This window comes from Podarcis bocagei (assembly GCF_964188305.1).
Source record: "Podarcis bocagei genome assembly, chromosome: 6".
NCBI lineage: Eukaryota > Metazoa > Chordata > Lepidosauria > Squamata > Lacertidae > Podarcis > Podarcis bocagei.
The window spans coordinates 30,963,357-31,064,475 of record NC_138130.1 but is presented as its reverse complement, the minus strand read 5'-3'; the positions used below and the strand labels follow the sequence as shown (position 1 = coordinate 31,064,475).

General features: G+C 44.2%; 3 protein-coding genes and 1 long non-coding RNA gene across 9 annotated transcripts; 3 read left to right on the top strand and 1 right to left on the bottom strand.

Annotated features, from left to right (window-relative positions):
* The first annotated feature begins 524 nt into the window (after nucleotides 1-524).
* Nucleotides 525-23,427, top strand: IL18R1 (interleukin 18 receptor 1). Of its 4 annotated transcripts, none has more exons than XM_081198461.1 (12): nucleotides 525-1,015; nucleotides 1,250-1,310; nucleotides 2,583-2,671; nucleotides 6,834-7,062; nucleotides 11,524-11,701; nucleotides 12,405-12,555; nucleotides 14,043-14,108; nucleotides 15,161-15,305; nucleotides 17,804-17,940; nucleotides 19,398-19,559; nucleotides 19,875-20,033; nucleotides 22,318-23,427. In XM_081198461.1, exons 3-12 carry the CDS (start codon nucleotides 2,614-2,616, stop codon nucleotides 22,647-22,649), a joined length of 1,617 nt encoding a protein of 538 aa, XP_081054587.1. In that variant the 5' UTR covers nucleotides 525-1,015; nucleotides 1,250-1,310; nucleotides 2,583-2,613; the 3' UTR covers nucleotides 22,650-23,427. The 4 variants fall into 4 exon arrangements, with proteins under 4 accessions (XP_081054587.1, XP_081054584.1, XP_081054585.1 ...); XM_081198458.1 differs by lacking the exon at nucleotides 1,250-1,310 and adding an exon at nucleotides 1,433-1,530 and having other exon boundaries at nucleotides 526-1,010; XM_081198460.1 differs by lacking the exon at nucleotides 525-1,015 and adding an exon at nucleotides 1,433-1,530 and having other exon boundaries at nucleotides 1,290-1,310.
* LOC308589436 lies at nucleotides 17,562-31,639 on the bottom strand. Of its 3 annotated transcripts, XR_014009234.1 has the most exons (5): nucleotides 31,499-31,639; nucleotides 24,050-24,139; nucleotides 19,416-19,490; nucleotides 18,668-18,770; nucleotides 17,562-17,732 (listed from the first exon to the last, which is right to left on the bottom strand). It is a non-coding gene; the product is annotated as an uncharacterized lncRNA (long non-coding RNA). The 3 variants fall into 3 exon arrangements; XR_014009235.1 differs by lacking the exon at nucleotides 18,668-18,770; XR_014009236.1 differs by lacking the exons at nucleotides 17,562-17,732; nucleotides 18,668-18,770 and having other exon boundaries at nucleotides 19,351-19,490.
* Nucleotides 26,875-48,925, top strand: IL18RAP (interleukin 18 receptor accessory protein). Its single transcript, XM_081198429.1, has 11 exons — nucleotides 26,875-27,107; nucleotides 30,474-30,625; nucleotides 31,529-31,799; nucleotides 33,563-33,734; nucleotides 35,352-35,529; nucleotides 36,216-36,284; nucleotides 37,864-37,978; nucleotides 39,944-40,101; nucleotides 40,467-40,607; nucleotides 46,910-47,080; nucleotides 48,124-48,925. Exons 2-11 carry the CDS (start codon nucleotides 30,562-30,564, stop codon nucleotides 48,564-48,566), a joined length of 1,782 nt encoding a protein of 593 aa, XP_081054555.1. The 5' UTR covers nucleotides 26,875-27,107; nucleotides 30,474-30,561; the 3' UTR covers nucleotides 48,567-48,925.
* Nucleotides 48,926-54,419: 5,494 nt separating this feature from the next.
* On the top strand, nucleotides 54,420-91,298 carry SLC9A4 (solute carrier family 9 member A4). The gene is made up of 12 exons (XM_081198347.1): nucleotides 54,420-55,213; nucleotides 56,410-56,873; nucleotides 59,216-59,475; nucleotides 61,648-61,865; nucleotides 63,397-63,599; nucleotides 63,895-63,981; nucleotides 65,424-65,494; nucleotides 71,799-71,960; nucleotides 75,841-75,937; nucleotides 78,508-78,639; nucleotides 86,220-86,301; nucleotides 90,288-91,298. The coding sequence occupies exons 1-12, from the start codon at nucleotides 54,973-54,975 to the stop codon at nucleotides 90,662-90,664; spliced, it is 2,394 nt and encodes a 797-aa protein (XP_081054473.1). The 5' UTR covers nucleotides 54,420-54,972; the 3' UTR covers nucleotides 90,665-91,298.
* The last annotated feature ends 9,821 nt before the right edge of the window (nucleotides 91,299-101,119 follow it).

Below are 101,119 nucleotides of genomic sequence, written 5' to 3'. Positions count from 1 at the left end.
CAGCAGAAGACAGCGTTGTGGGGCAGAGGTCAATGGCGTGCGGTGACATTTTCGGTAGGGGAACAGTTAGGGCATTAACGCGGGCATGCACGCTCCATTCTAAATAATAGTTGTGGCTCCCCTGTGACACCCTGTGCGATCGAACTAGGCGTGCTCCCTTAAATCTGATGGGGGGCATAGGTGCCAAATCCTAGGGGCTGAGGTCATTTTGCCTTCCCCCAATAAAATATTTGAAAGGGTCACCCCCAAAATCGAAGAATATTGCCATTCAAATACTTTGTGTGCGCTGCATCATGTGATTGATTATGTGGGGCAGGGTTTACTATCCCCCCAAATATTTTATTTTATTTTATTTTAAGTTGGCAATCCGTAAGGGGGCGGGGGAGTTAACTTCTTCAAAGAGACTTACAAGCAACTGTTGGCTAGCTTGCAAGAGAACAGCGCCGTCGTGTGGTTTAAATCAACACCTGTTTTAACTAGAAACTGAAGGAAATGCATTTGCTCCTCCCCCCCCCGCCCCGCCCCAGCATAGGAGACCAAGGTGTCGCGCGCTTCTCTTTCACTGCAAGTAGCAGCAGTTGAACCTGTCGTCCTGGGAATTTCCTCGCTTGGCAGGGGAACCCGAAAACTTTCCTAACCAGCTGCGGTTGCTGCGCACACGCGCGCGAATCTGGGTCACAGGGCGGGACTTCCAAGCAAGCCTAAACCTCAACACTGCCGCCTCTTTCTTTTTTTTAAAAAAAGAAGACCCCGACCCCCCAAGATTTAGGACCCGATCCTTTCTTTTCCCTCTTCCGCCTTGGTCACGGAGCCCCCTGCAGGCTTGCATCGCCTAGATACGCAAATCAACGGTTTGGATAGAGAATCAATCGTTTTCCCTTTGCTGCTGGGGTTTTGTTTTTTGTTGCTACGTCTGCCTTCCAAGCGACGCGCTAAGTTTTCGGTAGGAAGGAGCCGGCCGCGTCTCCCTCGTTCACTCCCGATTCTCCGCTCCGCTTGGTTTCCGTAAGGTAAGGTGCACGCAGTTCTCGCAGGGACGATTCCCCCCCCCCTCTTGCAATCTCGGTTAGATGGTCGCGCAAGTGGTAGTAGCTGACGTGTTGCGCGCTTTGCAAACAAAATGCTGCGCAGTCCTGTACAGTTTTGGGGTTTTTTTTGGGGGGGGGGATTAAGACCCATTGAAATCTGCGGCCCCAATCCTACACATGCTTACCCGTTGCTCTCAGTAGGACTTTTCTTCTGCTTAAAGATTTGCATTGCTGTTGCTTCCAGACAACTTACTAATTTGAGCTTTTGCACAAAGTTTCCAGGTAGGTTACAAGGCTCCTGATATTTACTGTTTATTTTCTCTCTTTTTTTTTTGCGGGGAAATGATATGACGTTGTGGTCAACTGGGATAGGGGACAGTGTGTTGAGATTTCTCTTTTTTCAGACAAATCGTCTTCAATTGAGCAGCCTGATTTTGCTGCTCTCTCCTTGACACTCACTCACAAAACAGCGAGACCATCTGAAAGCAGTCCAAGTTCGCAGGTAGAGGGGCTAACGGTACTTCTAGACTGTTGATGTCGTGTCCGTGGCATCTAGGCACATATCTGCAAATTATATCTAATTCCGCACAGTTCCTTCTTTTATTTCCCCGCCACCTTTCCATCAAGGAGCTCGGAGTGTAATTCTCCACCTCCCCATTTCACCCTCAAAGCAATCATGTGAGGTAGGTTAGGCTAAGAGACAGTGACTGGGCCAAAGTTACCCATTGAGCTTTGTGGCTGAGTGGGGAATTGAACCCTGGTCTCCCAGGTCCCTAGTCCAACACTCTAACCACTGCACCACATTGCCTGTGTGTGGACATTGATATGACAGAAGATGGGAAGATGTAATTTCTGCGGCATGGAAAATTATTTAGCTTTCTGCCTGCCTGCCTGTGAGAGCCAGTGTGGTGTAGTGGTTAAGAGCGGTAGTCTCGTAATCTGCGGAACCGGGTTCGATTCCCCGCTCCTCCACATGCAGCTGCTGGGTGACCTTGGGCCAGTCACACTTCTCTGAAGTCTCTCAGCCCCACTCACCTCACAGAGTGTTTGTTGTGGGGGAGGAAGGGAAAGGAGAATGTTAGCCACTTTGAGACTCCTTAAAGGGAGTGAAAGGCGGGATATCAAATCCAAACTCTTCTTCTTCTTCTTCTTCTTAAAGCGGGAGAATAATGAGCGGGCATTGTTAAAGACCCTCAGTGTAGATAGACTTGATGCTTAGTATTGCAGTTTAAGGACCCAGCTGGCTTCCAGGTCATTGGGCTTAATCTCTAAAGTCTAGAAGGCATATCTAGAATGTGATAGTAATTCACAGTATTCAGCAAAATCATTAAGCCATGAGCAATACGAAATGAGTCATACCCAAATATGCAAATATTTTCTTTTTTTATGTAGTAATAACTTTCCCGTTTTTTACAAAACCCTCCAGTTTTAGTTGTTTCTCATATTACTCATATCCTTAGATAAAAACCTCTACTGATGAATAAGACAGCCTGCAAATCCAGACTCTGCTTTTTAAAATCAAAACCTCTAGCTTTTACTTTTCTTTTTTTCCAGAAAAGAAGGTGCAACTCAAATTAATTTTGAAATGTATGTTGGAAATCTGTCTGTTCTCCTGCTGATGATTCTTAGCTGTGCCAGCCTAGGTAAGTATAACTCAGTTTTTCCTCTCTTTAAACAAGTTTTAGCAAGCCATATATATATATATATATATATATATATATATATATATATATATAGTATAGAAGATAAGTCACTGTTTCTGGATCTTCATATAAAGCTCCCCAGAAACATTTTGAGACGTTAATTTAAAAACCAACTGTAAATGCAAAGTGGTTACTCAGTAATCTCACTGTTCTTCAGTGTATTGGTTCTATTATTGGTAAATGTCATTTTCACTGACAGCACACATTTTTATTTCTCAGGAATTACAGTGTGGGGTGTGATACTTAGAGCAGAATCCTTGAAATAAGTGGATTTAAATAACTTGAAGTCAATGGGTTTCTCTGGGTATGACTAACCTTTGATACTGAATTGTGTGTGCTTGTTCCTCCAACCACCCTGCGTAGTTCGAACTTTATTTTTTAAAAACCTTGTATTCCACCCTTTGTCCGAGGATCTTCGGGACAGAGTTCAACAATATATAAACCAATAAATAAATAAACGATGCAGTAAAATAAAATCTATTTCCGTAAGCTATCTACCGTATTTTTCGCACCATAGGGCGCACCGGACCATAGGGCGCACCCAGTTTTTAGGGGGGGAAATCAAGAAAAAAATCTTCCCCCCCCCCCCAGGCCCAGAGAGCAGCGGAGGGGTTGCTCGCAGCTATGGAGCAAGCCAAGTTTTGGCTTCCCCTTTAGCCCCATGCAGCCTCTCCTTGCCGGGAGACGCTGCGCAGGGCTAAAGAAGCCATAGCCCCGTGCAGCCTCTCCTTGCGGAGGGGTTGCGCGCAGCTATGGAAGAAGGCAAGGCAGCGAGCGGGATGGATCCCGCTCGCTGTTTTGCCTTCCCCTTTAGCCCCGCGCAGCATCTCCTTGCCGGGAGACGCTGCGCAGGGCTTTCCTGGCTATGGAAGAAGGCAAGGCAGCGAGCGGAGTGGATCCCGCTCGCTGTTTTGCCTTCCCCTTTAGCCCCGCGCAGCGTCTCCTTGCCGGGAGACGCTGCGCAGGGCTTTCCTGGCTAGGGAAGAAGGCAAGGCAGCGAGCGGGGTGGATCCCGCTCGCTGTTTTGCCTTCCCCTTTAGCCCCGCGCAGCATCTCCTTGCCGGGAGACGCTGCGCAGGGCTTTCCTGGCTATGGAAGAAGGCAAGGCAGCGAGCGGAGTGGATCCCGCTCGCTGTTTTGCCTTCCCCTTTAGCCCCGCGCAGCGTCTCCTTGCCGGGAGACGCTGCGCAGGGCTTTCCTGGCTAGGGAAGAAGGCAAGGCAGCGAGCGGGGTGGATCCCGCTCGCTGTTTTGCCTTCCCCTTTAGCCCCGCGCAGCGTCTCCTTGCCGGGAGACGCTGCGCAGGGCTTTCCTGGCTAGGGAAGAAGGCAAGGCAGCGAGCGGGGTGGATCCCGCTCGCTGTTTTGCCTTCCCCTTTAGCCCCGCGCAGCGTCTCCTTGCCGGGAGACGCTGCGCAGGGCTTTCCTGGCTAGGGAAGAAGGCAAGGCAGCGAGCGGGGTGGATCCCGCTCGCTGTTTTGCCTTCCCCTTTAGCCCCGCGCAGCGTCTCCTTGCCGGGAGACGCTGCGCAGGGCTTTCCTGGCTAGGGAAGAAGGCAAGGCAGCGAGCGGGGTGGATCCCGCTCGCTGTTTTGCCTTCCCCTTTAGCCCCGCGCAGCGTCTCCTTGCCGGGAGACGCTGCGCAGGGCTTTCCTGGCTTCTCTGGGAGGTGGGGGGATTCCCCCACCTCCCGCAAAACCAGCAGAAGCCGCGCGCACTTTAAAAGGGCTGCACGGCTTCTCCTGGCTTTCCTGGGAGGTGGGAGAAGGGACTGATGCGGCCAGTCAGTCCCTTCTCCCTCCTGTGGAAAAGCCCGCAAGAGCGCACGGAGCTTGTGTGCGGCTCTTGGGGGCTTTTCCCACCTGCCTCCCCCCCCTGCATTCGCTCCATAGGACGCACACACATTTTCCCTTGCTTTTTAGGAGGGAAAAAGTGCGTCCTATGGTGCGAAAAATACGGTACTTCTACATAAAGATGCCCTATGAAAAAGGCAATGATTAGAACAGTGTTTCCCAAAGTTGGGTCTCCTGCTGTTTTCGGACTACAATTCCCAACATCCCTGACCACTGGTCTTGCTAGCTAGGGATGATGGGAGTTGTAGTCCAAAAACAGCTGGAGACTCAACTTTGGGAAACACCGATGAGAATATGCCTAAAGAGTTTTGGCACCAAGCCAACCCTCTTGGGGCAGTGCATTCCTCAACTGTGAGGTTGTTACCAAGAAGTCCCTCTGGTGTGTTAGAGACCTCCTGGGCCTGGGCCTACCAGCTGGCCCTCCCAAGCAGGTCTCAAGCCATGGGCAGGTTGATATATAGAGAAGTGGGTCCCTCTGGTATTTCGGTTTAGGGAGCTCATTAGCAGTGGTATTAGCAGTTTAGGGAGTTACATGTCAGGGCCAAAACCTTGAACTGGGTTTGGTAGTTAACTGGCAGCTAGCACAGATCTTTGAGGATTGGTGCCATGAAGTCTTGACACATCAGACCCAACATGACTCTGGTGGCTACATTTTGCACTAGCTGCAAATTCTGAACCCTCTTCAAGGGCAGCCCCTTGTAGAGTGCATTGCATTGCAGTAGCTAAACCGGAGGTCATTTGAGTGTGGATCACAGTAACCAGGCTACCCCTGTGTACATCAGTAGACCTGCTGTCCATCTCTTATTGCACATAAATAGCCACGGCTATCTTCCCATCCTCATCAGTTAGAAAACACTCTGAGGCCTCACTCAAGAGCTGTCTCTTTCCCCAGTTGTTCCTTATCTGGCTCATCTCCCAGCTACTATTTATCAGCAGGCCCAGCTGTCCAGGGACTGATCCTTCACACAGGAAGGAAGGATCAGTCCCTAGTGGTCCTTTGTAAGTGATGAACAGTCCCTAGTGGTCCTTTGTAAGTGATGAACCAGCCTTATTTGGAAAGAGAGACTGCATAGACTTCCAGGGACAAGGTGGAATTTAGGTAAAAGGACCCCGGATGGTAAAGTCCAGTCAAAGGCGACTATGGGGTTGTGGTGCTCATCTCGCTTTCAGGCTGAGGGAGCCGGTGTTTGTTCACAGACAGTCATGTGGGTAGCATGACTAAACCGCTTCTGGCACGACGGAACACCGTGACGGAAACCAGAGTGCATGGAAATGCCGTTTACCTTCCTGCCGCAGCAGTACCTATTTATCTACTTGCACTGGCATGCTTTCGAACTGCTAAGTTGGCAGGAGATGGGACAGAGCAATGGAAGCTCACCCTGTCGCAGGGATTTGAACCGCTGACCTTCTGATTGGCAAGCCCAAGAGAGCCAGTGTGGTGTAGTGGTTAAGAGCGGTAGTCTCGTAATCTGGGGAACCGGGTTCTCATCTCCGCTCCTCCTGCTGGGTGACCTTGGGCTAGTCACACTTCTCTGAAGTCTCTCACCCCCACTCACCTCACACAGTCACAGTGATTGTTGTGGGGGAAGAAGGGAAAGGAGAATGTTAGCTGCTTTGAGACTCCTTTGAATAGTGATAAAGTGGGATATCAAATCCAAACTCTTCTTCTTCAGTGGTTTAGACCACAGGGCCACCAGCGTCCCTACCTGCAGACTATGAAGCTATTCTTTCAGGGGAAGTGCAAGTGCATCTAGAACAGGTCACCTTCTACCTAATTCCTGAATGTGGGTGCCACTGATTCACAGCACTTCTGTCCTGTTGGAATTTAGTTTCTGTTTATTGGTCCTCATCTAGTCCATTGCAACCTCCAAATACTGGTCAAGCACCTACACCACTTCACCTCTCCCTGCTAACCATATCTTCCACACACTAGTGCATTCCCCCCCCCTTCCTTAGAAGCTTCATGCTGCATTGCACAAACATGCAAGATATTGTGGATCCTCTACAAACAAAAACGGGCATGGACAGAGCTGCATTGCCATTGCAGCCTTGTTTTGTTTGAATAGTGCCAGCATACTCCGTTTCCTGTCTCAATAGTCAGGCCAAAGAGGTGGAACGACAGTCTTGTGTTTCATGAAGCTAGATCACATCAGGGCTAGCGTTAGCATAGCTCCAAGAATGAGATGTGCTCTTTTGCCCCCTGTTTTCTAAGAAAGGCCACATTTCTTTCTTTCTTTGTGTACACCCTGCAGGTCAGCTTTGCCCTATACGCTCGATCATTAACATTCCGGAAGGAGAATATTTTTCAATTTGCTGTTCCGGGGTGGAACAAGATAGAGGCTATGCTGTACACTGGTATAAGGAAAGAGGAGGAGATTGGACCTTGATTCAAGGAGACAACAGAACTGAGTTGAGCGGGACTTACTTGGAATTTTGGCCAGCTGTGCTGAATGACACTGGAAACTATATGTGTAATTCCAGGTAGGTGGAATATGTACCAAGAGGTACATATGTACAGAGATGTTTGGAGGCCTTGGCCTGTTTTGCCAGGTTTTCCTTTCACGTAAAGAAGATGTAAAAAGGTAAAGGGACCCCTGACCATTCGGTCCACTCGTGGCCGACTCTGGGGTTGCAGTGCTCATCTCGCTTTATTGGCCGAGGGAGCCGGTGTACAGCTTCCGGGTCATGTGGCCAGCATGACTAAGCCGCTTCTGGCAAACCAGAGCAGCGCACAGAAATGCCGTTTACCTTCCTGCTGGAGTGGTACCTATTTATCTACTTGCACTTTGATGTGCTTTCGAACTGCTAGGTTGGCAGGAGCTGGGACCGAGCAATGGGAGCTCACCCTGTCGCGGGGATTCGAACTGCTGACTTTCTGATCGGCAAGTCCTAGGCTCTGTGGTTTAACCCACAGCGCCACCCACGTCCCACAAAGAAGATGTACAGCAGTCCATATTTGCATAGGAAGCTGCCTTTCCTCTAGCTGGGTTTTCTCCCTGCTCTACCTGGAAACACCAGAGTTTGAACCTTCTCAGTGCTTTTTTTTTGGTGGTACTCTGGACCGGCACCTCCCCCCCTCCAAATCTTGCAGTGACGCTTGTGGTCCCTTCCAGCTCCAAGATTCTACTATTCCCTCTCCCACTCTCCACACCCAGTTCCTAAGGAAAGGCCGATTATGTAGAAAGGCAGGCATCAATGCTTTTATCCCCTTGCCCTTCCCAGCCCCGCAACAGGGCAAGGCTTTAGGGGTCCCCGGCTGTTGCACAAGCACACTGCCTCCCCACCCTTTAGCCGGAATGGAACAGTTTTTTTTAAAACTGGTGCTGACAGTTCAGCAACATTGCTACTAGCTGTATCTTGGTGTGGTTTCAAAGCAGGAGTGAGACTTGCGACACTGCAAATGTCAGTGAAAGACAACAGTGTCAGGAGAGCCCTCACAGTGAGTTCCTTCACTTCCTTCGCAGTTAGTAAAGCACTAGCAGCTTCCCCTCTTCCGAAAGCGGGCCTTTTCCTGTTATGCATTCTGGATTGGGCAACTCCTTGAAGCAATATGTTTCCTGGATCATCAAGGGGATGACCCCGTTTGAACCTTAAGGTGAGCGTGGCAGAGACATGTGCTGCAAAATACAGTGATACCTTAGGTTACAGAGGCTTCAGGTTACAGATGCTTCAGGTTACATACTCCGCTAACCCAGATATAGTACCTCGGGTTAAGAACCTTGCTTCAGGATGAGAACAGAAATCGTGCTTTGGCGGCATGGCAGCAGCGGGAGGCCTCATTAGCTAAAGTGGTGCTTCAGGTTAAGAACAGTTTTAGGTTAAGAATGGACCTCTGAAACGAATTAAGTACGTAACCAGAGGTACCACTGTACCGGACTGAGAGCGTTTCAGATTGCTTATGTAGCCAGCATCACGGCACCTCTTTGGCGAACCACGTGCGACAGCAGCTGCATGATTTCCAATAGAAGAGCTGGCTTCTGGCACTCACAAACCACACGAGGACTCGTGCAGTAAGAAGTGCCTGGAACGGTTGGATCCAGTACCAGAACTAATGCAGCACAGTTAGCTCCAGCAGGGGCCAAACAGGCCCATGGCTGCTTCCAAGCAAAGCTAGATGGGAATTTCTGGTTTATTGCTACGCTCAATGCAAGAAGCGTCCATCTGGATGCCATTCTGCAACCAGTTATTTTATTTATTCATTTACATACTGCTTAATGCCAAAATTGGGACGCAGGTGGCACTGTGGGTTAAACCACAGAGCCTAGGACTTGTCGATCAGAAGGTCGGCGGTTCAAATCCCTTCAACGGGGTGAGCTTCTGTTGCTCGGTCCCTGCTCCTGCCAACCTAGCAATTCGAAAGCACGTCAAAGTGCAAGTAGATAAATAGGTACTGCTCTGGCAGGAAGGTAAACGGCGTTTCCGTGCGCTGCTCTGGTTCGCCAGAAGCGGCTCAGTCATGCTGGCCAATTGACCCAGAAGCTGTACGCTGGCTCCCTCGGCCAGTAAAGCGAGATGAGCGCCGCAACTCCAGAGTCGGCCACGACAGGACCTAATGGTCAGGGGTCCCTTTTACCTTTACTAATGCCAAAATAGTCTCCTGTTAGTTCCCAACCATTTTGGGACGGCAACCCACAAACCCAAATTTACATGGCATGGTGACCCATCAGTTTATTGTGGCATGAATTTTGGATCTTGGATCTTATTTCTTTATTGCTCTGAGCTTTTGTGACTGATGCTCCCTCACCCAAATCCATACTATGGAAAGTCCAGCTATGTCCCGTTGGTCCTGAATGTGCAGAGCAAACGATATTGATTTTGTACCACATACACACACTGATGATGTTGCTGCCTAGCAACAACACAGAACACTCTCCTGTGTGAATGATAGGACTTGAAAGCAAATAGATGCTATTGTCTAGGGTTGCTCTCAAGGGCTTGGGTGCCAGTCCAGAGAGGCATAAGTTTCCTTTCCAAAATTCTTGGCCAATGAGAGCTGGGATGATGGTGCAGCAGTGACCAGAACATACTGAGGTTGAATCGGTCTAGGGAATCAGTCCAGGTCCAAACATAATCCAAATGCAGGGTCAATAACAAAGGGAGTTGCAGGGAGACTAAGGTGGAATCTCTACACACTTAAAAAACTGCTCTGAAAATGCTTTTTGTAATAAAGCATTCTTAAAAATACACTGAATTTTCCATAAGGCTCACCATCGCCATCTGGTGTCACATTGCATATTGCACTTAAAACACACTTAGAACATTTTGTTTGCAGCTGTATAGCTGAGTCCTAGGTGTGAGTTTAAGGAGCCAGAGACCTGGGTTGTTTTGAGCAACTGAAGGGCTCAAACAGGAGGCATCTTTGCCTTATAGAAAATGCTTTATTTGGCTGTCTGGAGTCCCATGTCATTTTCTCAGTGGCATCTATCAATTCAGTTTTCAGATGGCTTTTTTAAATCTAAAAATGACCCAGGAGCGAAAGTCAAGTTAGGTAACTGTTATCCAAAGATCTTGGGTTGGGCTGCTGCTTGTTGTTTTCTTCCTGCCCCCTTTACTGACACCTTGGTTCTTGTGGCTGTCACAAATTAGGTCACAGAGACCTCACTTGAGTATGTGATTCTGTGCCTTGAAATGAAGTCAGGGAGTGTTTGTGAACCTTCTTTGGAACCTGAATGTCCAACGTGGTTTACACGGCTTCCGATTGGCTACAGGAGCTTCCGGAAGCCAATCGGAAGTTGTGCTTTGGTTTCCGAAAATTTTGGAAGTCGAACGGATTTCTGGAACGGATACCGTTCGACTTCCGAGATACCACTGAATTGTGATAATGATGAGGTATCACAATCATTGCATTTTTATACCACCCTTCATCTGAAATTACAGGACTGTTAACAACCTAATAACTCAAAATTACTACTACTACTATAAGGTAAAGGGACCCCTGACCATTAGATCCAGTCGTGGCCGACTGGGGTTGCGGCGCTCATCTCACTTTATTGGCCGAGGGAGCTGGCATGCAGCTTCCAGGTCATGTGGCCAGCATGACTAAGCTGCTTCTGGAGAACCAGAGCAGCTCACGGAAACGCCGTTTACCTTCCCACCGGAGCAGCACCTATTTATCTACTTGCACTTTTTGGTGTGCTTTCGAACTGCTAGGTTGACAGGAGCAGGAACCAAGCAACGGGAGCTTACCCCGTTGCGGGGATTCGAACCGCCGACCTTCTGATTGGCAAATCCTAGGCTCTGTGGTTTAACCCACAGCACCACCCGCGTCCTACTTATACTATTACTATAAAATAACAAATTTCCCACCCCCCCAACACATAATGTATGAATTATTTTGTTTGTTTTGGTTCATTGCTTTTGGTTTCCTACTTTCAATGGCCTAAATGCCTGATTTATTCAGGAACTGTGCCCAACAAACCATTTACAAATGTACCACTACATATGCAAATATGCGAATGTGGTTTTGTCCTTGTGAGAGAACTGGTCTGTGCAAATGGCTTTTAATGTGTCGTGGGTTCTAGGGCTGGCTCACCCACCCCATGAGGCATGATGGGACGACCTATGGAGCAGGATCTGCAGGGGCAGCTGACCCAGCCTTCAAGGAATACATTTCCCACTTGCGCTGCCTGTGGCGTGCCCCTTGGAGCCCGGATCTGCCGCCTCCTTGGTGACCTCCCCAACTGCCACCTCTACAGCAGGTTCTTGGCAAATAGGAGGTGCTGCTGGTCTCCTCCCACCCTTGTTCCTGATGAAGATCTTCACTCACCCCTTTTCCACTAGCCAGGGAGGGCCGCCATTTTGTGGTTTGCCTCAGGTGTCAAAATATGCCTTGGGCTGGCCTAGATGGGTTCTCTCATGGAAGGAAAGCGGGACATAAATGTAAGAAAATAAAGAAAGCCACCTTAACACACACACACACACACGCTTCTTCCTTCCTCTCAGCAATGGAAAACGCAATCCAAAGAAATGGTCTTTGATTGTCCTCCAGAGAAGTAGAACAAGTTGCTTCAATGTCAACCACGTGTCATCTGCTATACATGGAATTCTTGGAAGAACCTATCACCTGAATTGCAATGATACATACCACAAGGCAAATTTTGCCGAGATAACATGGTACAAGGTATTTATTAACACAGCTTTCTCTGGAAATTGAGTTCCTTTACCTTTTAAATAATTAAATAATAATTAATTTTTGTCGGGGTGGGGGGTGGGGCTGGAGGGCTGGAACAGATATGTACCCAAAAATCCACCTATATCTGTAATCATAAAGTTGTGGCCATTTCTAATCCAGTTTATTAATCACATCTTACACTGTTACTGGATCTGCAACAAACAAGCAAACAAACTTTGTGGTGAGTTTCCCCTCCCTTTTCCAGACTAACTACAAGGTTGTGACAAAATATTTATCATGACAAGCAGTTTAGACTCAGGGGCCAGCAAACTTTTTCTGCAGGGGGCCGGTCCACTGTCCCTCAGACCTTGTGGGGGGCCAGAGTATTTTTTTTGGGGGGGGGGGAGTGAACAAATTCCTATGCCCCACAAATAACCCAGAGATGCATTTTAAATAAAAGGAAACATTCTACTCATGTAAAAACACGCTGATTCCCGGACCGTCCGCGGGCCAGATTTAGAAGGCGATTGGGCCGGATCCAGCCCCCAGGCCTTAGTTTGCCTACCCATGGTTTCTTTAGAGCAAGACAATGAAGGCAGAATGGAAGGGGAGGGTTGGCTCACCACATTGTTTGCGTACTTGTTCATGTACTGTATTTTGAAGTTTTATGCTGCTTCTAAGACAACTTTTGGAACATCTCCACTTTAAACAGGACTGCAGGAAGCTCCCTCAAACAAAGGAGGATTGGTCTATCGATGAGCTAACAGCGGGAGATTCTGGAAACTTCACATGCGTGAAGTCATTTGTTCATGCAGGAAAGAGATACAATGCTACCAAAACAATAGGACTAACAGTGGAAGAAGGTGAGAGGCGGAGCGAAAAATAGGACGATAGTTTGCTTTGCATTAAACCCTTTAAATCTCAACTTACCCAGGAGCCCCTATACATACTAGCTGGTGTCAATTTTATGCCCATTTGTGGCACGTGGCTGTGCGCTGAATCTTTTAAGTGCTTAGCAATGCTGCTGTTTACTCAGTATTTGATTTTTAGGGTCTCCCATGTGTTAAAAAAGCAAGGGAGCTGGGGCTAGCGGCTATAGTGGAGGCCATTTTGTGTGGATAATACATGGCAGGGGCCTACAGTCTGCCTAACTTTTGGTTTCTGGAGACCCTCTGCCTCCTCTCTGTAGACTCAGCTGCCATCAACACGCTGTAGCAACACGCGGCTAATAAAGAATGAGCAATAATCAATAATAATGTAGTGTTTCACAATAGCAAATAGTACGTACGTGATGTTTCAAAGTACATTAAATCAAAATAATAATCGTAACCACTCACTATAACAGAACATCACGATTAAGGTCAGATGCCTTTAAACAAGTGCATAGCAATTAAGGCCACATAGGTACATCAAAAAATAGTGGAAGACAGAAGTGCCTGGCGTGCTCTGGTCCATGGGGTCACGAAGAGTCGGACACGACTAAACGACTAAACAACAACAACAGGTACATCAAATAACAAAGGATCAGCAGCCTTTACACTTACCAGTGTCTGCTGATCCTATGTTATTTGATGTACCTGTAGGTAGACATTTTAATCACTGATGAAGATTCATCTTCAAAACAGTGCGTATATCCGGAAAAACTGTTCTTCTGTTTTCTGCTGGAGCACCTGTCAACGCTTTTTTACAGGACATTGATTGACTGTTTAAAGGCATCTGACCTTAATCACAATGTTCTGTTATATTGATTGGTTATGCTTACTGTTTTGATTTAACATACAGTGGTACCTCGGGTTGAGAACTTAATTTGTTCCAGAGGTCCGTTCTTAACCTGAAAACGTTCTTAACCTGAGGTACCACTTTAGCTAATGGGGCCTCTCGCTGCCACCGGTGCGCAATTTCTGTTCTCATCCTGAGGTAAAGTTCTTAACCCGAGGTACTATTTCCAGGTTAGCGGAGTTTGTAACCCGAAATGTTTGTAACCTGAGGTACTATTTGTATGTACTATTTGTTATTGTGAAACACTACATTATTATTGATTATTGCTCATTCTTTATTAGCTGCGTGTTGCTTCTGGTTGGTCTAGTTTTGCCGTTCTGCAACACAGGGGATTTGCTTTGTTGCATCAACACTCTGTAAGCTGACAGGTTCCTATCAGGCACTTTTTGTCAGCCCTGGATTTATGTGAATAATGATGATGATGATGATGATGATGATGATAATACTTTCAAATCATATAACAACAATTATAACAACAACATTATTTCACCCAATTTCAAATATGTCAACATTAGACTGAACTGTTAGGGGAAAGGATGGCTTAAGTAACGTGCTGTTTTGCATCCCCAAGGTCTTGAGGAAATCACAAAGCCTGGGCTAATTGGATCCGAAAGTTATACCATCCTAACGGAAATAGGTACCTCTTCCTTTCTCTAAAATGAGAGAATGTTTTGTAAGGCTAGTTGTGTAAGTGTGTGTGGTTGTGTGGGCTGGTTGTGTGGCATGCAAGTGAAGACAGCAGGCATTGCCACATTTGTCCCAAAATGTGTAGCTGGGTAAGACATTACATCCTGAGATACACTGTGGGGACAGAGTAGACGTATTTCATGAACCATGTGGACTGCCTATTGCAGATTATGCATGCATGCATGTATTACAGGTAGAATTTTTTTACAAAATAAATTTAAAGTGACTTATGTTGATTTGAAACACAAAACTGCCATAACCTAAACAAACCATTATTATTTATTTACAATTCATTCATCATTTTGGTTGGCCCTGTAGAGTGCAAGTTTTCATAGCTGTTATCTGCACAAGAAACTTATGGGAGACATTTTAACTGCATATTTAACCGAACCATGCATATCAGTTCCATCTCTGTGGTAGATGGCAACCCACGGCAGTTTCCTGATGAGGCAGTATCCTTCTGAAATCTTGAGAAAAACTTGAGCAAACACCCTTAGAAACTTAATATAGGACTACAAAATAATGGGAGTTGGAAGCAAAGCAACTGCTCCCAGGCCTTTGGGAAAGGGTGAGGATTTTAATGGAGCCATTCGGCTGGTATTGTTTATTGTCTGTTTTGATGCAGCCGGAGGACTCTTTACTTTTAAGGTGTGGGTTGTTAGTTATATTTAGAGTAGACCCATTAAATTCAGTGGACATGACAAACTTAAGTCCACTAATTTCAATGGGTCTGCTGTGAGCACAATGTGGTTGAACTTAAACCACTGTCATCGAGGAAACACTGCTCTGAGTATGACTTAGGTAGATACCACCCTGTGGGGTTTTAGTTGTATAGTTTTAGGAATGTTTGTATTCCTGCCCTGGGCCTAGATAGTGGAAGGTGGGCTAGAAATTTCACAAATAAATAAAAACAAATTAGGCAATCATTTCCGCTTTAATAACAGTTGGGTGTATTTATTAAAGGCCCCCTAAATTATTAATTTTGAAACATGTTCTGCTTAGGTAAAAAGGAAATCCTCAACTGCACAGCTTTTTTAGGTTACTCTAACAATGTAGTTGGAGAATTTCTGCTTTATTGGTCACATCAAGATGACATGATAGGTCGCTGTGAGGACAACGACTTGCCATGTGAAATGGAATACCATTAGTAAGTAATGTTGGTAGGAAAATACTGTGTATCAATGTTTATATAGTGCAGTCCTTGGCATTTTGGTATGTTGTGATTTCCTGTGCTCTCTGCCTTGCATTCTTACCTAACCAGCTAAAATTAAATATAACCATAGGGCTTCTTTGTAAGACAGACACAAACTGGTGTTTAATAGCCAGCCGTGTCCATGGCAGGATCTAGAATCAGTTTAGATTGAAAGCAGGATGTTTACATGGATTGTTCCAGATTAACGAAAAACTACATTTTTGGTGCTACAAATGGGTTAGTGTGTAGCTAGCCTGAGCCTATGGGACACGGGTGGCGCTGTGGGTTAAACCACAGAGCCTAGGACTTGCCGATCAGAAGGTCGGCAGTTTGAATCCCCGCGACAGGGTGAGCTCCTGTTGCTCTGTCCCTGCTCCTGCCAACCTAGCGGTTCAAAAGCACGTCAAAGTGTAAGTAGATAAATAGGTACTGCTCCGGCGGGAAGGTAAACGGCGTTTCCGTGCGCTGCTCTGGTTCGCCAGAAGCTGCTTAGTCATGCTGGCCACATGACCTGGAAGCTGTACGCTGGCTCCCTCGGCCAATAAAGCGAGATGAGCGGCGCAACCCCAGAGTCGGTCATGACTGGACCTAATGGTCAGGGGTCCCTTTACCTTTACCTTTAGCCTGAGCCTGGATTCAACCAAGTGTCTAGAGGATTGGGAAGGTGCACAATACAACAAAATTATCGCTTTCCATTTTGTGCTCTTCTCTGCAACTATCTGCCTATTTGTGTTTGCATTCCTCTCACTGCCTCTTCCATCTTTCTTTAATGTTCATATTGTCTGCATTATCTGTGAACTGGTTATAGATTCCCCCTGTCTTTAGATTGGATAAGGTACACTTCTTTTCCCTTTTTCTTCTTATTCTTCTTTCAATAAATTTATACACTGCTTGATTATGAAAACAAACAAAAAAACCTCAAAGTGGTTTACAAAAAGATTTAAAAAAAATGAACAGCAACAATACTGAAAAGGATTTTAAAAAAATCAATATTATAGCATTGTGGCAGCGGTATCTAATGTTTCCCGTCTGATGTTATCGGACTACAACTCCATCAGTCCTGGGCCAGCATGGCCAATGATAAGGAATGATGGGAGTTGTAGTCAAACCACATCTTGAGGATACCGTATTAGCTATCCCTGCATGGTGTTACTTCACTAGACCTCTCTCACTTCAGCTTGGCATTTGCTGGCTTGTGATGTTGCCCGACCATAAGACACACCTAGTTTTAGAGGAGGAGAACAAGAAAAAATATATTCTCTCCCTCTCTGCACAGAGCCCCTTCAGCGAAGCGGCAGGAGAAACAGAGCCCCTTCCGTTTCTCCTCCCGCTTCGCTGAAGGGGCGCTGCGCAGAGAGGGAAAAGTGCGCAGCACCTCTCCAGCGAAGCGAAGCCAGGTGAACAAGAGGGATCGGTGTGCACCGACCCCTCTTGCTCTCCTGGCTTCAGCGAAAGCAACACGAAGCCTCCGGAGCGCAGCAGGAGCTCCTGCTGCGCTCCGGAGGCTTCGCGTTGCTTTCGCTGAAGCCATGGAGCCTGCATTCGCTCCACAAGACGCGCACACATTTCCCCTTACTTTTTAGGAGGGGGAAAGTGCATCTTATAGAGCAAAAAAATATGGTGTTTTTGTTTTACTTTGGACTTTGTATGTCATATTCTGTATTTACATTTTGCCTGGAAATGGCAATACTGTGGCAAACACCCCATACATTTAAAGCACATATAAATCAAACATTCACCCTGCAAAGAATCCTGGGAACTGTAGTTTACTCCCTTACAGAGCTGCAATTCCCAGTACCATTAACAATTCCCAGGATTCTCGCTTTAAATGTATAGTGCGTAAGCAGTCCAAAACGAGGGTATATAGTTTTTTAAAATATATATATATCCATAAATACATGTTCATGCTAAATGAAAGATCATAAAACGGGTTTATAAAGTAGTGCCTTTCAAAGATTGTGTGAACTATGATAGGATCATCCCTGTGCATGACAGAACTTCCCCCATAAACAGTGACTGAAGGAAACATGGAAATGCCACACTAAATATCTAGGGTTGTAGCCAACATTAATCATACTGAGAGTGGGCCCTTTGAAATTAATGGACCCAAGTTAATCAGGTCCATTTGTTTCAATCTGTCTACTCTGAGCATTACTAATATTGGGCACAGCCTCTAGTTTGGAAGTACCCAATGAAGCTGCAATGAGAACATTTATTTAGTTGGAGAGGGTGGTTTATTTCTCAAATTACTGTAGCACAGTCACAAAGGGCTCTTCTTCTGTTATGGATTCTTTATCTGAGATTCCTGCATTCCAGGGGGTTGGACTACGATTCTATGATTCTAAGTTTTTCTTCAGTGATCTGCCGTTGAAGATTTGTATCCTGAAATTAGATTACAAGCATCAAGCTGACCGATGAAAGACGTCTCACATTCTTTTCTTTTCTTCTAACAGTCAAGAAGAAGGGAAAAGCTATTCTTTGAAGCAGTTGTGGATCAAGAGCGTTAAAGAGGCGGACATCAATTTTTCATACACCTGCAATTTTGTGGCACCTGGTTACCCTGAAAAGCAAATAGTTACACTTCAGAAAGGTACTGTATGGTTTTCTTCTAATGCCCGGCGCCCACAAAGAATATTAACTGGGGCCCGTCTGTGGACCAGATACAACGGAAGTGCAAAGCACTTATGCAAGGAAAATCAGAGCTTTTGTGTGGAAGCCTAAGAAGTAGTCCTCTGGACGGGAGGCTCAAATTGTTGATAGTACAACAATTTGTGCAATACTACAGTACTTAGTATTTCTGTCTCAGCTGAGTGCTCCCTTCTTTTAGAATTAGTTTACCTTATTTGAAAGGAAGTGGGAAATAGCAACGGCAAAGGTAGCTCAGTCAGTAGAGCATGAGACTCTTAAGCTCAGGGTTGTGGGTTCAAGCACCATGCTGGGCAAAAATAACCCTGCCTTGCAGTGGGTTGGACTGGATTACCTTTGTGGTCCCTTCCAGCTGTTCAATTCTATGATTCTATGTTTCTGCCCACGGCTCTCTCTCTTAGCTGACGAAATTAGTGATAGTTCCCTAACTGGATCTAGCATCCTGGTGTTGGCGTAATCCAGGAAAAAGACTAGTGCCGGATCTCTCAGCACAGGTCAACGTTTGTAGTGGCAAATACATACACGGCTGCTACTTTTTCTTGCCGATCTTGGTCTGAGATTGTAAGAGACATGCTTTCCCCCCAGCCGGACATTTTGACTCCTGCAGTCTTGTTGTGGAGACAGCTTGTCAGGAAGATTTGGTGGGGAGGGGGAAAGTGTTAAGCACCCACCAGTTCTCTCTTTCAAATGCTCCTCCTCCCAATCACATTATCTCAGCAAACATGGGGTTGTTTTTTTTTGGGGGGGGCGCTTTGGTCGCCTCTTGGATGTTGACTGTAAATGAACAAGAACAATTGGATTTCATGGGGCTCAGTTTGTTAGAGTTTGAGAGCAAACGAAGCATGAGCTCACGAATTGAGGATAGATAATATCATCATCACCATCTAATAATAATAATAATAATAATAATAATAATAATAATAATAATAATAATAATAATATACTATTTATACCCTGCCCATCTAGCTGGGTTTCCCCAGCTACTCCAATCGGCTCCCAACAGAACATTAAAAACACAATAAAAGATCAAACATAAAAAACTTCCCTAAACAGGGCTTGGATCATAGGATCCTGCTTACACCTTGGGGCAGAAAAAAGAGGCACGACAACATTTGTTATCACTTTTTCTGCCTAAAAACATACTGGACAAACACTTAATAGCAGAGTGTTCCAGCATCAGTATAGACCAGGGGCTCCCAATGTGGTGCCCAGTAGATGTTGTTGAACTCCAGTTCCCATCAGCCTCAGCCAGGGGGATTATGGGAACTGTAGTGAAGCAACACTGTGGCAGGAGGGGTATGTTGGCTACCCTTGAGATAGACTTATTGCAGTTTTTCTTGAGAAGAGTACTTATTTGGAGGGCTCTGTCTCAATCGTGTGTTGCCTCCTTTTGTTTTCCAGAAACGAATCGAGACTTACCCTTGCGGGTCTTTACCCCTGGAATTATCGCAGTGATCTTGCTTTCCCTTGTTTCTGTTCTTGCGGTCGTTCTGTCTGTGATATTCAAAGTCGACCTTGTTTTATTGTACAGAGATGTCACAGGGAAGGATGAAACGATTGGAGGTAAAACATAGTAATGCTTGGTTTAGGGTGGGGTGGGTGGAGAGCTGTTTTGCCTGGGCAAAAATGAATTTTGTAGGTCTTGGTTGGGGAGGCAGACAGGGTTGTATTTGCTTTTTAAGCTTTTATATTGCAGCATTCCTTGGTTTGCAAAGGGAAGGACCTTTCAGTTTATTAGGCTGCATGGGATGAAGGATAAGTGGCTACCTTCAAGAAATGCAGGAGGTGCAACATGAGTTCCAGTAATTGCACAAGGAATGTCTTTTTAAAAATAGGCAGAACACATAAATACTTCATGGGTGAATTCATTTTTTTCAGATGGAAAAATATATGATGCATTTGTGTCTTACCTGAAAGACTGTGTACCCATATGTGATGAAGAGAGAAAATTTGCACTGAACATATTGCCCACAATATTAGAAAAACATTTTGGATACAAACTGTGTATCTTTGAACGGGATATCTCTCCTGGAGGAGGTAGGTGGATGTGTTGTTACTGTCTTACTGAGTAATTTTTGACGACAACAACAACAACAACAACAATAATAATCTTACTGAGTAATTTTTGACAACAACAACAACAATAATAATAATATATTTACATGCCGACCAACTGACTGGGTTGCCCCAGCCACTCTGGGCAGCTTCCAACAAATTAAAACATCAAACAACAAACATTAAAAACTTCCCGATACAGGGCTGCCTTCAGATGTCTTCTAAGTCAGATAATTGTTCATTTCCTTGACATCTGATGGGAGGGCGTTCCACAGAGCGGGTGCCACTGGTTCCCTGTAACTTCGCTTCTTGCAATGAGGGAACCACCAGAAGGCCCTTGCAGCTGGATCTCAGTGTCCGGGCAGAACGATGGGGGTGGAGATGCTCCTTTAGGTATACAGGGCCAAAGCTATTTAGGGCTTTAAAGGACAGCACCAATAACCCCTTTTCATGGGTGTTAACCCTGATTCTTTTTTGAAAAATTTAAATGCATCCCAAAATGAGGGATGTTTTGTAGCAGAATTTAGCCATGCAAGGTGTACTTGAGCAGTTAGGAGTTATGTTAGAAGACATCTGTTAATCTATTTATAAGTCAAATCTAGTTGCTCATAATTTTCAGATTTGTAATGAACTCTAACTTGGATCCAAGAGACTTCAGCATTTTCACAATTCAAACCAACGTCAAGTTAATTTATATTTTTTCTACCTTATGGGCTGCATAAGCAGCCAAACTCATCTTTGTGCATGCTGAGTTGTTTGGAAACAAACAGATTGCGTATACAAAGGAATAAGAACAAAACCATTTGCCCTGCACGGGTGTGGGATGACTTAATATTGTCCCCTTTACTCATGTTTTGCCAAGGGAACCAATCATTTTAGAAGTCTGGACCCAAACTATTTCTTGCTGGAAGAAATAGCCTTATCAGCTTGTATGTTTTCAACTATCTGCTATTGGGCTTTGATTTACATTACTTCCCCCATCGTCCTTGAGGTCCAGAGAGAACGTTGGGCATATGAAACCGCATTATACTGAGCTGGACCACCCAGTATTATCAATTTTGACAGACAGGAGTCCCCTGCTACATTAGATCTGACAGATATATTAAAATTTTGGAGGAGAGAAATGCCTTTTTTCTGCTGCATTATTCTAAGGCGCTTTTCAGATTGAGGAAAAGTGGACGCTTAGCCCTTTTACTGGGTGGTTGGCCTTGGCTGCCTGGGCAGCTGGCTCAAGCTCCCACCCGCTGCTTCAATTCATATTGGCCAATGGGTGACCTCCTCTTGGAGGGGGACAGTGCCTCGCTGGCTGAAAGGGCATTACAAACGTTTGTTATCGGGGGAAATGTAATATCTTGTCCTTCTGTAACGGAAGGGGGAGGGGCGCCTACCAGAGAAGGGCGAGTCCTTGGCCTTGTTACCCTTAAGGGTGACACAGATGTTTGTTTTGCTGGAGAGCGGTGCTGGTGGTTTATTCCTCTGTGCCAAACAAGAATCTGTGACCATAGTAGGTGACGGTTTTATCGTTTGGTTAACAAGTGGTGTTGATTTAAAGGAAGAATGAGTTGCTTCTGATAATATCGCAGACCAGGTATGAAGTTCTGCCGCTTACATGCCCACATGCCTTCCTGCCTTCGTAGAAGTCGTTTCCTCATAGTTTCTCAGAGACCTCAGAACATCACATTAGAGTTGTGCAGAGTTCATGAAGGGCAAAAGAAAATGGCTGGTGTCCTTTAAAGTATTTGCAAACTGCCTTTTTCTTCTTTGACTCCAGGACTCTGTCATGATGCTGAAAATAGACTTCTTAGTTGAAAATGGACTTCTGACTTTAAGTTCTTAATTCTAAGTGTGGGATGGGGAAGAGGAGGCTGAAATTGCTTGGTTGTGAGTGAAAGGCATTCTGCACATGCCCAGAATCACTCACTATTGCCGTTTACTGGAATTTTTGCTGAAGAATTCTTTGTCATGAACTCGCTGACTAATTGTGGGCTAGTCACTTATTATTGTGCCTCAGTGTTCTCCAGCTGTGAAATGTGATACGACCCATAGTTATATAGTTATATTGTTGCACACACACAAAATATATACATAATCTGTTTTCTAAAATTAGAAATAATTCACTTTAAACTTTTCCATCCTGCTTTGTGGCAGAAGAGACAGCATTAGCACATTTCCACAGGCCTCTCATGTTTGTAATTCATGTAATGTATTAGTAGACCAATGCTATTTCAGATGTTTCCATTATAACTGCTCCCTCTTCTGCCTGCAGCTGCTGTTGATGATGTCCAGTCATATCTTGACAGAAGTAGAAGATTAATCATTATACTGAGTAAGAACTACATCTCTGACAAAGTCATGTTTGAGCTTGAAACCGGGCTTCACAAGGCCTTGGTTGAAAAGAACATTAAAGTGATACTAATAGAATATATGCCAATACGTGACTTTGATTTCTTGCCCAAGTCTTTGAAACTTCTTTCACCAAGCCACGTGGTGAAATGGAAAGAAGAGAAGTCACTCGCTTTAAATTCCAGGTTTTGGAAGAAGCTCCGCTATGCGATGCCTGCTAAGCCCTCCTCAATGAAGGAACCGGATATTTTGTAAGATGTACATTCCAGGACAGAGCATGAGCAATTCAGCCACCCCTGAAGGGCTTCACTCAGTTTTCATCTTAGTAAGGCTACTAGCTTTATATCAGAGTCCTTTTAGAACAAGATGTTGCTACAGGCTGCTGACTGTTTGCAATTAGAGCGGCTATATTTGGGAAGTTTTGTGTCTCATATCCCCAAAACAAAATGTGTCAGAAAATATACCGTGTGATCTTTAAGTAGATGCAGCACTCTCTGGAAGCCGACTCAACATAGGACTCAATAGAGAATATTTTGTCTCCTTATATGGGCAGATGTCATTCATAGGTTTGCTGCCTTCAGTGTTGCAGACCCTGTCCTGTGGAACTCCTTGCCAAGAGAGGATCAGCAGGAAACACTCCTGCCTTCTTTTATATATCTCCTAAAATTGTAATATTCAGGCAAGCCTTTGCAATGTGAAATTGTTTTTACCAACCTGTATTTATTGATTTTTTTAAAATGGTGTTTATAATTATTATTTTTAAAAAAATCTAATAGTAATTTTGTATGCTGTATATTGCCTTGCTGTATTTTTTATGAAACTGCAGTCTATAGATATTTCCCAAAAAATAAATGTCTGCATCTGTGTGCACACACTCCAACTGTGGTGCTATTTTTACTTTCAAAAGACACGCTGGGTGGGAACAAGATATTTGTAGAAATATAATATATGTTACCTTGGTTTGTTATCTCACTTTTAAAAGCAGGCATTGCTGAATCTGATAAGGAGCTACAATAAACCACAGTGGATTAGCTGCCTGTCTTCAGATTTATTGATTAATGAAAAGAAAATGTCAGTAGTATTACTCTTGGTTGCAATAATACCTTGGTGCTGTATCAAGTATGCAAAGAATGGCTAAACTTTCTACAATTATCTAGTACTGTACCAACTGTCCAGTCTGATTTTCAAGTAGCAAGGTGTCTGCTGACTGGGTTTACTCACTAGGACAGGGGTCTGCAAGGAAAAAAAAACTGGGAGCCGCAAAACTCGTCATTATAAAAATAACTTTTTTCTCACTTTTTTATTATTTCTTTGTTTGACCCCTCAGAATTACTCCTCCTCATAGAAATAAATGTTAAATTAACAAGTTACCTTTTTTTGTGTGTATTCTTCACTCCCCTTCAAAACAGTGACCAGCATACATGCCACTTACAATGTAGCGGGTGGGCGGGTGGGAAGGTGACGTCGGGACGGTGCGTGACTAACGCACGCACTGCCCCCATGCGACGTCACAGCCAGCACAGCGCCCGCCACAGTGGGGAGTGTCGGGGCGCACAATGCGCCTCCTCCCCTCACTAGTATCCGCCCCGGAGCCGCGGCAAAGGTGTAAAAGAGCCACATGCGGCTCCGGAGCCGCGGGTTGCAGACCCCTGCACTAGGAGGTATTCCATTTTGCCATTTCAAGCCGCAAGCCTTTTTCACCTGCCCATTTTTCGCTGTCTGTACATATACGTACTACAGCACTCCTGAAAGAAGCACAAGAGCAAAGAAGTTGAACGAGATGCAAGGTTGAAATGCCAAAACAGAAAAGTTTCAGGACTCTGGTGCACAACAAGTGAATGTGCAAGCCCCGTTGGTAGGGTCGCCATATTTTGAAGAGCAAAAAAAGAGGACACATTTTATGACTTCTACTTTTAACTATGGGTTGCTATGACATCTCTAACGTTACACACCTGTGAGAAAGAGGACCTGTCCTGGAAAAAGAGGGCACATGGCAACCCTGCCATTGGAGAAAAGAAATTGAAGACTGGTACAGGGAACAGGAGTCTGAATAGTTGGGGCAAGGTTCAAGGATGGGATTATAATCCATTGTTTGGTATGAAACAAGTCAATTAGTTTCCCTACTCTCTATAGCAAACAGTTCGACTTTCCTATTGATGAGAGATTGTTGTATTTACATTGCACCCATTTCCAGCTTCAACAGCGGTCTATAGGGGGCAAGTACACAACATTTTACCTGATCACAATCATATAAATGCTGGGCTTTGTGGTTTTATGCTTGGTGCAGGAAGCAGGTTTCTGACGCATTAACCACAGCCTCCATAGGGTGAGGAATGCTTATCGTGACTACATGTCATCTGGTAGTTTAAACTGCTTCAACTGGACAGAAGTTCATTCTTTTCATATTCACTAGATACTACAATGACAGATAAACCATGGATGTAAACAATCTGTATATTCCGGTGCCAGACTGGCACCAACCATATACCACATTTGGGTGGGTGGGTGGGGGTTATTGGGTTGTTTTTATTTTGATTATGTGTTTTCTGGTTTTATCTTGTGATTTTTATCTTGGGAACTGCCCTGAGACCTGCAGGTATAGGGCGGTAAACAAATCTAATAAATAGTAATAAAATAATGCAAAATAATATTGAAGGGGCTAAAATGCTTTTGTTTGTAGTGCATTGTTTATATTCTGGAAGTGGCAGCTGCCTATAGGTGTTGTTTATAATGGATGAGCTAATCCAGGCTTCCTCAGCCTCGGCCCTCCAGATGTTTTTGGCCTACAACTCCCTTGATCCCTAGCTAGCAGGACCAGTGGTCAGGGATGATGGGAATTGTAGTCTCAAAACATCTGGAGGACCGAGTTTGAGGAAGGCTGAGCTAATCTGTCATTTTGGATTCTGTTTCCCTTTTTTCAATTCCTAAATTCTCCACATTTCCGCAGCCGTTTGCATTTTTTAATAAAAAGAAATCCTTGTGAAAATTCATCAGCATGTTTATCCACATTTCTGCTATTAAACATGTTTGTAAGCAATGTTGCCTAATATGCAATATTCTTAAAAAGCGGGTTTCCCCTAAAATAATGAATTTTTGTGTGCTATTTTCACCAATATGTAGCATTTTTTCTCCAGTATATAGATTTTTGTAGACATTGCTTGGCTGAAGGAACTGCGTTTCAAAATTTGGACAAGTGTGAATTTCAGTTTGCCTTTAAATGGAAACTGAATCAGATGTCTCCCCCATCCCTAATTTTCATTATTAATCCGTATGACCTGCCCTCAATGCATTTTTATGTACGGCTTACAAAACAATCATGCAATATCTAAAAATACAGAATAGACTTCTTAAAACAGCGCAGTAAAAATAGCAACATAAAACTTTCCCTAGTGGGGACAGAATAAATACTTTTTAGTTTGGCTTAAAATACAAATTTAAAAGGCCTGTGTAAATAAAAAGGTCTTCAGGTGGTACTGTAAAGAAGGTGCCAGATTAGTCTCTGTGGGAAAGCTATTACCAGGGTGCCACCACTGAGAAGACCCTCTGTTGTAACCACCAATTTCATTGACTTGATGGCAAATTGAGCTGTGCATCCAGAGAGTGTCTTGGGTAGGTATATAGAGGAGAACTGTAGTTTCTACCCACAGAGCTATAGTGCCCAGCGCCTTTAAGAACCTCCTGTTCCATGATTCTATGGGGGGAAATCATGTGCTTCAAATGTAGGCTGTGGGTCTTCAGTTTTTCAGGCTCCCTCTTTCACTTGCAAAGTCAGAATGATGGTACTGTTGAGATCATGCCCACAGACTCTTTTTATCAGTATTGAGGCTCCCTCAGAGGCCAGAAGCCTGTCTGTAATTTGATAATTTATTGTACAAGGATGAAAAGGCAAGAGGGAGAGGAATGCTTAATACTTTCAACTTTTCCCACCCTTACACAGTTGTACCTTGGATCCTGAATGCCTTGGTATTCAGATGTTTGGTTCCCGAAACTTGGAAGTGACTGTTCAGTTTGTGAACGTTCTTAGGAACCCGAACGTCCGATGGGGCTTTTGTGGCTTCCAATTGGCTGCAGAAGCTTCCTGCAGCCAATCGGAAGCCGCGCTTTGGTTTCTGAACATTTTGGAAGTCGAATGGACTTCCGGAACAGATTCCGTTTGACTTCCAAGGTACGAATGTACATTGAAATAAAAGTAACTGGGTAATATGCTTTTCATTCCAGGGCAGACTTGCAAGGATCTATTGCTCAAGTGTGAAAGGACAAGAGAGGATTCACTTAGTGCCTTTCCCAATTGTCAGAAATGTCCGACTCACATTGTGTGTCACTTCAGAGGCCCAGAACTAGATGCAAGTTGGTGACCTGGGAGGATGAACTGAAGGGAGGGGGAAAGTGGGGCAGGAGAGAGAAAACACGGCAAAGGAAGCGTATATTGGTCTACAGCCTTCATTACCAATTGCAAATTTAGGAAGTGTAAGGGGAAGCAATGTTGTTGCAAGCCTGAACACTTTTCAAACAGTAGCAATCTGTTGTAACCATGTTTCTTACGCTGTTTTCCCCTGCCCTTTTTACAAGAAAAGTTGCTGGAAATGTGTACTTGATGAAAAAAAAGAAAGAAGAGGTGACGAGGCAAAGGAAATTCTGATTGAAAGGAAACTCACACGCTATATCCATTTGAGAGCTAACCACAGCTCTTAACACAGCTGCGTAGATGCAGAGGTAAGATAGCCTTCTCAGATAACAGTCTCTTTTCAGAATGCAAAATTTTCAATATTATTGTTCTCTGACTACTTTTCAGCAAACCTTTCTATTTACTTAAGCTGAAGAGGTTTATTTTCTGAATGCCTATTTCTCTTGTTTTGCCACTGAGAATTATATTTCAGGGGTGATCGTGATCCCCTGCTTTCCATAAGTGAATGGAAAGAAATCTATGGGGTTTTGCAGAGGGAATATCACATAGTGTTAAAAGCCTCTTTATAATAGCTGATTTATGTGCTGGCATCCTTTATTACAAAATGTGAAGTAAAAGTAAGGCTCTCTGTAAATGGGTGATGTAAATGCTATCTGGACAGTCCCCTCCCTGAGTTGTTTAGTGGAGAATTTAAATTATAATCAAATTTACCTCCCCCTTTTAACATTCTACTCTAATGCTGTCTTGCAATAAATATTCCGAAACTGTAATACTGGCTTTGTATTCCAATACGCCAGTCACATATGTTCATTTCACCATAATACCCTAATAGAGCGATTTGATGCATGTCTGTCTGAAGTTCAGAGGGACTTACTTGCCTGCAAGGGGGCAGGAAGTGTACATAGGGCTGTAGCCTAAGATTTCTGCAATACCTTTTTTAGTATTTTGAATGAAAGCTACAATACCATCCTATTTCAGAAGACAATTATTTATTATTTCATTTTATTTATTAGATTTATATACTGCCCTTCAACATAAGTTCTCAGGGAGGTTCACAGAATAAAATACAGGATAAAAACAAGTAAATAAGCTATTCGGTCTATTTATTAGATTTAGATATATAATCTTAAATGACAGATAAAGATGCCACTGGGTTTGCCAATGAAACATTTCCTTGTGATGTAGGAAGAGCAATTATTTACCTTAGTATTTTGTAGCACCCCGCCAAAGTAATAAACATTGTCTTTCTCAGCAATCCCAAAGGCAACACAGTATCTGTGGTTTCCCCCATATTATAGATGGTGAATGCCAATTGATAGCAGAACCCAGAAAATCCAATGGCTAAACCAAACTCAGAACCCGGAACTTCCAGGTTTATAGACGGTGCTCTTAATAACCACACCAAACTTGTACTTGTTATGGAAACATTGGTTCACCTAGATCAGTATTCTTATTTTTTTAAAAAAAACAACAACAAATTTTATTTGGTTTTTAAATAAATGCAAATACAATTGCCTGGACTAAACGCTTTGCATAAGCCCCTACTTTTACATAAACCTGTCTCTGGGTTTTCCGACAAAAAGCTTTTCACAGTCCTAACTGGAGATGCCAGGGATCAAACTTGGGAACATGCACCTAGCCTCCTATCAGCTGCAATGCTGTGCTTACCAGGAGGGAGAGGGGTGAAGCGAGAGCCACCGCTGCTCCTGCCTTGCACTGAGCTTCCAGCCACCACACCCTTCCTCCCATCTCTGCCAGAAAGCACAGTGTGATGCAGCCAAGGGGAGGTCAGGTGTGTGGCAATACACTTCCTTGCCAGCTGTTTTGTTGGGACCTGCACAACACCTGCTCTGTTCTTGAGCTCTGGCACTTAATCTCTATAGGTGGTTCTACAACAATGTCCTTCAAAGTTTACTCTGGAGAACCCTGAGATTCCTTGGAAGCTTCTGGGTGGTGGCTGATGCTTCCTTGAAAGGCAGACTGCTGAACAGCCACCTTCTCCTGTAATGTGCAGCTTCGGGGTGTGTGTGTGTGTGTGTGTGTGTGTGTGTGTGTGTGTTCAGTGATTGCTGGGCCTGAGCCAAAACAGAAGCCCTACTTTGGGACATTCTGGTTGTTGTTTTTAAAGAATTTTTTTTTAAAATTAGGAATTTAGACAGAACATATTATATTAAAACATATCACCCTTAATTCCCCCCTTTCACCCTCCCCCCTCCCCCCCCACCCTGACTTCCCTCAGTTCCTATCTCTGGTTTCTCTATAAATGCTACTCTCTGCATGTTACAAAATTGTATAAATCCTTAATTTGTCTAACTGGTTATTATCAATAAAAAGTCTGTGAGTGTTTATTCAAAGCCTGCCAAGGAGTCCAGTTCACTTTGTTGGATCTTTAGATACTTTGTAAAAGGTTCCCATTCATCTTTAAAGTCACAGTTATCCTTGTCCTGTAATTTATGTGTCTGTTTTGCCAGTTCTGCATAGTCCATCAATTTCTCTTGCCCTAATTCTTTACTCGGGATTTCCTCATTCTTCCATCCTTGTGCTATTAAGACTCTCGCTGCCGTTGTCGCATACATGAAGATATTTTTCAACTTCTTTGGCATACTTTGGGACATTCTGGATATTTTTCAAGGTGGGCAGAATTGGTGAATTGCTGGGAGGTGTGGCTCCTTCCCTTCCCTTTCTAAAACAAAATTCTCTAAGGGTTTTGCAAAATGGAAAGCAGCTCCTGGGAAGGAGGAATCATGTGCGTGAGCCGAGGCTAAGAGCCAGAGATTCTGCTTATCTGAGCAGGTCCAACTTGATATGATGGGGAGGTTACAGAACGAAGCTGTAGCAGGTATAATACTTTCTTTACAGAAGAGGCGCAGAACCTATGGCCCTTCAAATGTTCCTGCTCTGCAACTCCATCATCCCTAGAAAGATCTGATGGGAGTTGAAACCCAATATCTGATAGACCACAGGGTTCCTACCCCTTGACTTTCCCACCACAAAGCCCTTTCCCATTAGCTATAAAATACTCCTGTTTGCCTGAACTATCTTTCCACCTAGCAGCTGTCTGGAACGAGTTACCGTAATTTTCGCTCCATAGGGCGCACCGGACCATAGGGCGCACCTAGTTTTGGGAGGCGGAAAACAAGAAAAACTTATTCTGAACCCCAGAAGCCAGAACAGCAAGAGGGATCTGGCTTCTGGGATACCGTGTGGCTGTTCTGGCTTCTGGGATAACCGCGCCAAGCCTCTTCAGGGCAGCGGGATGAAGGCTCCCCCTGCCCGAAGAGGCTGCGCAGGGCTAAAGCAGAAGCCAGGACAGGCGCGTCGCTGAAGGGGCGCTGTGCCTTCTGTCTCTGCGCAGAGAGGGAGAAGGCGCAGCGCCCTTCAGCGAAGCTGGAGAAGGAACAGAAGGAGACCCTTCTGTTCCTCCTCCGGCTTCGCTGGAAAGGTGCGTCGCTGCGAAGCGGGAGAAGGAACAGAAGGAGTCCCTTCTGTTCCTCCTCCGGCTTCCAGGTCAGGCGCCTCGCGGCGAAGCCGAGGATCCTGCATTCGCTCCATAGGACGCACACACATTTCCCCTTCATTTTTGGAGGGGAAAAAGTGCGTCCTATAGAGCGAAAAATGCGGTAGTTTCAAAGAGAGCTGGCCACTTATTGTTTTGTTTTGTTATGTTTTTACAGCTATAGAAAACAACACCAGGGAAATAAATTAGGCTATCTCTGCCATGAAGGTTCATTGCCAAACGAAGAAACACAGTGGTAGAAAATAATGCTAATACTCTGTTATCTTTTTCTGACATTAATGGAAAGAGCAGAAGTCAGAGTTTTTCGAGGTAAGACGTCGTGTTATACTCTTCCTTAACATGCTTTAAATGCTCATTTTCAAAGGTGGTACAGTCCTCTCAGCCCACATTTTCATAGAATCGTAGAGCTGGGAGGGTCCCCAAGGGTTGCTTGTCCAGGCTTCCTCAACCTCAGCCCTCCAGATGTTTTGAGACTACAACTCCCATCATCCCTGACCACTGGTCCTGCTAGATAGGGATGATGGGAGTTGTAGTCCCAACACAGCTGGAGGGCTGAGTTTGAGGAAGCCTGGTCTAGTCTAACCCCCTGCAATGCTCACAGGCCATTGCATGTTTTATGCCTGCATTGGAAAGTTTGAAAACTGTCACCTTCGTAGTGGCAGGTTTTTGATATTGCACCCGATTTCTGCATGGGGAGGCCTTCAAGTAAATGACAGCTCAATGTATTTTCTTTGACGTTGACTAAACTATAGAATTCCACAATTAGCAACGGCAGTAGCACAGCTTCCATATTCCCCCCCCCCAAAGTCCCTTTCTGCAGGAGCAGGAAGTCTGTTGGTTGCCTCCACAATTTTGCTTCCTTCACATTGCCCAGGTACCAGTGGAGAATATTCAGATAAATTTCTGCAAAGTTTTCTAAAGGGGCGAGAAGAATAAAAATCTCAGGGAGCTTACACCCCTCCCTATTTTCTGGTGGGATTCAATCACTTCTTGTCCAATTTAGGCTGCACAGTTAAAGTTGATTTGGAGCTGTTATGAAACAAACCCAGAATATTTTCTCTTTTTTGTGATAAGTGATGGGAAAATGAAGGCAAATACTTGCTGCAACATCATTTAATCTCCCCACAGTCAAATGCTTGTGGAACAGGTTGTCTGGAAGTGACCCAAAAATGGAACTTTAACCTGATTGCACGGACCTCTTTATCTTTTCAGAACGTCTTTGCAAACAACCTGATGTGAAGTACCGGGCCATCAGTGGCCAGGCATTTGTTGTGTCATGTGACGTACCACCAGAGAACCCTGCCTCAATTTTTAACTTTTCTCGTCTTCATGAAAGCCAGCTTCAGTGGATCTGGCAATCAAGAGATAGGAGAGCCCCGGTGCTTCTCAGAAAAGAAACCATCAACCCCAAACTACAGGGAAATGCCCTTTGGTTTAATCCAATAACAGTTCAACATTCTGGAACATATGTCTGCAAGAATAGGTCGGTTGCCATGACACATCTCAGTCAGACCTTTTGTGGATGTGTGCACTAGTATTTCGAGAAATCTACACAGAGCCTATATTCTTCATCATGATTACTATTTATTTCTTAATTACATTCAGTGTGGTCCACCCAGTTAAATACTTTTAAGTCTCATTTGTTAAAGGGGGAGAAATGTAAGCATCAGCTTCATGTTTGGAAAAAGAGAGAGCGAGAGAATTAACTGTGCTTAATGAAGCCAGATCATTCATTTTAAAAGGCTTATATTTCATCTTTGTGCTTTCAGGGCCTCTCAGGCTGTTATTCTATTAAGTACTATACATAAAATATGAACTCTGTCTGCTTAAACACATTCCAAATCAAATAGCACTTGACTTTGTTGTTTTTATCTTGCTACATTCTCTGGACAATTTCTATTTAAAAAACCCCCACTGTTATTTTAACAACATTTTACAAATATTCATCATTCAGACTTTTTTTTACCTAAATGTTACATATTACCTTAGTACCTTATTATCTGATCGTGACAAATTACGTTAATAGTATATTTGAAGTGATAAAGGTAAAGGTAAAGGGGCCCCTGACCATTAGGTCCAGTCGTGGCTGACTCTGGGGTTGCGGCACTCATCTCACTCTATAGGCCGAGGGAGCCGGCATTTGTCTGCAGACAGCTTCCGGGTCATGTGGCCAGCATGACTAAGCCGCTTCTGGCGAACCAGAGCAGTGCACGGAAATGCCGTTTACCTTCCCGCCAGAGTGGTACCTATTTATCTACTTGAACTTTGACGTGCTTTCGAACTGCCAGGTCGGCAGGAGCAGGGACCGAGCAACGGGAGCTCACCCCATTGCGGGGATTCAAACCGCCAACCTTCTGATCGGCAAGTCCTAGGCTCTGTGGTTTAACCCACAGCGCCACCCGCATCCCTCTTTGAAATGATAGTGCTAAATTGATAGGCTAGGATCCAAAGATGTCTTGTCCCAATTGGAAAGGCAATTCCATTCACAAAAAGGAGGTTTTGTGATTCCTGCCGACTTCACCTCCATTTGCTCTTCTCTGCACCATAACCTACACCATCCCCAAGGCTTCCCTTATTCTCAGGAGCTAGCATTTTTTGGGGGTTGCTGGAAGTAGCAGCGTGGAGAAGGGACAGGAATCACTTATGGATCTTAGAATGCATTGCCACATTGTGACTAAAGCAGCCTTTTCCCAGCCTAGCACTCTCTATATAATGCTCCTTCTACCCTTGAAATAAATTGACCCTCTGGAACTCACTGCCCATTGATGTTAGGCAATCATTTTCAGCACCTGCCAAAAAGGATTTTTTGTTTGAGCAAGCCTACCCAGACATGTAAATTTATTATATATTCTAACATGTACTTTTATTCTTTTCATGTGTGTTTTTAAACTGCTGATTTTATTTTGAAAATTGTTAGGCTAACTTGTTTTTTAACGTTGGATGTTATCAGCCATTTTAATGTATATTTTTGGTAAGCTTTGTAGAGGTTTAGTGGTATGTAAATAAATAACTACTGCTCCCATCAGTCCCAGCCAGCATGGCTATGCTGACTATGGCTGATGGGAATTGAAGTCCAAACCATATGGAAGGCATCAGACTGGGGAAGCCTGATCAAATATATCTAGTCCAATATATATCAATAAATTGATATATCAGTATCAATATATCTAGTCCAGTATATATCACTTTTCACAATCTAGCTTTCTCTGTATGATTTTACATGTGTTTTCTTTTCGTGTCACACAGGAAAAGCAAGTGTGCCAATATTTTCATAGATGTTCAAACAAGGAAGATGGCCAATTGTTCAGATAGTAGCGTGAATAACTTGAATCTACTTGTTCTCAGAAAAGGAGTTATTCCTTGCCCAGGAAAAAGCTGTTACAGTAATTTTCATCCATCAGAGGTGAACTGGTACAAGGTACGGGTGCCACTATCTTTAGAGCACTTTGGTTTATCAATCTGAGTCACACTTACATGCAACAAATATACTTGTGGTGAGTGTGGGTGAGGGAAACTTGCTCTCTGGTAGTGTAATGGGTTGAAACTATTTCCACATACAGTTATTTGATGAATGAATCACTCCGTTGCCTGGACTGGTATCTTGATAAATGATGGCATGTTGGGAGCACAGTTACAATAAACTTGGAAAGACATGCCCAAGGGTGTTTGGTGAAGTGTGGATATCAAAATTCACCAGTCATTTTCGTAAATATTTTAAAAAGCCTCTTTATTTCCATTTTGTAATTGTTTGTATTATAGATCTTGCTCCAAAGTTAATGTTCTTTTAAAAGACCTTTGAGTCACAGGCTACAAATAAAATTTGGAACGATAGATCTGTATGGGTATTTCAAGCCGATATTTGAGGTGGTTACCCTGTCCTCATGGTTCCCATTCTATGTTACTTTTGAACCCATGCACAACCCCTCAAAATGCTCTATTTAAAACCCTGTTGTTATGTACTGAAGTTCTCACCCTGGACCAGCAGGGCATACTGTAGATAGTTATGCAAATAAGGGATTGAAAGTGACGTTCAGTGATTGGATAGTTTTAGAAAATTGTTACAGTTACGTTGTACTGGAGCTCTATATAAGCAGGCTGACTGAACCCTTCAGTTCAGTTCTGTCCTGGCCTGTGAATAAACAAGAGCTGTTTGAAGAATCGCTGTGTCGTCTGATATGTTCACCCACAACTTAACACCTGTGGCAGGGAAGAGAAGGGATTTGGAGCAGAGAAATGATGGGTAAACTTAATGGCTTTCCAACAAGTTTCCTTTCCATCTGGGTTGTTTTACACTTGCAAAATGCATGGTAGCCCTTATGATAGGACTAGGGCTGTGTTGTTCAACTATGTACCCTCAGTCGTGCTTGGACTACAGGTCCCATCATCCTTGACAATTGGCTAGGCTGCTAGGGGTAATGGGAGCTTAAATTCAATACCTTCTGGAGATCCAAAGTGTAAGATTACTGGACATGGGGAGGAAATGTAAAGTTACTCTTGCAACATCACCCCCGTGACAGATGTTTAAACTGGTTCATAAATGGTGGGAGAGGGAGGGAGATGGGTTTGTGAAGGGAGGGAGCAACACTGAAACAGGAAAAGAAAAATCTCCCTGGATCTGGGATGGGGAACATCTAGCTTTCCAGGCGTTGTTGAATTCCAACGTCCATCAGACACAGCCAGTGGTCCAGAGCTGATGTGAGTTGCAGTCCAGGAACATCTGGAGGGCTGCAGGTTCTGCACTCCTGCTCTACATCCTCAAACTCATTTAGCCACGGCTCTTTCACTTTCCTGAGTCATCCTCCCCTGAGATGGGGGAGAAAGGGACTGGAGCTATACCAACAAGAGAAAGAGGGGTGCCTCTTTCCCTCACATTGATTCTCCTAGCCATTTTTAAAGTTGTGGAAGATAAAGGGAAGGGGTTGGTAATTTGGGGGAAGGAGAAGTATAGATCAACTCAATAGATTCAGCCTATGTCAGCTGCCAATTCCTTTTTTACAGAGCATTGCAATGTTTGTTTGCTTCTCTCGCCCCTTAGAATGGATTAAAAGTAAGACTTCAAAAGGATAAAAGACCATCTCTGAGATTTGAGGATGATAGTATAGTATTGTATCATGTCTACGATGCAGATAATGGTACTTATGTATGTGATTATACACTGACTGACAACAATACCCAGTGGACCATGAGAACAATAGTAAACGTAACTATCATTGGTAAGTCACTGATGTAATGCTTTATATTCTGGCACTTGTATTATATTACATTGTCTCCTACAATTCCCATTTAGTCTTTTCCATTTATATCTTTAAAGAAAAAAATAAATCTATAAATGTTGTGTAGGTTGACTGAACCTGTCAGACTACTGTAAATTCAAGATTACATTAAATAACTTTACTTGGAAGTAACAATGTGCTTTGTATCTATTCTACGATATACTGCATCATAAAAAATTTCTAAATCCTTATTAATGCAATACCTTTAATTTGGCCAACTAAAAGGGCACAAAATAGTTTGCAAGTCCTAACAAAGGTTTTAGATCCCCACCCCTTAAAAGCTAACACAGCTGTCTTTGCTGTTTGTGTAACTTAGGATACATAGAGCTTTTAAAATATGATGTGTATGCTAATGAATCACCCTGTGACCTATGTATGTGATTTTAAGTTGCTTCCAGGAGCCATAGAAAGCTTCTTTCAGTCTCCATGGAAATAACATGACATGCCTAATTGCACAGTATATCCATTTATGGCTATTTGATGCCCTTCTCTTTCCCCACCAACAAAAAAGTATTGTCTGCGATTAAGTCATTGATTTTCTCACAACATATTTAATCTGGTTATTAATTCTACATGCAAAAGGTTCATTGGAAATTCCCTAATAGACACCATTTTTAATGTCGTAGCACAAGACACTATCAACCGCCCAGAGGTTCTGGATCCCCGTGGTGTGAGAATCCTTGAAGTAGAACTTGGTAAACTGACTACGTTCTTAATTTGTTTTGTAATGTTGGCAATAATCCAGTGCTATTATCAGTGCTATTTTTCTAGAAAAAGAGGTGCTGGAACCCACAATGAACACCTCTCTTGTTGTCTTAGAATGTCAATGGCGCCCACCTGAGAGGTGCTGGAACTGAGTTTTGGTGAGTTCTGGATGAAAAAAAACTCCCGATGATTATTATATCAAATATTATTATATATGACCACTATTGAGCTCATGTCCTCCTAACCATTTGGTTAGCTCAGGCCTGGCATAGCGATTGAACAAAGTGAGGCATCCATCCCTCCAACACATTGAAGGCAAAATCCATGATGCCATCTTCCCATTTTTTCCTCACACAAGGACGGCAGCTATTTTGGGTGCCGTGATTGTGTGCAATTTCATGCCATGTTCCCCCCTGAAAAAGCACCTTTTCCAGGCAACAATATCCCAAAACACACTTTTGGGGGGGGGAGGGGGGGAATTGTGGCACAGAACCATGTGAGATCCAACACCCAAAATGGTTGCCGTCCTCTTGTGAGGAAAAACAGAATGCCCCAGTTTTTCTGGGACACTTGCTGGGTATGGCAGTTACCTCAGAAAGCTGATGCTTTGTGTGGGTGGGTAAGGAGTGAGATAAAGCCTCTGGGCTCCATTTCCAAAAGGTGAAAAATGATGAAGTTGAAGCGGCTCTCCTGGTGAGGCAGAGCTGCAATGCTAGCTTCTCAGCAGATGTGTTGTTCCTACTTACTGGGGGGTGGGATGCAATAACAGGCACATTGGCACACCAATGGGAACACCAGATAGTCTCCATGGCAATGTTTCTCCAGCCTCTCCCTTCTCCCTCCCGATAAGTGGCAGTGACACACCTTCCGGTGAGTTAGGGGACTTCTCCTGCATGCAAGGACAGGCTCTGGTGGATTGTGTGGATGAAACCAATAGTGGGCCCAATGGTCAAAAAGGCGGTTTCTGTATGCACTATAGAGGGGCAAATGGGGCTTGTCAAACTGAGAAGGTAGCCCATCTAGAAGATGGAAAACTCTAATCTTAAACCCCCGCTGCCTTGCAGAATATCTTCGGGAGGAGAAAAGGCTAAGCTATAAACCCTACACAAATCCAGAGTGGAGTCCCTAAGACGGTTGGATGGTGTCTTGTACGCCTCCTTCCAGCAACTCCTGCTGCCAAGCTGGTGCCAAACATATCACTCTGCTTTCCTTTGGACCACATCAGCAAGGCAGAGAGGGGGGTCTTGTCATTTGAGCAGCCCAGGATTGCCACACACACTGTTTAGGCTTGTGCCCAGGGAAGGTCATTTTGGTGCTGCCAGCGCAGTAGTTTAACTTCACCCCAGAGGCCTACTCCATTGTCTCGCTGGACAGACGGCTTACAACAGCCAACAATATCGCCCTTCATCCATAGATCTCAGGGCAGTTCACAACGTGAAAATACAAGAGAAAACACAAAATGCACAGTCGACAACGACAACACAAACCAATAGCCCACATCCCCATGCTTCCACTTCAGATCTAAAAAATGTGCATACATGCTGCTTTTTACGTGTGGTTTTTCCTCAGGGCAACCGCTTGAGCTCAAATGCCGAGCACAGTTTGGTTTTGAACTAAATGCTTCCTCTTTGATGCAGTGGTACAGAGAAACCGGCGAAAGGAAGCAACTGCTAAAGCAAAAATGGTATGAACAGTCTCCAACTTGAAAACATGTATTTGTAGAATGTAAGCAGCTAGCAAAAGAACAGGAGAGCCAAAACTGTTATGTACTGAAGTTCTCACCCTGGGCCAGCAGGGGGATATTGTAGATAGTTATACAAATAAGGGATCGAAAGTGATGTTCAGTGATTGGATAGTTTTAGAAAATTGTTACAGTTACGTTCTAGTGGAGCTCTATATAAGCAGGCTGGCTGAGCCCTTCAGTTCAGTTCTGTTCTGGCCTGTGAATAAACAAGAGCTGTTTGAAGAATCGCTGTGTCGTCTGATATGTTCACCCACAACTTAACAAAAACAGTATTCTTGTTTAGTTTCATACTACAGTTCCCTTCAGCCTATGCCAGCATGGCCAACGATAGAGAACGATAGGTTGGGGAAATCTGTTGTAGCACATGATCAAAATACTAATGTAACTGGAAGAGGATTAGTGAAGGCTCTTCCATGTTTTCCTCTCCTGCTGTACACAGATGGGATTTCTCTCTTTCCATGTGACTCCAACCTTGGTCTTGGTAGCAGTTCCATAACTGTGAATCTTTAAGTCCTCTTTTTGGGAAAAGGATACAGGGAAGAGGATACAGTAAACTGAATGGGAAGCATAATGCAGTCCAACTTTTGGCTGGAGATCAGCAGTAATGTTTAAGGCAGCAGAATGTTTAAGGATATGAATTCCCTGGGAAGAGGGGTTGTTGTTAAAGCACTCTAGGAATGGTAGCTGTGTGAGAGGATTGTCTCCTAACAATTCCCAGTGCCCTTAACAAACTACAGTTCTACAGTTCCCAGGATTCTTTGGGGGTAAGCCATGATTCCTTAAAGTATCACAGAATCATAGAATTGTAGAATTGGGACCCGAAGGGTCATCCAGTCCAACCCTCTGCAGTGCAGGAATCTCAGTTAACACATCTGTTATGTACTAAGCTTGGATCCTGGAACAATAGGCAAGTAGGATCCTAGAATGCAGCAACTGATTGGCTTGCAGGAGAAGACCAATCAGGCTCCAGGAGGAAGTTAATCAGCCTATTAGGCTGGTAGGATCGTAGAATGCAACAACTGGTTGGCCTGCAGGAAAAGACCAATCAGGCTCCAGGAGGGAAGCAGAATCAGCCAATCAGACGGGACTCATTGTGTAAATAATGTATATAAAAGCCTGATGTTGGGGGCGGGGCGGCGGCAATTAAATCACTCTTTTACAAGCTGCAATACAGAGCATGAAATCACTACAGGACTCAGTATGTTTCAGCATCCATGACAGATGGCCACCTAACCTCTGCTTAAAAACCTCCAAGGAATGAAAGCCCACAACTTCCTGAGGGAGACCGTTCCACTCATTGAAGGGGAACATCAGCTATCCTTCTCTGGGTGTCCTCACCAAATGAGGTCCATAGAGTGGCTACTGAAGAGGTGGCCTTTTCAGTGTTGGCACCCTGCTTATGGAACACCCTCCCCAGAGAGGCTTTCCTGGAGCCAATGTTATGGTTCTTTTTCATATCAAATGAAGACCTTTTTTTAAAAAGAATTTTCAATGTTTCAAAGTACTTTTTAGATTTGCTGTCCTGGCCTATTTCCCATTGCTAGTTTTAGATTTTATATTTTATCTTGCATTTTTGTATTTGGTGGCACTATTGTTGCTGTGATTACCTTATTGTTGGGTGGATAAACGGAAGCAACAAATGAATAATTTCTAAAGAGTGTGTCCATGGGCTGTGGCTTCTACATGGGTTCGTCAGCCAGACTCCAGGGGAGATGATGTAATCCTGTGTTTCCATGAGGCTGGTAAGTATGCAACTGCCCTGATTTTTGCAATTTGGGTCATCATCGCCTTTATAGAAACCAGAACCATCACCTGCACAAATATGGCATTGGTGGCACCAGGGACTACTGTAACTGTGTGAGAATGAATGCTACAAGTGGCTGACGAAAGCATTATTCTATTTAGGGTCAGTCCAAAGGAACTAGAAGGCAGCTGTTTTGATCTTGCTTTCAACCTGACCAATTTAACTGAAGAGGATTTAAGCAGCCAATTCGTCTGCCTGGCTCAAAACTCCATTGGGAACACCACGGGGGTGTTCAGATTTAAGAAGAGAACAGAAAGAGGTAAACTGGCAAACCACCTAGCATGTGGTGTTCTTTTATTTTTATTTATTTTACAAGTTACAATTGGGGATAACATCGCTGGTCTGCTCCTTGATTAAAATTGCCTTTCCATTTTCCGATCGTCAGAGAGGTTATTTAAATCGTGACAGAAGGGAGGGGGAACAAGAGTAGAAGCTCTGAGATTCTAAACCTGAAAACGATAGTATCATTTTAATTTTTTTTTTTACCTGGGAAAGACATTTGGCAGCTCTGTCTTCACATGCCCTACTCCAACATCTCCTTCTTACAAACAAAATTTAAGAAGAGAACAAACCAAACCCCACCAAAAATAAACAAATACTTCTCTTATTTTTGTTTCCTTTTAGCTCTTCACTTCTTACTCACTTTGTGCTGTTCCATGACAACTGTATTTCTAATCTTTTTGGGAAGTATGGTGGTTTACCGGCACCGGATTGAAATAGTGCTGTTATATCGGAATTATGTGGCCAAAGGTGAAACTGCCGGCGGTAAGAGCTTGTGTTCTACTTTTCTTACCTTGGCAATTATCTTTTCAGCGAACGGTCTGTACTCTGTTTATTTATGACACATGTATCCCGTGTTTGCTCCAGAAAACGCACGGTGGTGTACAAGGTTCCCTTATTTCCTAACAGCAACCCTGTGAGGTAGGTAAGATGGAGAGGTTAGTGACCAGTAGCACTTTGTGGTGTGCTGCTCACCTGGCTTCCCAGAGCCAAGAGGGAGAGGGTTGAGGCAGCAGGGAGATGGAAGTGATATGGGAATACAGTGGTAGCTCGGGTTACAGATGCTTCAGGTTACAGACGCTTCTGGTTACAGACTCTGCTAACCCAGAAATAGTACCTCAGGTTAAGAATTTTGCTTCAGGATGAGAACAGAAATTGTGCTCTGGCGGCAGGAGGCCCCATTAGCTAAAGTGGTGCTTCAGGTTAAGAACAGTTTCAGGTTAAGAACAGACCTCCAGAACGAATTAAGTACTTAACCCGAGGTACCACTGTAGTGACAGGATTGCTGGATGAGCTCTGCTGCTGTCTGCACTGCTATGAGCTCCCTGCTTCCTCACTTTTCTCACTCTAAGCAACCAACAGTGATACTTGGCTTTGGGAAACAAGGTGCACACTGGTGGCGCTGTGGTCTAAACCACTGAGCCTCTTGGGCTTACTGATCAGAAGGTCAGCGGTTCGAATCCCTGCAATGGTAGTGACCTGCCGTTGCTCTGTCCCAGCTCCTGCCAACCTAGCAGTTTGAAAGCATGCCAGTGAGTGCAAGTAGATAAATAGGTACCACTGGGGCAGGAAGGTAAACAGCGTTTCCATGCACTCTGGTGTCCATCACAGTGTTGTGTTGTGCCAGAAGCTGGCCACATGACCCGGAAAGCTGTCTGTGGAACAATACCTGCTACCTCAGGCTGAAAGCCAGATGAGTGCCGCGACCCCACAGTCGCCTTTGACTGGACTCAACCGTCCAGGGGTCCTTTACCTTCTTACCTTTAACGTAAAACTTCATATGTTGTGAGTTTTAAAAATAAATAAATGAATGCAGATTTGGGGAGGGATGAGGCATTAAAAGCATTGGGTAAAAGGTGAACTCAGCTGGATAAAGCTAAGACTTTGTGGACAGCAGGATCTAGAATCAATAGACTGAAAGCAGAATGTTGGGGGTGAACAATTACAGATTGAGAAAAGCTACATTTTTGTACGCAGCACCCAAAGCCAGGTCACTTATTCTGGCAGGTGAGGTAAAAAAATCCACAAATGCCTTTCTCTCTCCCCCCCATGTCAGTAAAAATAACAATAAATGAAATACTATTAATTTGCTGCTCTTCTCTAAATCAACTGCCTGAGGTAATGACCTCACTCTGCCTAATTGTAAGGACCCTGAGAGGTCATGCAAAATTACTAGATAAGTTTGATTAGCTGTGCACTAATGCAAGGTTTGAGAGGATGTGTACAGCAGAGTGTTGAGTGGGAGGGACACAATTAGTGGGATTTTACCATGGATTTAGCTTTTGGCTTCTGATTTTGTGCTTATTTTCTTAGAAATCACTCTGCATTATTTATGACATTTCCTGAATATATAATTATAAATGACATTATGTGCACAGTTGAGGGTCTGGGCAATTATAAATTATGAAGTGCATGCTCCGGGGGGATTTGAAAAATACTGCATGTTAAGGTCACTCAATTGGGGACTCTTGAGAATAATACCTTTGCTGTCACCTCATGACTCATCATTTGGAAGTGGCAGGGAGGAAATAAGGGGAAAGTCCTTGGAAAAAGTTGTGTTTCAGTATGAATCTGGCAGCATGACCTCTCAAGGAATACTGATCAAGGCACACTCGTAATTTTGTATGATGTGGGTGGAGACATACCAGAATGATGAGCAAGATCTTGTTAGTATAGAAATGCCTGTTTAGCCTAGCATAAAGAAAGCTGAGTGAAGAGACAATTAAGCTCAAGGACAAGGCAGGTGAAAAAAATAAATAAACCTCATGAAATAAAATGAGGTCAAGAAGCTAGAAGATTTGTAAAACAAAACCCCCTGAAATTCTGAAGAAGAAAGAACAGCTGGGAATCTGTTTTATTTTAAATACAGTTGTACCTTGGTTTTCAAACGCCTTGGGAATCTAACGTTTTGGCTCCCGAACGATCAAAAACCGGAAGTGAGTGTTCTGGTTTTCGAACGTTCTTTTGGAACCTGAATGTTCGACATGGCTTCTGCGGCTTCTGATTGGCTGCAAGAACTTCCTGCAGCCAATCACAGGCCGTGCCTTGATTTCTGAAAATTTTGGAAGTTGAACGGACTTCTGAGGTCCCACTGTATTTTACTCTGCCTTCATGGTTATGTTTAGTCCAGAGAAGCTAGGATTAAGAGGAGATATAACCATCTTCAGATACTGTGTGTGGAGAAGGCTATCCTGCAGAAGATGGAACAAATTGTGGTTAAATATTAGGAGAAACTTCCAATTGCATTGGAAAGTGATGAGCTTTCCTTTGCTGTAGGTATTTAAGCAGAAGCTGGATGGTCAGGAACGTCGTAGTTTCATCCTGCATTGTAGATACCACACAGGGAGTAAGGATAGAAGGATCTGTCAGTTTAAGTTCTCTCAGTTTCTCATTTTTCCAATCTTAAATCCAGTTCCCCACATCTTGACATCAATTTGTCGATCCCCCCCCCAATCCTCATGGAAATTATTTAGCATTTTAGTGCCAATTTCTCCTAATAAACACATTTTTGTATGCAGTTTTGACTAATGTATGCATTGCTGCTAGCAGTTTCTCCCAACGTATACTATTTTCACTGATGTATTAATTTTAATGCATACTTTCTCATAATATATGTATTTTCTGGTTGGAGAACTGAATCGCTAAATTCAAATAAGTGTGATTTTCAGAGGGAGGCTGTGTTTCAGCCCTCATGTTGTTTTGGATAAGTGCAAACTTGATAGGTTCATCTACCTGAACTGAATCGATTTTTCTCACCCATTCCTAATTGGGGGTTGGACCATATGACTACCTACCTCGCTCACTTACAGTACTTCTCCAAAATTCTTGCACAGGCAGCTTGTATTTATGAAAGATATTGAAGATACTTAAAGTATCTAAAAATACTCTCTGAAAGACTAGAAAGGTCACTTGCTAATGCCCCAGATTACATACAAAAGGGGTGGGTTCAAAGGGGTTTCAAGAGACAAAATGTTCTACTTAAGGTTGCAAGGCACATTATTAAAATAGAAATTGTTTCCATTTTGGGCACGGCATAGTTTTCAGATAATAGGTCATGACCTATGAAGATACTACATGCGTGGTATGTACATGTTCTGAAATATTGTGGTTGACCACAGTTTCCCAGAATGTGTGCACCATATGTACACACACACACACACACACACACACACACACACACACACGTCTGCACAGGGGGTTCACTCAGTTGTCTACAAGAGAATGACTTTCATGTGAGAAATTTGTTAACAGGTGAAACTTAACTCAGTTTCTTGAACCCCAGCAAAGGTACCTTTGTAGTGTAAGAAACCGACAGTTAACACTCTCTTGTCTTGTAGTGGCCTCTGCTGGTCTAATTAAGAACCAACTATCATTTGGTGTTTTTAAGGATTCATTTCTGAAAGATGAAGATGCCGTACCCCTGATTTTACTGGGACATCCCGGAATCACAGAAGCCAACCTGGCTTCTGATTGGATCCCGAAATGTTCCGTCTTTTGGCCCTGCACTCTTACGTGAGCCAAAAGACTCACTTTGCCCAGGGGTCTTTCACAAGCCAGGTGAGGGGTGAGTGCATAATTTTGAGAACAGCAGTAGCGATGTTTGTACTTTTGTGCAGCAGATGGACATCCATGTCTCATTGCATACATATGAAGAGAGGAGTGGGTGATTATTATTTTTTTACCCTCAGTGTGACTCTTCACACTATGCCTAGCAGGGGTAGCGAGTGCTTTACTCTGTTCTTTATCCTGTTTAATAACATCAGCTTCACTGTTACGCTTTCGAGTCCCGTACTGTCTTTATACATATATCACTGTGTTCCATGCTTCCCTGTCATGGACAAAACAATAGCCTATGGAATCTGCTCCATTAGGGTAAATGGGGCATTGCCCCACCAGCCTCAATCTGCCCTCTGCCTTCCTCCCACCTTCCTTCCTTCCTTCCTTCCTTCCTTCCTTCCTTCCTTTCTTTCTTTCATACATATATTCTTTATTGAAAAAGGGAAAGTACAAGATTACAAGTGTCCAGATAAGACATGAGAAACAGGAAGAAACAAGAAATAGTACCCATGTAAAAAACAAAACAGAAGAAGAAGAAGAAGATATATATCAGGATGCATGAAATAGTATATGAGATGCTCTTATTTTGTTACACTGAGCTGCTCAAGGTTTATTGGCAACTGCGTTACAAATATTTCCATGAAAATTGGCACGTAATTTTAAAATATAATTTATTTATTTATTCATTTGCCGCCTGCCAACAACAGGGCAGCGTACACCAATCAAAGCAAAGCATGCAATGAAACCATATATATATATATATATATATATATATATATATATATATGCAGGTTTTGGTGTCTTCGGGTGTCTTCCCGTGTAAGAGTTGGGGTGTCTACACGGGAAGACACCCGAAGACACCAAAACATGCATTCCTGTACCCGTGAAAATCTACGAAAGCAAATATATATATATATATATATATATACACTTCACTTTTACAAAAAAACCCATATTTAATATTCAAAATGTCCAAGAGCAGAGATCTGGACTGTGCTGAGAACATATTGGCACCAGCCTTCAGGTGGGACATGGAGGAACAGAGAATGCCATCTTTTTTATAACTAGCCCAGAGAGTAGCATTGCCTATCAGCTTCCTCCTCCTCAGTCCCAGGGATGCCCTTCTTGAACTTGGCAGAGAAGAGATTGAGAAAAAACTAGGGCCAATTGGCTCCACCTTGTCATTGGGTCTGCCTCTGCCTACCATGGACCTTTGTGCCGTAAGGGTTCCAATAGGCAACAGCCACCACAAGCTTTATCAGGACATAATACAACCCTGGGCATTAGATATCCAAAGAGAGAAGCTTTGTGTCAGATGTCAGTGGTGGTTGCTCGTGAGTAACCAGGCAGGACTCCGACCTGTCTTTAACAGGTTTTATTTTGGTGCAAAACTATTTACAGTGCAGAACCATCAGTTCATGTCTGCCTCAATCGCTAGCAGAATCCGGGAGTGGTCATTTCTGGGTCCTCCCCCAACATAAGAGCTTAGTCACCCCCAGCCTTTTCCTTCCTTCTTTGCGTTTTACACCTCTGCGCAAGGTGGGCGACGGAAGAGGCGTGCTTCCCTCCTGGCTGGCTTGGCAAGGAGCGGTGCTGAGGCTCCTAGCAGCATCCTCTAGCCCTTTCACCTCCTTTACCTGGGAGGTGTGGCTTCCCCCACCCTCAGACCGATGAGGTACGGTGCTGGGGCTCCCAGCATCCTCCTCTGGTCCCTTCCCCTCTTCCCCACTGGAGGTGTGGGTTTCCCCACCGCAGGAAGAGGAACTGCTTCTCAAGGTTTTCAGAGGTTTCTTTGTATTCCAGCTGCCCCTCTGCCTCCCTTCCCTGTTCCGATGGCAGTCCCCTGACACTTTGCTGAATGGCAGATGAAAAAACAGAAGAGGAAGAGAGGAGAGCAAAACAGGCATTGAAAAGCGACAGGAAAAACCTGGCAATCTCTGGGGTGGATCTAGACACATCAAGAAAAGCAATTTAGTTAAACGTGTTGTAAACTTCATACAGGGAAATCCCGTTGGCTAAAGATGGCACTCCACAATGCCATCTGGTGTCATGGTGTTATAGCGCAAATAAAGCGCTTTGTCTTGACGAATGTAGCGGAGTCCCTGCTCTGTTCAATATGGAATAACAAGCTGTTTGGGCAAGGCATATTTGCATCTAGGGTACAGTTCACCCAGAATACCAGAGATGGTGGTTTGACTCAGAGAGGTTATGGCTGAAAGTGAGATTTGAAAGTGAGATGTGTCTGCTTACTGCTAAGAAACGAGGGGGGGATTTTAATTTGCCTTTTACTTTTTCGTATTTTCCATTGTGTTTTCAGTAGTACTTTTTACCATCTCTACAGCTGGTCTCCTTTAAGAGGAAAAATAAGGGGGATTCAGCAGACTCGTCTTCCACAGCCATGCCCCACTATTTCAGAAAAATGTTGTTGTCTTTTCTCACCTCTCATCTTTCTTTAAAGGATGCTTGCTTCTTCGCTGCTTCATCTAACTTTGTCCTTTAAATTTTTTTAGATGGCAAAGAATTTGATGCATTTGTGTCCTGTGCAAAACCAGATCTCCCTGAAGCAGATCACACGCTACTCAATGAGGAAACATTTGCTTTGGAGATTCTCCCTCAAGTTTTAGAAAACAAATATGAATATAAGCTATGTCTCACTGAGCGGGACATCCTTCCAGGAGGAGGTAACATCTCACATAATTGCATAATAATAAAACCAACTCTTCAAACACCTGTATTTGTGTTTGGAAACTTTATCTGCCCCTAATATCCATGTGTAGATTTGCATACACAGCAAAACTGCCGTTCCTTCACCTCTCGCTTTCTGTTCTGCTCGCTTCGCTACGTCATAGTTGTGGTGGCCTGCAGTGCCCCCTAGGCTTGGCGCCCAGTGTGGCAGAACCGCTTGCACTGCCCTAAAATCCGCCAGTGCTTGGGGGAGGGTGATTTTCAATGAGAAAATAGGACAAGGAAGCAGCCACCGAATTTGTGCCTTAAGTTACAATCCTCTGCTTTTATTTACCTGGAAGTGAGCTTCATTAAACTCAGTGAGATTTACATTTCTTAATTTTTTTGTAATTAGCTTTGAGGTTTTTAAAACACACACACACACAACAACAATAAGGAGGTATATATTTTTTACGAAATAAGATAACTAATACTTCTAACTCACAGACATACTTATTCTTAGTTCATATGGGATGGAGCAAAGGGTTTGCAAGCACAATTCCTCCCTCTTCCTAAAACGCTGTGAAACATTTTATTTCATGCTTTAAGAAAACAGAATGACTTGCGTTTGGGAGATGAATTGCAGGTTTTCAGCTTGGAAGGGGTATTCCTTTATCTCTTTCTCAAGGCTCAAAGACTACAGCTGGTTCATGGTGGGTTTGGAACACAAACCCTTACTTTGCCCCTTACACAGCCCTTAGAAACAGCCTTTGTGATGGATTGGAGTGTGGTATTGTGTGGCTAGAATGTCAGTCGGAAGTAGGACTGGAATGAGGAACAGGACTTTTCAACACTCCCTTGTCCATCAGGTTTAAAGCACATTCAAGCCAGGAGCCATATAAGCACATTCCAGTTTCTGCCGTTCTTTACCACAGATGTTTTTCATCATCCTTGCATTCACCACTCTGTGCCAGGGTATAAGAATATCTGCAGGAAGGCAGCATGTTTTGTATGATAAGTTGGTAATAATATATATATATATATATATTTGTTTTCCCAGCATACACAGATGACATTGTAAACGCTGTCAAGAAGAGCAGACGGGCGATTGTGGTGTTAAGTCCAAGCTATGTCAATGGCCCGGCCCTCTTTGAGCTCGAAACAGCCGTCAACACTGTCCTGGAAGACAAGGCAATAAAACTCATCCTAATTCAGTTCAAGTCTTTCCAGGAGCCACAGTCATTACCTCACAATGTGAAGATAGCTCTCAGGGTTTTGCCCAGGGTTACCTGGAAAACATCTACCTCTCCCACTGTGAATAAGCAATTCTGGAGAAAACTACTGCGTCTCATGCCAGCGAAACATCCCAACCGAACTGAAGACAAGTGGTGTTGGTTTCCCCACCTTCGGTTATTGGGCACGGATAAGAAAAACTCCACTGCAGAGAGGACAAACTGGACCAAAAAATGGAGGAAGATTTGGGAAAGAACTTCCTTAAACTGAAGACTTGTCAGGAGAGTGGCTGTAGCTGTAGAGAACATGTATCAAATACAGAACCTTCCCTAGCCTTAAAAGGATGTGGAGCTGTGGAGCTGAGAGAAACCTTGACCTGGAACCGCAGAGAGCCATTGGTGGTTTAAACAGACTTTGTGGCCCAATGGTCAAACATCATATGTTAAAGTGTGGTTATCTTTCACTCATAGTAAAATGGAAATATCCTTACAGAAGTCAGTATTTTGTAATAGTAAAAGGTGCTGAATGCTGTTGAGCTGTGCCATACTTTCACAACATGACTATTTATTGATAATTATTACATGCATCGGGGTAATGCCCACCTGCTAGAATAAACTTTGGACAAATAAGTGTTTTTGTACCATCTCTGATAACTGGAATGAGATTGTGGTTCCCAAGTTACAGGCTGTGTTCAACTTACTCCCTAATAAGTGTATTCATTGGTAAGTCTCAATGGCAGAAATGTGACTTCAGCAGTTTCAAGAGAGCAGTTTGTATAATCTAACATTCCAGTTATATGCATGCTTAGACAGAGGCAAAATATCATCAGTGTAACCTCTTCTTATATGGGACACGGGTGGCGCTGTGGGTTAAACCACAGAGCCTAGGACTTGCCGATCAGAAGGTTGGTGGTTCAAATCCCCGCAACGGGGTGAGCTCCTGTTACTCGGTCCCTGCTCCTGCCAACCTAGCAGTTCGAAAGCACGTCAAAGTGCAAGTAGATAAATAGGTACCGCTCCGGTGGGAAGGTAAACAGTTTTTCTGTGTGCTGCTCTGGTTCGCCAGAAGCAGCTTAGTCATGCTGGCCACATGACCCGGAAGCTGTATGCTGGCTCCCTCGGCCAATAAAGCGAGATGAGCGCCGCAACCCCAGAGTTGTCCATGACTGGACCTAATGGTCAGGGGTCCCTTTACCTTTAACCCCTTATTGTGGACACCTTTACATTGTTGGCAAATCTGACACCACATTTGCCCTGGCATTCTTGGCATTTGGTTATCATGGAAAGGACTAGAATTTTGAGTAAAGACCTTTTAAGATGCCCTCCTTTCCCTAGGACTCATCTACACTTTCCTTTGTCCCACAATATTTCCTCCATTTGGTCTGTGACTGCTAGGCGTTCATCCAATAGGTCTTTCTTTTCTCCCGCATTTTCCCCAGGAAAACCCTCTGTTTACTGCAAAAAAACCAATTGGCTTTGCTCCGATTCAGCCGGAAGCAGCAGGTTTTTCCAGCCAAAAAACCTCTCCACCCCAAGCCTAGAAGTCACAAATGAAACAGAAGTATGGATGGGGTTTGGGAAGTCCGATACCTAGTCCTGCAAGTTACACATCTTTGTTTTAACCAATGCCATCTCTCACAATTTTTGCTTCCCCTTCTCTTCTCTCGATAAGTGGTGGCACATTTTATGAACAGTCCTGAAGTACAGAAAAGACATGATTATAAGCAAGGAAATGCAATAGGAGCAGTTGGAAAATGGGATGTGCTGTAAGGTTTCCTGAAATTAAGTTGACCATGTAAATTTACAGGGTGTTTTCACATAAGGTAAATTCTCCCATGTTGTGAATATTGCTTTCCTGCAGGAAATTTCATTGACCCTGGTGTGCATGGTCACACAGAGAAGCGTTGAACACATGGTGTTGTATGTATATTGTGGAAATCTGGCACTAACTGGGGTACACAATGGAACAGAAACTTTGCTTAGTCCTTTTCCGAAACTACCATTGAACTGATGAATGCACATGAGAGGAATTCACTCTGCACATTCAAATATACGCACTCTGAATTCAAATATGTCAATTGTGTCCAGATTTATTTCATTATTATCCCACCTTTCTTCCACGAAGCACAACACAGCTATCCCTCACCTGAAGTTTTATTTTTTATTTTTTTAAAAAAACCTTGTGAAGTAGGTCAATCAGAGAGATATAGTGACTGGTCTAAAGGCAGCTAGTGGGATTCATAGTTGAGTCAGGACTTGAACATCAATCTCCCAGGTCCCAGTTCCACATGTTAACCATGACACTGGATCTTTAGAGTTATTTCTAACTGCTTTGGCACCCGGAGTGGCACACATGCTGTGCACCCAGGGGTGGGGCTAATATATATATATATATATATATATATGCAGGTTTTGGTGTCTTCGGGTGTCTTCCCGTGTAAGAGTTGGGGTGTCTAGGCGACGTTTCGACGAGGTCTCACTCGTCATCTTCAGGCTGGTGTTTTCGGCTTCTTGTTACTGGAACAGAGCAGGATCTCAGTGTTTGAGTTCCTATAAATACTGTTGAGGGGGTGTGGTGTATAGCCTCCAACGTTCTGGGCAGAGAGGAAGTTCCCAGGTTAGTGTGCCTTTTCTTCTTTTGTTCATTAATTACTTGAGGGATATCTTGAGTGATTTCTTGAGTGATATTCTGAGTACCACTTAGGAGGGTCATTAGGTGTGGATTAGTTGCTAAAGCTTTCGTGTCTTGACCTCTTGAGCTTGTGAAGAGTTTTTCTGAGAAGATGGCTGTACTGCATTTAGTTGTGCTCTGGCTTGGCTTCGTGTATAGGGGCGAGCTGTGGTTTTGTGCCCTGTGCCAGCCAGATCTGTGTAGGGATTGCCGGGGGGTGCAGCATCCGGAGGTGCCACTATGGTTTGGCTACTGGATGGTGTCTGTAATTTATCTGTGGAGAGGGTCTGGGTTTGGGTCTGGTGTGGTTGATTGGAGATGGCGTTCTGTGTGCCTCTGGTTCTGGTGTCGGTTTTTGTGGGGAGGGCTATTTTCCAGATGTCTGGCAGGCGGGACGTATCGTCACGCTTGTTCATGTTGTGAGGGTGTTTCTCTATTTCGATGGCTTCCATGATTATTCTCTTGTGGTGATGTTCCATGTTAAAGAGCAATTTGGAATCTGCAAAATTAATTTCGTGTCCTGTTTCTTTCATGTGTTGGTAAAGAGAGGAAGTTTTTTCTTCTTTTTTGACGGCATTCTTGTGTTCTGCGATACGTGCATTTATTCGTCTGTTTGTTTGTCCAATGTACGTGGCTGGGCAGACTTTGCAGGGTATTTCATAGACCCCTTGGTTTTCTAACTGGATTTTATCTTTGGGGTTTCTGAGGATATTGGCTATTTTTTGGTTGGTGCAAAAGGCTGTTTTGATATTGTGTTTATGGAGGATTTTGCTAATTTTATCTGTAGTGCCCTTGATATAAGGAAGGAGGGCCATGCCATTGTTTTCTTCTGTGTCTTGGTTTTTGGGGGGTGTTTCTTTTTGGATTAGCTTCGTAACCCTGTTTTGCTGGTATCCGTTGGCGATTAACACATTTGAGAGATTCTGTAACTCAGTTGTCAAGTGGTCTTTGTCAGCCAGGCGTTTGGTTCTGGAGATGAGAGTCTTGGCTACGGAGTTTATTTGTGCAGGGTGGTGGTGTGATTGTGCATGTAAGTAGCGGTTGGTGTGTGTTTTTTTCCGGTAGATAGTGTGTCCTAGGGAGCCATCAGGTTTTTTGTAGATTAGGACGTCAAGGAAGGGAAGTTGGTTGTTGGCTTCTATTTCCATAGTGAATTGTATTTTGGGGTGTAGGCTGTTGAGATGTGTGAGGAAGCTATCTAGTTTTTCCTTCCCGTGTGGCCAAATTACAAAGGTGTCGTCAACATATCTGAGCCAAAGTTTGGGTTTGTGTTCTGACTTGTCTAAAGCATTGGTTTCAAAGTGTTCCATGTACAGATTTGCGATGACCGGTGAGAGGGGTGATCCCATAGATAAAATCCAGTTAGAAAACCAAGGGGTCTATGAAATACCCTGCAAAGTCTGCCCAGCCACGTACATTGGACAAACAAACAGACGAATAAATGCACGTATCGCAGAACACAAGAATGCCATCAAAAAAGAAGAAAAAACTTCCTCTCTTTACCAACACATGAAAGAAACAGGACACGAAATTAATTTTGCAGATTCCAAATTGCTCTTTAACATGGAACATCACCACAAGAGAATAATCATGGAAGCCATCGAAATAGAGAAACACCCTCACAACATGAACAAGCGTGACGATACGTCCCGCCTGCCAGACATCTGGAAAATAGCCCTCCCCACAAAAACCGACACCAGAACCAGAGGCACACAGAACGCCATCTCCAATCAACCACACCAGACCCAAACCCAGACCCTCTCCACAGATAAATTACAGACACCATCCAGTAGCCAAACCATAGTGGCACCTCCGGATGCTGCACCCCCCGGCAATCCCTACACAGATCTGGCTGGCACAGGGCACAAAACCACAGCTCGCCCCTATACACGAAGCCAAGCCAGAGCACAACTAAATGCAGTACAGCCATCTTCTCAGAAAAACTCTTCACAAGCTCAAGAGGTCAAGACACGAAAGCTTTAGCAACTAATCCACACCTAATGACCCTCCTAAGTGGTACTCAGAATATCACTCAAGAAATCACTCAAGATATCCCTCAAGTAATTAATGAACAAAAGAAGAAAAGGCACACTAACCTGGGAACTTCCTCTCTGCCCAGAACGTTGGAGGCTATACACCACACCCCCTCAACAGTATTTATAGGAACTCAAACACTGAGATCCTGCTCTGTTCCAGTAACAAGAAGCCGAAAACACCAGCCTGAAGATGACGAGTGAGACCTCGTCGAAACGTCGCCTAGACACCCCAACTCTTACACGGGAAGACACCCGAAGACACCAAAACCTACATATATATATATATATATAGTGTGTGTGTGTGTGTATGCATAAATTTTTGTAGTAATTCTGATTTCACGTATAATGGATATGTATTTTTTTATTTGATTGAATAAAAGATTTGGTTTGAATTATTATTAGTGAATATCAATATACATATCAAGGCTTTGAGATTAGACCACTGAAGAAGCCCGGAGAACTACAGTGGTATCTCGGGTTACATACGCTTCAGGTTACATACGCTTCCGGTTACAGACTCCGCTAACCCAGAAATAGTACCTCGGGTTAAGAACTTTGCTTCAATATGAGAACAGAAATTGTGCTCTGGCAGCGCAGCGGCAGCAGGAGGCCCCATTAGCTAAAGTGGTGCTTCAGGTTAAGAACAGTTTCAGGTTAAGAACAGACCTCCAGAACGAATTAGGTACTTAACCTGAGGTACCACTGTACTTTGGGAGTGTGCTACCTGCAAGCCCCAGTAAAAGGGCCCCATCAGGGGTGAACAGTGTCCTCTTGATGACTTGGACTGCCAGGGGGAAACAGGTGCAAAATGCCGGCACCCTGTCTACAACTTCATTAACATCCATCTACAACTCCACTAGCATCTCTCGGTATTGTGAACAACACCGAACTTACCTTTTGTTGGTATCTTCATGAACTTACCTAAAAAGATAAAGAAAACAAAAGACTGAGTTAAGCAGTCTATTGAAATCAGACATTAAAAGTTCATCTTAGACCGGGTAGTTCGCAAGTTTCTGTGACTTTGCACAAGGTTTTGTATTTTTCTCAGAAGATTGATAAAGAATGTATAATTATTTTGGTAATTATTGCGTGTATATTAGTCGCCAACGTGTTGATGAGTCGTACTACCTGCGGGGGTGGGGCTAGCCGCCTGCAGGGGCAAAGCGAGCATCCCAGGGGGGCTGGGCGGCGATGTCACCCCCCTCAGGAATGACACCTGGGGCGCCGCGCACCCCCTTCCTCCACCAGTGCACGTGATCTTTGTTCCCACTGTGTCACTGCATGGTTAGATCTCAGCTCTGGGTTTGAGACTCATCAGTGTGCAGTAAAGCTAATACGACAGCAGATAACTGTGCGTCAGTAGAGACACTGCAGTATTGATTTCAGTACCTGGCTAGTTGCTACAGGTAACCTGCTCCTCACATACAGCCATAATCTCACCTTGCTGAGTGTTACAGGGTTGGGCACCTGGCACCAAAGGCTGGCTTCACTTCTGGCTAGCAACCACTAGATGTCTCTAGCATAGTAGTTGACACAGTTACATATGAGAACTCGTTTTCTACAAGGTCATAAACGTTTCAGCTCAGGTAAGTAGAGGAGGAGAAGGACAACCTGTGGAGCAGTCTCTTGTCTTCTGGTTCCCAGGGTCTGAGTGAGTCCTCCACACCAGCTCATTACCTTCTCAGCCGATGAAAAGCTGTGTTACTTTCCTCGCAAATGGAGTGAGAGACTACAGTTGCTAGCAGCGGGTTGCAGAAGTTTGAAAAGTCCTGGGCTTTACAGGTGAACCTTACATTCCAGTCAACATCTGAAGAAGATTGTTAATTGTGGACTTGTAAAGCATCCAGACACGACATAGGCATATTGCTGGAGCCGACTGAAGCATCCAGGATTAAAATGGGCATTTAATAAATGTCCAATATAGTTGCCACACACTTTTTCAAACAGGAGACAGAGTTTTGCTCCTCGCCATGGGGATTCAGAGATTTGTGTGCCTGAGCTGGCTGGTGTTTCTCTCAGCCCCAGAGAGTTCTGTTGCCACGTTGTATTTGAAATTGCCTCACAGGAATACGAGCTCGTTGCACGACCCATTTGATGCTACAGAATCGGGGCGAGATGAGAGGTTGCATGTTTTCACTGTGGATTATGAATACGTCCAAATACCCTATGAGGTCACTCTTTGGATACTCCTGGCTTCCCTTGCAAAAATAGGTGAGTGAAAATTCTTTTGGGAATTCCAGATGGGAGCTTAATTTTGTAAGTGGTGATTCGTTTATTGCAAATTAGTCTCTAGCAACAGGTTTTGCTTTTGTTTTTAAACTTGTCATGTGGGCACTGCCAAAAAAAGAGAAAAAGGTGTGTTAATGCAGAGCATCCAGCTCACAATATAAGCCTCTGGGGAGCTCCTTTACTATATTTTCTACAAATAGAGAAGCAATCCAGCAATAAAATTACCATCAAAATCACACATGAAATTTGTCGTCAAGCAAACAACTGACGTGCTTGCAAACAGGAGCTTATCACTGCAAATGCAACATTTAGATGGAACAAATGAGTTGTTGGCAACAGGTTTTTAGATTTAAACTCATTGGATTTCTCTTCAGAAAGCATGAGTTAAGTGGGAGGGGGATGCAGGCTTGCATTTTGATGCGAACAACCTTGTGTGGATGCTGTGGAAAGGCTGTGTGCATGAGGAGCACTGTTGCTACCATAAACAGAGATTCGGTAGCATCCTTAGTGAGATGGTTTTGGTCACTGACATCCACAGTGTGTTTATTCCTGGTGATGGTGTGATGGTGGTAGGAACTGATACATTTGTTGTTTTAAGTGGATGAATCTGTTCTGCTTATACCCCAGCCTGAGATCAGTTTCAATGAAGCAGGCTTTAGAAATATTTTGAACAAATAAAAAAAGCACTTCTAAATTCCACAGATGCCAGTGAGCGAGTTCAGTGAGTGCTTAAATTTGACTTGACTCTGTTGAAACAATTCTCAGCATTGTAACACATTTTGGTTGCTCAGAAATGGTGAAGGCTTTGCACTTAGTCAATATATGGGATGAGGAATAGCTAGCACTGAAGGATTTCTTTTTCACACTTTTAACTTTATTGTTGTGTTTTGTTTTGTAAATGTTTTTTTTTTTATTTAAGCACTGATGGAAGGAAGTCATATTTTAGTTTAAAATTTGTTATAAGTGTAAGTCAAGGTGGTGGGTGGGAAAGGGGGGATATGTTTGGTTTGATCTGTGAACTTTTTTTATATTTCTGTGTTATTATTATTTTACTCTTCTTTTTTCTGTATTTTTTGGTATTTGGAAAATTAATATTTTTTTATTAAAAAATGATTTTTTAAAAACAACAGCACTGTTGTGATTATTTCCCTGTTGTTGTTGTTTTATTCTTATTCAAGGATTCCATCTCTACCATAAACTGCCACACTTTATGCCAGAAAGCTGCCTGCACATTGCCATGGGAATCTTGGTTGGTGGGATTATTTTTGCCACTGATCATAAATCCCCCCCAGTCATGACCACAAGTATTTATTTCCTGTATCTGCTCCCGCCCATTATCCTGGAGGGAGGCTATTTTATGCCTACTCGTCCCTTTTTCGAAAACTTTGGGTCCATTCTCTGGTGGTCTTCCATGGGGTCTCTCATCAACGCCTTCGGCATTGGAGTCTCGCTTTACGGGATCTGCCGGATCACAGCCTTCGGCCTCGAGGACGTCAACCTCCTTGACAGCCTGCTGTTTGGCAGCATAATCTCGGCTGTGGATCCTACGGCTGTCTTGGCCGTGTTTGAGGAGATGTCTGTGAATGAGCAGCTTTACATGATGATCTTCGGAGAGTCTTTGCTGAACGATGGGATCACTGTGGTAAGTACATTGCAACGCTTGTAGAAATGGGAAATTTTGGGGGCGGGGCGGGAAGCTACGTAATTTTATTTTAATGAGTTTATCCGCCCGTTCCTCTAAGGCGGTCAGGGAAGAAGGGGTGTGTCAGATGCTGTTGTGGTTGCTCAAGAGTAATAATAATAATAATAATAATAATAATAATAATAATAATTTATTATTTATACCCCGCCCATCTGACTGAGTCTCCCCAGCCACTCTGGGCGGCTCCCAATCAAGTGTTAAAAACAGTACAGCGTTAAATATTAAAAACTTCCCTGAACAGGGCTGCCTTCAGATGCCTTTTAAAGATAGGATAGCTGCTTATTTCCTTCACAACTGAAAGGAGGGTGTTCCACAGGGCAGGCGCCACCACCGAGAAGGCCTTCTGTCTGGTTCCCTGTAACCTCACTTCTCACAATGAGGGAACCTCCAGAAGGCCCTTGGTGCTGGATCTCAGTGTCCGGGCTGAACGATGGGGGTGGAGGACCAAGGCCATTTAGGGCTTTAAAGGTCAGCACCAACACTTTGAATTGTGCTCGGAAACGTACTGGGAGCCAATGCAGATCTCTCAGAACTGGTGTTATGTGGTCCCGGTGGCCACTCCCAGTCACCAGTCTAGCTGCCGCATTCTGGATTAATTGCAGTTTCTGGGTCACCTTCAAAGGTAGCCCCACGTAGAGTGCATTGCAGTAGTCCAAGCGGGAGTAACCAGGCAGGACTCCGACCTGTCTTTTACAGGCTTTATTTTGGTGCAAACTATTTACAGTGAAGAGCGTCATAAGTTAATGTCTGGCTCAATTGCTAGCAGAATCCGGAAGTGGTCTGTTCATGTACCTCCCCCAACATAAAAGTTTCATCACCCCCAGCCTTTTACACCCCTCCCTGCGCCTCAAACTACTGCGCAGGATGGGTGATGGCAAGGGCGTGCTTCCCTCCTCTCCGGCTTGCTCAGGAGCAGCATTAAGGCTCTCTCTAGCATCCTCTGGTCCTTGCACCTCTTCTCCACTGGAGGTGGGGCTTTCCTCCTCGCCAGAAGAGGAACCGCTTGGCAAGATTTTCAGAGGCTCCCTATAACACAATCCCCCCTCTATCTCTCACCTCTGCGCCGATGGCAGTTCCCTGACAGGGTGCCAAATCACGGGGGCCAGGCTCTTCACCCACTCTCTAGCAGTTGCTACAAGCTGCCCAAGGGAGGAGGCTGGCAGTGGCGGTCCTGGAGAGACAACAAGATGCTTCTTCCTGGCCCAAGCTGCAGCTTCTCAGGACAAGTGTCGGCTGACCCTGAGCTTGGCGGTAGTGTAACTGGCCGGGGAAATAGGGACATTCCAGGATCAAATCAGAAGCTGAGATAGCTTTCATAATTCCGGGACAGTCCCTGGAAAATCGGGACACTTGGAGGGTATTTTATTCATTCATTCATTTATTTAATTTATATATATACCGCCCTATACCCAGAGGTCTCAGGGCGTTTCACAGAAAAGATCACAACGCACAAAACCAAAATAAGAACAATAACCCAATAACAACCCCCCAAGAGCCACATTTTAAAAAGGTATAGGATGTCCGTCAGGTCAACCAAAGGCCTGGTTAAAAAGGAATGTTTTTGAACTTAATTCGTTCTGGAGGTCCGTTCTTAACTTGAAGCTGTTCTTAACCTGAAGCACCACTTTAGCTAATGGGCCCTCCTGCTGCCGCTGCGCCACTGGAGCACGGTTTCTGTTCTCATCCTGAAGCAAAGTTCTTAACCTGAAGCACTATTTCTGGGTTAGCGGAGTCTGTAACCTGAAGCGTATGTAACCCGAGGTACCACTGTATAATGAAGGTGCCAGGCGAACTTCCTTGGGGAGAGCATTCCATAGACGGGGAGCCACTGCAGAGAAGGCCCCTTCTTGCGTTGTCACCCTCCGAACTTCTCAAGGAGGGGGCACACGAAGGAGGGCCTCAGAAGATGATCTCAGGGTCCGGGTAGGTTCATATGGAAAAAGGCAGTCCTTGAGGGTATGAGTTTGCCTGGCCACATTGTGTGATGGCCAGTGCCTGTGTGGTTTGTTCCAAAGTCACTGTGAATGAGGCTGCCTAGGTCTGTGCACACCACGCATTTAATGCACACACGCCCCAAGAATCCTGGGAACTTTAGTTTGTTTAAGGTGCTGGGAATTGGGGTTCCGTGTGGGTGTAAACGACAGTTCCAGGATTCTTGGGGGGTGAGGAGGAGTTGGCTTTAGGTGGGCTTGAATGTGTGGTGTGTACAGGTGACGATGGTAATATTCATCTTTGAATAACCATATGAACCTGTTTTGTTTTGCTTTGTTTTCCCCACTCAGGTCTTATACAACATCCTCATTGACTTTACCCGCATGCATAAATATGAAGAAATCGAACCTGTGGACATCCTGGCTGGATTTGCTCGCTTTTTTGTCGTGAGTCTCGGCGGGCTGCTCTTTGGCATCGCCTTTGGGTTTGTGGCAGCCTTCATGACTCGCTTCACGCAGAACATTTCTGCCATCGAACCTCTCCTGGTCTTCATGTTCAGCTATCTGTCATACTTAGCTGCAGAAACACTGTACATCTCGGGCATCTTGGCGTAAGTACGGCAGCAAGTTCTGTTTATTTTCACACCAGCCACCATTGGCTCAAAACGATTCCCATCTCCCATCTTTTATACTCTTGGCTAATTGACTCAAGTGATAAGAAACAGTGTTCAAATGACAAGGGTGCTTAAGGAAGTATGCAATAATCAATATAAACAGCAGTTCTGCTATAATTTTTTGCTTGTATTTAAGAGCCATGAGCTCAGCACATCATACTGCTTTATATGTTTGCTAAGTGCTGTAAATGTTAAGGCTAGTACACTTCTGGGGCATATTTTCAAAATGGGTTGATTTTGATTGCCAATGTAGATTTAATTTGGCACTCCATGAACCCAAGTTACTGTAAACAATTTTTTGAAATGCCGCGGAATACTAAAGTGAGGATGGAATTGCACATTCAAAGATGGACCTGCAGCAAATAGTCCAAGTTTTTAACCAACCTGCCATTAGGGTCGCAGAAAACTTTTCAATTTTGTTCACTTTTTAATGTGAAAATGCCTGATTTGCAGTTTATTGGGTTTTTTAAAATAATTTTTTTATTAACTTTTGTATTTTAACAAACATCTCATATCAATAACATACATGTTACAAATCTTCATCCCCTTTCCTCTCGGGCTTCCCCCAGCTCCCATTTCTGGTTTGTTACCCCTTATCATATACTGCTGTTTCAACCAATCCACCATATCGTTTCTTCTTTGTTTTAAATGTTCTATATATAAAAAAGTGTGTATGTTTATTTAAATCCTGCTATCAAGTCAATGTTCTTTTTTTTTGTTTCTGCAAATATAATTTAAAAGGTTCCCACTCCTTTTCAAAGTCACTGTTGTCCTTTTCTCGGTCTATCTGATAATTTTGCCATTTCTGCGTAGTTCATCAATTTCTCTTGCCATTGTTCTTTTGTTGGAATTTCTCCAGTCTTCCAGTTTTTTGCTACCAAAATTCTCGCTGCCGTAGTAGCATACATAAATAATGTCCTCTTCTCTTTTGGCAGATCTTGACCTAAAATACCTAACAGGAAGGTTTCTGGTTGTTTAAAAAATGTTATTTTCAGCATTTTTTAAATTCATTGTATTTCATTTCATATCATTAGTAGAAGATGCTAATAGAAAACTATGTTTAAAATAGCAATCTCCCAAAGATAACAGCGGAACAAAGGAGGATTTTAAATGTAGAAATATCAGCCCAAGAAATTATAGAAGCAATAAAAAAGCAAAGGCAGGGAAGTCTCCAGGGCCAGATGGAGTAACAGCCAAATACTATAAAAAACTGAGTGACCAGCTTGTGAACCCTTTGAGGGAAATGATGGATGAAGTTTTGAAAACAGGTGAAGTCCAAGAAACATGGAAAGAGGCCTACATAACTTTGATACCAAAACAAGATGCTGATGTATCATTGGTGAAGAATTATAGGCCTTATATCATTTGTTTTGGCAAACAGGTTGAAATTTTTAAAAAAGATTTTATCCATCATGATCAATCTGGATTCCTTCCTGGTAGACAAATTAAAAATAACATTAGAAATGTATTAAATATTATAGAATACCTGGAAGTGAGAAATAAGAAGAAAGTAGTGCTGATGTTTATAGATACAGAGAAAGCATTTGACAATATTTCTTGGGACTTCATGAAGAAAGTGATGGAAGAGGGTGTCATACTAAAATGCTGACAAATTCTTGTGAGAAATTGTTGCAGAAGTTTCGAGAAGTGACTTTAAGGTCAGAAATAGGAAAATGTTTGAGAACTGGAACTGACAGGTCTGTCCATCTTGATGTGCCCTGCCTTCCTTTCAGGTGCTATAAGCTGTAAATAGCTGAAGCAGGGCTGTAAAAGCCACTTCCAGGTAATGTAGAGCCTGGGCGTTTCCTCCAGATGTTGCTGGATCCCTGCCCTCACCAGCCTCAGCTAGCATGGCCAATGGTCAGGGCTGATGAGAGTCGAAGTCCCCCTGTATCTGGGAGGAAATGAGCTCCTCATCCATGACGGATAAACAATACTGAGCTAAATGACCACAAAAGACATCTCAAGGTGATTGTGGGAATAATCATCCCTTCAGTGGGAAAGATGTTTTCTTTCTTTCTTTCTTTCTTTCTTTCTTTCTTTCTTTCTTTCTTTCTTCCCTTTGCTGTTTCCAACGGCTCATGCTTCCTTCCCTTTGTGAGCCAACAGGATAACGGCCTGCGCAGTGACCATGAAGAAATATGTGGAGGCCAACGTTTCCCAGAATTCCTACACGACGATAAAATACTTCATGAAAATGCTGAGCAGCGTCAGCGAGACCCTGATCTTTGTCTTCATGGGAGTGTCTACGGTCAGGCGGAACCACGAGTGGAACTGGGCTTTTGTTTGCTTCACGCTGGTCTTCTGTGTGGTTTGGCGGGCGCTAAGTAAGAAACAAATGCTTTAATAATCAAACTAAACCAGGTGGATGAAAGGCCTTGTGTCACTGAAAGCATCGTTCAGTGCAGAGAAAGGCTAGGAAGTTCAGAGCTGACTGGTATAACCAGTTTAGCAAAGACTGTTCCGCAGGTGTGTTGTGTTCGACGGGTCAGGTCACTTCATACAAAACTGAACTTTGCAGAGAGAAAGAATTACCTATAGAAGAGCAACCTTGTATATATTGTTGAAGGAAATTATACCACAAGTATAATTACTTTTCATCATCATTCAGGCAACCATTTGCATATAAGCCACTTACTGATAAATTTTAAAAAATCTTAGCAGTTCTGACATATTTTGAAAGCACTTCCAGGGAGGCTGGGTAGGATCATATTTACTTGTTTATATCCTACCTTTATATCCAACCTTAATTAGCATTTAAAAAAGTCAAATTCTAGCAGTGTAGGTGGTTTAGAAGGTTGTGTTTCTCCCTCACAAGATTAAATGGTGATCATCTCTTGATGATAACAGGCCTTTTCATCTTTTAGTTGAACATGTTAAGGATGGAAGGAGTGAGATTGCATGTGCCATCCCTGCTCCTCCCCTCCACACATTTATTTGGAAATTCAGAACAGAGCCTGTGGGTGTACAGTTGCATGGATATCTAGGGAACCCTGAAGCAGAAGGATTTGCAATTGTACACCAAGGCACCCCCCCTCTTCTGATCTCCAAACAAACACACAGAGGTCAGGATAGAAGACCATATGGCCTCATTTCCCGATGAGGACAGTGTGCGTCAACATCTCCCCATTGTTCTGAAAATGTGCAGGAAGACTGTCATATTTTTCCATTTTTGGTAACTTCTTTTTCATAACCCCCTCCCCATTTCTTTCTTCTCCATACTTAATACAAATTTATATCATCTCAGTATCAGGGTTGTTGAAGTGATGATCTCTTGTTAATTCTTTTAGAGATTTCTTTTCCACTGTTTATAAATGAAATGGCCACTCTCTCAATATAGGAGGAGAACTACATGCCAGTCTACACATGTAAATGCCTGTACTGTACATGTAAATGCTGGTTGTGTATGCATTCCATACTGATGTATCCTCAACGTCCAATCATGATGCCCAATGTTCTTCAAGATCCCTAGCTATCTCATAGGACTACAATTCTCAGAGTCTGCAATGTGTGTGGATTTAATCAGGTGCAAGTTTATGCATCAGTCTTCTCCAGTATGGTGGCTCCCAGATGTTGTTGGATTACATTGTTCAAGACCCTGGGCTGTGCTAGCAAGGCCTGGGGGGAGTTCTAGTCCATCAACATCTGGAGAGCTCTACATTGGTGGAGGCTGTTATTGACAATATTATAGAGATGTTTTGAACATGGACTTCCTACATTTCAGCTGCTACAATGCAATAGAACACACTTGATTTGGGGACAGCCTGTATGAAAGCACAAGTTTGCATCCTAGTTTGGTGGAAGTTTCCATTCTGTTACTTCCCTTTGTTAGTTTTGTTTTTTTTCTTTGTTCCTTAGGTGTGCTTTTCTTGTTCTGCATCATCAACAAGTTCCGGACTCACAGATTCACTCTTAAGGATCAACTCATTGTCATCTACAGTGGCTTGCGAGGGGCCAGCAGTTTCTCCCTGGCATTCTTGCTCTCTGCATCTCTCTTTCCTAGAAAGAAGATGTTTATAACGTCTACTATTGTGGTGACATATTTTACTGTCTTCATCCAGGTAAGAAGATGAGTTACCTGCCATATCATGGTATTACTGCTGACAGAGCTGTCTCTAAGGAAGTGTGGAGCTCAGGCCAAATCAAACTGTGTTGAGACCCTCACTTCCTCATCCCCCGGCCTCTGGTGAGAGAAGAGGTGCTTTCACTCTTCCTTCACATGATAATCCAGATTGGAAGAGAGGTGCTGTCCAATTTGGCAGTCTCAGTTCAATGAGGATTAAGCGTGCTTCACGATTTCATGGGGGAATGAATATTGTATCAAAAGTTAACTCACTTTCTTTGTTCCAAATGAAGGGAATCACCATTAGACCACTTGTCAAGTACCTGGACGTTAAGAAGACCAATAAAAAAGAGTCTGTCAATGAGGAAATTCACATACGAGTAAGATGAAGTTTTAAATTTATTTTAAAAATTATAATTTTAATTGAATGTCAGAGAACTATTTGTCCATGGTCTGTTCTGTCTGGGAGTAGGTTTCCAGAGTCCTAGGCAGAGATATTTCACATTGCCTCCTTCCAATTGATCCTTTTAAAATGGGAGATTCTGGGGTGGTATTACTCAGAGTAAACCCGCTGAATTTAATTGACCTTACTTAGTCGTGTTGCTTGATTCCAATGGGTCTACTCTGATTGAAACTTAGTTGACTGTCACCTCAGGATTCAAACCTAGGAGCCTGCATGCTGTCTAAGCATGTGCTCTGCTACTGTTATAAGCCTTCCACCTTGAAATGTGTTGGACCTTAATAAACTGGGAAAGAGTCATAGCTCAGGTGTGAAGCATGCAGAAGGTCACGGGTTCAACCCCAATTTCCAAGTAGGGCTGTGGTTTGTGTTAAAGCTGCAGTCCTATGCATGGGATTAAGCTCCATTGAGCCCCATGTTAGGGATGGGGCTTCAATTCTACTCAATTCACATTAATAGGCAAATCTACCTAATTTTCAGTTTCTGAAACCAGCTATAAACCGAAACATAGCCATCTTCTGAAATTTCCACTTCTCCCAATTGTGGAATGCAGTTCTCCAGCCAAGCAATATGTACAAGAATGGATATTTTAGGGTCAACATGCACTAAAATGCACGTAGTGGTGAAAATTAAAAAAAGCAAAAATGCATTATAGCTGGGCAAATTGCTTTGTAAAAATGTGTATAGTAATCAAATTCTCAAACAAAATACGTATGGTAGGAGAAATTAGCACTCAAATGGTGGTGAATTTTCACAATGACTTCTTAAAGAAAACACTTGTAAACAGATGTCGAAATGTGGAGAGCTGGAGTTAAGACTGGAAAACTAGGAAACTGAGAGAAACTGAAATCGACACATTCACCCATCCCTACTCCAATGTAAATACATATACCTAGCTATGACATTGGTTGGATATAGGAAGTGGAATTATTTTTACCGCTACCTGGGACAATTAGAATCAGTCTTCTGACATCTTCTGTCAGGATGGCATAACTTGATGCTTGAAGAATTTTGCCTTTGGGCAGAAGAACTTTCTGATAGTGTTATTCTTAATGGTGGTGCTGTGTTAGTTCTGTGCCATAGTTCAGTGGTAAGCACCTATTTTGAATACCCTAGGTTAAATCCTTGACCTCTCAAGGAAGGGCTGAGATGTTACCTGACTGAAACCCAGGAGAACCACTTCCAGTCAGTGTGGACAGTACAGAGCTTAGATGAGCCAATGGTCTGGCTCAGTTTTTTTGTATTCTAGAGTATGGCTGTTCAAAATTGTGTTGTCATCTTCTTTGCACATAAACATTGTTGCAGCAGTGATGGCTTTAAAACGTTGTTCATACCTTTCTCCAACTTCCTGTGTGTCTGCAGCTGATGGACCATTTAAAGGCGGGAATTGAAGATATATGCGGACAATGGAGTCATTATCAACTGAGAGACAAGTAAGATTGTGTCTGCAACGGTCAGGTAAAAGAAAATAACTGAAAGTGTTACTCTAATATAGTAAAATGGGCCAGACTGAAAATGCTCTACGGTTGTTGACTTCCACTTCTTTGTGTTCTCTTCGGCTTTGCACTATAAGTCTGAGAGCCAGGTGTTTTACTTACTTCTCATTGAATTTATTACAGTCATACCTCATGTTACGTTCTTTCAGGTTATGTCCCGCAGTGACCCGGAAGTACCGGAAAGGGTTACTTCCGGGTTTCGCTGCTTGCGCATGCACAGAAGCCCAAAATGATGTCACGCGCATTCTCAGAAGCAGCGAATCGCAACCCGTACATGTGCAGATGCGCCGCTGCGGGTTGTGCTCTTTTCATGTTGCGAATGGGCCTCCAGAATGGATCCCGTGCACAACTGGGTCCCCTGCTTCTGGCTTGCATATGTTCATCTGAGCTTCTTTTCATGCAATGTTTAAAAGAGGAAACAGGGACAGGGGATAAAACTACCACATACATCAGTGGCAATGCTTGAAGGCGGTAGCTGTTGTAATTGCAGAGTCCTGTGCACAACGGAATGATGAGCAGTACGTGCCACATGCTTAAAGTTGCTTTATTTTCAGTTCAAAGTGGAGAAATTACAAACATGCATCTTGCCTCTGCGGGAGCAGAGAAGCAACCGTCCTTCTCCTCGGAACGAAGAACACCGAGAGAACAGTGAAAAACAGGAAACCAGTGTACGTCACATCCAGTTTCCCATTCCCGTGGGAAAACCCAAACAGTACTCTGACTGTGGAATGTAAACATTGTCTTGTGACAAGCACTTCGCTGCACAGTGAAGAGAGCAGAAACCAACATCCTCCCCCTTTCTGTGAACATCACTGGGCAGCGTGTTCGTACAATATCAGTACAAACCCAACTTCTGTACATAGGTACAGTGTTGATCCCTTGATACAATCTTGGACAATACATCAGCAGGAATTTCATTACCTGGCATATAGGACACCGTTACGAGTCCCTTTTGAATATGTTCCCTAGCATGTTGCACCTTCAACTGCAAGTGCTTCGTGCTTTGCTTACAACCTTCCGAATTCAGCAAAGCCAAACATGCTTTGTTGTCCTGGTAAACCTGGATTGGACATTTGACAGGAATTTTCATGTCTTTGCACAATTGTAACAACCATTCACAATCCTTAAGTGAATAAGACAGTGCATTCAGTTCAGCTTCACAAGTACTTAAGCTAATTGTTGTTTGCTTCTTGCATGACCAATCAAATAGACCCTGATTGTACATGTAGCAAACTCCAGACGTACTTTTCCTGTCTGTAGTGTCACTTCCAAAACTTGCATCTGCAAAAATCTCAAGACCACCAGACTTCTGATTGTTAAATCTCAGTCTGTAATGCATAGTGCCTTTCAAATAGCGTGCTATGCGTTTCAGAGCTTTCCAATCCTTAACAGTAGGATTGTTAACTTGTCTGCTTAGCAAATTACAGCTAACAGCAATGTCAGGTCTTGAACATCTGGCAATGAAGTTTAGCTTGCCTAGCACACTTCTGTACAGTGTAGTGTCAGAAAATGCTTCTTCAGTGTCTTCTACCTGATAACCTGTTGTCATCGGTGTGTCTACAGGGTTAGCATCCATCAGGTTCAGTTTGCTTAACACATCAGCAATTTTCCTTGACTGGTGTACTAGAATGTTACCACTTTGATCTTTCTCTATTTCCAGAGATAGGTAGTTGTTTACCTCACCGAGATCTTTCATGTCAAAGTGCTCTTTCAGTTGAGCTAGGGCGTTATTGTACATTGTGACATCTTTCCAAAAGAACAAAATATCATCAACATAAAACAAACAATACAGCTTCTTTTGCCCCTCCTCTTTGACAAACACACATGGATCAGCTTTCCCTTGCTGAAATCCTAGAGAAAACAATGCTTCAGTGAGTTTTGTGTGCCAACACCGTGCACTTTGTTTGAGACCATATAGGGACTTCTTCAGAGCACAAACAAATCCCTGTTTTACCTGTACGCCATCAGGTGGAAGCATATAAAGTGATTCACCTAGAGATCCGTACAAAAATGCTGTATTCACATCGTGGTGACTAATGTGTAGATTCTCTTCTGCAGCTAGCTTGAGCATAAGCCTAATGCTCTCATATCTCACAGTGGGTGAGTAGGTCTCGTGATAGTCTTCACCTGGTACCTGTGCAAAACCTCTGGCTACCAATCTGGCTTTGTGTCTGACTATCTTGCCATTTTGATCAGTCTTCGCTTTGAAGACCCATTTGCTTCCAAGCAGTTTCATTCCTGGAACTACTGGAACTAGCTCCCAAGTTTTGTTCTTTTCTAAGGAATCAAGCTCAGCCTTCATGGCACTTAACCATGGCTCAGCTTCCTTAGAATCCAAATCCTGGATTTCTTGGAAACTTGAAGGTTCAAATACCTTCTTGGAGCTTTTAACAGCTGCTACTGCTGTCTTAGCAAATTCATCAGCAAATCTCTTTGGAGGTCTGCCTTTTGTGGCTCTTTGTGACCTGCGAATCAGCCTTTGGTCTTCAACACTCTCCTCTTCCTTCTTAGGAGAAAAATGACCTATTGTGAACAATGGTTCTTCCAATTCCTGATCAGAGCTTTCAGAGGGTCGCATAGAGGCTTTCGCACTCTTGAAATCCTCTGAATCACCCGATTCAGTTTCAGACTCAGAATCAGAACCTTCATCAGTGGGTGTGGGTTGTTGTTGCTTATCCTCAGTCTCATCACTGTCATCAGGATAACATTGGAAAATTCCCACATTCTCCCCCCACTTGGCATTGTACTCAACACTTCTTGTGAGCTTAATTGTCTTAGTGTCAGTCATCATTATTCTGTAAGAACCTTTCTGATAACCTAGAAAGATACCATGCAATCCACGTTTGCCTAATTTGGAGCCTTGTGGTGAATGAACCCACATGTCAGAACCAAAAATTTTCATGTGTTTGATGTATGGTTTCTTGCCAAACATCTTCTCATACGGGGTGCAACCAATCGCTGATGATAACCTGCGATTGTAACTGTAAACAAAACACGAGAGAGATTCGGCCCAATAACTCTCTGGAAGATTGGCATCATGCAGCAAGGTTTTTAACCCTTGAAGCAATGTCTGATTTGCCCTTTCACAAAGTCCATTCTGCCATGGCGAGCGAGGACTGGACAAATCATGTTGAATTCCTTTCTCAGTCAGAAAAGCTTCAAACTGCTGAGAAGTGAATTCTCCCCCGCGATCAGTGAAAAGAGTTTTTATCTTCTTACCATGCACATTTTCCAACCAAGCACAGAATTCCTTGAACCTTGGAAAAGCCTCTGATTTCTGCTTGAGATTGTACACATAAATATACCTGGAAAATGCATCAATGAGAACCATGAAGAACCTATTTCCACCCAAAGAGGGCGATAGTGGACCAACTAAATCAGCATGAACAACCTGGTATGGTTCTGTAGCTTGCCTACTAGACACCTTACCTTTCGCAGCCATTTTCACCTTGTTTGCTGCGCACGCCTTGCACTTCATGTGGTACCTGCAGGGTTTAATAGTCATACCTTCAACCAAGGTAGGCATTTTAGATACTGCCTCAAAATGCAAATGACCAAATTTCCTGTGAAAATCATGAATACATCCTGCATGCAAACTTTTGTTAGAACCTGCAATGCAACAAGTATCATTCTGCACAACATCATCATAATACAAAACAAACAAACGATCAACATTCTCAGCATGCAATACATAATCGTCTTTCTTTGTGATGGTGCATTTCTTGTTCTTGAAGGAAACGTCAATGTTCCATTCATTCAGCTGCATCACACTTAGAAGGTTGTGTGTGGCATCTGGAACGTACAGTACATCCTGTATCTCTAAGTCCAAACTGTGAAGAACAACAGTTCCGTAGCCTTGACTGGGGATCGTGTGGTCATCCGCCTGGTGAATCGCACCTTCCTGCGGTGTAAAAGACACGAACAGTCTCTTGTCGTTGCACATGTGGTGGGTAGCTGCTGAATCAACAACGAAGAAGGATCTAGACGTCTTCTGGACCTTTGCAACCTTTGGAGTGAAGCGTGAGACCATTGCCTTGTGCTGCGTTGTCCTGGAGACCAGACCTTTGCCTTTGCTTTGGCCTTTTCCACGCGATGAGCTTCCGCTGCGCTGCTCTGTCTTGGCCCTGGGATATTTGCATTCCCTCTTCATATGGCCTAGACGTCCACACGAGTAGCATTTCACTGCCTTCAAAGCTTTGGCGCCCTCTGGTGGTTCCACTGCACTCTGGGATGACGTCTGTGAAGACTCCCCCTTATCCATGCAGCTAGCACCCTGGCGATCTGCTTCATTCTGGATCACGGCAGTAACATAGGCTACTGTGAGCTGAGCAGTTGGCTGAACAGCAATCTGAGTGGCAACGGACTCCCAACTTGGACCCAAAGAATGTAGTATCATGAAGGAATACACAGCCTCTGGAAAGTTGAGTCCTCTCTGTTGCAGCTCGTGTCTCAGATTCTGCATCTCCATCAGGTGTGTACGCACATCTCCACCTTCAGCAAGAGCCATATTATGCAGCTTGTTAAAGTAAAACATAGTGGATCCAGCTTCTGTCCTTAAGTGAGCCTCTCTCAAAGCGACCCAAATTTCTCTGGCTGTGGTCTTTCCACGCAACAGACAGAGCTCTTCTGGGGATACTATCAACGTAAGCGTTCCCCGTGCTTTGGAATCCTTAGCAGTCCATTCATCTGTAACTGGAGCTGGGGGGTTGTCTGTAATAACATTAAACAGACCTTCTTTCCGCAGAACAGCCTCTTCATACTGCACCCAGTCCGTATAATTTTTCTTATTGAGCTTAGGAATCCCAAAAGCATCAGCCAGCTTTGCATTAGCCATCATTGCTACTTTAATCAAGCTGCGTCACAGTGCAGCAGCTTCCAAAAGCACTTGTAAAAAGTACTTTCGCTTTCCCAGCCACCAAGCCTGTGAGCTTGTGCCTTTGCCTGTATCTCGGCAAAACGGCTTTAAAAGTTCAAAGTCCAGCCATAAAACCATAAACTAGAAACTGGCAGGCTGCCCGGAGCATGAGCACATACCTCCATCAATCAAACTTGACGCGCAGAGCAGATAACGCAATCCGTTTCTCTGTACCTCTGCCGGCATTCCGACTCGGCTTCTGGAGTCTCCATTCTTCAGTTTGATTTACGTCTTCTGGGCCCATAACCAAAAATGTTGTAATTGCAGAGTCCTGTGCACAACGGAATGATGAGCAGTACGTGCCACATGCTTAAAGTTGCTTTATTTTCAGTTCAAAGTGGAGAAATTACAAACATGCATCTTGCCTCTGCGGGAGCAGAGAAGCAACCGTCCTTCTCCTCGGAACGAAGAACACCGAGAGAACAGTGAAAAACAGGAAACCAGTGTACGTCACATCCAGTTTCCCATTCCCGTGGGAAAACCCAAACAGTACTCTGACTGTGGAATGTAAACATTGTCTTGTGACAAGCACTTCGCTGCACAGTGAAGAGAGCAGAAACCAACAGTAGCATGGTGAATTCGGAAATGTTAAGAAAAGTGTTTGTGGCACATGCACACAATGTATGTGAGAGTGTCCCTTGCCAATCCCATCCAGATTTTGCAGGCTTTTTCGAGAGCACCTTCGGTACATCACATCTTGACCATTTGCTTATGGTTTCATTGTGTATTTGCCAAGATAGCAAATGGTAGCAGTGGCACTAACAGATTAAGTGTGCATAGTATTGCAACCTTTCTGTTCCCTGCTAAAAAAAGTCTTTCTGTTCCCTGCTTAAAAAAAAGGGTAAGCAATGCTGATTGGAGCTAAGGCAGCCTGTATTTACCACTATTGGGTTGCTCTTTCTCCAAATTGTCCATTATTTACATAAACGTTTTATTTTTATTGGTACCTTTTGAAATGCTGATGGACACAACAGACCCAAATGAACAGATCATTTAGAACTCTGCTGTGGCACATTATGACTTTAAGCAGAGCTATTCCTCTTGTGCTTTATTAGAACACTCCCTTTCTACAAAGCAAATCAGGATTTCCCTTTCCCTTTACAGCCATGAATGTGTTTAGGTGCCTTCACCCTCTTTCTCCCATTACTGTAACTTGTCCTTGTCTTATCAGTTCAACACAGTGTCTTCGTTGAACTACACCTCTTTGGTGTTTAATGTCTGGTCCTTAAGAAGCTCAGGAAGATGCCTTAGGCTTGTCCATTATTTAATTCTTGAGTGATGATCGAAATAATGTTTTGTTGTTGCTGTTGCTGTTGCTCTTACCAGATTTAAGAAATTTGACAACAGAGTCCTCAAGAAGATTTTGTTACACAAGCACCAACCAAAATCCAGCATTGTCTCCCTGTACAAGAAACTGGAAATAAAACAAGTCATTGAGATGGTAGAGCGTGGAGAGATGAAGCCACCTTCTTCCAAATCATCTTCTTTGTGAGTATCTTCTTTCAGCTCAGATAAGTGGGATATGGATGCGTACTTGAAAATAAGGATTGAGAGTAAGTTAGTTGCACTAAAGCCCCACTAAAATTTATGTGAAAAGCCCGAGATGACTAATTTAAGCACTGCTGATTTCAATGAGACCTGAGGGCAACTTATTTTCTTTGGATCCAAACTCATTACTTTGTGATTCTGTGATACATATAAAACACAACTGAGATTATGTAGGAACCAGATTCATTTTGTCCAGTCACCCCTTGATGTATGGTGGCTTCCTGTTTATATTACTATCCTGCGTTAAGGAATAAATGCAAATAACGAAACCTGATGTTTTGGACTACAATTCCCATGAGCCCTATGTTGACTGGAGCTGATGGGAGTTGTAGTCCAAAACACCTGGAAGGAACCAGGTGGGTGAAGCCTGACTTACCAGATGCTGGAATACAATCACAGAAAGAGTAGGACATTAGGAGAAAGTTACAGTCTGCTTTTAAAGAAACCAAGGATGTTACCTCTGAAGCCATTTTTCTCTGTGCAACTATAATACCTGCACTAACCTTACTATTTAAATACAAAATGTAATAAACAAGCAAAGGCTCTCAATAAAATAAACATTTTATTGAGTGGTTAACAGGTCTCCTTTGCTTTACCTAAAAACAGATTTGTATCATAAGTTTACAGCACTGAAGCGCAAATGTAAAAGGAAGTGGGTTTATTAAACAGAAAGTTTCCTGCTTCTCCCTGAAGCAGATATGCTTACCATTATCAAGTTGCTTGGTTAATAGCTAACTTCATGAAAAGAGTTTTCCATTTTTATATTTGAGTTCTAGATGTATGACAAATTGCTTTCATAATGTTTGTGGAGTTGCTCATTGTTCACCTGAAACTAAGGTTATTTTAACTGAAACATCTAGAGAACTAGATTAGCTAACCATTTACACACAATTATTTCTTCTATGCACAAGTAGTCCTAACTCTGGACTAAGCCTGGAACAGATTTGCAGTGATATAGTTAACTAGACAATCCTGACCGTATTCTACAGCATTTCCCAAGGTCGTGACAGTTAGAAGAAGTGTCAGTGACAATAATTGCTATGGGGTGTATCCAGCGCTTTGTGGTTGTTGTAAAAATGAGGCGTCGAAACTGTATCTTGATAAAAATGCTGTGGGTGCCAGCACGAAAAAGAAAAGAAGAGGCTATTGTGCTGCGCACCAGAGATCACAACACAAAAAACACTGAATGTATCTGTGATCTCTGATTTTACAGTGTACGTTATGAAGGAATTTGAGCTCAAGGACAGTTAGAACTGATCTTGCTGTACAGAGATGTCATGATGTGTGAACTGTCCCCTAGAGTAGAGCTGTTTTTGCATGGTGGTGCATCTGTAAGGACTGAGTACAGGTACCTATTTCTGCAAGTGATAGCTGTCGTGATTCAGCTCCAGTTACATTTGGGGAGTTTTCCAAGATTTGTTGACTGGTGATCTTGGCACATCTGTGCAAGTATCATATGACTTGAAAGTGCACAAGACTCAAACTAAGCCAACGGGGGAGAAAGGTGGGCTATAAAGGAAAGAGACAAAAGATATTAACATAAAGTCAATATCGCAATGTGTTCTGAGACTTGCAGTGATTTGCTTTCATCCAACTGCTCTCACATAAGAAACTGGCACGTGACTCAAAGGCGTTGCTATCTCATTTTGGAGAAAAAAAGGGATAGGGTGGTCGGAATGACAAGGGAACTTAAACCAGCATTAAGGAATAAGCCATTACAGTGGTACCTTGGTTCTCAAACTTAATCTGTTACGGAAGTCCATTCCAAAACCAAAGCGTTCCAAAACCAAGGCGCGCTTTCCCATAGAAAGTAATGCCAAATGGATTAATCCATTCCAAACTTTTAAAAACAACCCCTAAAACAGCAATTTAACATGAATTTTACTATCTAACGAGACCATTGGTCCATAAAATGAAAGCAATAAATAATGTACAGTGGTACCTCGGGTTACAAACGCTTTGGGTTATGCGTTTTCAGGTTGCGGACCGCGGGAAACTTGGAAGTACCGGAAAGGGTTACCTCCAGGTTTCACTGCTCATGCATGCACAGAAGCGCCAAATTGCATCATGTGCGTGCGCAGACGTGGCGCTGCAGGTTACGAATGCTGTGGGTTGCGGACGTTCCTCTGTCACAGATTACATCTGCAACCTGAGCTTCCACTGTACTGCAGTCACACAATCAATCAATCAGTTGCTGAACTGGGTTCCACACAGTCACCAAAACAAAAAGAGAGAGCTGCAAAAACTGAAGCACAAAATAGACACTCAAAACGGAAGTGTGGCACTCAAATCGGAAGCGTAGCACTCAAAATGGAGCACATTTGGCTTCCGAAAAAGGTTCGCAAACCGGAACGCTTACTTCCGGGTTTGCAGTGTTTGGGTTCCAAGTTGTTTGAGTACCAAGGCGTTTGAGAACCAAGGTAGCACTAGGTTCAGGGTGGACCAATTTCCAAGAGCAGCAGCAGCAGCAGCAACAGCAACAACCTCCTTTCCTTCCTTGCCCCCAGCCTTGGAATGCTGGTTGGAATGAGCCAGAAAAAAACAAACAGAAAAATGGGGTTGCCATGCAGAGATGGTTGCTGCAATGACATGTGATCTCCAGTATGCAGACGGTTACTGCAGCTTCCAGACGGTTGAAGCGACATGGAAAGAGATCTGTAGAGACTGCCCCCCACCTGGCAGTATCATGATTTTAAAGATAGGAATATACAGGAGGTTGCTTAATACTGAGTCAGACCTGCTGGTCCATCTAGCTAAGCATGAGCTACCTGGACCAGCACCAGATCACCAGGGTTTCAGGCCAGGGATGGCCACCTGTCATGGATGCTTGAGCTGAGATTCCTGCATTGCAGGGGGTTGGACTAGATGACCCTTGGGTCTCTTCCAACTCTACAGTTCTTTGATTCTATACTTAGCTAGTGGTGTCAGGGATTAATCTGGGGACTTTCTGCTTGCAAAGTTTATCTTTTACTCCTCAGCTACCGCCCAGTGGCTTACAGACAATCTGTAAATGTCCTCGTGATAAGATCCTTGGTAGTTTCCAGAATGGGGAGAGCACCCTTTTCCTGGAGACACCCTAGGATCTGAATCTGAATTCCTAAAAGAACTGGAAGATGCTTTTATTTGGATTAGCTCCTAACAGCTATGGGGCAGTTGGAATTCTAGTACAGTGGTACCTCGGGTTACGAACTTAATTCGTTCTGGAGATCTGTTCTTAACCCGAAACCATTCTTAACCTGAGGCGCACTTTCGTAATGGGGCCTCCTGCTGACACCGTGTGATTTCCATTTTCATCCTGGGGCAAAGTTTGCAACCCGAGGTACTACTTCCAGGTTAGCAGAGTTTGTAACCTGAAGTGTTTGTAACCCAAGGTACCACTGTATTCTGTTTTATAGTTTTGAAGATTTTTTCAATTGAATAAGTTCATCTAACTTTAGTCCTTCATTACTCAACTTCCGTCAGTTTTCAACAAAGCGACACTTTCTATGTAGGTCAACGACTAGAGATTTTATGTGGATTTCTTAACTTCTTCTTTTTTTACAATTGTTTTAACTTGCTTTCCTTTTGGACTTGCAGACTGAAAGGCCAGCAGCAATAAAATAGTGTGAATGTATGCACACTCATTCATGCACACATCCACACTACAAAGAGATGGCTTGCTTCTTTGATTTATGAGTGATCCTTTGCTATCCCTTCTTGGCAAAACAGCCCGAGCGTAACTAATACATGCCAATATTAGTGTGTACATGCAACCACTATGCAGGAGTAAACGTTGGCCCTTTGACTTAGCCATTCTAATGTTTGCTTTCCTTCTCTGCAGGAGGTTTAGAAATCGAAGGATGCAGAGACTTTCGCCTGCAGAGGTGGATTCCATACAGAATATACTGGCTCACAATCTGTATCAAGTGAGGCAAAGGGTCCGTTTCCCTTTCTGGTAGCGTGCTTCATATCTATAGAACAAAAGATCATGTTTGCACAGTCTCTGAAGCCTTAGCAACAGTCAGCGAGAGCAGAAATGTTAGCGTTACTGGTTGTAGCTGAGCCACGGGACAACATTATGGAAAATATAGATTCAAACCCGCAGTTAATACGTAGTTAAACAGTGGAATTCTCTACTTCAGGGTGCAATGGTGGTCTCCAATGTGGATGGCTTTAAAAGGGGATTAGACAAATTCACAGAAGGTTAGATACAGTGGTTTAGTATCTATGATAGCCATGTTGTTGGAAATCCCAAGTGGAGGGAAAACGGTTACACTCAGGTTTTAATTTTTGGCTTTCCATAGGCATCTGGTTGGCTGCTATGAGAACAGGAATGCTATTTGGGCCTTTGGCCTGATCCTGCACCCATCTTATGTTCCTATGTACTTGTTTTGTGTGTTTGTGTTTCACTAAGGCAATGGTGTTTCCTGCAAATTTGATATCTGCACTCACTGGGCTGTTTCCCCAAAACACAAAAGAAAAGAAACCCCCATCCTTTCCTTTGCGAATATTCGCTTTTGATTGCCACTACACTGCCAGATAGCAGGAGACTCCCGAGACTGGCACCAGGGGGCAGACATCCCTTGCTTTAACAACACAAATAGTACAAGTGTCTCTCTGGTTGTTTCTAAACAAGGGGGTAATCGTCTTAATCTGTCACAGCACAAGCCAGCAAAGGCTCCTGTGGCACTCTGTAGACTAGCAAATTTATTATAGCAAAAGCTTCCATGGACTAAAGACTATCTTTGCAAAACAATTTCCAGAGGGATAGTTGCAGTAGTCTGTTGCGGCAAAACAGCAAGGAATCTTGCAACACCTTGAAGACAAACAGTTTTGTATTTTAATGTCACAAGCTTTCACGGATTAGTGGGCAGTAATTCATGAATGTATATGCCACCGTAAATACAGCACCACAAGACTCCATTGTTGCTTTCTTAAATCTAGAGTTGCTTAATACTGTTGTTACATAACCGTAGCCCCTATAGGCAGGGGTGGGAAATCTCAGGCCTAGGGACCAAATCATAGAATTGTAGAGTTGGATAGAACCCAAAATGAGGCCTTTCTGCCCGGCCCGCAAGACTCTTCCCCAATTATGGCCTTCCCCTAGACCACAACACTTCATTGGCCCATAGCTGTCAACTTACAGATTTGAAAATAAGGGACCAGCAGCCTTGAAAATAAGGGACCAGCAGCCAAAATAAGGGACCTGCAGCCTCACCTGTTCCAGGCACTCCAGTCTTCTTGTCCTCCTGCAGTCTGGTCAAACTCATGCTGGTAGCTTCGAGAACACTGTCCAACCAACTCTGTAACCAGAGGTTCAACTGAATAGAATCTGAATCACATGCACCACAAGGCCTATGCAGCCTCAACTTAAGATGGCTCCCCGGCCTGGCTTTGCACTGCAAAGTTTGCAGCAGCACGTGCAACAAAATGGCGTCCAGCATTCAAAAACCCCCTCAGCTTGCATTAACTAGCCACACACAAGGCATGCAAGCTCCACCCCCGTCATTCTTAGACTTCTTATTGGGTGAGCAACACAGCCAAGCAACACAGTTGGAGCCTCCCTCCTCCCTGGCCGGCAGGGAGGGAGGGAGAAGAGCTGCTTCCTTTGAAATTTAAGGGACATCATTTAAGGGACATTTAAGGGACATCCATCAATAAGGGACAGCAGCGGGACATGGCGCTGGAATAAGGGACTGTCCCTTCAAATAAGGGACACTTGACAGCTATGCACTGGCCCTCCTCTGTTTCCCCCCTCAAGTACTTTTGACTGGTTTGTGTCCTTGAGTATGGAGAGATTGCGTGTAGCTCTCACTTCTGCATAGCTGGAATGCACTGTAAAAAAAAGTCAGAGTCACATTTGTCATTCTGTTCACTTGTTGTTGTTCTCTGTCCTCACCCACCACGGCCACGTAGACTCCAAACATTTGTCCACAAGCAAAATGGTCTTCAGGCTAAAACATTGTTCCTACCCATGGCATACAGACTATGTAATAATAATAATAATAATAATAATAATAATAATAATAATAATAATAATAATAATAATTTGTACCCCACCCATCTGGCTGGGTTACCCCAGCCGCTCTGGTGGCTTCCAACAAAGACCAAAAATACACTAAAATGTCACACATTAAAAACTTCACTGAATAGGGCTGCCTTCAGATGTCTTCTGAATGTCAGGTAGTTGTTTATCTCTTTGACATCTGATGGGAGGGCGTTCCACAGGGCGGGCGCCACTACCGAGAAGGCCCTCTGCCTGGTTCCCTATAGCTTTGCTTCTCGCAATGAAGAAACCGCCAGAAGGCCCTTGGCGCTGGACCTCAGCATCCAGGCAGAACGATGGGGGTAGAGATGCTCCTTCAAAAAAATGTACATTGTTTGATCCATGTTGGTGGAAATGAAGGCAGGATCAAGTGCGTTGACTTGGGTCAAAACCCAAATGTCACCTGCTCTCTCTAGAAAATCACACAGAAAGAATATCGAGTTGTGATTTGCTTGTTTTCAGACGCTGTCATACAACAGGTACAGCCTTGCCGCAGACGCAAATGAGGAGCAAGCCAAAGAAATCCTCATTCGTCGCCAGCAGAGCCTGAAGCAAACCGTGAGGAAAGGATACAGCCTTCCTTGGGGAGGGCAGGTACGTCTTACATAAGAGGTGGCATTGGTGTGGAATCGAGGTTTGCAAATATCTGCAGCCCAGGCACTCTCTTCCTCCCTAAGAGTATCTATTGTTTTACAAAGGTGCATACACAACAAACAGCAATAGCCATGTGCCACAGTCTCCGTGGGTTAGACAGCCATAAGAAAAGAGTGTGAAAGCTAGAAACACAGCTGCTCAGGAAAGTAAAACAGTAAAAAAGGTAGTTGCCAAGTTTTGTTGTTTAAATAGAGATGTGAGCAGGTCCCAGTAGATAGTCCTCCTTGACATTTGTTTCCCCAAGCTGGGGAGGCAATGGAGGTGTTATGTAGTGTAGTTTCACCCTGGGCCAACAGGGGGATACTGTATATAGTTTTCACTCAGGTCTGTAGATAGTTTTCACTCAGGTCCGCGGCAGTTAGTTTAGGCGGGAACTCTGAGCTGTTGTGGTTACAATGTTGACAGCCGGCTGCCTATAAATACAGGCCGGCTGAGCTGCTCGCAGTCAGTTCTATTCCAGCTTGTCTTAATAAAGAGCTACTTGAAGAAATCGCTGTGCCGGCTGCTATGTCAACCCACTATCTAACACTGGCGATGAAGGTGGGATTGGATGGACATCAGAGCACAGCCAGATGCGGCCAGCCTCTGAACTGAGCTGAATCACAGAGCGAAATCACTGAGCGAAATCACTGAGCGAAATCACTGGGCAGAACCAATTCAGAGCTGACTGTTCTGGCTAGAGCACTGTGTTCCATCCATCGCCCTTCACGCCGGCATCGGAATCATGGCTTCATTTGTGCCTCTACCGCCGTTTGCGCCAGCCTCTGAGTCATGGGACTCCTACCTCGCTCGGTTCGACTGCTACCTCCAAGCCAACGAGCTGACAGCAGTATCAGTGGATCGGAAGCGGGGCCTATTCCTCAGCCTCTGTGGGCCTGAGGTGTTTGAGACGGCCCGAGCATTGGTTGCGCCTGAAGCAGTCCAGGCAACACCATGGGACACGATCCAAGAGAAGCTCCGCAACCACTACGCACCAAAGCCGTCCAAGATTGCTGCCCGCCATGCGTTCTACCACCGGAACCAGGCAGAGGGGGAGTCAATCAACAACTACGGCACCGCCCTGCGACAGGCTGCAATGCACTGTGAGTTCCGAGACTTAGACGATGCCCTGATGGATCGAATCGTCTGCGGGGTCCGGGACATCCATCTGCAACGGCGTCTCCTAGCCAAGCCAGACCTCACGCTACAGAAAGCCATTGAGGAGGCTGTGGCCTCAGAAGCTGCTGAACGCTCCGCCCAGGAGATCCGCAAGTCCAGCAGCCCGCGTCTTGCTAGGGGGCCAATTCCGGTGCATCATGAAGAGGCCAGCAGTGATGAGGCATCCTCCAGTGAAGATGATGACGTACACCAGACAAAGCGGGAGCGCAGGAAGCTCCAACAGAAGTCCAAGGGCCAACCGGAATGTGCTGGCTGCGGAGGCGACCATTCCCGTGCCAAGAGTCGATTCAGAGACGCCATCTGTAGGAGGTGTTCCAGAAGGGGCCACATCGCTAAGGTCTGCCGATCGGCTCCGTCTGACACCCCCCCTTCATCGACTCGCAAGTTCAAGTCTTCACTCCAGTCTGCCAAGGAAAGTTGTTTCGCTCTCACCAACTGCCGCTGCCCGTCTGGAACCACGATTGGCCAAACCGACTCGTCTACGCGACGCAAGCTGAACGTCACGGTGCTCATTGAAGGAGCTCCATGTGACATGGAGATCGACACCGGGTCTGCCCTGTCCGTCGTGTCATGGAGCACTATCAAAAGACTGGTACCCAGAGTATCCAAAAGGCAACTCGACTCTCACCGCGTACACCTGAGAGACTACCAGGGAAACGACATCCCCGTGGTAGGCGTTGGCCGGTTCCGGATCGCCTTCAAGGATTTTTCGGGCCTGCTCCGGTTGGTGGTGGTCGAAGGTCAGCGGCCAAGCCTCCTAGGGCTAGACTGGTTTGATGCCCTCGGCCTGGAAGTCACCGGCATCAACTGCATCTCTAACGCAGAGACTGAGGGTCTGGTCAAAGACTTTGCCGAGGTTTTTGATGGCACCTTGGGACAATATACTGGTACGCCCATCTCCTTTAGCCTTGATCCACAAGTCGCCCCCATCAAGCTCAAGCCACGCCGGGTTCCCTTTGCTCTCAAGGCTAAGGTGGACGAACAACTGGACAAACTGATCGCCCAAGGAGTTTTGGAGCCCGTTGACCACGCAAAGTGGGAAACCCCCATCGTCACGCCTGTCAAGCCAGATGGGTCGGTGAGAATCTGCGCTGACTACAAGTGCACAATCAACAAGGCACTTCAGCAGCACGCTTATCCGGTTCCTGTTGTCCAACACCTGCTGCATTCCCTGGGTGAGGGTAAGGTCTTCGCTAAGCTGGACCTTGCCCAAGCCTATCAACAACTGCCAGTCGATGATGCCACTGCTGAAGCCCAGACGATCGTCACCCACCGGGGGGCATTCCGTTGCCGCCGGTTGCAGTTCGGGGTGAGTGTGGCTCCTGGCATCTTCCAAAGCCTTATGGAGCGTCTCCTGCAAGGGCTTCCGGGCGTGGTACCATATTTTGATGACGTCTTGGTGTCTGCAGAATCACACCAGCAGCTGTTCGAGCGCCTCCGTGCCGTGCTGACCAGGTTCCAGGAGGCCGGGCTCAAGGTAAAGAGGGAGAAGTGCCTGATTGCCGTTCCACAGGTAGAGTTCCTGGGCTATCTTATCGATGCCTCCGGCCTTCATCCAACCACATCCAAGATCCGCGCTATCCAGCAGGCCCCCACCCCAAAGGACAAAACGGAGTTGCAGGCATTCCTGGGGCTGCTGAACTTTTATAACATGTTCCTGCCCCACAAAGCCACTGTGGCTGAGCCTCTTCACCGACTCCTTAGCACTAAGACGCCTTGGGCCTGGGGTCATCGAGAGACGGCGGCCTTCAACGCGGTCAAGGCTCTCCTTTCTTCAGACAGTGTGCTGGTACAGTACAGTGAATCCAGGCCGCTGGTCCTTGCCTGCGACGCCTCACCTTTTGGCATCGGTGCTGTCCTTAGTCACCGTTTCCCAGATGGAAGAGAAGCACCGCTCGCCTACTTTTCCAGGACACTATCTCCGACGGAACGGAATTACAGCCAGCTCGACAAGGAGGCATTGGCACTTGTGGCTGGAGTGAAGAGGTTCCATGAATACCTCTATGGCAGGACTTTTGACCTCATCACTGACCACAAGCCACTCCTGGGCCTCCTCGCCGGTGATCGTCCGACTCCACCGGTCCTCTCACCACGCATGCTGCGATGGACTGTTTTCCTGGCTGCCTACCACTACCGGCTCATCCATCGCCCGGGGAAATCGATGGGCCATGCCGACGCCCTCAGCCGTTGCCCTCTTCCAGCATTTGTGGAAGACCCGGCTCCAGCTTCATCGCTCCTTCTGATTGAGGATCTTCCGGCAGCGCCTGTATCGGCTGCCACTGTGGCCTCCGCGTCTGCCCAGGATCGCACCATCAGCCGGGTGCTCAACTGGGTGTGGAGGGGGTGGCCACAAGGGCCTTTTGCATCGGAGTTCCAGCCCTTCGCAACCAGACAACATGAACTCTCAGCTCATCGCGGCTGTCTGCTGTGGGGAGACCGCGTCGTGATTCCCCAGGGACTCCGTCAGCGCGTCCTGGAGGCTCTGCACGCTGGCCACCCGGGAATTGTCAAAATGAAGGCGTTGGCTCGGTGTTACGTCTGGTGGCCTAATATGGACGATGCCATCACTGCCTGGGTATCCGCCTGTCAGGCGTGCCAAGAGTCGAGGCCTGCACCACCGGCAGCTAAGGGACACACCTGGGAGACGCCAAAGACACCCTGGTCGAGGGTGCACATCGATCTGGCTGGCCCCTTTCACGGCCGGACCTTTATGGTAGTGGTGAACGCCTATTCCAAATGGCTGGAGGTCGCCCTGATGCCCTCCACCACTACCGAAGCTGTCATCCGGGTGCTGCGAGGCCTGTTTGCAACGCATGGGTGTCCTGATGTCCTTGTCTCTGACAACGGACTGCAGTTCACGTCAGGCGCGTTTGAGCGGTATCTTTTGGGACTGGGCATCCGCCATGCCCTAACGGCACCTTTTCATCCATCCAGCAACGGGCAAGCGGAAAGAATGGTGCGCTCGACAAAAGAGGCACTGGCGCGCCTGGACTGGGGAGACTGGCATGAGCGGGTCGCCGAATACTTGTTCGTGCAGCACATCACTCCTCATGCGGCCACAGGGAGGAGTCCTGCTGAACTGCTTATGGGCCGCCGCCTCAGGTCACCGCTCGACCGGCTACACCCAGACTTTGCCGTGGCTGAACCCCCAGGCTGTGCCAACGCACCACGGTCATTTGTCCCAGGAAACCAGGTCTTTGCCCGGAACTATGTGGGGGACATTCCTTGGGTGCCAGCCACGGTAGTGGGAGTCACTGGACCTCGCTCGTATCAGGTGGCACTCGAAGACGGACGTTTGTGGCGACGGCACATAGACCAGCTTAGGCGCAGGGTTGGCGACTTAGACACTACCAAGGTGCCCCCAACTGCGCTTGCAGCTCCAGAAGAGACACGTACAGATGGCGAGGCCCCACCTACACCTCCCTCGCAAACTGCCAGCGTGGAGCCGAACCAAGCCGTCTCAGAACAGACTCAGACCACTCCACTTGCGGAGGCTCCACCCACAGCAGCGGATCCAGGGGAGTTGGTTCCAACGCCACCTAGGGTCGCACCACAGCCTCAGCGAGAACTGTGTGGCCCTCCGGACTTGGCTACCAGTCCCCGGCGGTCTGGCAGAGTTTCCAAGCGCCCAACTCATTTAAAGGACTATGTTGTTGGACAGGTATCACTGTTGGTCTAAGTATGGGAAATGTAACCGATATGCTTTTGTGCCTAATTGAACCATTACGCGTAGTGCTGTATATAAGGAAACCATTACGATTGTAACTAACGCCTTATCTCGGTGGGGAGGGGTGTTATGTAGTGTAGTTTCACCCTGGGCCAACAGGGGGATACTGTATATAGTTTTCACTCAGGTCTGTAGATAGTTTTCACTCAGGTCCGCGGCAGTTAGTTTAGGCGGGAACTCTGAGCTGTTGTGGTTACAATGTTGACAGCCGGCTGCCTATAAATACAGGCCGGCTGAGCTGCTCGCAGTCAGTTCTATTCCAGCTTATCTTAATAAAGAGCTTCTTGAAGAAATCGCTGTGCCGGCTGCTATGTCAACCCACTATCTAACAGGAGGCATTGGTTATTGCCAAAAATCTATCTGCTGTATCTGATTTAGGATGGTCCAATTTGCTTCCTTTATTTGCAAGTAAAAAGGTATAGGGACCCCTGACTGTTAGGTCCAATCGCGGACGACTCTGGGGTTGCGGCGCTCATCTTGCTTTATTGGCCGAGGGAGCCGGCGTACAGCTTCCGGGTCATGTGGCCAGCATGACTAAGCCACTTCTGGCGAACCAGAGCAGCGCACGGAGACGCCGTTTACCTTCCCGCCGGAGCTGTACCTATTTATCTACTTGCACTTTGACGTGCTTTCGAACTGCTAGGTGGGCAGGAGCAGGGACCGAGCAACGGGAGCTCATCCCGTCACGGGGATTCGAACCGCCGACCCTCTGATCGGCAAGCCCTAGGCCCTGTGGTGCAAGTATCTGCTTTAATTACAGGTTCCAAATATTTTGGCATGTGAGTACTTTACTCAGCCCAGTTTTACAGTGGGGTTAGTAGACTAGACCTGCGGTATAAATTACCTGTGACCTATATATGTGCTTATTTTGCCCACAGTAATGCTGGCCAGATTTTTCAAGCATAACAAACAAAATGAGCATCAGTCTGAGTGAGCCTTAGGCTTGTAGACCCCTCCTTCCCTCCCTCCTAATGCATGCTGTAAGGGATTGAAACATCCACTCTCACTTTAAAATAAAAGCTGCAGTTTCCTGTTATGTTTGAGCCAGGAAAACTGTGGTTTATTCTGATGCTGGTTTGTTAAAACAAGCCATGGCCGTCCCTGGGTCGGCTCAAACTACCAACCTTCTGATTAACAGCAAGACACACTGATCCATTGTGCCACTGGGACCTTCTCATTGTACACATTCACCAGGCCTCATGCACATAAGCTTTCCACAAAGAGGGAATTATGCACATTTCTTGGTCAATATGCATAATCTCCAGCAGACCTTGGGGAACGTCCATGTATCAACTGAATTTTATGAGTTCTCCAGTTATTATGCATAATCCCAAACAGGCCTTAGGGAATGTGCGTATCTCCACTTTATCTTGTACATCCTCCAGCCATTATGTATAATTCCCCAAAGGGCCTAGGGCAATGTGCATATCTTGACTGCAATCTGTACATACTCCAGGCAATACAGTAGGCATGTTCTCAGGGCACTATGCATAGTTTCTAAGAAACACACCCACCCCTTTTTTGTTCATAAAAGTGTAATCTGTGCTCCCTGGGCTTCTTCCCACAGCCTATTCTCATATGGCCCACAGTATGGCTTCTCACTGATCAGCTAAGCAGCAGAAAAAAGGAGGGGGGGCTCCAAATAAAGTGGTTTTCTGCCCTCCAGCCATTTCACCACTCCCAGCTCGTCTTCATTTAGCTGAGCAGCATAAGGTGAACTGGAGGAACAGAAAAGTTTAAACCTCCCCACACCACCACCACCACCACCACATACACACAAGTTTAATAGTGGCAACATTGGGTCCATCAAATTTGCAGTATCGAAAATATTATGTGAAATTTGCCTCTGATTCTGAAACAAAGTCCAGTTTTGAAACCTTAATGCTGTATCTGTGTGGTCAATTGGAATTTATTTAGTGGAAAAACCATTCTTGCCTGTAAACTTGGCATGACCAAGGTAAGATATTGTAGAGCCCTTTTTGGGAATGTTTAGGGTATTCAGTGTTCACTGGTTGTGAACTGCAACAAGGTACAATCATTTGCCATTCCTTAGGAAGCTTCTTCTCTACGCCTGCCTCTCTTCATGAAGATGCAACTTATAGAATTTCCACTTCTCAATCCTTTCATCTGCTATAGACAAGTTACCGTACTTCCCTTTCCTGTCTTCTCTTCTTGGAGGTCCCACTAATTATTTGCCCTGATTTCATCAACACCACAACTATATTCCAACCTCTGAAAAGCTACTTCCTACAGGAAGCATTATTCTAAAATATGTGATTCTATGTTTTGCATCACCTTGATATTTTATGCGCGTGGGCAGTATATAAATACTTCTATAGATAAAAATGACATACAGTAAATAAATTTGATAGCATAAAGAAGTACCTTGCAAGGTTTAGCATGAGTTCCCTCTGTTATCTGCTGCCTTTTAAAGTGTGCTTTGAATTGATGCTCTAGATGTTTCAGGTTTGCTTAAGCGACTTTTTGAAGATTTTTTTCATTTACAATAGAGCAATACATTAATCACTCATTTCAAATGTAACCATCAATTCTCACTGACATACTTTTTTTCCAGAGTCACCAGAATTCACACTGCACATTTGAATCACCTTGTCTCACACTTATTTGTCCATAGGCTGCCAGCAGAAGTATGCGTTACTTATCTTTACCCTTTGGTAACGCCCAAGCAACCAGAAGAGATGATGATGATCTAACAGGTAATTCTCTTTGATCAAAAGAACACAGGAAAAATGCCGAATTGCTGCCAGTTCACACTGTTTATGAATTTGCAAATAGCTATAAAACACACAATGGGACGCGGGTGGCACTGTGGGTAAAAGCCTCAGCGCCTAGGACTTGCCGATCGCATGGTCAGTGGTTCGAATCCCCGCGGCGGAGTTCGCTCCCATCGCTCGGTCCCAGCGCCTGCCAACCTAGCAGTTCGAAAGCACCCCTGGGTGCAAGTAGATAAATAGGGACCGCTTACTAGCGGGAAGGTAAACAGCGTTCCGTGTGCTGTGCTGGCTCGCCAGATGCAGCTTGTCACGCTGGCCACGTGACCCGGAAGTGTCTGCGGACAGCGCTGGCTCCTGGCCTATAGAGTGAGATGAGTGCACAACCCTAGAGTCTGTCAAGACTGGCCTGTACGGGCAGGGGTACCTTTACCTTTACCTTATAAAACACACATTCCCGCTAAGTGGAAGTTGGGACAAAGGATGGATGAAACAGTGTCTACCAGAATATTTGTTTTCCCTTGGAGAGACACACTCATCCTTTGCGATGACATTGTTGTTGTTTAGTCGTGTCCGACTCTTCGTGACCCCATGGACCAGAGCACGCCAGGCACTCCTGTCTTCCACTGCCTCCCGCAGTTTGGTCAGACTCATGTTTGTAGCTTCGAGAACACTGTCCAACCATCTCGTCCTCTTCTTCTTGTGCCCTCAACCTTTCCCAACATCAGGGTCTTTTTCAGGGAGTCTTCTCTTCTCATGAGGTGGCCAAAGTATTGGAGCCTCAGCTTCAGGATCTGTCCTTCCTTTGAGTACTCAGGGCTGATTTCCTTGAGAATGGATAGGTTTGATCTTCTTGCAGTCCATGGGACTCTCAAGAGTCTCTTGCAGACCATAATTCAAAAGCATCAATTCTTTGGTGATCAGCCTTCTTTATGGTCCAGCTCTCACTTCCATACATCACTACTGGGAAAACCATGACTTTAACTATACAGACCTTTGTTGGTAAGGTGATGTCTCTGCTTTTTAAGATGCTGTCTAGGTTTGCCATTGCCTTTCTCCCAAGGAGCAGGCGTCTTTTAATTTCGTGACTGCTGTCACCATCTGCAGTGATCATGGAGCCTCCATTTTTCCCCCTTCTATTTGCCAGGAGGTGATGGGCCCAGTGGCCATGATCTTCGTGTTTTTGATGTTGAGCTTCAGACCATATTTTGCGCTCTCCTCTTTCACCCTCATTAAAAGGTTCTTTAATTCCTCCTCACTTTCTGCCATCAAGGTTGTGTCATCTGCATATCTGAACGATGACATTTCTGTAAAGATATCACAAATAATAGTAAACAGGACTGATTATTTTTTTACTTAGTCCTTTGACCAAACAAGATTGGAGATAGGAATGCCGCCATTTGCAAAGGTTAAAAAATGCAGAAACCAACAGCACCTTGGGCAAAAAGGAAGCAGTTGGGCTGGGCTCAGTTCTGTAGCAGGTGTTCCCCTGGTGTTGCAGATGTCATTTGGGGTGGCCCAGTGCTTGTTTTGGGGTGCGCAGCTGCAGACTCATTCATTTATGGCAACTGAGGCCATTACTGTCATGGGGCAGTGCGTTTGACAGTGTCTAGTGTAAAACAAACAAACAAAAACAAAACAGCGGCGGGCCAGGCTCAAGGCTAAGGAATGTCTTAGGGGACATTCTCCCAGTGATGTGAATGTTTCATTTGTGGTGGCTCAGTGCTTATTTTGTAGTGCACAGCTACAGATCCCTAATTCATAACTATGGCCTGGCATCCATTAATGTGCCTTGTGCAAAACCAAGACTTTTCATTCCGGAGAATAATGATGCATCTTAAAAGAAAGTGTGCTGGTGGTCGAGAGTATGTGGGGTATTGCAATTAATATTTTGTGGTGATGATGATGATGATGATGATAATTTATTATTGATACCCCACCCATCTAGCTGGGTTTCCCCAGACACTGTTGGCTTCCAACAAAATGTTAAAAATCAGTCATTAAAAACTTCCTGATACAGGGCTGCCTTCAAATGTCTTCTAAAAGTCAGATAGTTGTTTATTTCCTTGACGTCTGATAGGAGGGCCACTACTGAGAAGGCCCTCTGCCTGGTTCCCTGTAACTTCTCACAGTGAGGGAACTGCCAGAAGGCCCTCGGCACTGGACCTCAGTGTCTGGGCTGAACGATGGAGGTGGAGACACTCCTGTAGGATCTAAGAAACTATTTAAGCCATATGCACATCCTGGCTCTTGTGCTATGTCTGAAACAGTCTTCAGCCTTTTTCGACAAGAACCCACACATACACATCTTAAGGAACCAATTTATTTATTTTTAGTCACATGTATGGTTGCAATGCTGGGGGTGTGTGGCTGACTTTAGAGTAGGTTGTGACACCATCTATAAGATTGTATCTAACATGCTCACCCAATGAACTCATTTTTTTATAATTAATAGTTCGAAGCATGATTTGGAAAAAGAGAGGTAAAGGTGTAAGTAGCCACAAATGCTTTCAAGCCCTAAAGCACCCAATGTGTGCCAAAGGGTCTGTGCTTCTTTATGGGACTGTATTATGGTCATATGATGCTGATGAAAGACTTGCCCTCTGCAACCTAAGGCTTATCAAAGGCCCCTGAAGCTAAAATGCTTTGGTCTTGGGTCTTTTAAACCCTGGTGCCCCGAAACCTATCCTATTTTCCGACACAGGATAATTAGAGACTTGCCTAACTTGGATTTTTTAGTCTTGCATCATTTAGTTGTGCCAAAAATAGTGAGCAGAAATTGCAATATAAAAGAATATAGGTGGCAACGGAGCCATGTAAGCTGTGTAGCCACAGGAAAGGGGGTCGAAGATCTGGTGAACTAAAAGAAAAATGCTGAGGTGGGTGTTGGTGAGATAATTTGGAGGAGAGAAGGATAAGTGGAAGCAGGGGCAGGAAGGGGAGCATGGCAAATAAGTTGGGCTGGCATTTCTCATAAAGTATATGCTTGCAGGCATTGCTTTTTTTCCGGGGAAATGCAAGGGTATGCATACCCTTAAGCATTTTGTGCATCTTTGTACTTTTGTCCATTTACTGTATTTATTTTCCCCAATTTGAACTATAAAATGGTGATTTTGTTGAGTCAAAATGAGAGTACCCCTAAACATTTTTTTTGGGGGGAAAGCACCTCTCATAGGAATGGGAATGGCATTAGAAAAATGAGGTGAAGAAGAGATCAAGTAGTCTAGAAACAGTTCTGATTTTTGTACAGTGAATATGCTTTTCCCTAGTCATGAGGGCTATAGCCTTGCAGGTCTAAAACCCAGGCCTTGCCTTTGCATAATCTATGAAATGGCCATAATTCTCCAAATATTGACCTTGACCTACCCAGATTCGCAGAAGATGTAAATCTCTAACAATTCAGTCCTCTGCATGTTGCCTTAAGTCCCATTAGGTTCAATGAAATGTACTCCTCTTCCGAGGGGGGGGGGGAGTGTAAAAAAAAATGAGGCACAGGTACTTGTATCATGATAGAAGTGCTGTGAGTGTCAGCACAAAATGGCTGCCAGGAGCAGCAAAAAAGAACAAAAGATTATGTACTGGTAAGAACCACCACAAAACAGCACTGCTTCTAGGGCATCAAAGAAGCGTTTCAGTTAAACGCACTGTAAATTTAAACAGGGAAACCAGGTAGAGAAAAACGGGACTCCACAGCGCCTTCTGGTGGTACAATGTTATATCGCATATACAACATATACAAATCGCTTTTTCTTTGCCAATCTAGCTGAGTCCTAGTTAAGCATGTATAGGATTGCAGTGCAAGCACAGCACGTTGAGCAAATGCCCTCAGAGAGAACAAGTTCCCATATTACGTTGTGTTATGCCCATTTATCAACAATCTCTTTGTGTCTGAAAGGAGAAGGAGGTGAAGAAGGAGGTGGAAATGTAGGGGCTGAACCCCACTGATATTATTCACTTGTTTCTGAATCCAGGGGACTGTAGCAGCGACTCCGAGTCTGTGTTCATCAGGCTCAATTCAGAACCTCGGCCAGGGTCACAGCGAAGAAAGTGGCAACAGCGGGAATCACTTCAGATGAAGCAGCTGCATTCAAGAGTCGAGCCAGCAGGTTTTACAGGTCAGAGAAGAAGAACAAATGAATGGATTGAAAGCGCCAGAATACAAAGGCCACTGTTAGGGTCGAAACCTCAGCTTACTGCAGTGCTTGAAACCGATATTATTCAGGAACTTGAGTCAGAGGACGAAGGGAACAGGGCATCGATACCATCAGCGTCTTCTAACAAATGGACAGCAGAACCCAAAGGTGATTTTTGTGGGCGAAAAAGCCACTTTACTAGAAGAAAAGAGTGATTCTTCTTCTTCATGGAGCATAACTGCCGTTTGGGTAATGGTGCAATTTGTTTTGGAATTTGATTAAAAAACACACCCTCTGAACTCATCCTGATTCCAGCTTACGGATGGAAGAGGTCAGTGCATAACAAAATGTGTGAGACCTGATTGGCAACAAGGTATACATTGCCGGCACTGAAATCTGCAGGAAGTTTTGGTTGTTCATGCGGAAGTCTCATTATAAAATTAATTTACGTTTCCACTCTTGGAAAACCCAGCCGTTGTAAATGTCCACAATGAACAGAGAAAGCTGGATAGGTGGTGTTAACTGAAGTATTGGCAAGGGTTTCAGTAATGCAAATAATCACTGGGAGTTGGCTTTAGGTGTGATTCTACACACAGTGCTATGAAATGGGCTTGGTCACGTGCTCAGGGCCTTTTCCTCGGGGAAAGGTAGGGAAGAGGTGCAGGGGGGCAAGAAAGAGCTGTGTTTTGCCAGCTGGGTGGTACCCAAAGAAGCAGGAGGGCCAGAAGGCAAGTGGGATGGCCAGAAAAATGAGACAGGCAGGTTGGAGGGGGCTGCCAATTCATCACTCCCATGCACCCGCAAAAATGGTCTCATTCTACCTCATGGTTGGTGCAAGCGCAATGATTTGCTTATATAATAATAATAATAATAATAATAATAATAAATATTATTTGTACCCTGCCCATCTGGCTGGGTTTCCCCAGCCACTCTGGGCGGCTTCCAACAAAGATTAAAAATACATCAAAATGTCACACATAAAAAACTTCCCTGAACAGAGCTGCCTTCAGATGTCTTCTGAATGTCAGGTAGTTGTTTATCTCTTTGACATCTGGTGGGAGGGTGTTCCACAGGGCGGGTGCCACTACCGAGAAGACCCACTGCCTGGTTCCCTGTAGCTTTGCTTCTCGCAGTGAGGGAACCACCAGAAGGGCCTCCGAGCTGGACCTCAGCGTCTGGGCAGAACAATGGGAGTGGCTGCCTTGTAAAGAATACAGCATGCACAGGCCTTACTTTGGAAGCCATGAGGATCGAGGGGCACCTCAGCTTCTGCAACCTGATTCCGATATATTTCTTTCCCTTCACGGAGGCCCACTTATAGGCCCACTTATTAGTCTCCCTGTTTTCCAGAGACAACAGTCCTGGAATTACGAAAGCCACCTTCTGATTTGATTCCGGAATGTCCCTATTTCCTCCGCCGGTGCCACCACCACTGAGCTCGGGGAGGAGGATGAGTCAACAGTCAACACTTGTCCTGAGCAGTGGCAGCAGCAGTGGCAGCTGCGAGGGAGCACCCTGTAGCCTCTGCATGGTCTCTCCATGGCCACTGCTGCTGGCCTCTTCTCTCAGGCAGCTTGTAGCGGCTGCTGGAGAGTGGGCGAGGAAGAGAGGCTGCCATGGCAAGGGCCTGCCCCATGTGATGTGCGGGCTCTGAGGGGTAGGCCGAGGGCAGAGCCATCCTGGGTTGGAAGAAAGAGTCTTGATTTTCATTTTCATTTTTTAAGCTCTGTGGGTCTGCATCTATTCTTGCTCCTTTCTAAAACGTATTTATTGGCGTGTTTCTCTTTTTGTAAATCGACCAAAGAATAAAATAAGATAACATTGAGATTCAGGGTTTTTCTCAGGACGGTGGGGGGCATGTGTGCTGTCTCCTGTTGCCGTAGAGGTGTTGGCACTCACCCTTCTTCTCTGTGGGAGTGGGGACAAATAAAAATGGTGTGTGTGTATGTGTGTGTTTGTGTGTGTCAAGGAATGACTGAGAAATGTCCCTATTTTCATCTGAGGAATGTAGGAGGATATGTGTTTGCCAACGTTTGGGGCCCTGCGTGTTCAGTGCTGCCACTCTTGTGAAATCATCCTTTTTTGCTGAACTTATTTCAGTTGTACCTAATGATTTGTGTAGCCCATAAGCCACAATTTTTCACTAGGGCTGTTTGCAAAAAAGAAGGAGAAACTCTCAAGTAGAACCTGTCAGTTTGCAGTCTATCTGCCTACCCCTGCTTTGCAGAATGGTTAGTGTAATTGTTAATCATGCATAGAAAATTAGACTCATACCCGTTGTGCAAATAATGGATTAACTATTCATTGTTGCTTAGTGTGGCTGTACACATACTACTTCAGATCTGCCTCTCAGAGGCAAACCACACATTTTGAATGATTTCAGGGGCATATGCCAGCCAGAGGTTTTGGCCAGACTACAGTATGAAGCATAATTCATAGTCAGGCCAAGTCAGGTGTTCTGTTAAATTACTTCTTGTTCAGACTAGGCCTGGAATGCAATCCGATTGTATCACGGAAGTCATGATATGTGGAGTGGTTTCTTATGGTTGGTTCATTATGCTAACAGCAGCAGCAGCATGCAAGTTTTAAAATCAAGGGTGATTTGCTCATGCAGATACGGGAACCCTACACAGCCTTTGAGAACCACTGGGTCAAATTCAGAAACGCATTCCAAGATTGGCGCCAGCAACCAAATAAATATTCCAAAAGTGAGGAGGGATTCTGGCATTTGGAGAGTATGCTGGGGCTTAACCTCATTCTACATGAAAAGGTGACGAAAGAGAAGGTGGAGCCGGTGCTGATACTGGCTGCTCCAAAACATTCTGTATACTGAGCAGCTTTGTTATCAGAAGATTTGGACTCTCAGCTTTAGAAACGCTGGAAATTGAGAGCGCCCAGTGGCCTGACACCTTGCTTTCTGCTGAGACATTTTTTCCTGATCCTTAATTGCAAATGAAACTTTTCAGTCAGTTTCACCCGTGTAAAGTTTCAAGAGTCAACACTGTGTCTTGTTTATTGTGGCCCATCCTTCTCACAGAACACTTTGTTTCTTTCAAATAGAAACAGGTGGGTGGGGAGATGATTTTGGAGCAGTATGTCAAGGTCAGTAGCAATATATAATTCTTTTGTCCCTGTATAAATTCGCACCAACTGTAACTGATTCACTAAATATTGCTAAGTGCTTTGCAAGTGGCCAAGCTGCTTTGGATTAATTTAGTAAGTAAAAGTTATTTTTCAGAATTATTATCATATGTAGAGTTATACAATGTGTCCCAGACTTGTTTTTGGAATGATACTTGTGAAGTATAAACCTCGCAATTAACAAATAGGTCTGTTAGGGGTTGTGTGTGTGTGCAGGCATCCCATTCTCTTTGTGACACTTTCTAGATGCAATTTGCCAGGGGGTGTTCAGATGCCATTGTTTTTATTACATGAGCTTACTTTGGGCTTATGCCCTCGGCATCTAAAATGTTTTGGTGGCTCAGTCCCAGCACATGGTGTGGAGAAATCTAATTATTTAATTTATTACAAATGTTTGCTTATTACTAAATAAGTTGCTTGATCAAAAAGAAAATATTCTCCACGTGGTCTGCAAACCAAGTCTGTTTTTGATTACTCAGTTCATTGCCCAAAGAACTATAGCGCTAGCACTTCCATGTACTAACATTATATTTTAAAAAATCCTTAGAACATCAGTGAATTAAGGATATGTGTATTTTATGTATGAATAAGGCATGTGATTTCAGAGAACATGATGTTTTTGAACTTTCATGAGGCATCCCAGAAGAAGCTAGACATACAGTTAAATACTTATATCCCCTTGCTTTTAGCAGGGGTGTCCTAAATTCCTCTGGATTTTTTTTCTTCCTATTATTATTTTATGATTTTAAATATGCAGAGTGCTTTGCCATTTTGTTCTCACTCATATCTTCAATACTGTGAAGCAGATCATTCGTAATCATGCTGAGATCCGTTAGGAAGCTGACTGTAGGGTTAGGAATCAGCCTCAGCTGCCTAGCATGGGAGTCTCCAGGTGAACTGTGGCTTTAACTTGTGTTTCTCAGGGTTTGTGCTGGAGCAGGCTGAATCCAGCAAATTCTCTTGTGAAACCAGGAGTGAGATGCCTGCACTTTCTCTCTCTCTCTCTCTCTCTCTCTCTCTCTCTCTCTCTCTCTCTCACACACACACACACCCATTTGACATCATCCTTTCTTTTCCCAACCCAGCAAACAGGTTACGTACCTGAAACTTCCTTTCAAGTAAAGCAGAGAAAAAAGGTTGAAACTTGAACTCTCGAGGCAGTGAAAGTGGAACAACTTGAATAGAAAGTTAATTCTGAGTTAGGCAAACATACCTCCAGGTCTGCTTTTATGAGGAGTTCGCCTCCTTTGAGATCTGTTTACAACTTATGCATTAAAGTAAAGGTTATGTGGTTGATTTAAAAAAGAAAGAAGGAATGTAACAATTGCCTTCCTGGATCAGGGCAAGATCCATCTAATATATCCTGTTTGCAGGCTTCTCATGAACATTTGGTTGGCCACTGTGATATGTAAGGTAAAGGTAAAGGACCCCTGGACTGTTAAGTCCAGTCAAAGGCGACTATGGGGTGCGGCGCTCATCTCGATTCAGGCCAAGGGAGCCGGTGTTTGTCCACAGACAGCTTTCTGGGTCATCTGGCCAGCATGACTAAACTGCTTTGGAACACCGTGATGGAAGCCAGAGTGCATGGAAACACCATTTACGTTCCCGCCACAGTAGTACCTATTTATCTACTTGCACTGGCATGCTTTCAAACTGCTAGGTTGGCAGGAGCTGGGACAGAGAAACGGGAGGTCACCCCGTCGTGGGGATTCGAACCGCCGACCTTCCGATCGGCAAGCTCAAGAGGCTCAATGGTTTAGATCACAGTGCCACCTGTGTTCCGGCCCCTGTGATAATCGGATGCTGGACAAGGAGGTCTTAACCAGCAGGTCTCTTCTTATGTTCTTAATCCTTCATTCTTCTTCCAACAACAGTCAGTCAGAAACCTATAGTTATTCAAAATCAGGGCACAAACAAGCAATGGTATTTCTCCATTGTATGACTCCGGTATCTAGAATTCAGAGATACACTGGCTTTATGGAGTTTATATATATTTTAATATCTATCAGGTGTTGAGTAGTGGGGGTACTACTACAACAAAATGTTGCAGTGTGGAGTGGTCCTGTTCAGGGTTCTAGCTAGTCTTCCATGGACACTTTCAGGATAATACATACCATGCCTCCTGCTTCCCACCCAACTCAGCCTTCTGTGGCTATTCAGTTCTTCTTTGGCTGTTTTGGTTTGTGAAGGTTTTTCCCACCATCTCCCTTAGGTTTTTGTTTCCTAAGTATATATTTTGGTACTTCTGCAAGCTTTGGGTTTCCCTCAAGCTTGCTGATACCACTACAGTCCAGCTAGGTGAGTTCCACTGTTAGAAAGAATGATCGATCTTTTTGTTCTGGTAATTTCATCCCAACAAAAAATGGATCTAAGTTATATAGGTTTTAAATACCCAGAGTTTTCTTTTCGAAAACGAAAAATAGCCTGGGACGAAACAACAACAACAACATCAACAATGGAGAAATCTGTTGATTTTTGTCACTTGGGTGCTCTTTGTTCTAACCCAGGCTTCCTTAACCTCGGCCCTCCAGATGTTTTTGGCCTACAACCCCTATGATCCCTAGCTAGCAGGATCCGTGGTCAGGGATGATGGGAATTGTAGTCTCAAAACATCTGGCAGGCTGAGGTTGAGGAAGCCTGTTCTAACCCATGTTAAAGTATTGGGATAAATAAATAAAAAGGTCCCTGGACTTTTGAAACAAAAGCAGAAACCAGGGAAACAAACCTAAATGCTCTTCTTCTGATGCAAAAACAAGTGGGTAAAATTATATCCCGGGTTCACTTTTCATTGCAGAATTTAAACAGAAGTCTACATTGTCACCTGCACTGCAGCTTTTGGACATTTTACATTGGAATTTTAGCTTGGAGTAGGAAAAAAAACCCCTTTCCAACCTGCTAATGTGGCAGAGCACGGTCCTCATATTATTTGTACTGTAGATATAGAGAGGAAGGTGGCACTTTTAAATGATCAGTTGGCTGAAATAATATTGCATGCTGCATATTTGGAGAGCTAGTGAGTCAAAGTAATCAAATGAGTCAAAGTAAACAACATTTGAGGTAATGGATTTCCTTTGAATTTTAAGAAAGGTGTCTACTCTTATCTGTGATTAACTGAGATACCATGCATCACCATATATGCTGTGCAAACAACAACCACCCAGCAGAAACTCTAATATAGGGGAAATAAAAAGAAGCACAGTACACAATAGAATTATGAAATACAAATATTTAAAATATATTTAAAATATATATATAACAGGAGTAGCAATGTGCAAAAGCAATCAAAAGCAACATAAAACAAATTATTGATTTGATGCCTGTCATCAATGTCTTTAAAGACCATCTGAAAACAGGAAGAAATGGAACCTGAGAGATCTGATCCAGGAGCATGTTCCATAGTTGTGGTGTCACCACTAAGAAGGCCCTGTCCTTAGTGCCATATTTTCAATAGAGAAAATAGAGAAATAGAGAAAATTTAGGTGTGTATTCTAGATGTGACTGCCTATTCACTTTCAGGGGTGGTGGTGGACATCAGGCTATTTTAAATAGTACCAGCATCATGATTCAGTTTATTAGCCTTTGAACATCAAGGCTATGGTTCTTTGGGGTTTATGAAAATGTAAATTTTGTGCTAACAACCGAATTGGGTTGAGTGAACACATGCATCATAGTGATGGTTCACCCACCTGCTCTCTTGTCTCTAACTTATACAAAGCAATTAGAAAAACATACCAATTTGGTCTTGTGTGTAAAGACCCTCCCTTAAATTATGGCAGGGAGCTGAAATGTATAACTGTCCTGCAGTATGATTATTCTATTATTTATCAATACCAAGTGTAATTCATCTCCTTCCTATTCATCACAAATAAGACAATTTTCTCGACACCAGTACCAATTCATAGTTCACCCTCAACTTTCAAATGTTTGAATCCAAGCCTGAGTCATCCCTTCCTTAAAAATGTAATGAAAGTAATGCACTCATTCATCCTTGGCTTCAAAATGAGAGAATACTCTGACTGATGCATTTCATATGTCTGCCTCTCGCAAAATCTAATGTGATGTTTATTCCTTGCCAGAAAGACAGATGATCGTCTAGGGGTTTGCCTTGCTCTCAGATGCTTTCTCGTGGCATACGCAGAAGAAATAGCAGGCAGGAGCGCTAAAAGTTCCTAATAGGAACCATGCATCACTGAAATTAAATTGAACGTGTCACTGGGGGGGGGGGGGAAATCACACAGACTGCAGGCAGATATCTATGCATGGAGCAACCCAAATAAAGAGATGGACTTTTTCTCTCCTACACTATCCCTTCCTATAGATTCCATTCCTATGGATTCCACCCACAGATTCCACTCTGTGGAGGCTAAAGGCAGGGATGGGATAATGTGCCACTTTTTGTACTCTCTAATCTCCACCTATAAACCCCTGAATCCTGAGCTTTCAAAAAAAAAACAACCAATTCCAACTCTCTCTCTCTCTCTCTCTCTCTCTCTCTCTCTCTCTCTCTGCAATGATTCTCATTCCATCTGTTTGTAATGGAATGTTTTTTAGTATACTCTCAAAGTGCAGCAGTGACCTCTGTTGATAACAGGTTGTAATGAACTCCAAAACCCACAAGTGGGCAATACTTTAGGACCAACCAATTTGATAGGTTTTAGACAACAACCTGTTTATTTTGCATCTCTTTTGTTGAAATTATAAACACTATATATTTGCATGTAGATCTGCAGAGAAAGCATAGCAAAACCCAGTTTAGTGGGAATTTACAGCTTAGTGGGACAGTTTAGAGCCATTCCAACCTGGGTTCAGGCCTGGCGATGGAACTGAGTCACCCTTGGTCACACAGGCGGCGAGTTTGCACCCGACAAGTTCTGTAATGGATCCTCTGTAGCTTCATATGAGTAGCATGAGTCCAAGTATCATCCCACTTTCTGTGTGCAGGGAGTGGGAGTCGATGGGAGTGGTTTTGGAGATTTCTGTTTCACACCACTTCCCTATGATTTGTTCACCTGCAAGATATTCAGACAAAATGAAACCTCCACAAGGCTTCATGGAGATTTCAGCAGATACATTCCAGAGGTTAAGTTGGTGTCAGTAGTTACCTAAACATGTGGCATCATTCCTTTCAATTTCTTTACATTAATACGTAGTATTTTTGAATTACAATATAGTCAATAAGTTCATCATCTCAGCAATGGCATCCTGCGAGGATTTCTGTGGTCAAAAGGCAACTTCCCACTTTTTCTTTCTCCCTCCCCCCCAACTAACCCATACATGACAGTATCTGAGGAGAAAATGAATGAACAGGTTAGCTGTAACTGTGTGTGTCTAAGCTACAGTTCATCCTAGAACACCCATTGCAAAAATGCCTGATTGCAATGGGTGTTCTAGGATGAGCTGTAGCTCAGACACACACAGTTACAGCTAACCTGTTCTAGGTAAAGGTAAAGGGACCCCTGACCATTAGGTCCAGTCGTGACCGACTCTGGGATTGCGGTGCTCATCTCGCTTTATTGGCTGAGGGAGCTGGCGTACAGCTTCCAGGTCATGTAGCCAGCATGACTAAGCAGCTTCTGGCGAACCAGAGCAGTGCACGGAAACGCCGTTTGCCTTTCCGCCAGAGCAGTACTTATTTATCTACTTGCACTTTGACGTGCTTTCGAACTGCTGGGTTGGCAGGAGCAGGGACCGAGCAACAGGAGCTCACCCCATTGCGGGGATTCGAACCACTGACCTTCTGATCAGCGAGTCCTAGGCTCTGTGGTTTAACCCACAGCATCACCCGTGTCCCATAACTGTCCTAACCTCCTATAAATCCACAAGGTGAGAGTTCTGGAATACTTTTTTTTTTTTTAATGACTCTCCCCATACACATGCTCCTAACTCTGACATTTACTGACTGAAGGAACGTTGAGGGTGTGGCAATAACCACGGGACTTTTTCCAATTCAGGCACAACCCACCATTATTGTGGGAATTAAAACCTCACTCGCTCTCCAATAGCAGCAGCGTATGACTGAAGGTGCCCACAATCAGCCCCAAATCCACTCCTACAAATGTCAGATCAAACAGCAACTATAAAAGGAAAGTGTGGAAAGACCCAGAGCTTTTGAAGACCTGAGCTTTCCTGCCTCAGGCCTGCATTAAACTCTGATGAATGAAAGAGATTGTGCAGCCTGCAGCCATCATCAGCAATATGATGAACCACCTGTTTTTACTGCTTGTCTTGGATTGCCTAAGCGGCATGGGAAAGTTGGCAAGCAGCCAGCAGGTCTCCTGGAGGGCACACTCGGCCCGGAGAGATTATGAGCTGTGCCGACCATATCTGCTTAGGCCGCCACCTAGTCGGGCACGGTAAAGTGAATTCAACCTCAGCAAGCCAGCAGTGAGCATACTTACTTACGGAGGGCTATGCTGAATGCGCTCACAAAGCCTGCTTTGGTCTTTGAAACCACCTTGCTCTCTAAAAGCTAGTGCTGAAGAGATTCACCTGAAAAGTTAAATGCACAGGCAGTGTGTCACTTCAAAACTACGAACTCTTGAGATTAATGAGCATGTGAGGCAGAAACTTTCACTAAGGCTTTCCTGCTTGGGCTGATTTCAAGCTTGCTGTTTTGCATGGGCATTTTATGATCTGTTTTCAGCAGGCTGTGTTTTGCCTTATCACTGAGAGATCAGTCACTTTCGGAAAATAAGGCTGAAATGAAGTGATTAACACTGCAGGGCATGGGGCAGTGTATGTTTCATTAGGATAAAGCATGTAAATTTAGAGGAGAGACCTTTACTGATTTCCCTGTGAAGCAATTTTCATTACAACTGGATAGAGAATTTTGCTTAATACATCATATGAACACTGCACTAGAAATACACAAATGTTAGTCATGAAGAAAGAGAAACAAGTATTTACTTCCAATAAGACAGTTGCCTGACTAATGGAGGCAGGCAAGATTTTGTGCAATATTTTTGCCCCCTCCCCAAAGCATGGGAGTCCAGATGGTTTGCCCCTTGCCCCAGCTGCTTTTGACTCATGATATAGTATATATCTCACAATCTCCTTAAAAGGGAGCTTTATCATTCTTCCAGCAAGAGTCCCTTGTCCCTGGTTTATATCTATAGTACAAAACAGGAAGTTCCAAAGTTCCCGCAGAAGAAAATATGAGGTGTCATGTGTTTCATTTGTGGACTTGACTGCCAGGACTCAACCTGAAAATCACCCCTTATCTGAGCACAAATGTGGCTGGTTTACAGGGATTAATATATATATATATATCTGATTCACCAAAATTTCATCAGGCAGAGGTATTGTGATCAATGATAAAGAAGGGAAGGAAAGAATAATGAATGCCCATTCGACCAGACCACCAACATTATTATTATTATTATTTTATTTTATTTTATTTTATTTTATTTTATTTTATTTTTATTATTAGCAAATGCATGACAGTAAAATGAATAGTCATATCAAGCTTGTGGTAACATTACATAATGCTAGATATCTCTTGAAAGAACTTGATGCACTTCCAAATGGGC

Excerpts from the sequence above, each read along its gene's own strand:
- IL18R1 (XM_081198461.1), top strand. The coding sequence starts at position 2,614 with ATGTATGTTGGAAATCTGTCTGTTCTCCTGCTGATGATTCTTAGCTGT. Across the intron at positions 7,063-11,523 it reads AACTATATGTGTAATTCCAG|CAATGGAAAACGCAATCCAA; the intron begins GTAGGTGGAATA and ends CCTTCCTCTCAG. Across the intron at positions 12,556-14,042 it reads AGGACTAACAGTGGAAGAAG|GTCTTGAGGAAATCACAAAG; the intron begins GTGAGAGGCGGA and ends TGCATCCCCAAG.
- IL18RAP (XM_081198429.1), top strand. The coding sequence starts at position 30,562 with ATGCTAATACTCTGTTATCTTTTTCTGACATTAATGGAAAGAGCAGAA. Across the intron at positions 33,735-35,351 it reads CAGAGGTGAACTGGTACAAG|AATGGATTAAAAGTAAGACT; the intron begins GTACGGGTGCCA and ends CTCGCCCCTTAG. Across the intron at positions 35,530-36,215 it reads AGTAAACGTAACTATCATTG|CACAAGACACTATCAACCGC; the intron begins GTAAGTCACTGA and ends TTAATGTCGTAG.
- SLC9A4 (XM_081198347.1), top strand. The coding sequence starts at position 54,973 with ATGGGGATTCAGAGATTTGTGTGCCTGAGCTGGCTGGTGTTTCTCTCA. Across the intron at positions 56,874-59,215 it reads TGAACGATGGGATCACTGTG|GTCTTATACAACATCCTCAT; the intron begins GTAAGTACATTG and ends TTCCCCACTCAG. Across the intron at positions 61,866-63,396 it reads TGTGGTTTGGCGGGCGCTAA|GTGTGCTTTTCTTGTTCTGC; the intron begins GTAAGAAACAAA and ends TTTGTTCCTTAG.